The following is a 129,978-nucleotide window of genomic DNA, read 5'->3' on the forward strand; positions in this document are numbered from 1 at the left end:
AGAAGACAGACTAAAACGCAGTATTAACAGCATTATGTGAAATCACTAAGGGTGCAAAGCACCGGGCAAGCTTCCAGTGAGCATCCATTTCAGTGCAGACCATAAGACCACAGAAGAAGAACATAAACAGCCCCAACACAATGTGACCATTGTTAGGCTTATATCTAGCACCCAAATAACTACAGAGATAAGTTCAGACAGAGTTTAACACAAAATGACCCTGAGACTAGCAGAAGTCTGTAGAATATGAGGAATCAAGAGAACCTAAAAAATCGTTAAGAAGCCTTAAAATAAGAGAACTTTGATCAGATGGTAATATTTCAGAGCCCTGAGAGCTATAGAACTGGTAAATATGGATAAGACAAAATGTAAAGTATTAAAAACAGAGACAATCAAGGAAAACAAGAAGTTGTTTAAAAATAGATTTCAATTAAACAACCACATGTTAATGGCGTTGTGACTACAAGTTGGAAATCATTACTGTATAGACAGTAGAACTTATAGCACAGACCTGCATACTGGTTACACTTGCTGACGATCAGTTAGTGAGGTTCTATTTACAGTGGGGCAAAAAAGTATTTAGTCAGCCACCGATTGTGCAAGTTCCCCCACTTAAAATGATGACAGAGGTCAGTAATTTGCACCAGAGGTACACTTCAACTGTGAGAGACAGAATGTGAAAAAAAAATCCATGAATCCACATGGTAGGATTTGTAAAGAATTTATTCGTAAATCAGGGTGGAAAATAAGTATTTGGTCAATAACAAAAATACAACTCAATACTTTGTAACATAACCTTTGTTGGCAATAACAGAGGTCAAACGTTTACTATAGGTCTTTACCAGGGGCCTGTTCTTCGTACGTCGCTTACTACATCCAAGATCAAATGACACATCCAAGACCAAACCATCGCGCTAACCGTGAGCTCGCTAATCCGGTTCCCCGAACACACCTGCTGTTGACGATTAGTACAGCTGGACGCAGGAATGTGACATCACTGGGTGTCGTAAAAGGGGCTACGCATCGATAGTAGAAACATTGATCGGCAACCCGCTGATTGGTCGGCGAAAATGTCGAAGGGGCGTGCTCGGTATTTTCCGGCAGCAGAGCAAGAACTCATGAGTGAGGGATTTCAGGAGTTTCAGAGTTTAATTAAAACGCAAGAGAACACTGCAAAGGCTGCAAAAGCAAGGAGAGAGGGCTGGCAGAAAGTTGCTGACAAATCAAACTCGTAGGTAATTTAATAATAATAATAATAATAATGGATTGGATTTATATAGCGCTTTCCAAGGCACCCAAAGCGCTTTACGATACCACTATTCATTCACTCCCACATTCACACACTGGTGGAGGCAGCTACGGTTGTAGCCAGGCTGCCATATCGCGCCATCGGCCCCTCTGGCCAACACCAGTAGGCGGTAGGGTAGATCTATCATATGACACTATATTGTCCAATATCATATGGCATTATATTATATTATAATATGTTATATTATATCCCCTTTCACATTAGAGCCACAACAGGACCCACAAGAACATGGGAACAAGTAAAAGTGGAATACAGGAGTATTCTACAGAATGGTAATATTTATCTCTTAGATTGCTTTGCGTCTCTTGGCAAGGTAATACTGGCCTGTAATACTCTGTTAGTTTGTTCATGACAGCAACCAAGAAAAGGGCAGAGGAAAAAAAGACAGGTGGTGGTCCTGCACCCCCTCGTCAACAAGTTGGTTAAGTAAATAATACCCTCACGGGAATATCGATATCTCTCAATGAGCACACTGTCGCGCTGAGCTAAAGGATCCTGTCTATCCCGCAATATACGCTGAATTCTGAGGACTCTCCTTATCAATCTTGCACCTTCCGCAATGGGTTGGTCGCGTATACGGACAGGACATGGCTGCGACAGGCTTCCCAAATCCACCTTCGCTTTTATAGCCGTGGTCTCTCATCTTGATTACACGAAGTAATTTACAATTACTACTCTGAAATATGAATTACATCTGTAATAATCACATACATGTAATAGAATGTTAATAGTTCATTTCCCTTTTTTAGGAAATGACCTGTATGTATCTGTGTGACATCAATAAAAGGATCAAGTGCTGCATTATCTTTAGTTACATTGATGTTATTTATTTATGGTGAAACAGTGGTAAAATATCGCTGTTGCTTTCGTATAAATGAAGCGGACATACCTGCGTGGCCGCGATCTAATCCTGTTTACATAAAGTAAACCTGCTCCCGAGCAGGTTTACGCTTACGGCTCTGTTGCTATGACAGCAAGTCCCGGATGAGCTTCGGGGAACCGAACGATCCAGGATCACGCGAAATCGTCAACAATCTAATCCAGCTAACTTACTTAGCGAGGTACGAAGAACAGGCCCCAGGTTTGCACACACAGTAGCTGGTATTTTGGCCCATTCCTCCATGCAGATCTTCTCGAGAGCAGTGATGTTTTGGGGCTGTCGCCGAGCAACACGGACTTTCAACTCCCGCCACAGATTTTCTATGGGGTTGAGGTCTGGAGACTGGCTAGGCCACTCCAGGACTTTCAAATGCTTCTTACGGAGCCACTCCTTTGTTGCCCGGGCGGTGTGTTTTGGATCATTGTCATGTTGGAAGACCCAGCCTCGTTTCATCTTCAAAGTTCTCACTGATGGAAGGAGGTTTTGGCTCAAAATCTCACGATACACGGCCCCATTCATTCTGTCCTTAACACGGATCAGTCGTCCTGTCCCCTTGGCAGAAAAACAGCCCCATAGCATGATGTTTCCACCCCCATGCTTCACAGTAGGTATGGTGTTCTTGGGATGCAACTCAGTATTCTTCTTCCTCCAAACACAACGAGTTGAGTTTATACCAAAAAGTTCTACTTTGGTTTCATCTGACCATATGACATTCTCCCAATCCTCTGCTGTATCATCCATGTGCTCTCTGGCAAACTTCAGACGGGCCTGGACATGCACTGGCTTCAGCAGCGGAACACGTCTGGCACTGCGGGATTTGATTCCCTGCCGTTGTAGTGTGTTACTGATGGTGACCTTTGTTACTGTGGTCCCAGCTCTCTGCAGGTCATTCACCAGGTCCCCCCGTGTGGTTCTGGGATCTTTGCTCACCGTTCTCATGATCATTTTGACCCCACGGGATGAGATCTTGCGTGGAGCCCCAGATCGAGGGAGATTATCAGTGGTCTTGTATGTCTTCCATTTTCTGATGATTGCTCCCACAGTTGATTTTTTCACACCAAGCTGCTTGCCTATTGTAGATTCACTCTTCCCAGTCTGGTGCAGGTCTACAATACTTTTCCTGGTGTCCTTCGAAAGCTCTTTGGTCTTGGCCATGGCGGAGTTTGGAGTCTGACTGTTTGAGGCTGTGGACTGGTGTCTTTTATACAGATGATGAGTTCAAACAGGTGCCATTCATACAGGTAACGAGTGGGGGACAGAAAAGCTTCTTACAGAAGACGTTACAGGTCTGTGAGAGCCAGAGATTTTCCTTGTTTGAGGTGACCAAATACTTATTTTCCACCCTGATTTACGAATAAATTCTTTACAAATCCTACCATGTGAATTCATGGATTTTTTTTTCACATTCTGTCTCTCACAGTTGAAGTGTACCTCTGGTGCAAATTACTGACCTCTGTCATCATTTTAAGTGGGGGAACTTGCACAATCGGTGGCTGACTAAATACTCTTTTGCCCCACTGTAGCTAATTTGATGACTTAGCAAGGGCTAGATGTTTTAATTATGTCCTTTTATGTAAAACGTTAGAACTGACGGAGGCCAATTAGAATCAAAAAGGATAATACGTTTTAAAGCAGTCCTTTGAAACCATCATCTATGGTAACCATGTAAGTAGTCAGGCATAAGACCTTAGGGAATCATCTAAACAAGAATTTAGTGACCAGTATTGAGATCCAGTGTATCTTTGTATTGATTGTAGAACATTAAAGTAAGACAGATATCATTGCAAGGCTTTATGGTGACGGGACCAGACGGAAACCATTTGTCTCCAATGCTGATACTTAAGGTAAATGAACAGGTACTCATTTAGCACTTTTCTACTCTACCTGAGCAATCAAATTTATTAAGTTATTCATTCAAAAAATCATACTTAATATCACACTATTCAAATATTTCATTAGGCCCAATCTTTATGGCTCTCTCCTTTCAATGGCAGCAGTGCCTTAGGCAGTGAGACTTTTATATCAGCTGATGCCAAATAGCTCATGGTGATTTGTTAACACACCAACAGTGTTGGTTCTAACAAATGGAAAAGCTTAACAATTTGTACCACTCAGGAAAAAGTGAGCTACTGGTAGTGTTGATTAATTTTCAGAATCAAATGTTCCTTTTGAATAAAATATTAATTTGTCTTAACAAAATTAAAATATTCATTGACAGGCATATTTTTCACTAATGGATAATTAGTGAAAAATGCAACTCTGGTTGCAAAAGTACTATTATTGTTTAGAAGTCTATGAGAAAATAAGCCAATGACTCCCTTGGCTTATTGATCTCCTTTATGGTAGAACCAGTCTGTAAAGCCTGTAGGTGCACCCTACAATAATACCTGTAAAGCCCAGTGTCAGAAAGGGCCTGTAGAACCTGTTAAATGTGACGTTTTCAGACTTTTCTCATAAAATTGTTATAGTTTTGAGTAAGTAGAATCTGCTAAGTTTAATATCTACATCTAATAAAATCAAGCAGAACCTGTAAAACTTGAATTAAAAAATCTTTTGTAACGTGTGGAACCTGTATAACCAGCAAGATATTATTTGGAGCCTGTACGACCTGTACTTGTACTATAGACCACACAGAACCACAAGTTCTACAGAGCCTGTCTAACTGACTCATACTAAAAACTAAAAGCCTGGATATTTTTTCCCCCTTTGTTTAATTTATAAAGTCAATATAGTACAGTTACTTGAACATGTAACAACCGTGAGCCCCTGAAAAACAATTTGCAGTACTGTGATGGACTGAGCAGCGAAGGAAACTTAGGCACAGGTTAAAGTCCAAAAAAATGATTTTTATTTAATCCAAAAACATAATTGGTTAAATCATGCAAAAAGAATCAAAATCTTGGGTCCATAAAAGAGGTTAAAATAACAGAACTCAAAGTTAACAAACCATACTGATAACTCAAACAAACTGACCTCACTTAACGAGACAAAGGGGAAACTTAAATAGTGGCTGATCAGCCCACAAAAACACAGAGGGGTAAAACACACAAAACCTAACTGGAACTAACATAATGAACTCCAATTCCCCCCCATGGCCCCGAGTTATGGAATGAGCTAATTTGCAGTCTTCCATCAAAGCCCGCTCCACCCCTTTTCCACCTCTTGGGTCCTCAATCAAGGGACTGGAGCAGCTGCAACTACGGTAACTCAGAAAACAAAGATTAAATCATACATAACAGTGTAAACTAAAATGTGCGCACTTCTTATAGAATGCACTGTTATGTGGACATGTGAATTAATTCTAAACCAAAACCAGTTATTTGTTGTCCTGTAAATTAAGTCCTATTTAAAGACAAATGTGAATGCAATATATAAGCCTCTACACTAACATGGTGGATATTACCACTGTGTGGCTGTACATGCAGCCATCACAAGTACCTTTTATCTGTGCTTATTCTGAATCCTCTTCTTCAGTCTTCATCTTAGCAAAAGTTTTTTCGTGTCTTTCTTCCACAGGCTCTGGACATGAAGTTTTGGCATAACAGGGTGCAGCAAGAAGGTTCATCCTCTCTGTTGACCAGCAGCAGGAAAAGTTATAAACAAACCTCTGAAAATCTGCTGGAGCCAGTGAGCTCAGCCGACTTGATCCACAATTGGAAATCAAAATGATTGTTTTCTATTTTATTCGATTCAGCTGTTTATCTCCAACAACCATTCACCTTGTATACACACTACAGACAGGTGTAAATGTTCTATGACAGGATTTTTGGACTTTTTCGAGCAAAAACTTGAGTTTTGTTCAACTTTGTGTAGACTCATCTCGGCATTCGTCGAATCATTTTTGCCTTTTTTACCTCTACTCTGTTCTTTGGTCGATTCCTGCTGTACTGGACAACCTCAGACACTCTACTGGTTTATAACAGAGCTATTTGGACATGGAACTGAGAGACAAAACTTACCTGGGACAAAATGTCTTCTTCAGTGTTTGGGGACTTTTTTTGGACAAAGGGCCAAGGTTTGACCTTCTATTTGAAGACGCAGGGGGAAACAAAATGGACTAAACCTCTGAGTGGATGCTGAATGTGTTTTATGTGACATCATACATAATAATTACTTATAATTAAAGTAATAATATTCCATATATTTATATTGTTAAAGCTGCAGCCCAGTGTGCAATATGTAAATACAGAAAAAGGATTAAAGATAATCATTTGATATATATCCATGCTCGTGTGAGATTTCATTTTTGCTTCATTTTTTGTTTTTGAATCTGTAAAGTCCATCTTTTTATTCTTAGGGGGGGGAAAGCTGAATGAAGAGTTTCATAAAATGCTGGTAGCTTATATTAAATATAAAATAAAAATAATGCAATTAAAAAAAAAAAAATTCACCTATAGACCCGACGGCCATGAATACTATTACACTACCATTAAATTAAGTTTGGTTAGTGTCCAGTATTTTGTGAGGGTGACTTAGTTGACACACCCCTTAAACTCCCTCGATCCTGTACAGCAGCAATGGAGTGGTAGGTCATGAAATTAGTTCTCATTTTTAAAAAAGGGGAACTAGAGAGTTGGAGCATGTGTGTCAATTATTGGAGTATCACCCTGCTCAGCTTCCCCAGGAAAGTTTATTTCATGTTGTTGGGGAAAGATGAATTCTTGAACTTTGTGTTCAGGCGGTACAATGTGGAATCCATCCTGGCCATGGGACAGTGGACCAGATGTTTTTTTTTTTTTTTTTTAGAAACTTTATTGTCATTGTCATGAGAACAACGAAATTAAGAATGGTCCCCGATCATTGCATCATCCCTAGCAATATCAAAATATAAATAAAACAATAAAATTCAATAAATAAAATAGATAGAATACTTAAAATACTAATAAGATATAACAGTAAAACATTCACATACATTCCCACACACATGCTTCAGACCGTGCATAGATTAACACAAGAGTGGCGTGATGGACATTTTTTTGTAGTATTCAGATGTGTTATTGCAGTTGGATAACAGCTGTGTTTGAGTCTATTAGTCCTTGCTCTGATTGCCCTGTACCGTCTGCCTGAGGGCAACAGTTCGAACAGGGAGTGGCCAGGATGTGAGGTGTCTTTTATGATGTTTTGGGCCTTTTTAAAACAGTGGGCGTTGTGTAGAACTTCCAGTGTGGGGAGAGGGCAGCCAGTGATCTTTTGGGCGGTGTTAATGATCCCTTGGAGTGCTTTCCTCTGAGCCCCTGTGCAGCTAGTGTACCAGATGCATATGCAGTAAGTTAGAACACTCTCAATGGTGGCTCTGTAGAAGGACACCAGCAGTCTCTGTGTGATGTTATTCCTCCTGAGAATTCTCAGGAAGTACAGTCTCTGTTGGGCCTTTTTCAGCAGCTCGGAGGTGTTCACACTCCAGGAAAGGTTCTCCTCTATATTGACTCCCAGGAAGCGGAAGCTTGCCACCCTTTCTACACAGTCCCCATTTATGAATAGTGGTTGGATCTCTGCCTTTTTCCTTCTGAAGTCTATTATGAGTTCTTTGGTTTTTGAAGTGTTGAGGAGGAGGTTATTGGCCTTACACCATGACGTCAGCTGCTCCACCTCGTCTCTGTACGTAGATTCGTCTCCCTTGGAAATGAGCCCCACCACTGTGGTGTCATCTGCAAATTTCACAAAGATGTTGCTGTGGTGGCGAGGAGTGCAGTCGTGTGTGTAGAGAGAGTAGAGCAGTGGACTGAGCACACAGCCCTGGGGTGAGCCAGTGCTGAGACTCAGGGCTGAGGATGTGTTCAGCCATGCACAACATCTGGAGGGATCATGGGAATTTGACCATACAATCTGCATGAACTTATGGCATTGGAGAAGGCTTACAATTGGTTTGCAAGGGGACACCTATAGGGTGTACTGCAGGAGTGTGGGTCTTGCGTCCATTGTCAATATACAGGGTGGTCCATTTATATGGATACACCGTAATAAAATGGGACTGGTTGGTGATATTAAAGTCCTGTTTGTGGCACATTTGTATATGTGAGGGGGCAAACTCCTCAAGATGGGGGGTGACCATGGTGGCCATTTAGAAGTCGGCCATCTTGGATACAACTTTTGTTTTTTCAATAGGAAGAGGGCCATGTGACACATCAAACTTATTGGTAATGTCACAAGAAAAACAATGGTGTGCTTGGTTTCAACGTAACTTTATTCTTTCATGAGTTATTTACAAGTTTCTCTTTGTTCACAGCCATTGACATGTCGAAGAGGTTAACACATGAGGAGCAGATCGAAATTGTGTTTATATCTAGTGAACGCAGTAACTGAGTCATTGCAGCAGATTTCAATGCAAGACACCCTACGAGACCACCCATCTCCCATGCTACAGTTAGCAAACTGCTTGCTAAGTTTCGTGAAACTGGTTCAGTGTTGGATTTGTGTTACGACCCGGCTCAAAAGCCGCAACATAAAAAAAGGAGACGAATACCAGAGTGTAGGTGAAACGAGGTTTTACCTTAAAATGGACTATCAGGTTGGCTAAAATGGCTAGTGCCACCAAGGCAAAGACTAGTGAGCTCCCTGGGAAGCTTGCCTCAGGTATGCTTTTATCCACACCTGACTAGGTGTGGCCAATTAGCACCAACTGAAGACATTGAGATGATTAGGGGCTGCAGAGGGACGTAACACCTCCTCCCTCAAAGGGTTCCTTTAGGACCCTTAAATTTATTAAAAGCCCCTCTGAAGCCTTCAATTTGCCAAAATGTGGACGCAAGAAAACTGTCACTAATGAAGAAACATCAGTGGCTGTCCTAGCTTCATTCAGCAAGAGCCCACAGCGTAGCACTTGGCGCATGTCACTGGAGAGTGGCATTAGTCGAACATCGCTTCGGCTGATATTTGCTACTCACAAATGGCACCCTTACAAACTCCAGCATCTCAACGAGGATAACCCAGGCCGGCACACAGAATTTGCAGAATGGGCAAAACAAAAATTGGAACAGGACCCTCAGTTCACGCAGAAGATTTTGTTCAGCGATGAGGCAAACTTTTATGTTTAACAAACAAACAAAACCACTGCTATTGGTGATAGGTTTGTAGCATAAACCTATTCGCTGGAACGTTCAAGACAATTTACTACACAGCAAAAGCAAGACACAAGTAGGCAAAGTTCTTTGTGTTACTCATGCATGAGGGAGGCCTGCCTGGAGCCAAGTGTCGTTCCACCCACTTGACTCTCAGCCAGGTTCCCCATAGCACTCCTTTTATTGTGGTTACATGAATGTGTATAGGTTCATTAACATATGACGTTTCATATAGGTATACATGTGGACAAAGAATACCTTGTCTGTGTGTGTCGTGTAAGTATGTGTGTGTTTGTGTGTGTGTGTGTGTGTGTGTGGGGGGGGGGGGGGGGGGGGGGGGGGGTCAAGATGTGACCCCGTGAAGACTCCCCAAAGCTGGTGCCAGGAGTCTAGCGGTCCATCTAAACAAAAGGCTCTTGTACTTAACCAGATACAGAGTAGGTGTCCTTCTATACCATAAATCAGAAAGAGCAGATATAACCTCTCTCATGACCTTAAGTTGCGTGTGCATGCCAAAGTGCTCTGGGAGGCACACAGAGTCTCCACAGACTACTAAGGATCAAACCTCTACCAACATGACATTGATTATAAAACTCTAAGCGTATATGAGTAGATATTTCTAAGCATAAATGACAATCAACAATACAAATCTAACAATTGGTCTGACACTAACCCACCTTGGATGGATCCCTCCAAGACTGTTGGAACAACAAAAGTGATGGTTTGGTGTGGTATATGGGTACAACGATAGTGGGTCCATTCTTCATCAGTGGTAACCTCAAGGCCACTGGATATTTGAAATTGCTACATAATGATGTTTTTCCCTCTTTATGCACTGAAGCTGGCAAGTTCCCTGAGTTTTTCCAGCAAGCTGGTGCACCACCACATTATGGGTGCCAGGTCCGAGCATTCCTAGATGAACAGTTTCCTGGAAAGTGGATTGGTCATCGTGGGCCAGTTGAATGGCCCCCAAGGTCTCCCGATCTCACCCCCTTAGACTTTTATCTTTGGGGTCATCTGAAGGCAATTGTCTATGGTGTGAAGATACGAGATGTGCAGCACCTGAAACTACGGATACTGGATGCCTGTGCTGGCATTTCTCCTGCGGTGTTGCTATCAGTGTGTGAAGAGTGAGAGAAGAGGGTTGCATTGACAATCCAACACAATGGGCAGCACATTGAACCCAATTTATAAGTGGTCAGAAACTTGTAAATAACTTATGAAAGAATAAAGTTACATTGAAACCAAGCACACCATTGTTCTTTTTGTGACATTCCCAATAAATTTGATGTGTCACATGGCCCTCTTCCTATTGAAAAAACAAAAGTTGTATCCAAGATGGCCGACTTCTAAATGGCCACCATGGTCACCACCCATCTTGAGGAGTTTGCCCCCCACATATACTAATGTGCCACAAACAGGACTTTAATATCACCAACCATTCCCATGTTATTACGGTGTATCCATATAAATGGACCACCCTGTATAACCAAAGAGAGAGCTGTTTCCACATCCTTCACACAAAGTCAAGCATGTTTTCAGTGGATGCTGGACTCCTCCATGCTTGTCGCTCATCTCCTGTTTGTGATTTAAATAAGGAGAGGTCAGTGTTAGAACAGAAAAGCAGCCTAACATCCAAGAAAAGCAGGCAGATGAGTGATTACAGATCTTTATTGAAATTATGCATAAGCTTCATATTCATGGACAGGATTTGATAGCATAGCTGACATATGGAGAGAATCCATTTTGGAAACCTCAGGATAGCATCCCTGCTTCTTACAGATCATGTGATTCTATTGGTTTTTAATCAGAGCAAGACCTCCAGCATGCACTGGAGCCCTTTGCCTAGTACCAGCTCTGATCAGAGTCAGCATCTCCAAGTCTGAGACTATGGGAGTTCTGGAAAATGGTGGAATGCTTCCTCGGGTTGGAGGAGAGGGCTCCCCCAAGCGAGGGAGTTCCTCACAAGGGAGTTCGAGTATGTTTGGTTCTTATTCACATATGGTAGAAAGATTGAGTATGTGATGGATTGGAGTATTGGTGTGGCTTCAGCAGCAATACAGTGGTGAAGAGAGATTCTTCAATTTACCAGTTCACCTTTATTCCAGCCTGAACTTATGGTTGTGAGATCTGGATATGTCCAAAATGCAAGCAATCAAGATCATGAGTGTTTAGATCATTGCAGAATGGTGTTTGGTGTAGTCTCACTGAATAAGCAAGACCTTCCCTAAAAAAACACATAGCTTGGATTTAAGGATGGGACTGGACAAGAATTTAGCAATTGGGATTCCATTATTGATACCACTTATCAGTTCATCTCGATTCTCTTATTAGGGGTTCTATTGCAGTGTCTTTAAGAGTCACCACCATCGCTAACCAGCACATAAAAGAAATCACATTCATACAAATTAATTCAATGCTGTGTGGTCAACTGTTTATAATGTATTACAAAATTAGACTTTTCTTAAAAGTAAAGCAGTATGTTACTTAATTATTCCCAAAGAGAAAGTAATTCTTTGCACTACTCGTAACATTACTTCAGTGTTTCTCTTTAAAATTACCTGAAATGTCTTTGTCTCATAATTGCCAATAAACCATATAAATCTGCAGACTATTTTCTTATACACCAACACAAAGCGACTGCTGTTTGAACGGTCATGTCGCATTAAATCCGTCTTTTACATCACTAACACAAGACAGACGCCAATTATCAGTGCCAGAGACGCGCCCGAGAAGACATAGTGAACGCTTCCTGGCCATCCAGCGTAGATGTCAGTGAAACTGTTGGGAAGACAACGTTGGAGATTTTATACTGTATAATCTGCAGATTCTGACAGAAATCTGCAACTATCCTTTGAAGCACCGCTCCTCTCTAAAACAGCAATAAGGATAATTATTAGGTTATATACATTATTATGTAAATAACAAAATAACTTAAAGCAAAAAATTGGGAAACGTAAAGTCCGAAGTCTTTATATTAAGGGCCATCAGTCAAACAATATTGTTTGCTCTGGGTCTAAACAGAGTGCGTTGTGTGTGACGTCTTCTTTTGCGTATGTGGGCCGCTTTGAGGGTTCACACTAGAGCGCGTTTGCTGTCGCATTTTATTTGTAGCGTGAACAAGCAGACAAAAAAATCGTATTTGATCAAAAAATCGGAATTGAGCATTAAGACCTGCAGTGTGAACGTAGCCTTAGTGTTAGCATGCTGTCTGTGCAGATGCTTGATACAAAGTTGTAGCATCACAATGCAGATGTTTCTGTCTTGGATGCAGTATACACTTTACTATCACACTTTTATCCTTTTATAGAATAAAAATAAAGGTATTGTCCATATCCACCCTGCAGACTGTGCAAATATTTTCCTCCTCCAGCGCACAGACTAAAATCAGCTGATTGTAGAGCAACTGCAAATAGAACTGATAAGTGGGAATGATAGGCAAGCAGGCTAACAATTCTAAGGAACTGAACTACTGGGAACTTGTTTCTTGTAGAGAACTGGTTCCAATCCCTACTTGGTTGGCAGCATGTTTTGCCCCTAAACCCATAACTGTGGTTCACCATTAATACAGGGGGTGCAGAATTATTAGGCAAGTTGTATTTTTGAGGAATAATTTTATTATTGAACAACAACCATGTTCTCAGTGAACCCAAAAAACTCATTAATATCAAAGCTGAATGTTTTTGGAAGTAGTTTTTAGTTTGTTTTTAGTTTTAGCTATTTTAGGGGGATATCTGTGTGTGCAGGTGACTATTACTGTGCATAATTATTAGGCAACTTAACAAAAAACCAATATATTCCCATTTCAATTATTTATTTTTACCAGTGAAACCAATATAACATCTCCACATTCACAAATATACATTTCTGACATTCAAAAACAAAACAAAAACAAATCAGCGACCAATATAGCCACCTTTCTTTGCAAGGACACTCAAAAGCCTGCCATCCATGGATTCTGTCAGTGTTTTGATCTGTTCACCATCAAGTTTGCGTGCAGCAGCAACCACAGCCTCCCAGACACTGTTCAGAGAGGTGTACTGTTTTCCCTCCTTGTAAATCTCACATTTGATGATGGACCACAGGTTCTCAATGGGGTTCAGATCAGGTGAACAAGGTGGCCATGTCATTAGTTTTTCTTCTTTTATACCCTTTCTTGCCAGCCACGCTGTGGAGTACTTGGACGCGTGTGATGGAGCATTGTCCTGCATGAAAATCATGTTTTTCTTGAAGGATGCAGACTTTTTCCTGTACCACTGCTTGAAGGTGTCTTCCAGAAACTGGCAGTAGGACTGGGAGTTGAGCTTGACTCCATCCGCAACCCGAAAAGGCCCCACAAGCTCATCTTTGATGATACCAGCCCAAACCAGTACTCCACCTCCACCTTGCTGGCGTCTGAGTCGGACTGGAGCTCTCTGCCCTTTACCAATCCAGCCACGGGCCCATCCATCTGGCCCATCAAGACTCACTCTCATTTCATCAGTCCATAAAACCTTAGAAAAACCAGTCTTGAGATATTTCTTGGCCCAGTCTTGACGTTTCAGCTTGTGTGTCTTGTTCAGTGGTGGTCGTCTTTCAGCCTTTCTTACCTTGGCCATGTCTCTGAGTATTGCACACCTTGTGCTTTTGGGCACACGCTTCTTGTGACCCTGTTGACTATTTTGAATGAAACGCTTGATTGTTCGATGATCACGCTTCAGAAGCTTTGCAATTTTGAGACTGCTGCATCCCTCTGCAAGATATCTCACTATTTTTGACTTTTCTGAGCCTGTCAAGTCCTTCTTTTGACCCATTTTGCCAAAGGAAAGGACGTTGCCTAATAATTATGCACACCTGATATAGGGTGTTGATGTCATTAGACCACACCCCTTCTCATTACAGAGATGCACATCACCTAATATGCTTAATTGGTAGTAGGCTTTCGAGCCTATACAGCTTGGAGTAAGACAACATGCATGAAGAGGATGATGTGGACAAAATACTCATTTGCCTAATAATTCTGCACTCCCTGTAGTACTTTTACAATATTCAAGTTACCAGTGCTATGTATACTAATACCCTATACCACCACCAATGCTGGGTTTAAACAGTGTGTTAACCAGAAACTAGATAACTAGATTCTTTAGCCCAGAAGACCAACCAAACATTCAACATATTGCTTTTGTATTATTTTCAATTAAAATGGGCTTTTAATGATTTGCACAGTATTCTGACGTGCTTGTGCTGGACTGCGCACTGAAGAAGCATCATTTCTTTGCAGGGTTTCATCAAAATGACATCAAAGGAATTCCTTTTGGTAGTGCTCTGAAATTAATGAGTGCTCTGATGGGAGAGGCATGTTGAGTGACACATTATATTAATATGTAATTATATTTGGAGCTGAGGATATTTTTGTCATCTTACTCTTCCTATGATTGTAGACAACAGTACTCCTTTTAGTTTTGTTGTTGTTTTGTGGGTGCTTGTGTGGAAATTGCAAGTGGTTCATTGGTTTTTGTTAATCAACCCTGTAAAGCCTTAGGGCAAGCTGAGTTTAGTATTTTGTTAGCCAAGACTCAACTAAGTGTATTTCTTTCTATCCTTTTTCAAGATTGGTCTCTAGAAGGTACAAACAACAAATGTAAACAACATATAGTAAGTACCGAGTCAAGTGTATAACAGCAGTTCTTTAGAAGTTACCGTCCCAGTCACAAAGCCATTGTACCTATGAAGGTACAATAAGTTTTATCATTATTTGTTCATTATATATCAGTTTGTGGTTACTTACTGCAACTCTATTTAAATTTGAAAGTAATTTTTATCATTCGTTATCATTTTTTAATCTCTTTGAGGGTGTTTTATAGCCAGTGGCTTTAAGGATCCTTTGTCCTGTCGTCTTGTTCAGTAGATCAGAGGTAAATCATGCTCTTGGTGAGCTTGGATGTGAATGTGTGACTTGCCATTGGAGGAGTCGTTTGTCTCTGACAGGGTGAACAACATAGCAGAACTGTTGACTTTGGCTGCTGCACGGTTTCATGTTTGAAGGGAATATTTCCTCTCTTGTCTCTGAGCCAATATGACTAATGTCTCTGACCTTTTCACACAACACGCACACGTCTTTATTTTCAACTTTAGTGCCAACAAACCACTCATAAACACGTGCGTGACTGAACTTTTGAATAACCATAGAATATTTAAAAACTGTTAAAACTTCAGGTATTTGAATCTTTTGTTTATCCTGTTCAAAAAAGAAAAAAACTCACACAAACCTGTCTGCAGCTGCAGGAATTTCTCCTGACTGTTCAATAACGCACAGCTGGAGTAATAATAGAAATGGCGCAAGTCCTTTAACAGGGTAATGATCTGTCTGTCTGCCTGTTTGCTTTTAGCTTGATGTTCCCAAAATATTACTTCAAGAAATTTTATAATAATTAGGCAAACTGTCAAATGTGTGTGTGTGTGGTTGTAGTTCGACCAGCTCTACTGCAGTTTTGGCAACCATTTCCATTATCTTGTTCTGAGCTTGAACTGAGCTGTTTTTCCATTTGCTTTGCTTAACTGAGGCTTGTACGAAGGTCAACAATCAAATCTGTTACATACCAAGACTTCAGAGACCATATGGACTTCTGTTTCCAAGCTGACTCTGTTTCAATTTGTTTGCATGTGAGTTTTGATCAAATAAACAGTTACTAAGCTTGTGACAGTTATGTTTTTAATGACTGTAAATACAATGCAAATGTTATTTAGTGAGAAATACTTCACTGATATGTCTGCTTATTAAATCTGATATTATTAACCATTTCTGGGCCCAAATTCAACTTTATTTCCTAAAACCAAAAAAGCACTAAGATAATACTAAGAAAAAAACCTCTCCAAATTCTTTCAGTGAACACGTGCGTTTAAAGTCAAGCATCTGTAAATAAGAGATTTTGCAGGGGTTAGACAAATTGGAAGTTGAGGCTCCCAAATGGGTAGAAACTACTTGCTAACTAGGTTAGCTTTATGGGTCACAGAAGCATGGTTGTATTTCAAAACCCAAGTCATCTAGTGAAACCCAGGAGTCGTTGGAAGCAAAACCTCAAGAATTATTTAACCCTTTAAAGCCGGTCAGAGCAGCACGCTCCGTTTTGCGTAAATATTTTTAAATCCCTGTAGAACCGGAACCGCGTAAGCTAGCGCAATAATTTCTTTTGCATATGAAACCGGAGGAGTTGTACTTACATTTTATGCCATCAGCTTGTCCTAGGTCACGGTTTCCTTCCACATATAATTTTGCAAAAACTGTATAAAAAGTGCTTGCAGGAACAAAAACATAATATTCCAGAAACACGCTTTGCCGATCCGATCAGCTGTTCATAACACTTCCTACATTGAAACAGACATCAGCACGATCGCATGTCCACCATTACCTGCCCGAAACCGGAAGTGACGTCATTTTCGCGGAAAATGTAGTTTTTTACTTGTAGGCCTTAAAAGTGTATACTGGTGTTTTTATAAGTCATGTTTGACTTTATGCTTTCCTGAATAGTTTCTGGGATGCTTAGAACTCGAATTGCACTGCTGGAAATAGTTTATTTTGATGCACATGCTGTTTTCTTTGCAAATTTGCATCATAGGGTTGTTTTTCGTTTTTCCTGCAGTATATAAAAATTGATGTATCTCAAAAATAAAACTATAAAGACACTCAAAATAAATTTCCTGTTGTAAACTATTTTTTGCAACTTTTTTGTATTTAAAGTTTTGAGGGATAAACCTCTTAAATTTGTCCAAGTAGAAATATATGTAAAAAAAAAAACAAAAAAAACAAAAAAAAGATTTTTTGTAGTTTATTGCACTTTTTTGCAATTTATGTAGTTACTATGGACTTAATGTATACATAAAATATGGGCTATAACAGTTGTATTGATGTATAGCAACTTGAAATACTCCCAAAAATGGCTCTAGAGCATGTAAAAATATAAAGCTCTGGCGGCCTTGGTTCTATGGTAGGTCTTAAAGGGTTAAAGAGTAGTTGTAAAATAGCTAACTGACCGTCTGCAGAGAAGTATTTCATTTGCAGAATTTCAGTCAGGTTTCAGAACTCATCATAGAACAGAGCATTAGTGAAAGTTAAAAATGATTAGAGTATGCCATAGAAATTAAAAGCTTTGCCCTGTAATGGTTTGATTCATATACTGTATACCTAAGAAACTCCAGTTTCTTCATGTAAATGGAGATTCCTCTTCACATACAACGTTTATTTATGGAGTTCTACAGGGTTCTGTCCTAGGACCAATTTTGCATTATATTATACATCATGGCTACTCAACTAAAAATTTAGTTGGACCAGATTTTCAAACCGAGGAATTTATCTGGGCCAGATCATGATCAATTTCAAACTCACACAACTGTATTGAAAAACAAGTATTTTTTTTATTCTTTTTCCCCCTGTAAATCTGGTGACCTCTCACAAATGCACATCAAAAGGTCCATTTAAAAAAAGGGAGCTATAACCAAACCTTTTTTTTGTTTTTGCACATTTCAAATAATAACAAAAAACATTTTGATAATTCCCTTTCAAATTAAAATAAATATTTTGCTGGCCACTCACTTTTTCTGCCATGGATGGAGTATACAAGTATACAGACACACTTCATTTCCAGACCATTTCCTCAAAAAAGCTGAAATCTTCTAAAACATTATTTCGCCAGCTGTGTGTCCCCCTAACGGTAATAAGCCGAGCAATTTGCCATCCAAAAAACGGACATATATGCACAAATGTGCATTATCAGTTCTGTCTGTGAACCCATCTTCTGCTATAGACATTACATAAGTTTTCTTCAGATCATCTAACAGCATTTCAAACTCGTCTAAAGCCAGAACTTCAACTCTACGAATATTTGAAACTGTCTGACAGGGGTACGTTATTAATAGCAGATGTCACTCTTACTTAAATTTTTTCGTCACTTATCACTGCATCCACCATGACCAGCATGCAGTATTTCACTGTTTCACAATCTGTGTGTGAAATGCACTACACACAGGGACACACACGCACAGGTCTTTGTCTCGGACCTTCCTCCCAGCTTTCTTTAATCAGGTTGAGCACCCCACGCGGCTTCCTGCCGAACAGCAGTTCAAAGGGAGAAAATCCCGTGGAGGCCTGGGGCACCTCCCGCACTGCAAATAACAGAGGGTCTAGCTAGCGATCCCAATTGCGTTCATCTTCTGTAATGAACTTACGAATCATGGACTTTAAAGAATTATTCAGCCGCTCCACCAGCCCATCCGTCTGAGGGTGGTAGACGCTGGTCCGAATAGATTTAATGCCCAGTAATTCGTACAGTTCCCGCAGTGTGCGACACATGAACGACGTGCCCTGGTCAGTCAGTATCTCTTTCGGGATTCCGACTCAGGAGATGACCTGAAACAGTGCCTGCGCCACACTCTTTGCAGAGATGTTGCGCAGCGGGACTGCTTCTGGGTCCCGCGTTGCATAATCCACCAGGACTAATACAAAGCGGTAGCCGCGTGCACTCCGATGAAACGGCCCGATGAGGTCCATACCAATGCGCTCAAACGGGACCTCTCTGAGTGGGAGCGGGCGCAAAGGCGCTTTTGATATGGCCGGCTGATTAACAAGTTGGCAGTCCGGGCAGGACGCGCACCAGCGGCGCACATCCGCTCGGATGCCCAGCCAATAAAATCGGGCCGTTATTCGCTCCAGAGTTTTTTCGTATCCCAGACACTACACGCTACTAACGGTCGTGATTGCATCCCCGCATACTGCCCTAACAGGTGATGAAACCCCTGCCAATTCGTGCCCAGAATTAGGGGATGCGACAGGCGCGGGCTAACCGCAGCCGTTACTCTATGCGTTTTGCCCTTATACTTTAATAACAGCGGCACTATGGGATACCTGTGAACATCACCATGAACACACTTCACCTCCACCCATTCTGCCTCCAGCAATGCCCCGGGGCGAACCAAGCTTTGGTGCACGAGGGTCTGCGTACAGCCCGTGTCCACCAAAGCATGGCGTATACCCCCTCGAGTCCTTACCGGAATGCTGTACGTCCCTCCTGGACCGGGAGAGGGTGCTGGGGCACCGGCGACGCAGAACACCTGCCCCACTTCCATCAGAGGACAGTCTCTCCTCAGGTGTCCCGGTTGCCTGCACTTCCAGCACTCCTGCCCCGGCGTCTGTGCTGCTCTCCGTGGCTCAGGGGCGGCACCACTCATTTCTGATCCCTGGGAAGGCACAAACGAAGCAAACGGATTAGTGGGGCTCAGCGCCGGCGCCCGCTCTGCCTGCCCTGGCGCAGGTACCCGGCGCCTCGGTGCCGGCACTGGGGCTTGTTTGCTCGGTCTCTGGCCGCCGTCCCCGGGCTCCCCGCTCTAGCGGCAAGGTGGTCCTCCGCCAACGTTACCGCGACCTCCAGACTCGCGGGAAGGTGGCACCGGACTCATCTCGCCGTCTCCGCAGGCAACCCTTCCACGAACTGCTCCAGCACCACCTTGTCCACCAGCAGCTTCTCTCCCTCTGATGATCCCGGCTGCAGCCACCGCACCGCTGCGTCGTGCAGCTTCCAGGCCCAAGCAAACGGCTGATCCTCCGTGGCCAGCCTCAGGGGTGAGTCCCATCCTGTCCACCACCGCCCGGCTCACGTCCTGGAAGCTGCCCCTCGAGGTCGGCGGCAGACTCAGGGCCGCCGTCTGAGCCTCCCCCGACAGCAGAGGAAGCAAACGCGGAGTCCACTCCACCTGCGGCCACTGGCAGGCCTCCGCCGTGGCACGAAAAGTCTCCATGAAAACCTGGGGGTCGTCCCCGTCACCCATCCGGGGCATCGCCACCGACAGCGGGGGGGGGGGGGCTTCGGCAGAGCAGCGGCCCCAACCAGCCGCTACAGAACCTGGGTCTGCCGGTCCGCCTGCTCCTGCAGCTTAGCCAGGTGAGCTCGCTGGGCCGCTGCCTGGTCTTGGCTCATCTTCGCCACCTCCGCCAGCATCTGCGCCAGGAACTGCAAAGGCTGGGCGGGCGGCGCAGCCTGTGGGTCAGACATCCCCACGCCCTGGGTTTGGGCATCACTGGTGTGAAATGCACTACACACAGGGACACACACGCACAGGTCTTTGTCTCCAGATGCCACATTTATTTATAGTGTCCTGTGTTATGACCGGCCACAGTCTAACAGCTGTCGGTCTCAGCTGATCTCCCGCTCCTCTCCCGTCTCACTATACGTCTCACTATAAAAGGGAAGGAAACCATCATCAGTCCAAAACGCCATCAGCTGTTCTCACCTGCGTCTCCAGCACCGCCCCGTTGAGCTCACCGCACCACTCCTCCCCTGCAGCCGCGCCCGGGACCACACCTCCGCCACACTGTGAAAGGCCTTTTCTTCTTCGCCAAGATCCAGCAAACAAGAAAGGAAGCTGCAGCTCTCTCTTGGGCTGTTCAGGACCCTCATCATGGTAGTACAACTCCGGTTGTGAGATTACTAAACTCGCAATTAAACTGTACTTTTGCAGCCCTCTCCTGAGATTTCTCTGGAAAGTTTGAGCAGGAAGTCTGGTGTTTGTCATTGTGGTGCCTTCATAAGTACCGCAACACACTCACTGCAAATTAAACACATAGGTTTGGCATTTGGATTTGGCGGAAAAAAGTATTTGTCAGTACAGGCAGGGTTAAACCGACGGTTTTTATTATCAATTTTACGCTTTTGGACTGAGAAAGACATGCTGTTGTCGCATCATACATTACGAAGATAGTGTAACGCAGTGGTTCCCCAACTTTTTTTGCTAGGCTCCCCTTTGTTTTACAAGAAAAATGTGTTTGTGCACACATCCTCCAACCACACACACCCATATTTTGCTCCATTGCGGTTTATTTCACACCTCAAACATTTAGTAAACAATTAAGCAAATACAAGTAAACTGCAATAAATTACAGGTAGTAATAAAATACACTACTAACTCTTTTACGCTACGTCCACACCTACACGGGTTTTTGAAAACGCAGCTGTTTCTATGCATTTGGGCCTTTCACGTAAACGGCATTTCAAATCACCGAAAACAGAGATTTTTTTTAAAACCCATTTTTTGCGTTTACGTGTGGACGAGGAATACAGAGTTTGTCACGCAACGTCAAAGGTATGTGCCTTTTTTGACGTCACGCTGTGCGCCACGTTATTGTTTACTGTTAATCTTACCATCTGCAGGTTTTACACGCTTACATACAGACACGCAGTTACTGTCCCTCCATTTAGAACGGCAGAGGCGTCACGGTGTGTAGTTGTTTTTTTCCTGTGTAATAATATTCAACATTGCTATCAATACATTTTTCAAAAAATGCCTCTCTGTGCAAAATGGGTTCAAGAACATAAACAACTGTGGGATACTGTTTGTCCGGGATTTGAACCCAGGGAACAAATTGTGGCAGGATCAGCCTGATGTTATTTGTATCCCACTGTAACTTTACTGTATAAAGAGCTAACATCTCCAAAATGTCAGGAGGAGTTAGTCAATACAAGAAGTGTTTGTGAACTAAAAATCAAGAATGTGGGATACTGTTTGTCCGTGATTTGGAGAGCCCAACGCGTGCTCCCCACGAAGGAAAAACAAATTCTGCAGGGAAGACCTACCTGGCACTTGTGCAGGTGAAACCAAATGGAAGATATGTTTCACCATATTTTCTAGTCTTTGGCTTGGAATGAAGTTGGTTTGGAAACATATTCAGCGATGCTTCATCTCCTGCTTTGAGTTTGTGTGGGCGCCCTGTGCTAGCAGTGTCCAAGCGTTTTGGTTTTTTTCCCCCCTTTTCATACCGTGCCCCCCCTGCAATGGCTCGGCGGGCCCCAAACTTTGGGAAGGTCTGGTGTAACGTGAGGGTTCACTAGATGGTTTGGAATCTCTCTGAATGATTAGGAACAGCAAGATGGAGATGGATAACGTTTTTTAGCAGCCTCCTTACTCTTATACTCAGCTCAGTGCAGGGAAAACAACTAGGTAGATATAACACATACATATTACTGCTTTGAACATGCATGTGTAAACATTCAAATGTGTAAACATGTAAATATCAAAACACGTAACCACCAAATAGCTACATAACTAGATCTATAACCCTTGTAAACACCTCTTTGTATATCAAATTAGATTTAAATTTACTTCTACACTTTACAATAGTTTAATATGTTTACATCACGGTGCATTGTGGGTTAAATATTGCTAGGCTACTAGGAGTGTTGCATTCACAGTCTACACTACGCTGTAGGAATTTTGAATTAAAAAAAAAATTAATCAATTACTTTTTTGCGTTTTCTCTGTGTTTCTGCCAGGACCACAGGCAGGGCCACTCGCAGTTGCTTCTGGGCTGCATGTGGCCCGCGGGCCGCCATTTGAATAGGCTTATTATACATGGTTCCCTTAGGCAGTGTCAAGCAAAGGCATGCAGATGATACCTCAATTTATCAGTCAATGAAGCCTTACTAGACACATCAATTACTTGAGGACTGTCCTAAAGACATAAAGACCTGGATGACCTCTAATTTCCTTCTTCTAAATTCAAATAAAACTGAAGTTATTTTATTCAGCCCTAAAAATCTTAGAAACATGGCTTCAAACCAGATACTTCTTCTAGATAGCATTACCTTTGACTCCAGCAACGCTGTGAGGAATCTTCAAGTCAATTTTGACCAGGATATGTCTTTCAATGTGGATATTAAAAAACTATGTGGGACTGCTTTCTTGCATTAGCACAATATCTGAAAAATTAGAAACATCCTATCAAGACATGGAATGTGAAGGTTATCTACCAAAATAGGTATTTTGTTTCAGTTTTTACTTTTTAATAAACAAGAAACTACTTTGGGTTTAAATTTTAAACCTTTTTACAATGTTTAGCCTCTTTTATAAAACCTGTCTGGCACAATGCCTTAAAGCCAAACTTTTCCAATGTGTAATGAATTTCTTCTCATGTTGAAAATAGCCACCATTATTCAGTGAAACCCAAATCAACATATTTAATTATCTTGTTTTGCCAGACCAACGAGTCAAAAAAATCCCCGTAAATCCCCTATTTAGCGTCAAAGAAAACAGGGTGATATTAACTGTTTAGAAGCTTGTTCTTCTAAAAAAAAAAAAAAAAACTTAAATGATGAAACAGAAAAGCGTAAAAAGTTGATTAACTGTTTGGTTTAGCTCCAAGGTACTTGTGAAATTTTGGAGAGAGAATATGAAATTAAAAAGACATTAAAGCACGTGGTCATTATTATTCATTAATATTTGATGTGAACATTTTTTGTTTACAGGTTTTTTGTTTATACCCCAGGAGCTATGTTGTCATGGGCTCTTTCCTCTGGTAGAGTCTCACAAGGCGAAAAACATTAACATCAAAGTTTAAAGGATCCCTCTCTGAAATGCTGCGTTTTTGCATTGGCAAGGTTTATGTTTCCCAAAAATCCCAGGAACTGTGTTGTCGTGGGCTTTTTCCTCTTGTAGGGTGTCGCAAGGCAAATTGGTCTTGGGTGAGGGGCCAGACAAACAGCAATGAAGATAAGCCCAAGGATAAGTGCCTGGGCCAGGGGTGCTACTCACTTCAACTGAGGATATATTTGGGCTGTGGAAGGAATTCTTTGGGGACCTCCTCAATGACATGGCTTCCATAAATGAAGCAGAGTCTGGGGATGAGGAAGATGACTTGCCTATCACTAGGAGTGACATCATTAAGGCAGATAGTCACCCACAGTTCCGGTTAGTCAGATGTTGCAGCTCTGTTTTGATTAATATTCCTTTGCAACATCGTGAGGAAGTTTAAGGCAGCACCAACACAAAGATTAGTCTTGGCAGATTTGAATGGTGATTCCTGTTTTGAAGAAGGAGAGCTGGATGGTGAGCTGTAGTTACAGAGGGATTACTCCTTCCTAGGAATCACTCCTCAGCCTCCCTAGGAAGGTCTATTCCAAGGTTTGAGAGTGGAGAATCTGTCCATTAGTCAAACCTTGGATTCAGGAAGAACAATCTGATTTTTTTTTTTTTTTTTTTTTTTTTTTTTGTCCTTTCACAGATCTTTGGACCAACTCTTTATCCTCTTGAGGATATTTGAGTTTGTCCAACCATGGCTTTTGTGGACTTGGAGAGGGCTGCTTTGTTGCTCTGAGTTTGAGTAAACTCTCTTCATTTCTCTCTTTGATACTTTTTACCAGCTCCCATCTGTTCAGATGGAGGCAGCTGATCTGCGGATGACTGTGTCTCTGTGTTGCAGAGTTCACAAGAGGTTTGGGAAGAAAACTGGTTTGCTTTCACATGATATCAGCATAATAAATTCTGACTTGCCACAGTCCACATGATTGCACACAGGCCTCTCCTTGCACCAAATTGCCATCCAGTGGATTTCCTATTTATATTATGTCATCGATCTTACACTTGTCCCAGTTGTCTATTTTTGACTGAAGGTTGACTGTAGATGAAATTTGAAAGAACAAATAATGTAAAAGGATTTTATTAGATTTGTTGCTGGAAGAGTTGGAAAGTTAGTTAACAATCTTCTAAACCAGCAATAGAAAACTTCATCATGAGTTAAAGACTGAAATATCCAGACAAAATATGAAATATGAGTTTTAAAATAAATCGGCCGGGTTGGATGCTCCAACCCAGTATCACAGTAAAAAGTGTAATAGACATGTTGGTCCACCGTGTCCACTTTGTGTTTTGCCTCTCCAAAAAGCGAAATGGACATGCATGCAGAAATTGCTTTACTGCATGGAGAAATTGTCTTACCAGCAGGAGGAGATAATATATTTAAAGCAGTGAGCAAAAATATTCCAGGGTCCTTAATCGTGTGTACATTTCACATTTTGAAGAGGCAAAGCATGGAATGGACACAGTGGACCAGTGTGTTTATTACACGCTTTGTCATGCTTTGTTTATATTTAACCAACACAATGATCCAAATCATCCATGCAGCAAAGAAATTTAACTCTCTAATAGAAAACTCGTAAAGCCCAGGCCTGAACTGAACACAGCAACACTGGTGAGATTTAAACAACAATCAAGTTCCGAGAAGATGGGGAATCTTGAAGGATCAGTCTCAAGAATACCTGAGGCAGTTCCTGTCAAAAAAAAAAGATTTCTAAAGTTTTAATTGAGAAGTTTATGTTTCATTTAAATTTCAGTATTTTACTGTTATTACATGCACAGAACGTACCAAAGCCTGTTTCTATTTTTACAATGTGTGTGGATCAGTGAAGAAATTGTATAATTTAACTTTTAAAGATTAATCTAACCTGTAAAAAACTGAAAAAACTCCATTGTATGTGGTGAAAATCTAAACAGCACTTTAAAAACGTATTAGAATAAACAGTTAAACATAAAATGGTTGCTGTTTTGGGGTAGTTATTTGAAATAGTTGTAAAAACAACAGAGGCTATACAGCAGGAGCGGTGAAATGAGGTGACTAACAACTGAAGCAGGTAATGACTAATCTGTGATGGATTACTCCTTAACGTCTGCCAGAACTGCACTGCTACTGTCTGCATCCCAACACACAAACACGCACACACACACTCACATACTTTAAATAAACACATTCTTGTAGTTGTTGCGTTTGTAGACTTGAGTGTGCGCACACACACACACACTGTGCATCTTACATTCCTGGGAGGGGATGTTTGACTGACAGCCCGGGGGCGTGGTCAGCATGACTAGGTAACATTGTGGTTTCTGTGCGTGTGAGGAAGGTTCGTTAACAGTCTGTCACTAATTGTCACAGATGTAAAAGCAGTTGTGTCCTGATTTGCCCACTGAGGGTGTTTTTGGGTGAAATGTTCAACACATTTCTGTCTATTTCTAGAACTTAAGATGGATTTTAGAAGCTTAGAAAATTGAATCGACTTCCGCATAGACTATGTTAAATCTAGAAGAGATGGTATGAAACTGTAGTACTTGTGAGAGGACTTGGTAAGGACAAGACAAATGTCAAGGCTTAATACAAGATTCCTATTAGGGGAGTGCAGAACTGGGAGGATGACCATTAATGGACAATAGGACTTAGAAGGGACTAGAAGACTAGAGGATTTGGCAACTTAGAGGATATCTGTGGAAACTGAGGACTCTGAAGTTTATGCATTACGTTGGACTAGAGAAAAACAACTTTAAAGTAAATTCAACCTTTTATGGGGAGAAGAGGCCTGAAAGGAACATCTGAAGAACTCAAAGACTAGAAGATGACTTGAAAAGGCTAAAAGACCCAGGGAAGAACTCAAAAATTCATCTGTGACTTTAGAGGTGTAAAATGGTATGGTAAATGGCCTGCATTTGTATAGCGCTTTTCTAGTCCATAGGACCCCAAAGCGCTTTACACTACATTCAGTCATCCACCCATTCACACACACATTCACACACTGGCGATAGCAAGCTACATTGTAGCCACAGCTGCCCTGGGGCGCACTGACAGAGGCGAGGCTGCCGGACACAGGCGCCACCGGGCCCTCTGACCACCACCAGTGTACTCATAGTAAATTAACAAGATTAAGATGACTGGAATGGAGATATAAAAAAGGCATTACGTTACTTGGGTATTGGAGTGCTTGGAAACTGGAAATGACACAAAGGGTAAAAGACAACTTTGAAAGAGACTTTTGGGGGGACTAATAGAAAAGAGGCTGAATAGAGAACAAACAACTGAAAGAGTGGGAAAATGGTCCAGAACTAGCAATCACTGAGAACTGGGAAACTTGGAGAAGGCTTTATTGACTTTTAAGACCACTAAGGATTAAAGACTCATTTTACCATAGGATAACATCAGATAGATTCAAGAACTTACAAGGATTTTGGATTCCTTGAATTGAAGGCCTGGGAGAATGATTTGTGGATGATTTGGAAAGAGATCTGAACCTGGAGGTTGGGGGTGAGGGTGATCTGCAGATGTCTAAGAGAACTTAAAGACTGAATTATGTGGACGTGAAGAGTAACTGAAAGTCTTAAAGAAGACAGATCATGACTGCAGGACTTGAAAAATGATTTTTGAGGATTTTGAGGAGGCCTGTAGAGGATTGGAGGAGTGGGAGCCCTGAATTGTCTTGTAGAGACTGGGTGGCCTCACGCATACACACTGAGTGGAAACACATTAGGAAGACAAATGGCTGCAGTCAGACAGATGTTTATCCAGCAGGCTATTTAAAGAGAAGTGATTGTGGAAAAAGATAAAGATGGTGGGATGAGAGGAAATGAGAGATCAAGGCTGAGAAAAAGGAAAACATGGATAAGGAAGGGCATTAATGATTTGTTTCGCTATTTAAATCTTTTTATGCATTTCATTGATCATTCTGTTTAATTTTATGGGGCAGTACAGTGGCCCAGTGCTTGTCACTGTTGTTTCACATCAAGAACGTCCTCCATCCAAATCTAATGTCCAGGTACTCCGGCTTCTGTCCACAGTCCAAGTGTAGTTAGTGGGTTAGGTTAATTTGGTCGTGGCCCATAGGTGTGAATGGTTGTCTTTCCATTCACACTCACAGACTGGCATCCTGTCCAGGGTATACTCTGTCTCCTGCCTGTGGTAGCTGGGATAGGATCCAGTCTCTTTGCAACACTTAATTGGATAAAGAGAGGAAGATTGATGAATGTTTAATTTACATTTTTTTAAGTAAAATGCTAGATTAAAGCAAACTTTAGAATATATGATTTTGTTCATGTTTACATTTATTTGAAAGGGACAATGTTCATTAATTAATGTAAACATGCCAGTTTTACAGGTCAGCCTGATTGGAAATTATTGATAAAAGTTAATGAATATTTAATTTAGTGAATTATTGGTAACATTTTCAATCATCAAGCATCTTAAACCATCATAAAATTATGCACAAATGAAAAAAAACCCCTCATTAATACTTTATCAAAACCTGTTTTGAGTTTGTTCACAAATACCAGAAAATATTAGCAAAATATTAGTGTCCAAAACTGATATTACATTTTTTTAAACTAAAATGTCAGAATTAAACATCAGCAAATGTAAAATAAAAATAAATATAAAAAAATAAAAAGAAGAAGAAGAAATATATTAATGGAATCATTGCAACATATCAAATGTCAGAATAAAGTATTAGGAAATACTAAAAAAACAAAATGCAAATATTACAATAAAATAGTTTAAAAAGTCTAAATGATTCCTACAAAATATGCATTAAAATGTATGAAAATACAGGTATGGTAAGGTATACAGGTAAATACAGGTAAATAAGGTATGAAACTGTCCAAAAACAAGTTTTTGGTAAACTGGGTGGTTCAAGATCAGCTATGTCTAAATTCAATAAGCTCCCTTCTCTAAATATTTACGCGCTGCATTTTCTCAGCAGTAGATGGAGTCGTGAACTTACAGGTTACACAACATTACTACTACTGAGTGATATAACTGTGTGATTTGTTATATCAGCCACAGCGATGCTGGCAGCTAACATTAAGTCCAGCTAAAGATGCCAGAAAAGCATATTTATCTCCAGTCAGGAAGTCACTGCCTCTGGAAACCTTTATCTTGTTTTCTACATTTGTAGAATTTAAACTTTTCCCATTCAAATGTCATTATTTAAAAATTTAAAAAACATAATAATATAATTTAAAAATTCAGCTAAGTGTAAAAATGCCTTAAGAGTCAGAAGCAAATCATCCACTATAATCAGTTTGAGACTACAAGTAGTATCAGTGGTGGATATTATTCAATTCAGTTCAATTCAGTTTTATTTATATAGTGCCAAATCACAACAGCAGTCACCTCAAGGCGACTACTTGGCAAAAGTCTTGAGCCACTGCTTCTTTCTTTATCTTTTGCTTCCAATGAACCAGGCACTCTTATAGTTTTTCAAAGTGATCTTCAGCAGTCGTTCTCCACACTTTCTGAAGATCTTTTAAAATATTTCTTTGGACATTGGCAGATTTTCCACTTGTTTTCAGTCCAGTCCTTGTACCTGACCACTTTCAGAGGAATATTTGTTTCTGTGTGTTTGTTTGTTTGTTTGTTTGTTTGTTTGTTTGTTTGTTGAACCAGTTAACAGTGACCAACAAGACATTCAGGCAAAACAGGCACAACTAAAGATATCAACCAGTGTTGATTTACAGATGCCTAAAGACGCCTACAATTTTAAATATATCTTTAGGCACTTTGTTACTGCAGATTACCACAAACGCACATAATTTCTTCAATTAAAAAAAACAGCAATGATAACACAGCTTAACAGACATAATTTTGTGTTTTTCCACAAAAAACTCTTAGCCAGAAACATGCCATATCATCCACCCATCAGCAAGGAAACACCGGCCACAATTCCACGTGAGAGTGAGAGAGAAAGAAAGAGAGAAACTACAGAAAGAAAAGGCAAAGAGGCGAGGCATGCATGACTACTTCCATGTATGTTTGAACACGTTTAAGTAGCCGCTCCATAGTGTAGTGGTTTACACATTTGCCTAACAAGCAAAAAAATACACAAATTCCTTTGGGGTTGTGTGAGGTAGAGCATTTCCTGTAAACATTCCACAAAAAAGCATGTGGAGCTATCTGCTGTGAGCTCTTGTGAATATGATTAATAGAGTGGCTAAAAATGGCATTATTTTTTTCCTGCACATGTCTCAATAAAACCCTGCACCTATTTTCCATTTTGCTAACAAAATACAAAAAATTCTTCATTCAGTATATATGAATATCTGATATTTTAATAATTCTATTTATAATTTTTCTGTTTTATATTGGTCTAATAGTAGCTCTGTTATTGTTGTCGAGATAGTTTACTTACTAAATAGTAAATACTTTTTTTTATTTAAATACTTTTAAAAAAAGTTTTAAAATCTAAATTGTCCATAGGTGTGAATGCGGGAGTGAATGTGAGTGTGAATGGTTGTCTGTCCCTGTGTGTTAGCCCTGCGACAGACTGGCGACCTGCCCAGGGCGTACCCTGCCTCTCGCCCTATGACAGCTGGGATAGGCTCCAGAGGATAAGCGGAAGCGAATGGATGGATGGATGCTTTATATATCAATGGACACTTTTATTACATTTTTATTGTTTATTATTGATAAAAATAACATATTTTTTAATATCTTCAGTATATTTATATATATAGACTTTTTTTTAGATATTGTAATAATATATACAATCAATCAATTCAATGTGCAACTACCAGAGGTAAAACTCATTATCTGGATGCAGTATTTTTACTGTCAGATATCAATATACCTGAGAAACAAAAAACATCTGAGTACCAAATTAAAAGCCTCCACATTAACCGCGCACCTGAGAGTCTGAAATCAGGGGAAAAGCCGCCCGGTCGAGCTACCTTGCAGACACGCGAGAGCGCGCCTAGTTGATAGAGAGCACCAGCCTTCACACAGCAAACCGACACAGTTCCAACTGCCCTCACCTAACCACGTGCCTCCGCTTAGAGCTTCTCCTTTACGTAGTTTTTGCGCGCGCAGTTTCCGGCTGTGAGAAGCGTCAGGTGAAGCGGAAGTGAAGTGAAGAGGCTTGTACTGCTTACCTGTCGTCAGTCAAACTGACAGAGAAGAAACAAGGGAAAAAAAGTAAGTTAAAGATAAAAAAGTAATTTAAGTACACAAGGAGTTGTTTTATGTGTGTGCCTGCTGTTTCCGGTCTGTTCTACCTGTCTGCTCTACCTGGACACCTACAGGGTTAGGTTTAGTAAAAGAAGACCAGTTTTACCAGGAAACGTTCTTACAGTTTAATGTTTACTCCCTTATAAACGGCAGTTTTATTTTTTCTGGCTCCCAAACTGAAGAGTAGGACCCCCCAGAGGGTCACGGGCAGAGGGATATGTGGGTTAGGGGAATAAATATTTGTTTATTAAAATATGTGTACACACAAAAAAAATACTTTACAAGACATCTGACAGTTTGTTCGGGTTTTTGTTTTTTTAAAGATATTTTTCCATATATATATATATATATATATATATATATAATTAAACTTACATGCTGCCTATTTTGGCCTTGGCCATAGGGTTAGATTGGGTTGGGTAGGGTTGCTCATGTTGTGGAGAATCTGTGACATCTAATTAGTGTTAATGGGCTATCGTTAGCTGTTAATCAGCTGTGAGTGACTGCTTCTCTGTGCTGCTGGGTTTATGTTACGTCTGAAATTAATAAGATTAATTATACTAGTTTATTGCCATTGGACCTAGTCATATGTGACCAGAATCTTATGAAAAATAATCAGCACTTCGTTGTGGAGGTAACAGAAGCAAGAAATCTGTGCTAATTTCTAGCAAAAGCTCCTCATTTACATCTAAAACCTCTTTAAAGACAACCCAGCTCCTAAATAACTAAAACCTAAAGGACTTCTGCCAAAAATCTGACTGTTCTTATTAATGACTAACTAACCAAGACAAGTTAATCCTGTCTGATGACTATAGCATGGATCAAAACCATAAACCACTAGAAACTACTAAGAGGAACTCCATCATCAAGAACAGCCAGAGAACTGACCAAACCAAGAAACATTCCCAGCTTGACCATCATAACTGTGTTTTACTATCCTACATCAAACCATCGTGTTCACATTAAGCTATTTACCTTGTTGTTGTGAGCAGTTGTGATGTCATGCTCCTTGTATACCTACGCCCACTTGTGGTAACTGTAGCCTCTCTCATTGTATTAATCAAGCTAATCCACATACCTATCTCACTAGATAGGTTTGTGGATAAATGTTGCAATGACCATTATAAATAACACCAAAACTAAACTTAATTACAAAGCTGTTGTTTTGCTATTTTTTTTTTGTCAAGTATATCAAAAGTAATGCAGAACCTATTAAAATATGATAAATTTATATATAACACGATCTAGTTCATGACACACATGGTGGAATTTAAGCTTCCTGTAAGCCATATACTAATCCAAGGTCTCAGAATTTTATGTTGGACTTCAGCTACATTTTCAAAATGCCATATTCCTGAGGTCATAGTAATAAATATTTTGATTAAAAATTTGAATGACATAGGTTAAATAGTTCTCTAGATATAGCTATTTAAAAAATAGCTCAATTGAAAGGCTTGAAAAGACTTGAAATTACCCCTTCAACGTTTTTATGAGCAAATCACAGGGAAATCACAGATCATCAGTTGACATGCAGTGACTTTGGAACCCTCCCTAGTGACCTATTTAGACATCTCTTTAACAAACTGTACCATCTTAAAGTCCAAAGGAACATTGTTGCAGGCATAAGGAACACCCATAGCCAACCAAAAAAACAATTAAAATCCTGTATAACCGCTCCAAAGATGAGTCAAACTTCTATGTAGATGATCACAGTCTAATTACCAGAACTTCTGACCAACAACTAGAACATAAAGGAATGTTTCAACCTCCTTAGACACTAATTAAACTTGCATGATTGACTAGAATTGTCTAAAAAGAGCAATAGAACTTCCATACACAGGTAGATTCTGTCTGAAAGATGGCTATAACTAACACCACCTCAGTGCTAGCCCTGTGGAGTCTAACTGAAGCCACTGGATTCACGTTCAGAATGGAGGATTGGGCGGTTTCTCGGAGTCAGTGTTTTCTCCATCAGTGCTGCAGGCTGTGATGGAGTCTAGGCGATGCTGCAGGAGCACTTGGCCATGTTGGCGTGTTGTTGGTCAGCGGCACGTTTGGATGTGCTGTTCAGGCTGTGTCATGTGTCAGGAATTTGCTGCTGCAGCAGGAGTGCATTTTAGCATGTCGGCAGACTGGTCACAGCTCTCTGACTCTCACTGCAGAGATTTCCTGGAAAGTCTTATGACATGTGACCTGAAGAAGAGTCATCTAATCTTAAAAATCAAATACAGAGAAAATGGGAAGAAAATTAATCTCTTACTGTTTTCAAAAGCAGAAATACAAATTCATTTTCTGGTATTAACTTTTAAAAATATATTTTTTAAATGTGAACACTGAGCTGCTGTTTTCAAATAAGAGTTCAAAGAATCCCCATGACTTGGTAGAGAATAAAACACGATCATAATGATATATGTGTGTGAATGATTCATTTAATTCTTTCTGGAAAAGAATGAAAAGGTCCTGCACCTGCAGACTTATGTGTCATATGTGTTATCATCTACAGGTTTAGACATCCATCAATTAATATTATGATAAATCATTAGAGGTGTGTGTGTGTGTGTGTGTGTGTGTGTGTGTTATACTATATATGAGAAAGATTCTATTTTCAGATATTTTGTTATATTTATTTTCTCTGAGATAATTAAAACATTTTTGACTTTTTATTAATGTATTTAATATTTTAATTATATTTTATTTCATACTTAATATATTTTAGACTTTAATGTTTTAAGAGTAATAAGTTTTAAGACTTGTTTTAAATCTCTTTAAATACTAGAAAAAATTATTAATATTGTTTTTATTTAAATCTCTTTATATTTCAGATATGTTCTCTTTTTTTTTGTCTGTGAACAAATTTAGTAGTTTAAAATTTATATATTTAAATAATAGACTTAATTTTGATATTGTGAAAATCACATTTTATAAATGTTACACACAAATGTAAAAATTAGAGGGTTTAACTACACAAATATTTATGTTCTAAAAAATTTGTTTGTATTGGCAAAAGTTTCTAAAAAACAAAATTTGCTTTTACCACTGCAGTTACAGAAGTTTTGTCTGTTTTCTATTTTAAGGTAAATAAATCCAAATATAGAAAGTAGGGGCAAAAAAATATTCAGTGCATTAATTGGGTAGTCCTCCTTAATGGAAATTTATTTGGATATGCACATAAGTGTTGCTGACATTACACTAATGGATTAGTTATTGGCCAGGAAGCTGCGTAAAAAGGGAATTCCTTTTATGTCACAGAAAAGCTCATATCTGTCCTTATTTCTTCTTGTTCTGGACTGAATGTTCCTCTTCAGCTCGTTTCAGCCGTGAGCAAAATGATTGTTTTTTTTTTTTCTAATAAGTAAACATGTCCCTTAAAATAACGTGCCAGTTATCAGCATAAATGAGCTTTTGAGCCTCACAGTGAAAGCGTAATGGGAAGTTTGTTTGCTGCAGATGGAGATAAGATAAGATCAATTAAAGTGAACAGTGAGCTCATTGATGAATGTTACTCTTCGGTTTGTTGCCAGGATGATAACTTTTCAAGCTGTTGAGGAAGGTAGGGTGGAAGGGGGCAGCTTTGAATGAGCTGCTGATGCCTTTAATGAGCCATGTAATTTGGGTGTTTGCAGTGAGTAACCCAATCCCATCCAACCTGAAGTCTGAGGCCAAGAAAGCTGCCAAGATCCTGAGAGACTTCACCGAGATCTCCAGCAGAAATGGGCCAGACAAACTCATCCCCGGTAACAACCTGTCATATTGTCAGCTTTATATACTGAGGGCTAGTCCAGTGCTCTTTAAATACTTGGGTTTTCTAATATATTTTAAAATGTGAAGTATTTTACTGTAGTGTAGCTAAAAGTGTGTACTCTACCATATTTTTGTTGTAGCTCACGTAATAGCTAAGGCTGAGGGTCTGGCCATCATCTCTGTCATCAAGGCAGGCTTCATGATCACAGCCAGAGGAGGCAGCGGAGTAGTAATCGCCAGGCTTCCTGACAAACGTAAGATCACCACTCCTTCCATGCTCTGTAAAGGTTTGGAATTTTGCACAGGCAACTGTCGGTGTGTTTCAAAGAATATAAACTTTAATTAAGAAGGCTGCTCAGGTAAGTCACCAGATGCCAAAATATGTGGAGACTTATGTTGTCTTTCTTTTTTTCATCTGTCAGATAGAACAAAGCCGTGCTCGATCAAGCCACAATTGTTTTGCTCCTTCCAACCAGCACTTCAGCCTCATTGACAAATAAAATGATTCACTCACAAGCATCAAACTCCAGTCCTGAGAAATTAAGCTATTCCAGAAAAAAAAATTAAATGCGATTGAGGCATCAGCAGTACTAGCATGGTGTTCCGCAAAGCACGATTCTGAGTCCTCTATTGTTTGTTTTTACTTGTGGATATAACAGTTTGTTTTTCTACACAAAATAAATATGGTTTTGCAAGCTTGTATTTGTCTGAAGGATATAAGCACCAAAAGTCTGGAGAAATTGAAGACATTTTACAACAGAATTTAACATTTTTACAGCTTGCTTCAAAAAGTAGATTTGGTTTTTATAGCTAATTCTCCCCTTTATACAATTTTAGTGCTGTGAATTATAAAATCACCAGTTTAAATTGTATAAAGGCTTAAAGTTCACATTTTATGCCATTATGTTCTTTGAAAGATTGATAGTGGCACAGTGGCTGTAGCTACTAGCTGTCTGCTAGGCTTCATGTTAGCTAATTGGAGTCCAATTAAACCCTGGTCTATGTTTGTACTGTTGGCACCTTTTGGGGGCATTTCGAATCCAAATATCTGAGGAAAATTACTTGCTGTGCAGTACTACGAGGACAGTCCAAGAACTCTGTGCTAAAACTGTAGTGGAATTCTTGGAATTTATATGCTCTTATCTCTTAGCATGTGTCTGTGTGATGTAACAGTTGTACAAAGCAACTGAACTTCAAAAAAAAAAAGATTGTAATCAATTGTAGATGGCATTTTGACAGTAGTATACTTTTATTACCCTTCCAAGTAAAGTCTTTGTATGTTTGTAGAAACATGTTGCTTCTGGAATTTATCTGCATGATTGATCTGAGTGACTGAATTATTATTCCTCTGTTATTTGATTGTCACAAAGTATAAGATGAGTACACATTTTTTTTTTATGTGTTCTAGAAAGTCTGTACTCTTTATTAGTAAGGTAAAGAGAGTTCAACAGCAGAGGTGTCATGTTGGAGGAGGAAATAATAGCTGTTTTTTAATCATGGATTTAGCCGCAGTCTACGAAGCAATTCTTGTGATTTGCTGCTGTTTGCCTGTTGTCCTGTTTTTTCTTCTTATTTGGTTCAGTTTTTGCTGTTTTTGATCTTCCTGAGTCTCTCAATAATCCTTTTGTTGTTTTGTTTTGTCTTGTGACATTTTGGGCTCCTGCGGTTAAAAACCAGGCCTCCCTGCAGTGTTGGGAGTGTGCTGTAGTCATCTGACACATCAAGCGTTTGATGTCAGTGAACTGGTCCGGCGGTGGCGGATGTTTGAGTTTGCCGTGGTGCCAGAACCCACCGAGGGTCACACGGGCCTTACTGAGTGGTGCCACCACCCCTGCTCTTCTTCTTCAGGCTCTTTTGTTGGTTTTCTGGATTTTCACATTAAAGGAGCAGTTCACCACATCTGAAAACACTGGCACCAGCAGTGTGAATAATCCATCCTGGCTTCAGCCATAAATATTATCCATGCTTGAGCTTTATTCTGTGTGTTTTTGTGTCTGCAGGCTGGTCAGCACCTTCAGCTATTGGCATCGCTGGTCTGGGTGGAGGCTTCGAAATCGGGGTGGAGGTATAATCCCAAATCTTATAATTTTATTTATTTGATTTCTGATTTGCGTTCCAAGACGAAACATTTGTATTTGTGTTGAATTTAGGGGTTCACAATAATTGCCATAAATGTATCAATAGTGTTTTTAAAGGTTGTGAATGCAGCGGTTTGCATCACTGAGATGTCAATTTGTCCTTTAATGCACCACATCCCTTTTTGGAAAGCAGAAGTAAAAGCTAATTTTCTGGTCCCCCCTCAGGTGTCAGACTTGGTGATCATCCTGAATTACCGGAGGGCCGTCGAAGCCTTCACAAAGGGTGGGAACTTGACGCTTGGCGGGAACGCCACTGTCGCCGTGGGACCTGTTGGAAGGTGAGTCTACTCCCCACCTCTCCTAACACAATCTGTCTGTCTGTCTTTTAATTGCCTTGAATGCTTTCTGTTTATGTAAATTACAGCTTAGGTTTGATTGTCCTATTCTGCTTAGAGATTTATGAGACATTTAATGACAGTTTGTGTTTTGAGGCCTGAAGCAGATAGCCAAACTGTCTGAGGTGGGGGAAAAAAATCACCCGTGATTTACTTGAGAGGCCAATTAAGATGTTGAGGTTAATTTTAGAATAAGGTGGTTTCAGGGTGGGTTAACCGGTTTTGGTGCTCATGTATTGGCAGGTGTTTGTGGGCGTGGCGAGTTACATGTCAGTCGGTTCATTCTCAATAAATGTTACAGACAGACAACAAATGGTAGCCAGAGCTGAATTAGTTTGAAGAAGATGGTCAGTTGTTACAGTTAGTTTATGTGTGAGTGTATATGGTACTATGAAATTAGTCACATACACAGTGATTGAATAACCCGCAACCAGCTATAGTTTTACAGACACAGCAGGAAATAAACCTAAAGAAGACTGCAGGTCATATATATATAAAAATTCATTCCCCTATACTATGCTGGGGTTTTGTAGCCAGAAGTGGCCATCTTTGGATGAGAGATTGAAAAGCTAAGGTATCAACTAGCGCCAGCTAACTGTACTAGCAAGCTACATTACAGAGGTACAAACTGCTAAATAGTCATAACAGCCAATAAAAAGCTATAGCTTCACTCACAAAAGCTGGAACACAGATTTATTGGTCATTGAAGCAAGTTTTGCAGTTTTTTTTTATTTTGCTATTTGATTGTGTTTTTTGTTTTTTTGTTTTTTTTTTGGGGGGGGGTAGTTATGAACCAGCTTGCAGCTTGGTTTGTTTGGTTTTTGTTTTTATTTATTTCTTGTTTGTTTTTGTTTTTTTTTCATCCAGTAAAACAAATCTGTGCTTGGAAAAACATTTATTTATTTATTTTTGTGCAGAAAAAATGTTTTTAAAATTAAAAAGAGCATAGGACCCAGGATCATGTTCTGTGAAACATATCACTAGTGCTAATTAACCGGTCATTAGGTGTTAATGTTTTCAAATTCTGAAATTTTACTTGACCATTTAAACTTCACCTTTGCCAGTTTGATCAATAGAATAAATTCTGCTTGTTAGGAACGTGGAGGCTGATGTGGCTCTGCGGAGTACTGCAGCTGTGTACACCTACTGCAGGTCCAGAGGTTTGTTTGCAGGTATTTCTCTGGAGGGATCCTGCCTCATTGAACGCAAAGAAACCAACCGCAAGTATGGGGGAAAAAACACGAATCAATCTGCTGCATGTCAGAAGTTTAACTAGTTCTCTCTTTTCCAAACAAGTGCTTGTCTTTAATCCAGTAGTGTTGTTGCAGATTCTACTCCCAAGACATCCGCGCATCTGCCATTTTGAATGGTGATGTGGAACCGCCGTCAGAGTGCTATGACCTCTACCACATCCTAGATGTCTACACTGAGGCCTACACCACCGACTGGACAAGCAAGAACTTGCAAACTAGGGTACGCAAACCAAAAGCTTAACTCAAAAAGGAAAGGCAGCTATGTGTGAAGTGAGGATGGTTTCAAATGATGCCCTAAATAGTTTCCAGTGTGCTCACTAAAGGGTAGGTGAGTGCAGGCAGCTCAGTTCAGCACACAGATTTTTCTAATACAAAGCCATGCTGTTGGAATAGAGGCAGTATGCAGTTTAGCATCCATCTAAAATACCCTGACAATTACTGTGCTTTATTTTTTACATAGTGGTTCAATAGTGTAGTGGTTTATGCATTTGCCTAACAAACAAACAATGGAGACACAAATTAAGTGTAGCTCAGTGACTGTTATACTGAATGTCATGTGATTTTTTTTTTTTTTTTTTTTTAAATTTATTTATTTTTTGCCTTTATCTAATATGCAGTACATAAAGTGTACATTTGTGTTTGTCTCCAGTCATCCGTTCGCCCAGCCAGACCACCAGCTCCGATCCAGTCAAAGCCACCAAGCTACTCCGAGGTGTCAGCAGCCAGTGCCGGTAAAGCTCAGAAATACAACTGTTCAGGTGCTATTAATTTATGGACGAAATTGTCTGTAATGGGGTGTGTGTCTGTGTGTTTTTGCATCTATGTGTCTGAGTACAGGAGCTGGAGTAAGGACTAAAAACACTCTCTACCCAAGTGTCTCTGTCTATAAATCTGAAACCTCAAGTGAGTTTTACATTAACTTTCATTATTTACTCCTTACCAGCTATTCTTTTTTTTTTTTTTTTTTTTTTTCTTTCATTGTCATTTTGTGAGGACCGCTGTGACTCCTTGAGCTCACTTTCAAACTCAGAGGCCTCTGACTTGGTTTTGTTGCCCATGTTAGTAACTGGTTTTGGGTCTGGAGAATTCAAATCAACCAATTAGTACAAACATATTTTTCTTTTCTTTGGGTTTTTGCTTGCATCTTATTATAGTCAGAATTTGTCATTTTTCTTTTTCTTTTTTTTAATCCTTTTTGTTGTCATTTTGTTTTAAACCATTTTGCGTCCCATTTCAGGCAGATTTCCATGCCTTTTGTGGCCGTATTGTGTTTCTGTGGTCAGTTTGTGTCCCTTCATAATTGTTTAGCACGGCATTGTGGTTGTAATGGACGGCTTAACAACATCCTGGGGTTTTTTTGCTCGAGAAATGGTTAAACTGATGCAAAACAAAAAGAACAAAAGTTGTTCGTGCTCATTTTGTATCCCTTTTCTTTCAGTTTGTCAACTCTCCATGTGGTTGTTTAGCATCGTTTTCAGTCATTTTGTCTCCCATTTGTATTTACCTTGTTTTGTATCTTCATGTGGTCACATGGCACACCGTGTATTCAAGTCTGTTATTAACCCACGACCTTGATGCAGCCAGTACCAAAACCCATTAATAATCCTAGTGTTTTGTGTATGTACGTATGTGCGTGTGCATACTTCGGCGACACACACCTGTTCAAACAGGTACGTTGCGGGGACCTGACCCCTTTGTGTTGATAAAAGAGTCCTCCAAGGTAAATGATTAATTTTATGGTGAAGACGTGGTTTAAGGTCAGTGAGTCTTCAGCAAATTAATGTAAGTCAGTATGATTGCTTGTGCAGTGACATTAATATATTGTTATCAACTTTGGGGCTGCAGCTCTCTCTAGTGTTCACAGCACATATCTGCAACTTAAACTGCAGCGCTATTTATTTTAAATAAGCTCTTTATTTAAACACTAATGAATAAATTTTAATGGAGGAAGATGGAAAAAGAGCATTAGTCTTTCATATTTCTTGTTTGAGAACTTATTTTTATTAATGTTTTCACAGCTGTAGATTAATTTTCTCCAGATTCATTAGCTGTGACTCAAATTGATGTTTTGTTTCTCTTTCAGGTAAGTTTGCCTCCAGAAACTCTCAGATGAACGGTATGAATATTTGACACATCTCACACAAAAAATTAGTCTAGTTAACAAGAAAGTTGAGGTGCTGTGCAAAATTTAAATAAAAGTCAAATGAAATGATCTGCAAATTTCATAAACCCATATTTTATTCACAATAAAGCATAAAAAACACATCAAATGTTTAAACTGAAAAAAAAAAAACATAAGCACATTTTATATTTGATGGCAGCACCTCTTCATTTAACAGTAGTCCATAAAACTAGGAATTGTGGCAATGTATTGCCTGGTAGAAGATTCTAGCTGCTCAGTAGTGCTGAGTCTTTTTTTCCCCCAAGGTTTAGCATTGTCTAGATAAAATGTGTAAAAATATATGTTGCTTTAAAACTTTTAGATACCTTCAGCACTGATGGTGCCTTTCCACATGTGCAAGTTGCCGGTTCCAAAGGCACTCATGTACCCCCATACCTCTTGGACTAAATAGTGATAAGGAGCCTGTTTATCAAAGTTCTCTTAAGTTCCCAGGTTGTAGTGCCCATATACTAGAATTTCAAGAATTTCAAATTTGGATTCGTCTGACCACAAAACAGTTTTCTACTCTGCCTCGATCCCCTTTAATTTAACTTTGGTCTAGACAAGACATGGATTATGTTCAGATTTGTGGATGGCACAGTGAGTGTTCCTTAGTCCTTGCAGTGATTTCCATGACAGCACTGCCACCTGAGGGCCTGAAGATCATAGGCATCCAATATTGATTTTCAGCCTTGTCCCTTAATTTTTTCCCAGATTCTCTTAAGCTTTTGATGTTTTTATGTAATTTAGAGAATGAGATTTTCTCATGATCTAATTAGATGAAAAATGTGCCTCCAGCTGTTTTTTTTTTTTTTTTTAGTAACCCTTACTATTTCTTTCGTAACTAATTCAAAAGTAGCTTTTTTTCATGAAATAGTAAAATGTCTCAGTTTCAACATCTGTTTTCTATGTGTTATTGTAAATAAATATTAATATTCTGAATTGTACAACATAAATATATCAGACCTATGTTAAACAGTGAATTTGCAGTAAATTAAATCTGCTTTTGTCAAATGTTTGTTTTGTTTCTGTTTTACTTTCTTTGTTTTTGTTAATTGTAGATTGGGGATCATCAGAGGGTGGAGCCACTGGGCTGATGGTTGTCACAGCGACACATCCCTTTGCAGGGGAGCAGCCAGGTGACCTCAGCTTTGTTCCAGGCGACCGTATCACTGTCATCACGAAGACAGACTCACAGTATGATTGGTGGGAGGGGCAACTGGAAGATGGTCGGGTTGGGATCTTTCCTGCAAACTTTGTTACATATTGATACTACTCTCTGGGTGTCTGACAGAAAAACATCTGAAAGAACCAATATTGGGTAAAATGAGTTTGGAACGTGGTTGTTCTGTTAGGCGTAAACACTCCACTGCATGAATATACTTGTAAATGAATTAATAATCCTTCGGTTTTTCACATAGTAAATGTAATATTGGAAATTTTGAAACATTTGTCAGACAAAATACATTTTGACATATTTCACAAAAATATTTTAACTGGCATTTTTAACCATTTCAAATGTTTCACATTTAATATTGAAGTACCACTGTTTGGTTGTTTCTTGGTACATATTTGAATCACAAAAAGACAACCACTTGGATTAAATGAAATCAACTATTCCATTATTATTGTGATTATTAGTTTCATCATCATAATTATTATTATTTACATTTAGTTTGAAATTGATTGGGAACTTTAGGCTGGTTGCCTAAAGGCTGGCTGCCAACAGAAGCATTTGTTTGTTTGTTTGTTTTTCTTTTAGTTTAGTTTAGTTTCTTTTATAGTTTAAAGTCTTGATATTTTAAGATCAGTGGCACCACCAAAACTGCTGTAAAGTCTAAAAATTGAACAAAAAGTTGAAATTTAACTGTCAGCTGCTGTGATCAGGGAACTTTAAGGGGCTGTAAATTTCAACACCAACTGTTAGGCACTTTCTTTAGCTCTTTAAGTCAATGTGTTACAATTATCGTGGAGATGGTTATACTGACTTTGCTGCACGCTTGTTCTTTTTTTTTTCTGCATGTAAATATGGTTATGCATGATGTTGTAATAATGTTAAATGGAGCGGGTTACAAGGTGGATGAAGGAATTTTTAAGGAGTTTAATATATGCATATCAGTTTAAATATTTTGTTTTTCTTCACTTTGCACTTTTTTAAAATGACATTTAAAGTATGAGTTTAGGGATCTGCTAATGTTTTAATCTTAACAATGTCTTCAGATTAATAATTGTGGTGTGGGTGGGTATTCTTTTTGGGGGGGGGGGGCTTTTTCATAGCTGCAGTACAATGTACTGTTTGGATCCTATGCAAATGTTAATAAACCTTATGTGCTCTAAAATATGCGCTTGTTTTTATGCAGAGAGAACAACAGAAATTTTTTTTAAAAAGCTAACTGGGCTGACATTTGAATATTTCCTGCTTAATCTCACAGAAAAACATTACATTACTGAAATCCCTCACATCATCACAAATAGTCACATTTATTTAAAGTCATTGTCAATGACATCAAAGTAAAAACAATATTTATTTTTTTTATCACAAACTTGTTTACAGTAATACAATAATTTTTACTATTATGATTTTGTTACTGTGTATAATAATACATAGTGTCATAGTGTCTGCTCCTGTTATGGTCAATTATATTATATTTGCACAAATTTATTTAAAAAAAACACATTTAAAGATTAACACCCACAACAAAGGCACAATACTGTAACATACCTGCAGTTGTTAAAAACATTTAATTACATCTGAAATCAACATTTTTGTTGTTTTTGTCTGTTTTTAGTTTTAAATCTAAGAGAAACTGATACTAGAGATGATGAAGATACTCTAAACCTACTTGTTACCCTTGTGGCTCCTTTAACATGAAACAGCTTTTTTATTTTTTATTTTAAACTTTATTGGCAGCTTCACATTTCAGCTGTTTATTGTTTCCACTTCATAACACCCTGCTTCTGTCTCTCTTTGTTTCTTTGAGAAAACTCCAAGCAAACCAAAATGTGTTCCTCCAAAGCATGTGACATTCACATGTCTGGGACAGGACCAACAAATGAAACATGGGAAAATAGTGGCATCTCCTGGAATAGTGGATAACATAGAGAATATACTTGTAACAACAACTAGTTACTACAGTTTGTGTACTCAGCACATCTATGGTACTCAATGGCCCAATGGGATGCAGCAGAATCCATTAGTGGAAGCTCAAACCTGCATTTGTACACTTGGTAGTGTGGAACTAAGTATTGTCTTTTTGTGTATACAAGCATATATTTGTGGTCTTTGGCCATAAATATATTGTAAGTATCAAACTCAAAATCAGACAACATGTAAAACTGGGATAGTGGCAAAAAAAAAGACTGGAAACGCTACATAAAGCTAACAAAAAGAGAACAAGGAAACCACTAAATATGACCATTTTTCAAATATGTCCTTTTTTCCCCTTAATTGAGTACAAAAACAGGATAAGAATGAAATAAAGAGATGGATGAGTTTTTCTGGATGTTGTCATTTACAGTTTGTAACATTGTTAAAAGAGTCAGAGAAATCCCTGTAAAAACCAAATCTAAACAATTCTCATTAAATAGAGATTATGATTATGCACAGCACTGGCTCAAGCATACTTATTTCAAAACTCTAACTTAAAATGTCTTTTTACACTCATAAAACAATGAATGAACCCAAAACTGCTGATTAACAAACATAAAAGGAAATCAGCATTTGGTTCAATTTATTTTCACAATAATAAAAACGCAAAGTGGTAACAAATAGGAAAAAAAAACAGCATAAGAATAAAACACACTGCCTTTCAAGTCTTGGAAATCCTCCAACATCCTCTAAGAGGGAATAATTTCAACCTGCCGGCTGGTGTTTTCAAGGTATGAAGTTTCTCTAACATGAACTCATGTTTGTTTTTGGTCTAATTAATATCAAAGCAGTAACTGAAAGCTGCCGGCTGCATTCATATCAGCAGTGCTGAAATTGTGCTGTCTTTCTCCACAGGGAACGTTTCCACTTTGCTGGTTTGGCTGCTCACCAGTGTCCTGAAAAATCACACAGCAGGAGATGCTGTGAACGAGCCAGGCAACTCACATGTGATGTCATATATTTTATTTCTTTATATTTCTTTGTATTTTACAAATGTAGCTGTTTTTCTGAAAAACAAATGTACATCTCTGGGTTTTACAGCCATTATTACTGGTTTTTGTAAACTACTTAAAAAAATAAGAACGTTAAAGAAAGTTATTGCCACCAAAACGACCAAAACTCACTCTGTCCTCCAGAGCGCATCCATGGCAGGTTGGTGGGGCTGTAGCTGCCTGTTGCAGTCCGCCACAGAGTCAGGAAGTGGGACACCACTGGTTTCCGGCAGCAGCAGGCACAGTCCACAGCATATGATTGGTCCACTGCTGTAGATAACCATAGCAGCCAAGGAGATTGCTCCGTCAGGGTTTGCGGGGACGAGGGTGTTGACCAGGCAACCGAGCCGGAAAGACAGGTTGACCAGTGATAAACAGCGTTGCCTGGATTTAAAAACAAAAAAATATATACTCTTATTGAACAATGGCTAGAGAAGATTTCTGCTATGCTGTTTAATTGCCCCGACATCTCAACATCTAATCTCAGATGAAAAGTAGCTCAAAAACCAATAGGACCAATTAAATTTGCAAGACTTCAATATCAGCTAGAAGATCATACATAAACAAATCGCTCAACTAAGTATTGGAAGTAAGAAGCAGATGGTGTGGAAATATATGCTTAATGAGAGTAAACCAACCTTACAACTTTTGCTTTCAAGTTAAATCATACCTCTATAGGCTAACTAATGTGTACAACTGGACGGGGTTTATGGTGCCCTTGGTTCACCATGCAACAAAAGAGAAGTTTCATACAGAAGATACATGTTGTTAAACTGATGTTTCGTTTCCAGAAACTGCTCGTCTATGTACGTGAAAAAGATGATGGGTAGATTTCAGTTCACAACTATTTAGTAACCAAATTGCCAAAAAACAGAAAACTATAATCTGACTGATATTTTCGCTTTGGTAAGGACAACATCTGCCGTGGCTCATAACACAAACACTTTGTAACAGCAGAACCGGTTACCATCCTTGATCCATCCTTGGTCCAGGGGTCCAGTCCAGAGACTGCTTAGCTTAAGTGAAGTTTAGCAGACAGCTAGCAGTTACAGCTGTCTGTGTCTTTACCTACTTGTCAGTCAAAGAGGCCACGCCCCTATTTTTAAAAAACAGCAAATTTTTAATACAAGCGTTATAAGACATGTACCTCCACCCCCATAAGGCTGTTAGAAAGAGGTAAATTAAACAGGTTATAAACATGTTTATTTTGCAGTAAATCTGGACATTTTAAGTTTGAAGCCAGGCTCAAGTGAACATTAGAGGAATGTCTGCTTGTGGAAAACCTGCATTAAAGAGTGTTGTGTTGTTTTCTACCTGACCACAGTGGGGAACAGTTCAATGCTGTACAGAGTGGAGATAAAGATGGCAGCCAGGACGCAGAGTTTCCCCAACAGAGCCAGACTCATAACCAGCATCGGCGTACCTGCATCAGAGTACCAGTCTCAGAGATGGTGGTCAGATTTGATTGGAGGCTGCAAACTGCATATAGAATGATTCCACCTACTCCCACTAATGTTATGTTTTTTCTACCAATATTAAATACCAGTATTTTCTCCCACTAAAAATATTGATTAAATAGATTAAATAAATCGACTGCCTGGGACAAAGAGCAACTGTCATCAAGAGCTTTTAACACAGTCTCCTATTGTGGCGTTCAAGAATAGAATCCTAAGAACAGATGCTTTTCTAATGTTTTTATTTAATGTTGTGTTCATTTTAGTTTAATTTAATTTAATATTTAATGTCTCTTAAAAGTGATTATGAACTAACCTAAAATACTGAAAATGCGGAGGACTCACCATTGTACCTGGACAGGAGTAACGACACGAAGCAGGCAGCTCCACTGAGGAACAGAGCGAGCATGCTCATTGGCCGGCGTCCCAGACGAACCAATGGGACAAGCAAGCAGGGAGCTTCTGATAGCCCGGAAAAGAACTGGGCGGAGTAAACGCCAACACCGAATGAGCCGATGTTCAAACAAATTCCATAGTATGTCAAAGCTGATGCCGCACTGGAGGATGACAGGACATTTATTTATGTATTTATTCATTTATTTTATTATGTTTTTAATTTACCAATATTTTGTTTTGTGAATTTTAATTTTTGCATTTTTATTATTATTTATTTTCCTTTTATTTTATTTTCCTTTATTTTGTTTGATGGATTTGCATTTATTTTATTTATTTCACCTTATTTATTTATTTTATTGTATTTATTTTACCAGTATTTTGTTTTGTGAATTTTCTTCTTTTTTTATTTCACTTTCAACTTATTAATTAATTAATTAATTAATTTATTTATTTATCTATCAAGGTTTCCTCTGGACTTGTAAGTGAACACTTTAAACAATGATGAATTTTAAAACAAAACTGTGACAACGTTTCTGATTAAGGTTTGTTTGACATAAACCTGTAAAAGTTTAACTCAGCATATTGAAGGGGTTTTTTTGTTGCTCAAACTTAACCACAGTTTGGTTGTACTGCACACAGAGTATTACACTTCCTTCATTTTGTTTCACAGTTTTCCGTATAAATAGAAATTAGTAAATACAAATTTACCCTCAGCAGCCTTTTATCCATCAAACACTCACTCAAGTGTAGGACTTTTAATGATATCAGCTTAAGGTTCCTGTGTGCCTGGTGTTATAACTCACACAAACCAAAGCTCCCTGATGACGAAATGCTGTTACTTCACACCGGTTGTTTATGTATTATATAACCCTGTTACCTTTGGCCACAAACAAGAGGAGGCTCAGACTTATTGAGAACAGTCTATTCTCGTTCCTTAAACTCCCTTATTCCAGTTTTACAAATTATTCTGCATGCAATACTAAAAGATTCATCTATCTATCTATCTATCTATCCATCCATCCATCCATCCATCCATCCATCCATCCATCCATCCATCCATCCATCCATCCATCCATCCATCCACACACATACATATATATACAGTGGAACCCCGACTTACGAAATTAATTCGTTTCTTTTGTAAGTCAAAATTTTCGTAAGTCGAAGCACCTTTTTCCTTCGCCTTTTGAGTGAGGCGATGCTGGCTGAAGACAAAGTTCTTGGTGGAGGCTGAAGAAAGCATACGTTTGCATGCACACATACGTACGTGTACATGTAAATAACGGTGTGGAATTTAATTCTAAACACTAAAAACTAAAACTTACATTTACGTTAATTAATGTACGTACAGTATGTACACTGTGCAATGATATTTTTTTTAACATTTTTTTAAACTCACTCATATTTATGCCTCATGCCGGCCCCATTATGAATGAACAAAATGCTAATTGCAAACAAAAAGCACACGAAATAGCGCACTGCAACAACAATACGTCTTTCACGTGGAACAGCGAAACACATTTCGCAAATGGATTTCGTTACACGGGCATTTTGTCGTACCACGTTAATTGGTTAATTGCCTTCTATTATACAACTATATTACAAATAGTTAATAATTTTATCTCATATATTTAATATGAGATATAATTATCCAAATATTGTGACTTTAAATCTAATAATTTGATGTGAAAATATTCATATGTTTATTTATCTTTGTTATAAAGGGCTGTGTCCCATATGGAGCGTGTGCAGTAGGTACCTCACACAGCTCATGACAAACAATCGCATCAGGACAGTTGGGTGCTTCAAGTGGATTATGTCACTGGAGGCATGATCTCCAGTCACAGGGTCTTCTCTCTGAGCTTCGGTGGCTTTCTGCAAGTCTGACCAGGCGGAGTCCAACAGCTGCACACAAACACAGCTGGATTATTTTATATATGTTTATTCATATACACACATATATATTAGGGGTGCAACGATATTCGTATCGATATTGAACCGTTCGATACAGTGCTTTCGGTTCGGTACGCATATGTATCGAACAATACAACATTTGTAATTTATTTTATCAATTTTCCTTCTGACGATGCTGTCTGTGTTGAGCGCTCAGTGAATCTGTGTTCGACTACTCCGCCTAGGCTGCACTGTCCAGCGCAGATCCACTGAGCGCTCAACACAGACAGCATAGTCAGAAGGAAGAGCGCAGGGCAAGCTAGCGAGACAGAAGTTAAGCTCTCCTTTTAACATGGACCTCCCCCACTCTCATTCAGATCTGGCGTTTGGAATTATTTTGGTTTTCATGTGACGTATGACCCTGAAGGTAAGCGAGTCATGGACTAAAGTAAAACAGTATGTTGGATGTGCCATGCAATGCTCAATTACATTGGTGTGAACTAGTATGTTAGCGCAGTTAGCTCGTTAACGTGTTGGCCGTCTAGCCCCATGCACGGGGCGATCGGCGGTAGCTCGTTAACGGAGATTTGCCGTGTTGTGGCGTTAAGGTCATTTCAACGAGATTAACCTGAAAGCACTAGTGGGAACACAACGAATATGACTGCACATTTACGCCGACATCATCCTAGTGCAAAGACAAGTGGAAGCAGACAAAAAAAAGCAAGCATGCTACTAACTTTAGCCGAGTCATTTAGACAGCTGTTAGCACATGATTCTCCTTATGCTGCTGAGAATATAGCCCAGAAGAAGCGGATAGTATAGCTTTTATTTTGGAAAGAGCCATTTCTCTGTAATAAACTCTCTTTTCCAAAGATGAGTGATTCCTCAATCAGATACAGGGCTTGCAATATCGCTAGCCCGACGTCCCGGAGCTAGCGATTTTTTTCAGACGGGCTACCAAAATTCTATCTCTTCCCTGCCCGTCGGGCTATTGTAGGAAAAATATATGTCAATGCTTTTGCATTCTTTCAGAAATGTAGCTGGGTAATTATGTCATTGGCATCGGTGAGCCACTGTCAATATGTGACATATTGAAGTCGCGTTTGAATTTGCGCTTGTTTTTTTGCTTTCACTTTGCAATCGTGCGAACTGTGTATAGAGAGCGACAGCACTGATCTGTGAGTGATGATAATTTGTGCACCAATTCCTCTGACATCGTCTTATTAATCGTTAGCTTACTATGGAAACATGACAAGTGAAATCTCCCGCAGCAAGCTTAAACATGTGAGAGGTTGATCGCGCAGAGAATCGCTGAGCTTATGTGAGTGCGTGTGTAAAAGCATTTCAGTTCTGCTGAGCCAAATAAGACAGGTCAGGGTGAAGAAGTGACAGCCAAAGAAAAGCTTACCACAAAACGGAGAAGTTATGACAAATCAGACTATAAGGCAAAAAGAAAGTGCAGCTTTATGGTTTCATGGACAAAATAATTTCTGTGGCTGCAATATGACGAGCTAAATAACCAGGGCTGCACATAAGTGGTCCGCAGGTGTGCATTCGCTGTCAAAATAAAAAACATGCACAAGGGTTAGGGTTAAATTTAAAAACTGTACTTTTGAGTTAAAATATATATTTATAATTTTAATAAATGACAAATTAAAAATGCTTGAACATTTTTTTGTATCGAAAAAATATCGAACCGTGACACCAAAGTATCGAACCGAACCGAACCGTGAATTTTGTGTATCGTTGCACCCCTAATATATATATATATCCCACCTGATCCAGACTGAACCAGCTGTAAATTTTTGAATTTTAAGTTACTGTACAAAAATCACTGATTCGGTGGCTATCAGCTTGGAAGCACTTACAAATGATCCAGCTGTTGATTCAAAACTGTTTGTTTGTTTTTTGACCTAATGTTTGAAAGAAAAAACTCCCATGAGAACAATCGATTTGTTAGTCTGTGTTTCTGATGCCAACACATTCAAAAATGCTGATACAGGGAATGTTTTTCACCACACTGAATCCCCTGTTATGTAATAGCTGTGCCGAAAAGCAGCTGCAATTTTTTCCCCCCTGCATGAGTTTGGAGCCTGTTGTTTTTTGTAGTTTTCAGTAGAAAAATTCTTCAAATGTTTTCAGGGTTCAGCTAGTTTAACATCTGGACTCTTCGCTGCTGGAGTACGAGTACGATGTGGTTTTGTCTTCCTGAAGAAAGCAAGGCCTTTGCTCAAATAGGCATGTCTGAATGACAGCATGTTCAGGCTGTCATTCAGACAGCTGTCATGTGATACTAACACCCCCACCCACCCACTCACTCCCCTATCATCAGTGATTTAAACTGTGTGCTGATAATAAGCAGTATGGTCCCAGAAGACCATAATTTCCAAAGAGAATCTCAGATTCTGGTCAGACCAGAGGGTGGTTGTCAGGTCAGCCTCAATCCATCAAACAATGGTTTTAAGCAGTGTTCCTGCACATTAGTGCTACAAGACGTCATAGACACCAAAGCTCTACAGCCTTTTTACAGACCACAGATGACAGAATTCATAAACAGTGGTCGACCCCTCTCCAGTTTACCTCTGATAGAGTTAGTTTCCTTGAGATGTTCTTTTAAGAGCATCGTAAAGAGTGACGGCAGAAGTTTTAATGCACCTTTCTCATTACATAACCTTTCCATCTATTGTTGACCATTTTCCAACTTATTTTAGAAGACCATCTGTTTCTTTATATCTTGCAGTTAAACATTATCAAACTAACACAAAGAGGAGCTGGGTTATAATAAGGAATAATCCTACTTGTTAACACAAGACATTTATGATTTGAAATGAGGCAAATGTTTGTTTACCAGGTCCAAGCGCTGGTTATCTGCAGGGCTGTTGCTCCGGTAACGGTCCAGGATATCTGTCCTCTTCTTTAACAACAGCCATCGGGGAGACTCTGGGATTGAACTTGAAGGAGAAAAACTGTTATTGCTTCCTTTATTAACGGTCTAAATGAGGCTACCACAGGTGAACAGGTGTGTTGGCCTACAGGTAGAGTGGCAGACAAATGATCTGAGGCAGAGCCAGTGACAGGTGCAGACGTGTCCAGGTAGGGTTGAGCCAGGCCAAAGGAGCTCCACCCATTGTCCCCAGGCTGAAGCAGAATGGCAGGAAAGCCGGCGGCCACAGCCGAGAATCAGGGGGAGTCCACTCCACTGCTGCAACGCAAACAGTTTAAAACAGTCTACAATTTAAATTCTGCAGGTTTCAGTGCTATCTTCAATGTGAACTTGCTCTCCAAAGCTTCTAAGATTTATTAGAGTAGCTTTACCTGATTTATTATTTAAAAACTACCCTTCTTTATGTTATACTGAACCTTGCTGAAGCCCAACTGTTTTAGCTCCAGTCCCTAAATGCCCACTTCCTTCTGATTGGCCAACTTAAATATACATACATTTATCTCATAATTTAAAACTCATCTTTAGCACACAGCACTGTCAGATAACATGCATAAGGAAAAAGATAATAAATCTATAATAAAAAGTCTCCATAGAGTCATCTTTAAACATAATGACTTACCTTAGTTAGCTAAGGTAATTAGAGTTAGATAAAATTAACTGATAATAATAATAAACAATGAATAATAAACCAAATCTCTGTCTGTGTGTATTTGTTTCTTTGACCCACAACACCACTTACAAAATGTGATCATTTCAAAAAGAAAAGGTGTTAAAGGTACCCCTCCAAAAGTTGATTCTGTTCATCTGGACGTAGCATTTTGTGGGAGAAACGTTTCGTCACTCATCCAAGTGACTTCTTCAGTCTCAGCTGACTGCAGGTTTCCCCAAACTTATAAACAGTACATTTGCATAATGACTGAAACCAGCCCACTGAAGGAACAATGGGCTGGGAGGTCAGAACTGACAATAAATGCTGAAGCAATGGATAGAAATATAATACAATAAATACAATAAATATTGAATTAGCTAAATTATAAGACCCTGAGTCTTCCTACACTTTGGGTCCATGACTTACTATGTAAAGGCTAGCTGCTAAATTAAATCAAAGCTGAAGGAATAGACTGCTTCCTCCAGTCTGCACATAACACTGTAGGGGTCAAAGGTTAGGAAGCTGCTGGAAGCAATCCTGCTTCATTAGGCCTCAACCTGGTCAAGATGGCTTTATCTGGAACACGTGCTTTTTATCAGCCTTATGTAAGTATGTCCCACCACGGTCCAATTAAAGTCACCATCCAGCCAGTGACCCAAAGCCCACTGAGGGCTGTCTGATAACGAACCACCTTCCAGCTCGCACAAAACACTGCAGGCTCCCCAACATACTTTGTGAGACACTTCTAAAAACATTTTGAAGTTGGATACTCATACATTTAACTGACTTTCTTTAATTAACTTATTAATGGTCAGAAAATGTCCAATGAAGACCACAGCTCAATATAACGGGATGAAAGTAGATCTGTGATACGACATTTTAATCATGCTTTTAGGTTTCTTGTGTTACCTAAACTGAAGGCGCAGATGTTGATGCAGCAGCAGCAGATTCCAGTCAGGCAGCGAAGAATAAGGAAGAGGAGTGGTTGAGGAAAGACAGCAGGAACGAGGCCACACACGGCGTGCACGCACATGGAAATCAGCAGTACTGGACGCTTTCCGTACCTGCACAGAAACCATCAGCGAGATTTTTCTTGTTTGAAGATGAGTGATGACTAATGTTTGTTTTAACTTAAACTTGACATATACACTACAAGTCAAAAGTTTGGACACACCTTCTAATTTTTTATGTTTTTTCTTTATTTTCATGACTATTTACATTGTAGATTCTCACTGAAGGCGTCAAACTATGAATAAACACGTATGGAATTATGTAGTGAACAAAGACGTGTGAAATAACTCAAAACATGTTTTATAGTTTAGATTCTTCAAAATAGCCAACCTTTGCTTTGATTACCGCTTTGCACACTCTTGGCATTCTCTTGATGAACTTCATGAGTTAGTCACCTGAAATGGTTTTCCAACAGTCTTGAAGGAGTTCCCAGAGATGCTGAGCATTTGTTGGCCCTTTTGCCTTCATTCTGCGGTCCACCTCATCCCATACCATCTCTATTGGGTTTAGATCAAGTGACTGTGGAGGCCATGCCAACTGGTGTAGCACTCCATCACTCTCTTCTTGGTCAAATAGCCCTTACACAGGTGCTGTTAACTTGTGATTTCTGAGGCTGGTGACTTGGATGAATTTAACCTCAGCAGCTTTCTTGGGGCGGTCCTCATGTAAGCCAGTTTCATTGTAGCGCTTGATGGCTTTTGCAAAGCACATTTAAAGTTTTAGCAAATTTTTGGACCCACTGACCTTTAGTAAGTGATGATAGACTGTTGTTTCGCTTTACTTAGCTGATTGGTTCTTACCATAATATGAATGCTAACAGTTGTCAAATTAGGCTGCCAGTTGTGTACCAACCTGACTTCTACACAACACTGATGGTACCAACCTCATTAAGAAGGCAATAAATTCCACAAATGAACCCTGACAAGGCACACCTGTGAAGTGTGACTACATCATGAAGCTTATTGACAGAAAGCCAAGGGTTTGCAGCGCTGTCAATAAAGCAAAGGGTAGCTACTTTGAGGAATCTAAAATATAAGGTCCAAACTTTTGACCAGTAGTGTATTACAGACTGTCAAGTGTTGTGTTGTACCGGTCAGATATGGCTCCTCCAAACAGAGATCCCAGCAGCAGACCAGTCATGAAGAGCATCTGACCATAAGACAACCAGTCTGTCCAACCACACACTGACTGACACACACACACACACACACACACACACACACACACACACACACACACACACACACACACACACAGGCAAATATAGATGTTCAAGTCCAGAATACACTCAGAGAACCAAAATATAAGATGCAATGAAACAAGTTTCACAAAGATTAACTTTTCTGTTTACAATGAGAGACATGACGTGTATGTGTAGCTGTGGGGGTTTATTAACTTGGCCATAATCAGTTTGGATGTGTTTGGATGTGTTTTACTAGTTGAATAAGAACTGAATCAAAAATCCTTTTATCCTGTTGAGACTTTTCAAAATAAACTGAATCACGTGGAAGATGCAGAATATTTACTGATGAAAAGCAAAAAAGAGCCGTCAGGTGCTAAAAAATAAACCTTAGACTCAAACGTTAGAACAGGCTTTTCCCCGCAGCACGCTGTGTAATAATACTCACAAAGAAAACGGCAGCCGTTAAAACTTATGTCTAAAATGTATAGTTTCATGCATCGGTTAAAACACTGGACTCTAGGTACACGACGCCCAGCTGGAAACACTTCACGCAAGTCGAGCTGCCCGAGATTCACAGAATTTACTGAGAATGTTAAATTTTTGTGATTTATATCGTTATCAGGACGATAAATGCCTTATCAGGATATGAGATTTTGGTCATATCGCACAGCCCTATTCAGCCGGGTTAGTAATCCGTGGTATGTTGGTCTGCTTTGGATTTCCGAGTGGGAAATGCAAGTTAAAGGGGCATTTCATAAAAAAAATTCCAATTGCAAACTCAGAATTTGTGACTTCTAACATATTCAGGAATGCACCTACATGCTGTACATTCCAAGATCTTCCTCTTCACCTAGAAAACTGCAGTGTTTTTCAGACCATTCTCTGTAAAGCCTAGAAATGGTTGAGGGGGAAAATCCCAGAAGAGCACAACACAACAACCACATTCAAATTCACTTAAATCACCCTTTCTTTTCGATTGTGATGCATAGTTTGGTGCTGGCCCAGCAAGTTGTCTGGACCATGTCTACATGCGTAAATGCATTGAGTTGCTGCCACTGGTTGATCAGAAATTTGCTTTAATAAGCAGTTGAACAGGTGCATTTGGAAGACGGAACTAGCAAATTTTTGATTCTGTGCTTGAAAAATACTGAAACCTTTCTTGGATTTCCTAGATAGAGGTCCAGACATGACTACAAATGTCTATAACGAGTTAAAAAGATTACAACACGTGCTTATGCTAAGCATGGCTAAATTCAGTTACGATTAATGACAGACGATTTACAGAAAATTAGCTTTTTTTACTTTACCCTCAGAAATGGTTCATTAACAGCTTCAAGTTGATCATTAACACCATGTTAATCTCTAGAGTTGCTGTTATGTAATGCAGATTACTGTCCAGTTAGCATGTTGGCTGAGACTTTAAACCGATCATTTAATGTTGAAACAATGTTTGGTGAAAGAGGCCCCAAGCTGGCCTTTCAGTGGTGTCAAAAACTGAAAGTTATATAACTAGAAAATCTAAAGTTTATTAATTGCACGTTTTTCATTTCATTACAGTTCATTTCTAATGTGTCTGAAACTATATTTAGGCCTACACTTTAAACCATGAGATAACTATAACAGTAAAGGGAATAAGAAACACGCACTTAAAAATATCCCCAGGTGTTGCACCATCACAGTATTCATGACTGTGTTACAACTTCAGACCTCTCAATGAAAATAATCTTCACTCACGTCTCGGATCCCGCTCTCTGTCCTCCAATCGGCGTCGTCCTTTAAAACCTTGCTGAGCGCTGATTGGTTTTCCTCCTTGTTCGGTGCCAACTTTTCAAGCCACGAAGCAAACGTGCCAGTATCATTGCCATGGCGACATGTCTCAGCGACCACAGCGGTGGTGAAAATGTCCAGAAAAAAGAGGAAAGCCGTGAAGAAGAAGATTAGAGCGAGGCGCCAGTAGACGGAGAGCTGCAGCGGGGACATGAGCGGGCCTGTCTGGTCTCCCACAAGCTGATTCATCCTGACCTTTACCATGCTGGAAACTTCAAAACTCACAACTTTGAACTCTTCAGGAGCTCCACATGTTGTTCCAGCAGACCTCTGAGCAGCGCGTGCCGGTCAGGTCTGAACAGCTGCTGCTGTCACAAGAAAGTGGTTGACCTGTCAAGCAGGAGGCGGCTTATATTCAGGGCCAACTTTATTACGCCTTCTTTTCTCCATAAGGCCCGACAGCGGGGACTATTTTCAGTACAGCGGTACAGCGACACCCGGAGGTCATGTGCGGTCCGGCACCAGGACCACCTGTACTGGAAAAGAGAAGGTACAGCCAGAGGCAATGAAAGAAAATAAATTAAGCTCTGCAGACAGTGGAGAAAATTACTGAAGAAGGAAATGAGGGGTTTTGTAAAAGTAAAGGAGGATATGGATGCTGGAGAAAAAAAGAACCAAGACAAGGGGTGATGTTTAAATAGAAAAAAGGATGATGAAAGATGGAGTTTAAATAAAAAGGGAAAGATGATGTAACACTTACTGTGGAGCATAAGACTGCTCCGTTCCAGTTTTAGTATTAACTCTTCAGTTAATGTCCGACACCCTGAGAGTCCACAGGTGAGGCATGTTGGATAGGCATCATAGATGTCATACCAGGCTGCTGATAGTTAATATTATCAGTATTTGACTAGCTGACCACAGGTCAAATGCAGCTTGCCAGCAATGGTGTTTAAGCATCTAGAGGCCCATTTAAAGAGCTAATGTGGCATCCTACACCCGAAACATGGCTGAGAAAATCTAATCGATATCAGCTCATGTTTTGAGAGGGATGCAGTTACCTAAAATAGCCTTTTACAACTCTAGTGCCTAAAAGCACCAAAGTTTAATTATACAAGCTTTAAGGGGTGTCCATGTAGAAACACGCAAGCAGCAATGCGTGGGGGGGAAAAATACATTTTTTCGTTTTTACTCTGTCATATATGATGATGTGAAAGCTCTACTCTCTTTTGTGTAGCTGCTGTAGAAGCTTTTTTATTCCCTGCATCGTCCACAGCTATGGAAAAGCGTGTGCTACACCTCCTGCGTTGTATTACAGATAACTTATCAACAAATACGCCCACTTAAAAACAAATGTCCTCACACTTTTGTCATATTTACATTTATTTTTCAATAAGCACTTGTGAAATGCACAAAAAGTACCTGACCTTTGATTATGTAAACAAACATCATGAAAGACAAATTAGTTAGTTTTTTTTTTTGTTCATTCTGATTATTTTAACAGCATTTACTAACTCTCCTAACCTTGATAAAAACATAAAAGAGCAGAAAGGAGAGGAGTGTGTCAGCGTCCTGTTAGAGCATCTTTACTTCATCCAAATATGGTTGGTTGACTGGAAGAATATATCCGTTTAGTGCTCCAGAACCTCGAAAATTTATCTCTGTCAATGAGTTTCTAAAGTGCAGTTGTGGAGAAGCACCACAAGGTGGAGCTTCCTTTGTTATCGTTGAGATTTGTACACAGACATTGCTAGTTGTTTGGTTGCCAGTGGTTACCAAAGCCCACACGGAACAGAAAGCTTCTTAACACTGTAAATAAACCCAAAGTGTTCTGAAGGGTCTGCTTGAGGTGAATTTTGAAACATGAAAGACTATTGTTTAATTTAACACAACAGCAGGGTTCGATTCAAATTTGAAAACTAAGGCCATAAATGTGACAGGTATCAATGGTTTTCATAAATCGAGTAAATATACAGTTTATATCTCAGAAATAGAATAAAAACAAAACAGGCACAACAGAGGTGATGAATTCAAAGTCAGCTTGAACACAAGGAATAAAGGGCTACACTCCTGGTCCCTCCGAGTCCCATCATGTCTTGCTGCCACTGGCTTGGTGAACATTTGTTACCACGGTGGCCACAGCTGAGAGAGGTGTGGAGTACACGGACGCCATGCTCTGTAGACCAGTTACCAGGCAGCGCCAGCTGAAGCGTAGTGCTTTCCCCACATTCTGCAACAGACCAGAGAAGAAGAACATTAGTGCTTTAATTTTGTTTTTTCTGTACCCACCACGGGTATTAAGGTCAATTACAACTAGATTAAAAACTATCTTGTAATATACAGGAACTGTCTCTAGCATTGGTCTTTGTCAGCTTGGGCAGTTTTTTTTTTTTTTTTTTTAGCCACAGCTTGCCGTTGTTGAAGTTGTATAATGAGTAATACTAGTTTATGGTCATTTCCTGTTTTGTTGTACTCGTTATGCTAATGCAGATGCATATTGTTCATCAGCAAACATGTGCAAAGACCACTATGAGGGTAAAAGTTGCACCTTTTTTTTTTTTAAATGTGTTGCCTACTGAAGCAAAATTAGTAGTGCTGAACCAAATATGTAAACAAAGCAGCTATTTATTTCATATTTACCCAGCACAACAAAGGCTCATTTGTTGTGTTGGGTAAATACTAAAGGCGGTGGCTTTGTGACCTGTAGATTAGAATAGAGTTTATATATTTGGAATATGGATTTTACTGCAGGACTGACCAGCTACATGATGACATAACAGAAGTAGTGGCTGGAAATGTTTAGAAGGAGAGAAAGATACTGAGCGAGACAATTTGATGCAACATGTCGTTACATTTCAAGGAGGTGGATACCAGGTTAAGTTGCAAGGTTTATAGATTTAAGACAGGGGCAAAAATCCCCTTTATCTCTGCTATTGATAGAGAAGAACAGAACAGGCAAAAAAGGTTAGCGTCTGGTGAGAAAGGACAATGAACAAATGGGGTTAAGAAAGGGAAGGGTGTGGAGCATAAGAACAGAAAGCTACTCTGTTCCAGTTTTAGTATCAACTCTTCAGTTATTACCAAACAACCTCAGCTCCGTAAACCATCATCATACTGAGTTGTTGTCTATTATTGTTTGACTGACAAACCACAGACCTACAGATTTATAAAAGAAGAACTTCATTTCAGCTGATGAGATATTTTCAAGTTATTTCTCTGCTTAACACTGGTAGTTCTCTTCTCATAGATGTCCATTACTTTATATTACAATGAAAAATTTGTCCCTAGTTTGTGAAAATGTTAAGGTTCAGAGGGTAAAACATTTTCCACAATATTTGAGATATATACATTTATAAATTTATCGAAATTGAAATTTTGTGGTTTTGCTGGGACGTCAACTTTCTGCTTTACTGTCTGCAAAATATAACAAACTTTCAGTTCAGTTCAATTCAATTTTATTCACATAGCGCCAAATCACAACCATTCTTGCCTGAAGGCACTTCATATTGTAAGGTAAACCCTAAAATAATACAGAGAAAAGCCCAACAATCAGATGACCCCCTATGAGCAAGCATGTGGCAACAGTGGGAAGGAAAAACTTTTTAATAGTAAGAAGCTTTAATTACACTGCTCATTGCAGCTTAACTAAGGGCTCACCTGACACAGCCCTAACTATATGCTTTAGCAAAAAGTAACGTTTTAATCTAAATTATAAAAGTAGAGATAGTGTTTGTCTCCCAAATCCAAACTTAAAGATGGTTCCACAGAAGAGGGGCCGGAAAGCTGAAGGCTCTACTTTTAAATGCTCTACAAAGAACAATAAGCCTGCAGTCTGAGAGCAAAGTGCTCTATTTTGGTGATACCACGCTATGAGGTCATTAAGAGAAGATGGTGATTATTGAAGACCTTGTATGTGAGGAGCAGGATCTTGAACAGTAGTCTCAGTGCAGCATTTTGGATCTGTTGATAACTTCTCTGAGGTTTTGGGACATCCTGATAATAACGAATTACAGCTGTCTAGCCGAGAAGTAATAAATGCTTGAACTAGTTCTTTTATCACCAGGAGGCAACGTTTAACTTGTGAGATGTTTCCAGACATTAACAGTAACATTCTTTAATATTGGTGAAAAATGTCTTTTTAGCCTTACTCAAAGCCAGTGTAAAACACAGATAACCTCTGAGTTTGGTAATAAAGCGGAAGTGCCCTAAACCTGCATTCTGCATGGTAGCCACTAGGGGGTAACCACTGTAGTTGCAAAAAGATATAGAATAGAATGCCTTTATTGTCACTCTACAGATGTACAATGAGATACAGAGCATCTCCTACACAGTGCAAACATGTGGGAGAATAAAGGTGGTGAGATGCACAGTTTCTGCAGCTCTATATACATATGAACAGAATTTAGAAAAGAAAAAACATAAATAAAATGTATAAATATACAAATCTGGGAAAACAAAATAAAAAAGATAAATAAGTAAACAAATAGTGTTGTGTATTTACAGTGTAGGTTATTGCGTGTAAAATTAAGTATTGCACAGTGGTTATGGTAGTTGTGTAGTCTGTTTATAGAGGGAAGTCCTTGGGATGGGGGTGGTACTGTGTTGTCAGTGCGTGTGGGAGTTCAGGGTGATTATGGCTTTTGGGAAGAAACTATTTTTGAGTCTGTCTTTGAGTCTTTTGGTCCTTAAGAAATTCATATGCCCCTCGGCTCTGACCTCTATATCGTAAACACTTTCCTGCTGAGATAATGAACTAGGTCAATCCTTTCAGGTCCTATTTTGTCAATTTTGGTCATTCTAAGAATTTGAAAGGAGGATTTACCAGGATATGCTCACTGACTGTAATGTCATGAGTACAAAGTGGTAATAATGAAAGTACAGCCTGGCCCAACTTCAACTTCTTTAGATGGTTTTAGTAAATTTTGGAGAGTTTTAGACTCTTTTTAAATAAATAAAGAGGATGTGAAAATAATGAATCTAATGACTGCTTGTGGTCCTCTGCTTCAGTGTGGACTCAATAGTGTTATTTATCATTTCAACTCTTCATTCTGAGGCTGAATGAAGGTGTTTGTGATAGTAAAAGTTCTGTTTTACGACTTCCATGTTTGTCTGTTCTCAGAGGGATACAATCATCACAGCACATTATTTTGGGGGCCAAAGGCCAGAACTGTGTAGTGACGCTGAAAAGTCAATAATTAACTGCAGAGAGCTGAGACTAAACACCTTTGCACTGCAGACAAACAACTCCATGTGTGGTTACTGCCTAAGCTACTTTGTATGATGTCATGTTTTATATAAACTCTTATATATCTTATAAATCTTAAATGTTAATCTTTAATTTTCTTTATTTTTATTTGTACCAGGCTTACTTTAATTCATTTATTCATTTTAAATTCAATTTATTTTGCGTATTCTTATGTACTTTATTTATATTGTACACAGTAGTGAGTAAATGTTTTGAGCCACCCTTCATTTTTTTTATATTTTACTAGGAAAATTGAAAATAGGTGCAGTAATTCATTGAAACATGTAAGTGCTCATGGAAACAGTATAAGAAGCAGAAATGGAGTTTGTACAATTCTAATGAGCTTCAAAGTCAATACTGGGGAGGCCAAACACTGTTAGTGTGTTTATCTCGGTCTCGGTCGTTGTGTCCTTGGGCAAGACACTTCACCCACCGCCTACTGGTGTTGGCCAGAAGGGCCGATGGCACAATATGGCAGCCTCGCTTCTGTCAGTCTGCCCCAGGGCAGCTGTGGCTACAACTGTAGCTTGCCTCCACCAGTGTGTGAATGTGTGTGTGTGAATGGGTGGATGACTGGGTGTGTAAAGCGCTTTGGGATCCCTAGGCAGGACTAGTAAAAGCGCTATACAAATACAGGCCATTTACCATTTACCATTTATCTATCCAGGTATGCTGTTACTGCATTGCCAGTGTGTTTGGGATCATGGTCATGTTGAAAAAAAAAGCTATTGCCAATCACATGCTTTCCAGATGGTACTGCATGGTGGATCAAAGTCTGATACTAATACTAGCTCAAGAGTTCATAATTCCATCAATTTCGACAAAACCACTCTGCCACCACTGTCTGAAATTCATTCCCATGACAGCATGATATAGCAGTCATTTTTAAACTTGGCATTTAATATAATACAATTTTAATTCTCTTTTAATCTGGTATTGAATAATATTTTTGTTCATTTCCTTATTTATATATTTATTTAAAGATACATATTTGTTTTTTTTCCTTTTCTTTTTTGTTTTGTTTGATAGAAGTGATTTAATGAAATTTCAATTACAGTAATACATGTTTTTAATTTTAAATATAGGTTACAAAACTGGTAAAGGTTTCATATAACTCATTTAACTACCTATATCTGGTGAGCTGTTTTTTAGTTCTGTATTTTATTAAGTTAGATCGTTTATTTACATCATAATGCATCATGTTTTTATTTCTATGTAAACTATATGAACTATATGTATTTTCTGAATGTAATTGAACTTGATTGTACTTATTAGTCTTTAACAGTCTGTTCTAAGCCATGATTTCATCAACATGCCACTGCTGTGTAGAGGGATCTTTCATACACAGGTCAAAGGTCATGACTTCTTACCTTTCTGTACTTCTTGCATGTATTTTTCCTTTTCTTTTTCCTCGCCTCTTTCTTCCTCTTCTTCTCCTCTGCAGTCTCCTCTCTCTCTTCATCATCCTCAATCAGAGGTTCATATTTATCTGGCAGGACACTGAAATAAACCTCCTTGCTGGTTTTCTGCAACTTTCTCCCCACTGAAGAAGCGTCTTCCTCCTCCCTCTCCTGTGCTCCCATCCCTTCCTCTCTGTCGTCTGACTTTCTTCTCCTGCTTTCGGGCAGGGAGACCTTTGGAGCAAGGAGGAGTCAAACTTTATTAGTGGCCCCAAGCTCAGCGCAGACAGGAAACTCTGAGCTTTGACATAAAATCAGGATTAGAAGAAGAATGTGGAGGTTCCTCAGTTTTGAGGCTGAAGTTATCTGAAGTTTTGTGCACAGCAGCGGTTCCTCCCTGTTTGCTTATCTGCTGTTTGTTTTAGGTCAACAAAAAAAAAAAACAGAACAAGAAAAACAGATGAAAGTGTAACATGGCTGAGAGGCAGATTTCTAAATGGGAAAATACTGGAAACACTCCTCTCCTTTGACTACGATGACCTGGATGACTGAGAACCTTCACAGACACACTGGAAACACTGACTTTTGTGAGTTTTATTTTAAGCAATTAAGTAAATAAATAAGAGGAAGGAAAAGGAAGAAAGCTCAAACAGCTGAGCGGACTTCAGTCGTTAGTTTGAAAAACACAAAACATTTCCACTTTATCTCAAAAGGAGATAAACTAAGTGCTCAAATTGAGTAGAAGAAAGTGCTTTATAGTAATCTCAGACAAAACAACTTTTATGGAATTGAAGTCTTAAAGGGAAAAAAAGGCAGATGTACTCAAACATTCATGAAGAACAAGCCCTCCTAGATACATGGACATCACTGTGCACTCTGAAAACCTTTAGCTTGGATCTAAAGAGCTTGGAAAGGAAAGCGTCTGGACTTCTTTACGTTTCTTGAAGACGTTTCACCTCTCATCCAAGAAGCTTCTTCAGTTCTAAGTGCAATTGGTGGAGAGTCCCAGATTTTAAGCCCTATGGGAGTGTCCACAAGAGGGTCATGGACCCCCTATAGATCCTCTACCTAAACACATGAGCCAAGGTGTGAAAGCAGGTTCTGGTCACAATCAGCCAAGGTTTCAGGTGAACCCATAGTGAAACCTAGTCCAACACTATCATTTATGTATTGAGATCTGGGACTCTCCACCGGTTGAGCTTAGAACTGAAGAAGCTTCTCGGATGAGAGGTGAAACATCTTCAAGAAAACTTAAAGAAGTCCAGACGCTTTTCTTTCCAAGCGCCTTAGACTACGATGACTGAGTCCCTATACAAACTTTAGCTTGGATATTTCCTGCTTTAGTCTCGATGATAGACTGACCTGATGGCATATAACATGATGTATATTGTCAAATATCGCAGCCATCGCACAATGTCAGTAACATTGTGCGATGGCTGCACAACTGCACAACTGAAATACTCGGGTAATATTCATGTTAACTTTTACTGTCTTAATTTTACTTCGGGCTGTAAAGCTTCAGTTATTATAAGTTAACCAATTCAAAATTTTGAGTTAGTTTCTAATCCATGCCAGCAATAAGCTATAGTCCAAATGATGGCACAGAATTTGTTTTGTATTGTTTGTTATGGTACCATTGGTACACGCTATATGGATTCTTTTCTGTTCTTTTTGAGTTACCTGGCTGCCGCTCCAGTCCTTCCTTTTTTTGAGTAAAAGAGGAGGCTGAGGGTGGAGCTAGTTTAAATGCAGAGGCCAATTGAATGGACTTAACCATCTGTTGTGACCACGCAGGGGGGGAATAGGGTCATTCTTGTATTATGGTTAGCTATTATCTCTGTAGTTTTCACCTTTGGTGTATACAATAGTTCATTCAATTGCTATATAACTGGAGCTGTCTCTCAGTTAGGCAGGTCAGTTTGCAGAGTTATGGTTTGTAAAGTGGTTTTTAAGTAGAAGTTCTTAAGTTGTCCTCTTCTATGGGTCCACTTGGTTCCTAAAATAGCTCATTTTTGTCATTCTGAATTTTTGTAATGATTTTGTCCTTTCTGCAGAATAATAAAATCCTTTTTTTTATGATTACACCTGTATATTCTTTTCTGCTTGGTCTGCTTACACTGTATGTTGTGTTTCATGACTGACCTATTTCTTGCATAGTGTATACTGAATGTGACATATTGTGGTTAATTAGGTGAGTAAGTCTGATAAAGGTGAGAACGTGAGTGTGAATGGTTCTTTCTCTCTCTCTCTCTGTTAGCCCTGCATCAGCGACCTGTCCAGGCCTCTTGCTCTGTGGTAGCTAGACTTAGGTCCTCAGTGACCCTGATAAGGATAAGCGGAAGAGAATGAATGAATGGAAGTTTGATATTTTTCTAATCAACTGCATATAATTATTGTTTGTTACATCTTGGATTAAACATCATGCATATCTTTCCTTCTATATGTTTCCAGGTTTGTAGAGATATCATCCTTTATTTACTTGTTCTTGTAAGTTTTCTTTTTGTCTTTCTAGGCACTAATTTTCACATTTATGACAACACAGTGTGTATTACTCAGATTTATTGACCTGTGTAAGACATGGTTCTGATTGGATATTACTGTCACTGGTTGTTGTCATGTGACCTGTCACACAATGCTTTGGCATGACATGCCATTTCACACAACTTTGTGGTAACAGCTTGTAAATATTTTGGTCTTATATATTATTATATATTAAACCTGCTACATAAAGAATGGGTTGTCCCACTATGGTGTGGAAGACCAGTCTACATGGAATTTATTGCTGGTCACAGGTCAAGTACGATTTTTTGGTTTTATTCTTTTGACCTGACTTGTTGCTCTTGACATGTCTTGATTTATATCTTCACCTGGGACTTGTAGGTTTCAACAAGGAACTTTTTAGCCTTGACTCAGTATTTGATTTTGGGCTGACTTGCATATAACTCTGACTAACCCTAACCTAACCTAACTGTTGGTTTTGATGCTACGTTTGCATTCATACATGCACCTTTGTCTAGTCTTGTGTAGAAAAATCTCAGGTCTGCAGTGAATGTGTGAAAACAGCTTTTGGGATAACCTCTGACACAATAGTGAGGGTAAAACCTCACCAATGTGTCTGACACCTTGTTACTCAGGCTTATTATCATCCACTTATTTTTAGCATGTTCCTCTGATGTTGAAAAAGAGGACATTGATGTGAAGAGCTGTACTCACACAGAAAGCCTGCGGCCCCATGTGTTTACTTTTCTGCTTTGTCTCTTTGTTGTTCCCTGGTGTGGTAATAAGTGGAGCTCTACTGAGCATCAGAGGCCCAGAGGCAGAAGACTGACAGGATTAAGGAAGAAAAACAATATCCCAACATGCCTGAGCTTAAGTCTGGAGGTGCTCTCAAGTAAGACTCTTGGCTTTTCTTAGTTTGTGGGTTTATTAACTGACAGTAATTTAAAACACACACACAAACACATTTACATTTAAAATACCATATTGTACAGTCAAAGGACATAACAGAAAAAAGAAAAGCTACAGTTTGCAGAACGGATTGTAAAGCTTTCAATTCAATTCAATTTAATTTATACACCTCAAGGCGACTGTTGTTGTGTCCACCAGAACACCCAAGGTGAAAGGTTGTCCTGGTGGAGTTTTCCTTTTCAGCTCATTTAGTGATTTAGAGATGGTTTTTATCAAATTAGGAGCATGCCTTGTTTTGTGAACAAGTAAGCCAGACACAGTTTAGCTGTTTTGGTTCAAGCCTTGTGTTGGTAAGTAGTGTGTAGCTCCAGAGGGCGATGGTCCAACAGTTCATGAAGCAGCCTGAGATCTTGACGACCTTTGACCCTGCATAAATAAAAAGAGGAAGTTAGAAAAGAAGGTGATACTTGTTATCACCAAAATGAGTGTGTTAACACAATGCAACAGTCTTCCAAGGAGTTGATGTCCCAGCAAATTCACTGCAAGGTGAGACCATGTAATGCTCAGACAAAGTGCAAAACACCCAAGAGCTACATTTCAGATTCTACAGGCCTCGGTTAGCATGTTAAATGTTTAAGTTCATGATAGTTTAATTAGAAAAAGGCTGAACAAGTTTGGCTTGTTTGGAAGGGTTGCCAGGAGAAGGTGTCTTTTCTCTAAAAAGAACATGGTAGCAGAGCTTAGGTTATCAAAGTTGCAACTAAATAAACCACAAGACTCCTGGAGAAATGTCTTTTGGACATGCAAGAGCAAAGTGGAGACATTTGACAATGGTGATTTGACATGATGAACTGGACTTGTTTTGCATCCACAGAACCAGGTCATTCACAGCTGATGCTTGGCTGAAATTGGGTCATGCAGCAGGGCAGTGATCCCAAGCACAGCTTCAAATCTACAACAGAATGGCTGAAAAAGAAAAGATTCAAGATGTCGCAATGGTCTGAGTCGAAGTCTAGATCTGAATCTGATTTAAATGTTGTGGTGGGACCTTAAGAGAGCCGTGCGTAAACAAATGCCCACAAGCTTCGATAACTGCATGAAGCACCATTGTAAAAAGCTGCAGTCATGATTGTGTTTCATGATGTAAGAAATTGTTAAAGTTATACAGAAAATGATTACTGCGAATTGCTGCAGCTAAAGATGGCTCTTAGAGGTACTGAATCTTCAGGTGTAGATAGTTTTTCATAGGACTGCATAGATTCCACTAGAGCACTCATTAGATTGGCATTATGATAAGAAAAAGACCCCCAGTCAGATCGTAACTCCATATCACATGACCAATTGCCCCACGCCAGTCTCACCACTTTTTAAATTAGAATTATATTTGTAGTTGTAGGAAATCCCCTTTACAAACATATATTTTTATATTCAATAACCAGCTGATATTTATAAATCATCATGGTAAATAATCAAGCTACAATGAGGCAGACCTAGTAGAAGGCTGTATGGGGCATATTAATTATCTATCATGACTCTGACTAGTGGCCTGCCAACTTCAAATATCTGTAGCTGTAAAGTGTGCAGTCTTTCATCTCCAAAAACATCCTGTAGAAACTTCACACAGCTCAGGTGCTGCCTGTAGACTTGGATTCTGAACAAGATGTCACTGTGTGTGTTCAAAAGATCAGCCTCCTGAGTAACATGGAACAAAGTAAAGACACATTTACAGATTCATGAAACAGACTAAAACCACAGTGTACCTACAGGAAGCTGAAATGAATCAAACTGATGGAAATCTAAAACACGAAGCCGATGATAAAACTCTAAATGACACCAATGGAAACTTGCTGAGCTCTGACCACACTCACACGGTGGCTATTTGAAATGTCATGTCACAGTGTGTTCACAAACGTGACGGCTCTTGACAGGAAGTGGCTGTCCGGTGTGTGTTTTTGTGTGTGTTTTGTGCTGCAGTGTGTGTGTGGAGTGATAACAGGAATTTGGTTTCTGTGGTTTTTATTCGCACAGCCTTTAGTTTCATATCTGTTCACTGACCTGAAACTCTGAGGCGACTGACTCTACAGGAACTGCACCTGACATTTTACTGACTGATCACTAAGATTACAGAAAGGGCCTGGTTAAAGATTTAAGTAAACTTTGAAAGCCCAAATCTTTACAAAAGGACTCTTTTCCATACTTGATTATAAAAAACCCCCACACACAAACAGAGAGAACTTTAGAGCAATTAAAAGACAGCATAGCTAACTCCAATAAAGTCCAGCTTAAAAGTCTAAATTAGTCCTAATTCTAGTCCCATGAAAACATCACAAATCCCTAATCAGGCTAAATACCAGTAAGTCCTGAGTCAATTCCCAAAGACACAAAAGATAAATTGGTATAAAATAAGTACTTGAATGAGGGTAGACGTCCTGCTACATTACTGTTTGATTTAGAGAAGTAAGGTTTAAAAGCTGAATTGTTAATTCTGAAAAACGGGTCAAACAAACTGCAGTCATCAATGTTAAAGCCCAATGTTTTAATCAACCCATTCATCCACCCTCATATCTTATTATGCCAACAACTGAACTGGTTCTTCTGTTTGAACTGATTTGTGTAATTCTGGAATATAAAGAATCACATTATCAGCATATAGCAATAGCTTAAGATGATCAGACTTGTTAATGTACTTATCTAACCAATAATATGTCTTGCTTTGCAGTTTATTTTACTAAGAGACCATCCAGAAGTGTCCCAGTTGTGATGAGTAAAGTAACATTCAAATAGATTTTAACACTTAGCGGATATCTGCGTATGTGTCTTGCTAGCATAAGCTAATAACGTATGACTTCACTTTCCTTAATGGGATCAAAGGGTTCACAATATGTTAAAGTTGGAATTTAAAAATTGGACTTTACAAACCAGTGGCAGACAGTCATTGGTTTGTCCATAAAGTTTAGGGGAATGAAAAGACTTCTGGGTCACAGCAGTCCATTTCAGTAACTCAGATATACTAAAAGGGCCACTACAGCTATGATAACCCTTCTGATTTAAATCATTAAAAAAAAAAAAGACTTTTTGTTCCTTACATTTGTGTTGGGCAAAGAGACTGTCAGGCTAGTTGATGTCTTGGTGCTCAGACTCAGCTTCTTCTTCCAGAGATAATAAAACTCAACACACTCAGAGAGGGACTTTGTTTGAACCTGAGGATACAAACATCATGGAGATACATCATTACTTGTTACAGACAAACAGCAATTGTAATTTACAAAATTTGTCACTTTTGGTTTACCCACTGGTGGCACTGCAGAAAGACATTAACACTAGTTAGCAGGAACTCACAGTTTTCTGGATGCTACTGAAGTCTTTCTGATGGAGCTGCAGAGATTTCACCAGTGACCTTTTCTCTGCTGCACTCCAGCTCACACCTACAGTATAAATAGGGATATTAATTAAAATGTGCTGTGTTTTTTATATCTGTGAATTTCTGAGTCTGTGGTTAGATGGAACAACAGCTGACCTGTGTGGTGACGGTGGTTGTTGGGTTCAGGAGTCGATAGCAGCTTCTCTACCGTCAGCTGAAAGACATAATAAAGTGATGTCATTTTAGTCATGCCTGACATGGTAAGATTAAGTAGATTTTTATAGTCCCATTAATATTTTTGCTTTTTCAGATATACTTTTTTTAAATAGTTTTTGGTTTGTGGATTTTGTCTTTTTGGTGTTATTTGAGTCTATTTGGGTCTTTTTTTGTGTGTTTGTTTTGTTTTGTTTTGTTTTACAGTAGCTGTTTGTGTCTTTAAGGTTGTTTTTGCCTCTTTTTGGTGTCCTTGTGGTGGATTTTGTCTGTTTTTTTGTCTCTTGTTTCTTGCCTCTTTGCAGTTGGATTATATGTCTTTGTTGTCACTTTTTTGTCTTAGTAACTGCTTTTTGTGGCTCTCTGATGTTTTTGTCTCTTTGTGGGGATTTTTTTTTGTCATTTTGTAGGAGCTTTATGTATCTTGTGGTTGTTTTCTGTCTCGTGGTGTGGTTTTAATTATGTATATGCGATCATGTTTGTGTCTTTGTGGTAGAATCTAGACTCTGGTGTCTTGTTGTATTTTGTGATTATTTCTATGACTTTGTTGACATTTTTGTGTATTTTTTGTTTCTTTGTGGTCTTCTTGTTTCTTTGCAGGGTTTCCAATTACGTTGTTTCTTGTTCTTCCTGAGCATGTTTTATTTTCACCTTCATTGTGATGTTTTTTGAAGCTTTTAGGCTTTTGTTGTGTATCTGAGCATTTTGGTTCACCTGGTGCTGTAGAAAAAAAGGCCCATTCTGTAATCTATTCAGAATGTTGTATTTTTCATGTTAATATTCTAAACAATAATAACACATTTTTATGTAGCCCACACTGAAGAACCAAATAGTCAAAGAGATTTTACCAGAAAGTCTCCTTTGCACTCTGATAAGACTTGGAGAGTGTACTCTGCGCTGGCTCCACCCCCTGGGACCACGCTGGATCGAGCCATCATAAGCAGAGTTTCCACTGTTTGAAAAGTGGTTCCATTTCTAAGATTAGTTCCAAGATCATCTAAAAACAACAGCAAGATTTCTGTGCATTCTATGTGTTTGTGTACCTCTGTGCTGATTGACGGGACGCTCTAGATCATCCCATGGAGTCCACTGTAGCAGTGCATTGTGGGAGTCAGAGTGGGCATATTTTTGGTCTTGAAGCGGTGGGATCTCAGCTTGGAAGCCCCGCCCTAAATTGATCTGCCTGTGATAGACAGTACCAGGTTACCAGACAATCAGTAGATAGAACAATAACAAAGATCTTTTGGTAAGAAGCAAACATTACGTACGGCTTAACGATTCCTGATGTTAGTGTTCCAGGAGGAAGAAAGGCAGTCTCTTTGGCACCAAGGTCCCTGGCTCCATCTGCCAGTCAGATGCTAACTTTAGCATTGTGTCATGACAATCATCCAATCATACTGCTCATTGTTTGTTTTTTCATCGACTCAGGATGAGTGCGATGCTTTTGTTTTTATCGTAACTGTTGAGTGTTTGGAGGCTGAAATGGGCTAAAATTAGATGGTTATAGATTTCAGGTGCTCGTCAATGCGATTTTATGACTTACTGTGGAGCTGAACAGTCTGCACTCTCTGCTGCCTCCTGGTGGTAAGGGAGCAGTACAACCCTGGCCCCGCCCTCTGAGGACACAGCATGGGTGGAGGGGTGTAGTGACGGGTGCCTTTGTTAGGTGCAGAAGCAACTCTTTTTTCACCATCTTTAATGCCTTTGGCAGCATCTTCCTCATCTTGCGGGCGCATCAGGCTGCGGAAGAGTGCAGTGCTTCCAGTAGCTGGAGGGAGGCGGCTGCTTCTTGTCTGACCACCCCTACTTGCCTTTGACACACTTCGTGATTTCACTGGGACAGATACAGGCAGCACCATGGTGAATGGGCGCTGAACCGATGGGGCAGAGTCCTAAACAAATGTAACAAAGAAATTAATAAATAATCCATCCATAAATATTAAAGACTTACTTTGTATTGTTTTGCATGAAGAGCCCACTAGGGGCAGCCTAGATGACAATGTATAGATGGCAGTGTGGGGACCTGACTCTCTTGTCCCGATAAAATAAATAATTAGATTTCAGAATTATGACTTGGTTAACTTGTTGGTATCTTTTCTATATATGATTTATAGATTTGATTTGTTTCATTTATTTTTTTAGATGTTACTGAGGACCTTTTTCAAGCATGTAGATGATCTGAATCCACTGTGTGAACGCATGTGACCATTTAATGCTGGCAGGCTCCTGAAGTCACGCTTACACACCATACACAGCAGCCTGTGACACACATATTGGAATCATTGACATTAAAATGTATAAATAAAGATTTAAAACTATAAACATGCTTATTATTGATAGGGATTGGGGTTACCTGGTGTCAAGACTCTCAGCGGTATGCTCTTTTTGCATCTAAAAATTAACAGAAGAAAAATAAAACAACAGAATAAAGGTATGGTGACATTATTATTTATTTCTTGATTGTTTCTACTTTTAAACACCTACTTTTTTAAAATTAACTTTATATTTTTTTATATAGTTGGTGTCTGTTACTTGACTGTTTTACCCATATTAGTTACAGAGATTTATTTACCTACTGTCTTCAGCAAATTGATATTTACTGTACATACTTCCATATTTACTATAATCTTTAATATAAATTAAATTAGCATAACAACATACCCAGTTCCAGTCTGCATGACTATCATCTCCTCCTTTCCCTCCTTTCCCTCCTCCACACTCCTCTGTCCAGTTCAGCCCAGTAGAGAGGCTCATAGACTGGGCAGCATTCCTGACATGCTGGCCCCGTCTTGGTGTGGACAAGCTGGTCTCAGACGTGCCAGCAGTGTGAAGTAGGCCTGTCAGGTTCTGCATCTGCTCTGTTTGGCTTGAGAGGAGGCGCTGGTGGTACTGACTTGGATCAGAGGTCTGATCACTGTTTATCTGGGTGTGAAAACCTGTTCTCTCCGTCCTGGGGTGCATTTGAGGACTGGGGCTGGAGACTGCTGGGGTTTGGGGGTAATGAGGACTTGGACCAGGAGTTGTGGGGCTACAGAAAGGCTGCGGAGCATTCAGGTAGCCATCCTGGAAAAACTGGGTGCTGGAGAAGTCTTCAGCCGGGTTGAGCTCTGTGGCACTCCACCCTCCCACAGAGAGCCTGTGGGGAGATGGATCAGCTTGATGGGCTCCTGCAGATATGGAGTCCAATGCAGCACACTGAAGTTGGGAAACGGTTGGCTCCAGGTGCCTCCAGCTGTCCTCACCTGGATTAGACGTGTCACTATGTGTGCACACACCACTGAAAAGAAGCGTTTGAGCATCGTAAGATCTATGTGTGTTCTCCAAGGAATCTTCATGTTGAGGTAAACCAGAACTGAACTGGTTCTGGTTCTGAAAATCCAGATGAGCTGAGGTTTGGTTCTGTTTTAGATCAGAAATAGAGAGAGGTTATTGATCAATCTGTGTTCAGGATGAGAGAAAATAGTTCCGTTTTTGTTTTCTTACCTGGTAGGAGAAACTGTTGCCATTAAGAAGGCAGGAAAGTTCAGAGTTGGATTCGCATTTGGCCCAGTTTGAATGATCCAAGTCTGGATCGGGATTCTGGCAGAAGAAGTTGTGCTGAGATGAGGAGAAGAGGTGAGGGGAGGATATCTGTGGCTGCAGTTCAGGATAAAGGGCGTGCTGAGTTGGGGAGAGGAGGTGAGGGGAGGTTATCAGTGGCTGTTGTTCAGGATGAGGGGATGTCACCTGAGCATGGGGTATAAGGTGGGGAGAGGTGACAGGAGGATAAGCAAACTGAGGGGAGGTCAGCTGGGGAGGAGGGAGGTGAGGGGATGGAGTCTGAGGGGAGTTTATCTGAGGCTGATGGAAGAAAGGGGAAGAGGATCCCTGCTGCTGGGGGAAGAGGTGAGGGGACGTAACCTGAAGATGAGGAAATCAATAAATGAGTAAATTGATGAGTAGAAGTTAGTAAGATGATTTTTTTAACAGTAATAATTATTATCTAAATAAAGAAAGAAAAAATAAAAATGATGACCTTGGCGTGTGGAGGATTTCCATGGTTCCTGAATGAGTGGGGGGAGGAGAGGGAAGGTGGGGTCTGGGAGGGGTGGTAGGTGATAGGAGGGGTAGATGATGAAGAATATGTCCAACAGTCAGACATGATGTCATGCGCATGCACACTTGTTTGACCTGAATGTGTGTGTGTTTCTGTGCATGATTGTGGTCAGTAGATGGTGCTTTATCTGGATGGCATCTTCATGAGAATCTGCAGTGATGCAATTGAAGCCTGGTTAGTGACACTCTGGGTTCTGTGCAGAGAATGAATGCAGATGTGTTCTTAGAAAAGATAAGGAAGAGGAAAATTTGCTTACTGTTTTGTGGAAAATCTCAAAAAACTCTATTAGCAAACTCTTTTGATGTCTATTTTTCTGTGAGTGTGTGTGGTCTTATTTTGAGAATATATAATAGAGGTTAAAAAAAAAGATTTAATTCATTTCTTTTGCTTTTTTTACATCTAGATTGTTGTTTATTAGTCACAATATCAATTGAAAACCTTTACTGTTACAGTAGATCTGAATCTGTCTTGATAGGGGTTGTCTGCTGAGTTTGAAATGCAGCTATACTAATGTTCAAAAGTTTTTGGTCAGAATGAAATGTTTCTGTCATTGAAATAAATTTTGAAGTCAAATAACATTAAGTTGAAGTGATAATGAATGATTAATGAGAGTTTGTGTAGGCACACAGACATACTAAAAACCAGATGTGGGGCAACATCTGGTTAGCCTTTATTTAACTGTAAAACAGTCACTGAAAACTGGGCAGTGTTTAGTTTAGTTCAAATTTAGACAAAGATTGATGTGTTTTTGGAGCCCTAATATAGCCTTGAATGTATGATTCCATCCCACAAAGCAAAAACATCAGGAGCAACAACTCAACAACTTTTAAACGTGAGAAGGCATTTCCTCTTTACACTAAAAAGATATCAAGAAAAGAGAAAGGTCTGCCCTTCCATCCATCTTCTTCTTAGTAATAAAGCCTTTCCACACAGTCCAATGCAGTCCTACTGTATTGCAGGTGGTCCTGGCTTACAGTTCCTGATAACTGGCTGACATGGAAGGAAGGAAGTTTATTTCTGATAAATTCTATTTTAAGTAAAGCACTCTTTGCCATATACCTAGAGCCAGTTTCTGGTATATGGGGTCTCATCCGGGATATTCAAACCAGTTGGTAAGGTTAGAGCTTTTGAACTTGCCAGTGGTCAACTTAGCTTGCATTTGCTGAAGCCTAAACTCATTTTAATTGTTTTTCTTGAGCGCCAAGATTGTGAGGAGTTTCACACAAGATGTTGTTGTCTTTGGATGATGACTTAAACTTGTTTTGTACCTTTGATGTTAGAACACAACATTAGTTCTCTATTTGTTTGTTTGTTTGTTTCTCTATTAGTTTGGATAAGCAATGCTAAGACCTTGCAAGATTAAAGTGGTTGAACTCTATAGGACCCATCAGGATAGTTTTTTACTTTAGCAGAGCAGAAAACATGGCTAGTTGAATCATTGGCTAAGTGCCCACCACAAGTATCCATGTAGGGGTTGAGATTTGTTGTGCCTTCACCTTTGCAACTTGTAGACTGTGGCTTATTTGTGTTACTTTACACCACTAACCCACGCAAGCAGACAAATCTTTTAACATTGCAACACCTCCACAAATTCCAACAAGAAAGTCCCCAGTTCATCAACAGATTCAAAGCCCTTGTAGCTGCAAGACATCATTTTCTAAGAGTCTTTACAACAACCTGAAAATGCCCACATAATATGACCACCTTGAGTGAAATTTGGTTCAAATCAGATGTACTAAACACAGCCCAATTTCCAATTACTTTTGGGCTGCACAAATGCTACCTAAATATGGCCCTGAAAACATCATCAGTAGAGGTCCAGTGCTTGGTGGGTATGTACACCCATTTAGATACTCCATGAACTCATTCATCTCTCCCAGACTGGATCTAATAATTTTTTCTGGGTGATATTCTGAGGACCTCAGAAAAAAATGTGACAACTTTGTTTTCCAGCACAAGCCTGATTTTATAGACGTGTATGAAAAATTAGTCTACAGCTCACTTGGTCTCTGAGCTTAGTGAACACTTTTCCAATGAGTTTATATGTCAGTCTTACTTTCAAGTCCACTCCATCAAGTCTTCTTTTCAGTATAATCAAACTTTAAGCTTACTTTGGAAATTATGGTCCAATTAGAATTGCATGTTTCAAGTGAAAATCCTTATTTCTAACTTCTTTGTTGTTATGGTATAGGGCACGTGTTGAGCATTTTAGCTGTTGCCGTCATCAGGTCACACTATAGCTTCCTAATTTTAACAAATATAGCTCTTGTTAAGAAATGCTGCCTCTTCAATGGCTGAAACCCTGTACGAAAAGAAAGTTAGCAGTCAGAAATAACTGTGTTTAAGCACTGTTAGTGTGCGTAGAAAGGCTCTGCTGACCTATACTGTGCAATGGAAGATTCAACTAAACTCAAAGTAGACCTGTCATTACTAAGTAGACCACACGGTGCCTATATGACTAAGTGTGAATGTGTGATAACACTTCTAAGAATTCACACCCAGAGATGATTAAAATTCATCCTTTCTTAAAGTGACACCTCCAAGTTTTACATGAAGGTCAACACCAACATTGTATTTCATTCTTTTTCTTCTGTTTTCACATCTGGATTTTAGTTTTTTTTTTAATGTTTTTTTTTTTCAGAAAAGATAATGAAGCCTTTTAAAACATGTACATTTTTATATAGAGACAGAGAGTTTCCACCTTAACTGTAAACCTATGCATCATTTAGAGCGAAAACGTCTATGCTGAAAAGGTTAATGTGACAGATGCACAACAGTAAATATTACAAACGAACAAACGGAAAGTAAAAATCAAGAAGAATGACAGCAAACATTTTGTTTGAAATGCAAAAATGAGCGCTCACCTGAAACATCATCCACTCAGACTGACTGACTCTGACCGTGTGTGTGTGTATGTGTGTGTCAGGATGTGGTCACACTCTCTTCCTCTCTTTGGTCGAGTCTTCATACTCTGCGCTTCTTCCTCATGATTACGAGTTTAGAGGCCCGAGGAGACCAACGCGTTCAAAGAAGGAAATGTAAGACACAAAAACTATCAAATGAGAATCTTAAAGAGCGCAAAATATGTGAATAAATGAAGATTTTTCAATCTTAATGCTGACTGAATCAATGTGGTTAACAACTTTATTCTATTACAACAAAGTGGGTAAAATAATTTTATAATCTCAGCAGATGTTGCTGCAGATGTTCGAAACACTTTGTTTTTTGGCGGCTTTGTTGACCATGTTGGTGCTTCCTGAAACGTCTGAGTCCAGATTAAAGAAAGACAGTAAAACTGCACAGATTATTCTAATCTGAAGTTTACTTTGAGAATAATCAAGCACTCAGAACATTTATATTTATATTTTTGCATATGCAATTTTTGTTAATAATGGCATTTAAAAAAATATATATACACGTATATATAGTTCTGTGTTATAAAACAAGACCTCAGTTGTCTGTATTCTACTATCTACGTCTGTGTTAATTAGAGTTAAAGCACATAAAGTACATTTTAATTCGGGAAAATGAAGATAATAAATAAACAGAATACTAAACTTTCGGTGGAACTGTTGTCAGCTATGTTGCAGTGCAGCACGGCCGCTTTCTCAGTGAAGGACTGAGTTCAAGTCAAGTCTCAGGAAAGGCGGAAATACATAAATCTGAACGCTTTGTATTTCCAAAATAAAAGCAGTTATTCAGCTTCTTTCTGTCAGCAATTTTTAAGTGATAGAACATCACGTATAAACACATTTATAAAAGGTTTTTTTTTTAAAGAAATTAGATTTAGATTTCGTAACTATATTAGTTTCCTTGCTACCCTTTTGACAGTTTGTGGCAAGGCTTTTTTTTTTTCGCAGTAGGATGCGAAGTCCTTTGTCTTAGTTTTTTGTTACGTGATAAAAGTCAGTCAGATCAAAACTTTCATTTCATAAATGCATTAGTTACATTCAAGTTAGTATTTTCTCTTAATAAAATGTTAAACAGACATAAGTGGAATTTGTGTTCAATTCATGTCTAAACCTGTTAGACCTAATTTTGCTTAATATCTGAGTGTTCCTTAGTTTTACTCTGCGTTTTGTTCTCATTTAGTCGACTAAGAAATTAGTTGCCAGGAACTTCCCTAATATTAAATTATGGAGGACATGCAAATTCATAACCAGTTAAATGAATTATTTTGTGATTGTGTTTTTTTCCTTGTTGTCACAGATATTTAAATTTGTAATTATTGTTTTAAGTTATATATTTATTTATTCAGTTATTTATTTACTATTATTATATATCAATTATGTATTTTTAATTAGTTTTTGTTATGATTATTCATATTGTTTGTTGTTTATTTCGTTGTTCTTGTTGTTTAAGGATAAAACCAAATATATACTGTGACAATAAAATAAGGTGTATAAAAATCTGTGTAAGGCTTTGCGTAGTTTTACTTTGAAAGTTCGAAGCGGAAGTTGGTTGCAGTTCGTGTCCGTACCAGGAGCTCATCTCCGGTCCGGGTCTGCGGAGACCAGCATCCGCTTTCAATCCCGGTAAGCACGGTCTGTGAGTGGCTGTTTGTGCACGTGAAATGACTTACAGCTGCAGCTCGCGTTTTAAAAACAGCGCGAGGAGTTAGTGGTAAGCTAACAGCTACAGGACGTTCGGAGAAGCAGGGGTCTGTGTCGTCAGACGTTACGTTGTACGTCGTGAACGTGGTGCAGTTTAAAAAACAATGATACAAAGTGTCTGTTTATGTTGCTGCTTCTGGTCCTTTATGGTTTTTGTCATTAAAATAACTTTGTTTCCAAATTTAAAAGGAAATGTCTCAAAGTTATTAAAGAAAAAGGTTTAAGAGCTCCATTTCTGCCAAATGACAAGGTTCAAACAGTTAATCAATTACCAGAAATATATTTCATATTCCTTTTCTGAGTAAAATATAAAAAATATTGAGATATTAGTGAAATGTTACAGATGATAGCTATTTTAAGCTAAGTGAGTTTTCCATCAGTTTTTTTATTTTTTGTCCTTCCACCTGAAACGTTGACAATAATATCTATGATGGAAAAAGTGCACACACAAAAAGACAAAAATTCATTTCCTGTTGCTTTTATTTTGACATTTTAGATGTTCCTGACCTCCTGACATGAAGTGATGTCAGAAAGCACAATGATGTCACAGATCAAAAGGACGTTTTCTCTTTTAAACCAGCGAGCCTGCTCCAGATCCAGCTCCAGCTTCTTCACAGACTCTGACAGTGCAGGATTGGTCCTCCAGTCTCACTCCACCGATGTGTACCAGAATCTGGCTCTGGAGGACTGGATTGACGCCAACGTAGAACTGCAGGGGCGTGGCATCTTTCTGCTATGGAGGAATCGGCCCGCCGTTGTCATCGGGCGCCACCAGAACCCTTGGACCGAGTGCAACCTGCCGGTCATGAGGAGAGCGGGCATCCCTCTGGCTCGCAGGCGGAGCGGCGGTGGGACGGTCTTCCATGACCTGGGCAACCTCAACCTGACCTTTTTCACTTCCAAGAAGGCGTACGATCGGCAGAGGAACCTGAAGGTGGTCACAGACACACTGAGGCGCCTCCGGCCCGGACTGGACGTCCAGGCCACCGACAGGTTTGACATCTTACTAAACGGACGATACAAGATCTCAGGTACGAGGCTAGAGGGAGTGAATCAAAGCACAAGAAAGCAAAAAGGGGAAGAAGATTAATTAATTACAGTAGAAATAAAAGACATACAGACTAATTAATGATAAATGATTTTGAAACCCCTGGTCTACTGTAATCAACACTTCATTGGCAGCACCCAATGGTGGTGGTTATTACAGTGTAGAGAGCTGGAGGGTCTAAAGTCTTCATGTTTGCCTGATGAGCAATAAATAAAGATTATTGACGCAACTGTATTCCTTCATATTTTTTTATATCTGTTTTTAAATGTTGTTTTAATATATTTTTCTTTATCTGCTCTCAGACTATTAAACACACCGACTCTGCAGCTGGATTAATAAAAACTAAAAGTAGATGTTTCCATGTTTCTGATTGGTCACATGCTGCTAGCTCTTCCTCTTTCATAGCAAATTCAGAATCCAGAATTGTTACTGTGTTTGTTACTGTTCATGTTTGTTGCCTATTCTCTGTTTATTTTTGTGTAGCTTTGATGTTTACATTCATGTTTCTGATTTTTTTTTTTTTTTTATTTGTTATTTTGTTTACTTTCAGGCACCGCATCCAGACTGAGCAGGAAGTCGTCGTACCATCACTGCACACTGCTTCACTCTGCCGATCGCTCCGCCCTCTCCTCTGTGCTCCGCCCTTCCTGCCCCGGCATCCAAAGCAATGCCACTCCCAGCGTCCCCTCGCCTGTTGCCAACCTCCTAGACCATGCCCCCTCCCTGCAATGGGAGGAGCTCCTGGGTGCTCTGGTGCAGCAGTATAACACAGGTACGGTCTTCCTGCACCCCAAAGGATACGCTCTGTCTGTATTCAAACGTTTCTGCTTTATTTATTTTTGTCTTGTTTCAGAGTTTGGCCTGCACTCTGCGTTGACCGTCATAGACCCAACTAACGAGTCCATGTTTCCTGGTGTCGGTGAGATGGAGATGGAGCTGCGGAGCTGGGACTGGACATTTGGGAAGACGCCTAAGTTCACCATGGAGACGCAGCTGGAGCTGACGAATGAGCAGCCGCCCGCTCGCTGCTCTGCTCGCTTGCAAATGGAGGTGAAGAACGGGCAAATCGAGAGCTGCCACTTGGACGTCCCTGTGGAGTGGGTCCCCGTGCGGCTAAGCAGCGAGCTAAGCAGTGTGCTGATTGGAGAGAGGTTCTGTCCACATCGAGCCGCCGCTGCCTTCAGCGCACTGCTACGCTCAGAGAGCGGGGCAACGCACACACGACTGCACCGCCTGTGTGATGCCATGCTCACTGTGATGGGCTGAGACGAGGCAAATATGAAACACAAGTGAGAGGCTGCAGGCCACATTACAGCCGGTTAAAACCTTAGAAATGGAGGAGATGTCTGTATGTCTGATGGGCAGATCATCTGAGCCAAAAAACTAATCAATTAATAAAGGAAATGATCGTCACAGCTGAGAGGTTTTCCTGGAACAGACATTTACGGACATCTGAGTTTTCATTTTTTACCCTCTTGAGTGAACAGAGCTGCTTTTTCACTTCATTTGAAATGCTTGAAAGGAGCTGCTGTAATTTAGTCACAGCTGTGAAAACTGTTCATGAAAATTCACACAGGTTATTATTTTCTATATTTTATTTGGTAAAATACAAAAACAACTACAACAAAAATACAAAAACTCATATGTTATTATCGCCTTCATTTTTCTCATCAGCTAATGCTTTTTTCTTTATAAATGCATAAAACTACATTTGAAAAGGTTTTCATACAGCAAAACAAGATCTAAAAGAGGCCTAAACATTTAACTTTAACATAACTTTAGTATTTAACATCTAAATATTTAGACGAAAACACAATTGTTTTAGGAAATTCACAAAAACAATAAATCAAACAGTTTTTAAGCACACAAATCAAAACATACAGGTAAAAATGAATTTACTGTAACCTTCTCCGTTAACTTTAATTATTTTATTATTATTATTTTATTAAGCATGTACTGTAAAATAACACCTAACTCTCCCGATAAATGTGCCAGCACTGTTATCGTATATATTCATTTTCTTAAATAAATATTTAAATGCAAGTTGATGTGTATACTGTCGGGTAAAAATCAGCCTAAAACACCATATCATTACATGTATTTGAACCAATATCAATTCAAGCACAAAAATATGATCAGACTTTCAAAATAAATGTCTGTGGGACAAAGTTAATAATGATGAAAAGCATGTGGCTGAAGGAAACGAATGCATCATCAATAATACAGTTTTATTGTAAGTCGTCAGACCGAAGGCGTACAACGCATGCGCAAAAGTACCGATTCAGCCACGCGTGCTGACCAATCACTGGAGGGGAATATAACAGGAGGTGTCACTCTGACAATTTCTCCGTGAACAGACGGTCACGTGATATCATTATTTAGGAGAGAAGCAGGTATTAAATAAAATAATAAGATAAGCAATAGAAACTGATAATAGCGTAATTAAATCTTTGTTGTATGGAGAGGAATGGCATTTATACATCACTTTTATTCGCCACTTTAAGTATTTAGACGTTTTGACATTTTCCAACTTTGATAGTAAAAGTTAATTAAATCATCAACTGTGGAAAATAAACCCAAACTCTTGTGGAAATGTGTCACTAGGGTGACCATATTTTGATTTCCAAAAAAGAGGACACTTGGCCCAGACATGGAGAACTTACTGTTTGCTTAAAGAAAACTTTAACATATTTAAACGATGCCTTCTCTGTGCGGTTAATAAAAGGTGAAATAAAAAATGTCATATAAGCTTTTACAAGTCAACAAGTGCAAAAAGAGGACGGTTGGTCACCCTAGGATGTATGGCATTAGAGGTGGAGGAGCGGAGTGGCCCCTCCTCGCGGACAATAGGAGATCTTTGCCCGCTGTGAGTCGTCGTGTGCGTCGGCCAACACAGAGCAAAGTAAGCGGAGACCTGAAGCTTCAAGATGGGGAAGAAACAGAAGAAATCCGGAGAGGACAGGTAGGGAGCGCACCGGCTACCGATAAACATCACTGGTCCGCACTGACACCGAGCCCCATCGGGGCTCTCCCGGCCCGTGAACACCCCCAGACTGGCCCGTTTTCCCGCTGCTTACACTGTTAGCTTAATGGCTAGCCATGCTAGCGGATGCTAACCACGAGTCTGTGAGGGAGTGAGGCAGCGAAGCTTTAAACAGCCTGAATGTGGCTTAAGGAGAATTACAGAACAGCAGGCGGGCTGACACGGGCGAATCCGGGTTACCCTAGGCCTGGGTGGGCCTCCCGCCGCCAGCTGCGGGGCTCACGGGAGCCACATGTGTCCGCGTTAGCCGCCTCAGAGCCGGCTGCTCTAAGAGGCGGCCTGCAGTTGCTGTAACGGAGACACATCACCTGTGAGCAAAGACCTGCTCGATGACGCAAGCCTGGCTGAATCACCTGAGCCGCTGCGGTCACGGCTATCCCCAGGTACAGCACAGATGTGCTGCTGTTGCTCCTTTATTGACGAGTAAACTCTAAAACGTGATTATAGTAAATATAAACAGAGCAGGCAGGTACAGACACGCCACAGTCTGGGAGCGATCACCTGCTTGTGAAAGGAAAGTTTGATCGGGTTTTGGTACGCTGATGAACCCGATCACCTAATCTTTCATTTATAATCAATACTAATAATGCACTAATAATAGTCGAGAGGCTTCAAACTAGTTTTAACCCTCCATGGACACCGTTGCACGAGAAACGCTCTGATCAGATTAAACGGCTCAGGGAGGGAAACTCACACTAATTAGCTGAAATAAACATTTAACTCAAATATAGATATAACGGGAGTGATGATGCAAACACTGACGTCACAGATGGAGCATGAAACTCCTGCCAGATGTTGGGTTTTAATATTATTGTTTTCTGTGTTAAAGCGTATTGAGGTAGTAATGCCGCTTCTAGCAAAAACTTATATTAAATTCATTTGTAGTTTCTTGTCTGCTGATTTTTACTGTCTGTCTGTGTTTTTGAACTTCTCCTTACACCTTTGCAGGTTTTATGTTTGTTTGTTTCGTTTTATTTGTTTGTGTTTCGTCTTTGTTTATGACTCTTTACTCGCTATTTGTGCACGTTACCATTATTTTTTTATACTTCATTTTTTCTAGTTTTTCCTTAAAGTTTCTCGTCATAACTTTTTCTATTTTTCTTCATTCTTGAGGAGGTTTTTTTTTTCTTTATTTTAAACTTTGCATTTAACGTTTGGTTCCTTTGTAATTTTTGTTTTACCTTTTTGTGCATCTGTGCATCTTTTTCTGCACACTTTGTCTCTTTATGAACTCTCTTCTAAGGTTTTCCCTCACAACATATTAACAGTCTGTGTGCAGCTTTTTGAGGCCTACTCAGTAATCCAAATGTGCCTCCAGCTCACTTTGTAGATGAATTTAAACTTTGAAAGTTTGATCTAAAATGCCAGAAAATCTCAGATGTAATTGATAAATCAGCGGTTTGCTGTTGCCATACTTCATCTTCAGTTTCACAGAGCAGATTAGATGTCTTCCTTTGTGAGTCTGAAGCCAGATGATATTTGATCTACAGTGACTTGAGGGAACGCAATCCGTGGTTACAGCACTGCTGTCGCTCTGTGCTCGCTGTGCCTCAGAGGGCTGATGGGAAATGAAAGGAAATGAGGAGTCAGCAGCTCTTCACATTCACATTCTTCTGACACAAAGAGAAACACAGTCTAACTCGGTCTCCTCTCGCAGCCCGTGTTCTCAGTGTCTGACCAGGTTTTAGTCGGGTGTCACTCTCGTGCTCTGACCGTTTTTCAAATCTGTGCTCAGTGCCAAAGATGACATCGACGCTCTGGCGGCGGAGATCGAAGGAGCCGGAGCTTCCAAAGAGCCAAAGGGAAAGAAGAAGAAGAAAGCAGGGAAGAAAGATGACTTTGAGTGAGACATTCTTCCTGATCGTTTTTATTTTAATCAAGCTTACTGCTTTGAAATTTCCTAAAACAGTTCTTTCCTCCTCTTCCAGTGAGGATGACATCATGAAGGAGCTCGAGGAGTTATCGCTCGAGAGCACAGGAGGAAAGGGGAAGGTAAACGCATCCGAGGGGCACTTCAGCTAAAAAATGCTTTTTCAGTCAGAGAGATTGAAGATTTGTTCTGATACAAAGAATCTCTCTCTGTGCAGAAAACAGACATCACAGAAGAAGTAGAGAGTTTCGAGCCCCCTAAACCGGAGAAGAAGAAGACCAGAAAAGGAAAGAAGGGCGGAGCCAGCCCCGAGGATGAGGAGGGTGATGATGCTGAAGGTCATGTTGATGGAGAAAGGAATGGAGAACAAAAGGAGAAGAAGAAGGTGAAATAATGAACATAAACGTCATATCATAGAAATAAGAGCACAGACTCTTTAGAAAGTGTCTAAATTTCTATTCTTTGCTCCTCCAGGCCCCACCTCCTACTCCTGCTTCAGAATCTGACGATGACAGCAGCTCACAGTCTCGCCTGAAGACCAAAGGAGGAAAGAAAGGAGGCAAAAAACCTTCAGTGTCCGACGAGGAGGAGGACCAGGACAAAGATATGAGGAAAGGAGAAGAAGGAGGCAGCGTTGGAAAGGATGACTCCGAAGACGATGAGGAGTTCACCTCCAGGAGAGACAAGAAGAAGAAGAAAGGGAAGCCTTTGAAGGCCGAGAGCGAAGACGAGGAGGAGCAGCAGGAGGACGATGGCACCTTCAAAATCAAGACGGCTGCACAGAAGAAAGCAGAGAAGAAGGAGAGGGAGAGGAAAAAGAAAGAGGAGGAGAGGATGAAGCAGAAGAAGCAGAAGGAGAAGGAGGGCAGCGTGGAGCCAAAGAAAGAGCCAGAGAAGAAGACTGAGTCCGCGCCTCCACAAAATGCGCCTCCTGCAGCAGTGTTGGAAGAACAGGAAGGGGCAGAGCCAGCAGCAGAGGGTAAGTTATTATCAGGAAAAACAAGAAATCGTGTGATGCCATTCAGTGTGACGGGTTTCTTCTCCTTCTGCAGAGGAGCCGGAGGGCGACAAAAAGAAGAAAGACAAGAAGAAGAAGAAAGGAGAGAAAGACAAGGATGAAGACAAGAAGAAGAAGGGACCTAGCAAGGCCACAGTGAAGGCCATGCAGGAGGCCCTGGCCAAGATGAAGGAGGTGGGGCATTGTGGGAGACGTAGTCATGGAGATCATGATGGGATGGGTGCTTGATATCTGAAAATGATTAAACTGTTTTTGCAGGAGGAGGAGCGAGCCAAGAAAGAGGAGGAGGAGCGGCAGAGGAGGCTGGAGGAGCTGGAGAAGGAGAGGCAGGAAAAGGTAAAACACAAAGCTCCACCACCTCCTTCTTGTTCTTCTTCACTTTTGTCTTTCCTGTCGTCTCATCGCGAATCGCTGTGGCATCGGTTTTGCTGCCCTTGTAGGAGCGCCTGGAGCAGGAGCGCAAGGAGAAGAAGAAGCAGAAGGAGAAGGAGAGGAAGGAGCGCCTGAAGAAGGAGGGGAAGCTGCTGACGAAGGCCCAGAAGGAAGCTCGAGCTCGTGCTGAGGCCACGCTCATGTTGCTGCAGGCTCAGGGTGGGTGCTATGAGCAGGACAGACTGGGAGGGGCGCTAAGGAGGGTTACAGAAGTATAATGCAGTCATTCCAGTACAGTCAGCTCTGTACAGCTAATATGATTCTGTGTGTGCAGGTGTTGATGTGCCATCCAGAGACAAAGAGGTGCAAAAGAAGAAACCTGTTTATGGAGACAAGAGGAGGAAGAAGCCCGCCACCCAGACTCCTGAAGGTACAGCGCTGCTGCTCGCACCAGCCGAGAGACGCTACAGTCCTCCTGCTGGTCATATAATAAAAATAATTTTGTCATTCCCCTTCCCAGAAACATCAGAAGTGACCTCGCCGACTTCAGAGACTCCAGAGCCAGTTGCAATGGAAACAGAGGCTGAGGCACCGCCTGCAGAACCAGGTAAGAGCTGCAGGTGTGAAGTGGAGGTATCAGGGTGGTGTTTTATTGCGCTGAACAGAAGTTAACTTGTTTCTGTTCTGTCTCTGTGTTTAGAGGTGAAGCCAGAAGCTGCTGTGGATAACTGGGAGGCCATTGCCAGTGACGAGGAGAAAGGTGAGAGCCTTGGTCACCTGAAATGATTAGATTCTTTCCTCTGTTTTCACATCTAATAAAGAAGGGGAGAAAAACACTGCAGGGAAAAAAAGACAGTTTCACCTCCAGTCAGAGGGTCGGTGGTTCGATTCCCAGCCTTTTGAGTTAAAATGTCCGTGGCAGGATATACTGAAGTCCAAAAAGCAGCTGTAGCATGTGTGACTGTTGGCTTTGAGGGAACTAAATTCTTTATATGTTGCTTTTATTTCATGAATAAAAAGAAAGGAAAATGGGGCTCAGCAGGACACGACGAGAAGCAGGTACTGAAACTGTGCTGTGCAGGCAAATGCTTGTTTTAGTACCCGAAAGGCATGGCTTAGATTTGTGCTTGTTTTAGTACCAACTAGGCATGTCACATATGTGTTTCTTAAACATCAAAGTAGGTCTAAGCTTGGTGTGTGTTAGGTGTGCCCTTTTGGTATCACAAAGCATGTGCAAGCTGTTTTATAGTATGGGTTAGGCATGTGTGATGTTTTTCAGTAGCAAAAATGGTCGTACTAAAACAGGCTCTTTTGGTAGAGACTTAGTATCCCCCCTTTTTGTGTGTGTGTGTGTGTGTTGTTTTTTTGGGGTTTTTTGGAAAGGCTAGACTAATTGTGTGTTTTTTCCTACTTATGGCTAGACTAAGCCTGAGGTGTTTTGGTATTGAATAGACTTGGAGAGAATCGTGTATACTTTTATCAGCACTTACTGATTGAGGTGTTTCTGTTTGGTACTGACCAGACTTAGACAAGTTCTTTCTGCTCATTACCAACTAACCGAGGCAAGTACTGTTGTTTGGTACTGATTAAACTAAGGATGTACTTTCATTGGCACAGACTAGCCTTCTTTATTTTTTTGTTTGTTTTTAGGTACTGACTAGACTGAGAGTTCTTTTATTTTTATGCACTAGGCTTTTTGGACTTAAGACTTTCAATATTAAAAACACACACTGGGGCAAAAAAGTATTTAGTCAGCCACCGATTGTGCAAGTTCCCCCACTTAAAATGATGACAGAGGTCAGTAATTTGCACCAGAGGTACACTTCAACTGTGAGAGACAGAATGTGAAAAAAAAAATCCATGAATCCACATGGTAGGATTTGTAAAGAATTTATTTGTAAATTAGGGTGGAAAATAAGTATTTGGTCACCTCAAACAAGGAAAATCTCTGGCTCTCACAGACCTGTAACGTCTTCTGTAAGAAGCTTTTCTGTCCCCCACTCGTTACCTGTATGGATGGCGCCTGTTTGAACTCATCATCTGTATAAAAGACAGCTGTCCACAGCCTCAAACAGTCAGACTCCAAACTCCGCCATGGCCAAGACCAAAGAGCTTTCGAAGGACACCAGGAAAAGTATTGTAGACCTGCACCAGACTGGGAAGAGTGAATCTACAATAGGCAAGCAGCTTGGTGTGAAAAAATCAACTGTGGGAGCAATCATCAGAAAATGGAAGACATACAAGACCACTGATAATCTCCCTCGATCTGGGGCTCCACGCAAGATCTCATCCCGTGGGGTCAAAATGATCATGAGAACGGTGAGCAAAGATCCCAGAACCACACAGGGGGACCTGGTGAATGACCTGCAGAGAGCTGGGACCACAGTAACAAAGGTCACCATCAGTAACACACTACAACGGCAGGGAATCAAATCCCGCAGTGCCAGACGTGTTCCGCTGCTGAAGCCAGTGCATGTCCAGGCCCGTCTGAAGTTTGCCAGAGAGCACATGGATGATACAGCAGAGGATTGGGAGAATGTCATGTGGTCAGATGAAACCAAAGTAGAACTTTTTGGTATAAACTCAACTCGTCGTGTTTGGAGGAAGAAGAATACTGAGTTGCATCCCAAGAACACCATACCTACTGTGAAGCATGGGGGTGGAAACATCATGCTATGGGGCTGTTTTTCTGCCAACGGGACAGGACGACTGATCCGTGTTAAGGACAGAATGAATGGGGCCATGTATCGTGAGATTTTGAGCCAAAACCTCCTTCCATCAGTGAGAACTTTGAAGATGAAACGAGGCTGGGTCTTCCAACATGACAATGATCCAAAACACACCGCCCGGGCAACAAAGGAGTGGCTCCGTAAGAAGCATTTGAAAGTCCTGGAGTGGCCTAGCCAGTCTCCAGACCCCAACCCCATAGAAAATCTGTGGCGGGAGTTGAAAGTCCGTGTTGCTCGGCGACAGCCCCAAAACATCACTGCTCTCGAGAAGATCTGCATGGAGGAATGGGCCAAAATACCAGCTACTGTGTGTGCAAACCTGGTAAAGACCTATAGTAAACGTTTGACCTCTGTTATTGCCAACAAAGGTTATGTTACAAAGTATTGAGTTGTATTTTTGTTACTGACCAAATACTTATTTTCCACCCTGATTTACGAATAAATTCTTTACAAATCCTACCATGTGGATTCATGGATTTTTTTTTTTCACATTCTGTCTCTCACAGTTGAAGTGTACCTCTGGTGCAAATTACTGACCTCTGTCATCATTTTAGGTGGGGGAACTTGCACAATCGGTGGCTGACTAAATACTTTTTTGCCCCACTGTATGGGCAAGGCCTGTGTTGTTGTTTTTTTTGGGGGGGGGGGGCATTTGCTGGCATTGACTAGTCACGTGATGGTAGAGCTCGGTCTGTTTCACTATGACAACATTCATTTTAGACAAACATGTTAAATTTAAGACAAAACCGAACTGAAGCATTAAATGTTATAGCAGTAGAATTAAAACTTCCATCTGTCACCTTTCAGAGCTGAAAAAAGTCCACATTGAGGTGAAGGAGGACATTGCTGCTCCTCAGCCTGCTGCTAGTGAGGATGAAGAGGAGGAGGAAGAAGAGGATGAGGATGATGATGACGAGGAGGAAGATGAAGACGATGAGGACAGTGAGGAAGAAGCTGAAGTGGAGAAGCCAACGGTCGCAAGCCAGGGTAAGAGGAGGGCGCCGAGCGAGGATGAAAGCAGCGAGAGCGAGGACGATGATGGCAGGACGAAAGAGGAGCGACTGTACGACCGCGCCAAGAGGAGGATAGAGGTGAGAGACACTGCAAAATCAGGGGGAGTGACAGGATCTCTCTCTATACCCATCTCTGACTGACAGGTTCTGTTTGTCTCCTTAGAAACGCCGAGCGGAGAACATGAAGAACATCGACTTGGAAACGCTGAGGGCACCAGTGGTGTGTGTGCTCGGACACGTCGACACCGGCAAGACCAAGATCCTGGACAAGGTGACGTTTACTCTCTGCTTACAGAATTTTTACCAACTGTTACTGACGTTACAACGTTTACTTATTGTTGTTTGTTTTGTTGTTTGCGTGCAGCTCCGACACACCCACGTTCAGGATGGCGAGGCCGGAGGAATCACTCAGCAGATCGGCGCCACAAACGTCCCGAAGGAGACCATCGAGGAGCAGACAAAGATGGCTAAAAACGTATGCCATCTCACTCTGAACGATGAATAAACTGTGTTTATGGTTACTGTGTATTAACCCCTGTGATGTTTGTGCAGTTCAACAAAGAAAGCATCAAAATCCCTGGCATGCTGATCATCGACACACCTGGACACGAGTCCTTTAGGTAACGCCCGTCTCTCCTGACTTGCCTGTCTCACTCACCTGATTCTGTCTGTCACTAACTGACCTCTCTCTCTGCAGTAACCTGAGGAACAGAGGCAGTTCACTGTGCGACATCGCCATCCTGGTGGTGGACATCATGCACGGCTTGGAGCCTCAGACGCTGGAGTCCATCAACCTGCTGAAGGAGAAGAAGTGCCCCTTCATCGTTGCCCTCAACAAGGTCTGCCAGCTCCTCGACATCAGCCTCACCTTTTTCTTCTTCTCTTGCAAATTTTCTGAGATTGATTTTTTAAATTTTTTTTTTATTGCCGTTACCAGATCGACCGCCTCTACGACTGGAAGAAGAGTCCAGAAACCGATGTCGTGGCTACACTAAAGAAGCAGAAGAAGAACACAAAAGACGAGTTTGACGAAAGAGCCAAGGCCATCATTGTGGAGTTCGCACAACAGGTGTTGAGCATTACATCATCATTTATCAGCCAATCACAGCACAACAATGAGAAATACTTATTCATTATGGTCATTGTGCCATTTACTTCCATTCAATTTCAGATGATAACAGTCCAATAGCAAGTTTTTCTAATGTTTCATTAAAGAGCGTGAGTTAGACAAGAAAATACATAATGTACTTAGTATCTATTTTGTATTTATGTATATACTGTATGTAATATATACTCACTACTTAGAATATTATCCTACTTATAATTAAATATAATCAAAATGTTATTCAAATGGGTAAAACAAAAGATTTTTACTGTTTTTATTCAACAAAATAAGCTTCTCAGCAAGTTTTATTATATTATAAAGTCTCCCTAAAAAGTTCAGAAGCTGCATTATATAGTAATCTTTTTCACAGTCTGAAATAACATTTTGTAGTTTAGAGCATCCAGCATTGAGGCTTGAGGAACACCAAAGACGACATCAAGCTCAGTTTCCCTGAACTTTGTTTTCTGTGTGCTGTTTGTCCTCAGGGTCTTAACGCCGCCTTGTTTTATGAGAATAAGGACCCCCGTACATTTGTATCGTTGGTTCCTACGTCAGCCCACAGTGGTGATGGTATGGGGAACCTCATCGCCCTATTGGTCGAGCTCACCCAAACAATGTTGGCCCGGCGGTTAGCGCACTGTGACGAGCTGCGAGCTCAGGTCATGGAGGTGAGTTCAATTTTATCTGTTGTCTCTACTTTTTCCATTCCTCCACCGTCCAGACACTAACTTCATGTGATCTTTGTGTGTTTAGGTAAAAGCGCTGCCCGGTATGGGAACAACGATAGATGTCATCCTGATTAACGGTCGTCTGCGGGAAGGAGAGACCATCATCGTACCAGGGGTGGAAGGGCCCATCGTCACGCAGATCAGGGGGTTGTTGCTGCCACCTCCACTGAAGGAACTCCGAGTGAAGGTAAACATGTCTAAAATTTTGTTAGAGCAGCTTTTAAACATGTATCTGGCTCAGATGTAGCGGGAAGATTTTTTACTATAATGGCTTTGAGTTAAATTACTCATGGTGTTTAAAGCAGTCAGTTCAACAAAAAGAGCTGCTTGTATCTGTTTCATGCAGCTTCCCTCACGTGTATATGAGGGAGGTGACTGTAGTTAATTATTTAGCAGATAACGATTTGTGTGACACTTTCCCAGACAAAGCGCTTTATATTAAAAGCATTAAAAAAGGAATTTAAGTAACACAGTCAACGTTTAAAAAATAAATAAATAAATAAAAACTGGGGGAAAATGTCGGCTTTAGAAAAGATGTGTGGTTCGACTGGGTCATTTTTATGAAGGGCCTGCTTTGTCCTTATTTGATTTATTCCTCAGATTTAGGACTTTTTATTTTTATTTCTTTGTTTTCATTGACCAGTACAAACCATGAATAGGATGTGGATTCCTTTGATATATGATGATGGGGCTCCCCCTGCTGGCACATTATACATTTGTTTCTCCGCATTTGTTCAGTCTTTGTGTGATTATTTTTCATATTTGATATAAAACTAAACGCACAAAAAATTGTTTGGCGTTCGTAAAAGATTTTTCTTTAAAACTAAAAACAAAAACTTAACGCTGATTTAAAAACGTTATCCTGTACAGACTAATCCTAAATAAAATTGCCCACAATAATAGTTGTTATATTTTCCTCTAAATCTAAAAGATTGAGGAATGAGAAGACTTTGCTTTGAATTTTCTAAAATGATGCTTTTAAAGTGAGTTATATGGTGAGTTTTACTAATGGGGTCACATTAACTCATGCAAAATGCACACTTTTGTTAAGAAATGGTTTTTAATGACTGCATACACACACGTCATATGTCAGATTAGGTCACACAGTCTTTGCCTTTACTGCAGAAGACCAACTATACACACTGTTGTTGTTTTTCCAAGTGCATCAAATCCCTCTCATTGAAGGCTTGTTCATCTAAGTCAGCCTGCGGCCTTTTCCTGTCAGAAATAAGACTGTGCTGTAAATTTCCAGCAGAGCTTTGTTTATTCTCTCACATTGAGAGTTTTAATCACTTTTAATTATTTATTTAAACAAAAAATGAAAGAGAAGAAAGAAAAACAAGAGCGGCCGAAGCTCGAGGATTTCATTATGGAGCTCTAACTTCTTGTACATATGCATTGTTTTTCAGCATAAACATGTGTTTTTGACATTTGTCTTAAAAAAAAAAAAAAAGACAAGTCAAGTATGTTCTGCAATCCAAAAAACCATCCTGGTTTTAATTGTTTTTACACTTCATTGTTCTTATTAATGTTTTTAAGCACTCAGGTTTACCAAACTCAGCATGAGGGACTATGTGTGAAGAAACAAGATCAAGCTTTAGTGGTGGTGAATGATGGAGAAGTGCACTTTATCATTAGACATTAATTCACTTCTACTCATAGGCTACGTCCACACCAGCCCGGATAGATTTGAAAACGGCGTTTTTATCTGAAAAAGCGTTTTCAGTTGTTTTCACAGAGTTGTGCGTCCACATTGAAACGCCCGAACACGCTTACGTTCCTGTACTGCGCATGCGTGAAGCGCAAGAAGATTCGACCTGCCTCATTTCTGTCTGCCGTTTCTTTACTTTCCGGTTCTTTGAAACGTTGCAGCAGAATGTTGAGTTTTTTAAATGGACTAACAATGAGGTGGAGTTGTTGCTGCGAGTAACACAAAAGTACAAAGTTGCAAAAGCGAGTGAGAGTTAAAGAATTTGAAGAAAAGCCATCTGGAGCATGTACAGACTGATATTAATCTTTAATAGGGCTGTCAAGATTCAGAGCAAACAAAACAACTGCTGTATAATGCCCTCCGCTATCTTAGCGTAATTGGTCACATGACTAAAATGTGTCATCATTTTCGAAAAGGCTCCGGGTTCGCTGTCCACACTGCGACGCCAAAACGGCGTTTTCAAATGTTCCGCTTTGGAGAGCATTTTCAAAATATTTGAAAACGCCGTGTGGACGGGAGGACAAAACTGAGAAGAAAAGATGCATTTTCATGGCCATAGTCTCTGCTTTTTGGACTTCATAAATGTGGTTGACGTGTTGATTGGTTGTCGTGTGCAGAACCAGTACGAGAAGCACAAGGAAGTGTCGACGGCTCAGGGAGTGAAGATTCTGGGGAAAGACTTGGAGAAGACGTTGGCCGGGCTCCCCCTGCTGGTGGCTCACAAGGATGACGAGATCCCCGTCCTAAGGGTAACAGTGCTTTTCCCTTTAGTCCAAGTTAAACTCCAAGACTAGGACTGAACTGGTCCTGTAAGACTCCCGGTTTGCTTACACGTGCTGGTTTTCAGGATGAACTGGTGCGAGAGCTTAAGCAGACTCTGAGCTCCATCAAACTGGAGGAGAAAGGTGTTTACGTCCAGGCATCGACGCTGGGATCGCTGGAGGCTCTGCTCGAGTTCTTGCGGACATCCAAAGTCCCTGTAAGTACCTGACAGTACAGCTGAGAGCTCTTATTTTGAAAATCTACAGGAAGTAGAAACTAACAGTCCTTGACCTTTGAACTCTGTGTGTGTGTCCCTGCAGTACGCTGGCATTAACATTGGCCCAGTTCATAAGAAGGATGTGATGAAGGCGTCAACCATGTTGGAGCACGACCCGCAGTACGTCACAGTATAAACACACACTCAGCCAAAATGAACACAAGTTAGTTAGTGCAGAAACACTGTAGAATCTGCACCCACAAATATCTGGCTAATTTTAATTTAAAAATATTTGGGACAACTATTAAAATATTTTATGATCCAAAAAAAAAAAAATCTGAATACATTTCACAGACGTCCTTGTATCTCTGTTGAAATTAGTACTGGTGGAGCACTGGTGTAGAACCTGTAGATGTGACAGAGTTTTGGGGGGTTGGTGTTGGCAGGTACGCTGTGATCCTGGCCTTCGATGTGAAGGTGGAGCGGGAGAGTCAGGAGATGGCTGACAGTCTGGGAGTTCGCATCTTCTCTGCTGAAATCATCTACCACCTATTTGATGCTTTCACCAAGTACAGAGAAGACTACAAGAAGGCCAAACAGGACGAGTTTAGGTAAGAAAAGCTCACGTTTGTGTTAATTGTTCAGATTTCTTTGGGTGTTTTTGACTTTTTATTGACTGGAATAACAAGCAACATACTATAACATAGTGAAAAACTCTAATTAAATAGTTGATGGAGTCCAAAAGGCTTTTATTTGTCCATTGCAGCTAATAAGCCTTTTTTGTATATATGCAAATATATGATGGTGTCCTTTCACAGAATAACTTCTGTTTAACTAACCCTGTGTTTTGTTATGTGTTTTTAATGATCTATAATACATTTGTAGATGATTCTATTTGTTATTATTGGTTGTAAAAGTCAGTTTATATGCAGATGATGCTCTTGATTTATTTTCACATTCTTCCAGCGTGCCGCTGAAAATGGAGCAGATCAGTGTGATAATTAGGCTTCAGTAACAATGTGACTGTGATCGATTAATTTAACTTATGGGTTGTTCGAAGGTTAATGTGTTTTTTATCTGTGTCATCAGGCATGTTGCCGTGTTCCCAGTGAAGCTGCGAGTTCTTCCTCAGTTCATCTTTAACTCCCGAGATCCCATCGTGATGGGGGTCACAGTGGAGGCTGGAGTCCTGAAACAGGGAACGCCCCTCTGCGTCCCCAGCAAAGCGGTAAGACCCGCTTACAGTCTCTGTGGATGTTTGTGTGAATTATAAAATGAACTGTAAACTAACCCTTTGTGTTCACATGTCAGTTTGTGGACATCGGTGTGGTCACCAGCATCGAGATAAATCACAAGCCCGTTGACAGTGCGAAGAAGGGCCAGGAGATCTGCATCAAGATTGAGCCAATCCCAGGAGAGTCGCCAAAGATGTACGGGCGCCATTTTGAAGCCACAGACATCATCGTCAGCAAGGTGAGGACACGCCCTTAAAGGAGGAACAGAAGAACGTTAGACGAGAGGCTTCATAAAAATCACAATTACCGTGAACACTGCTGTTCACTCCGCCGCTAAAAGGTCGATTTCAGTCAGTGTCCAGGTAGCAGTGTTAGGAAGAGGAGACAGAAAAGCAAGGAAGAAATAACGAGCCTAAATAGAGGCTAAATAAGGGGAAAGAAGGAGAGGAAGGGTAAGAATATCTTCGTGTCTTTCGAGTTAGTCAGGCCAAGAATTTCATGTAGTCTTTCTGTTTTCTGTACAACAAAAGCAGAGACGTCCAGACAGTGAAATAAAACCTGGTGCTGTTTTTCAACTGTGTTTAAACTAGTTTTACGTTGTGTTCACTTTAATTTCTGTTTGGTTTTACTGTCAAAAAATGGTTGTAGCAGCAGGCAAACTTAAATGTGGGCTCAGAGCTTTTAGAGCAAAGAATGAAAGGCTGTTTCTGGTTATTTTAACAACCTCTTTGTTTTTGTTTCAGATCACACGGGCGTCCATCGACGCTCTGAAGAACTGGTTCAGAGACGAGATGCAGAAATCTGATTGGCAGTTGATCATGGAGCTGAAGAAGACCTTTGAGATCATCTGAGGGACCTGAACTACAAAGACACACACTCGCTCTTCCTCCATTAGACGACAAGGCAGCGGCAGCGACCAACGGAGGAACAAAGAGAAAAAATTGAAAAGAGAAAAAAAAGCAGATAAAAGACGTGACAGTGTTTTTCTGTGAGAAACGAACAGTTTTTTCCACTGTTGTAAACAGTGATAGTTTAGACATAATACACACACACGCACACACACACACAGTATTCCAACGTGCCTGTTCTTCAGCATCAACGTTTTTGGTTTTTTTTCCTTCTTGTTGTCTGCTCTGATATGTGGCTGCTGCTTCGTATCCCAGGCTCCGCCCCTTCTTACCCAGACTGAGGCTCACGAGCTTAATGAGGCTGATGTGCCACCTGAACAGGTGCATTGTGGGATTGTGCTGTGCAGCGCCAGGCCTCAAAAGGGAAACAGTTTTTCTGTTTCTTCTTTCAGCATCAGTGAGGACGGCGCCGACTTTACAGACATTGAAGAGTTGACTTTCTCTTTGCTGTCCTGCTCGGCGGCCATGTTGGGAGGCCAGGGTGGCGTGGGATGATGGGGTGAATGACAGATTTTAAACTGTTTTTGCTGCAACTGCTGATGTAATAAATTCCCATGATTCTGACGAAACATGCAGAGTTTTCGGTTCATGTGTGCCACAAACACTAAAGATACAAATCTGTCTATATGGAAGTCTGCTGATGCCAAAATAAAGTAATTAAAAATAATTATTAGAATTAAAAATACTGTTGTTTTCCTTTCAAAATGATGCTGTATTGTTTGCAGAACATTCTTAATATAAGTGTACAAGTTTGATACGTGGGACTTTTCTGATCGTATATTCTAACTAATGGTTAAAAAGTTGCATGAAGGCTGGTGTACATCCTACTTCAGTGGTCTTTATCTTGGAGTGGACGCTTAATTAGTACCAGTGGTGTCGGAACTAACTCAGTGCTAGCTAACTAAAAGCAGCTGATCTTTATCAGGTATTGAAATTATTGTTGCACTGTTTTGTGTTTTATGTGTGATTGTTTTCACTGTAGATGGTGACTTATTAGCCTCACAAGTGGTCAGAGGATTGAATGGTTGAAAACATTTACAATCTTGTGCTGCTAGCCAAGCAGTCACATTTCCAGTGAGTTACTGAGGGTTTATGCTTCAGCAGGAAATGTACATTGTAGCGATGTCATAACTGGGAACCCCTCTGAAACCTCATGGTATAACCTGATGTGCACCTTCCTGAAAATGTAACTATACACCTGTTCAGTGCCGTCTGTCTTCTTTGCATTTCCTTTTTTTTTTTTTTTTTACTGCAGTTTTTGAATTGATCAGTGAGAGGATCAATCATTCTCCAGCATATAGAGTAACAATTATAGCATCAAAATAAGGATTCAAAACTGTCAAATTCCTGGAGAGCAATTGCTGAAACTTGAAATGAAGGTGAGGGAATGAAAATAAAAATATCTACCTCTGAAGGAAAAACTGACCATAACAAAGACAAAGCACCCAGGAGGGGAAAATCCCTGCATTTTATTTGTTTCAGCTGCCACCGCATATAAAACACCCAGAGATGACCAAAAGAATTAACACATAATGAACCAATGGAAGCATGAATGCTTGTAACAGGGCAGGCCACCATGTCTAAATCAGGGCTCGTCCTGTTCAATTAAAACACTTCTAATGTTGTACTCTTAAACAAGTAAGTGTGCTAATGAAAGAATCAAAATTAATGTTTACAATCTATTTATAATAGGCACACACAGACACAAACATCCATTCCCACCCTCATGCTCCGCAGCAGCAGGGAGGCCCCACACTCCAGACCGCAGTCGGACGGCCAACTCCTCCTCCTAGCCCCCCCGCTCCAGCAGGTCGCAGAGAATGGGGGTGAGAGAAGACTCCAAACCTCCCTCCACCCGCTCATTGTAATGTTGATGCATGTGTGTTCTAAGGTGCATTTAAAACCCAGGAGGGCTTGGAGCTACCTGCCAGAGAGCAGCAGGTAAGCGCATGGTCCCTCCTGCTAGCCCTCAATGTCTACGTGTATTTAAAATTGAGAGGTGGGCAACGACGCCAGGGGTGAGGTGTACAACCTGATGGTAATTTGGACTCCGTGTATCGTGCCCACCCCCAAGATCCTATATGTATGTGTAATGAGAGTGTGAGTAATGTGAATGTCTAAGTTGTGGGATAAAATTGAGGCAGAGGCAGCCAGAAGGGGACAGAGGGGGGGGGGGGGGTAGCCTCCTCTGCACCCTGGTGACATACCCCTACTCCAAGGTCCTGCATGTGTGGGTGGTTGTGGTGGAGCGGGAAGAGGGAGGCAGCTGGAGATGGGGAGGGAAGGAAGGGAGGGGCAAGTGACCCCTCCCTGGGGCCAGCTCCCCTCCCTTCCTTCCCTGACCCCAGTAGGCACCCCCATACTCCGCGACCCGCCAGGGAAAGGGGGCCCAGGCCCATCCAGACCGGGAAAACTGGAAAAACTGTTGCCTGCTCTGATGAGACACGCTGCTGTGAGATTCAGATGGCAGGGTTAGAATTTGAGCAATATGGAAGCATGGATCCGTCCTTCCTTATATCAAAGGTTCAGACTGGTGGTGGTATAATGGCATGGGGTTATTTCCTTGGCACTTTTTCTAAACACCACAGCCTACGTGAATATTTTTTGCTGACCATCCCTGTATGGCTTCTTCCAGCATGATAGCACAAAGCTCAAATCATCTCAAACTGGTTTCTTGAACACGACAAGGACTTCATTCTACTTAAATGGCCTCTACAACCATCAGAGCATCTTTGGGATGTGTTGGAACGGGAGATTTGCATCATGGATGAACAGCTGAAAAAAATCTGCAGCAACTGCAGTACACCAAGTAGGGGAGAGCGGGGTAAGTTGTCACACTTTTCACACTGACTAACTCTTACTGAGCACCATACATCACAACGTAATAAATGTTTCACCAAATGAAAGAAGGAAGTCTCGGGCACATATGATGTATTCATTACATTTTCATATCTTATCTCATTACGGAGTTGTAGACTGTTGAATGGAGAATGTGTACTTGTGACAATTTGCCCCATCGGCAGGTAAGTTGTCACACTAGATTATCTTAAAATAAGAACACAAATACTTAATTGTGATTATTGATTTTAATTGTTAAATTCAAACCAAAACTGGAAATTTGAACAATTATGCCAAGAGAATTTGGAAAAAAAACAATTATTTCAATCCAATACACATTTTAATCAAAACATTAAGTAGAAAGAAAACTTTAGTTTGAACTTTAAACTCAAATGTTCTCTGGCTTGCACATAAATCCATCATAAATGAATGGAATGCTGCAAATAACTTGCTTTACTTAACATGTTTATCCTCTGAACAAAACAGATGCCCTATTTCTGATTAATCAGACTCAACTTCAGAGTCACAATTCTGGCACACATAAATTGCCTGGCCTGAGGTGCAAGCATCATGGGCCCATTAGTTGCATTTTACGCATTTTACCCAGGTCTCTTTTGGACAACTGTTTGAAAATGGCTCCACACAGACAAGGCAGAAGCACTCTTCATCATCTGATGATGACTCTTGAATTATTTTTCTTCTTTTAGCTGCGTTGTTCTTCATAGGTCCAGATGTTTCCCCCCCTCGCGTCCCTCTCTTTTGAAACAGCTTTTTGCTAGATTCAGCCTTATTCTTTTCTTTTTCTAGTTGCTGCTTCACTGGCGTGTCGGTTAGAATTGCTGATTTGCGTTGTTTTCTTCCTTTGCTGGATGGTTTTCGGCGGCCAGCTTTTGGATATGGCCGGATGTCCTCTGGAGTTGGTAGTCCGCTGTCAGTAATTGCAGTGCTGGGTAAGGGTGAGCTCGTGATAGAGATGGTGCTGGAGCTTGGCAGTTCAGAGTTGGTGCTGGGGCCTAGCAGTGCAGAGTTGGTGCTGGGGCCTGGCAGTGCAGAGGTAGTGCTGGGGCCTGGCAGTGCAGAGGTAGTGCTGGGGCCTGGCAGGTCAGAGTTGGTGCTGGGGCCTGGCAGTGCAGAGTTGGTGCTGGAGCCTGGCAGGGCAGGGTCCGGAATAGGGCGATCTGTGACGTAGGATGGTGCAAACTCGGCTTCCAGAAATACATTTCTGTTGTAAGGTTGAATCCCAGCCACCCTAAAACCAGCCTGAATGTTCAATGGGGTTGCAGCCAGAGGATATGCAATTGCCACAATCCCAGGAATGTCATAAATAGACATTGTCTTCCCAGGGTTGTTCCTCATCCAGGCATCACACGTGCTGTTGATGTGCCTCTTTAGTGGCCCGTAGACAGACCTGTCTAATGGTTGGAGCCGATGTGAGCAGTGCGGTGGGAATGACAGCATGATTATGCCATTTTCTTTGGCATAATTGAGTCCATCAATGGACAGATGAGACTCGTGGTTGTCCAAAAGGAGTAAACAGGGCTTCTCCTTTGAACACTTTGTATGTTCATTGAAATGTTGCAGGAAGTCAACAAAGTGTGTGTCTTTCATCCATCCATAGGAATTTGCCCCTCCTTTGCTGCCGGGTGGCCCGTTGATCAGGAAATGGTCATGGAAGTGGACACGTGGGAAAATAAAGTATGGAGGTAAACTATTCCCTATGGCTGAGACAGCACAGGCCAGTGTGACAAGGGTTCCCCTTTCAGCAGAGGTCAATGACCCTACTTGTTTGAATCCACGTCTGGCCAACACTTTGTCTGGTTTATGTACAGTGGTGACCCCAGTTTCATCAACATTCCAAATGTCTCCTGGTCCAAACTCATATTTGCATAACACTTTCTCTAAGTTGTCAAAGAAAGCATTGACATTCTCTCTGTTGAAGCTACTTGCCCTGGCAAGGCTAGTTGCTTCTGGCTTTCTCAGTGACAATGTTGTATGCTGCTTTAAAAAGCCTGTAAACCACTCTTTGCTGGCCTTTTCTTTTTCTGCCCACAAAGGCACAAACTTCAGTTCGTGTGCCACAGCAAACTGGTAGGCAAGCTTTCTGACCTCACTTGGTGACAGACCAAAATAAATGTCAGCTGACCTAGTAATATATTCAACAAGCTGCTTTTCCAAATCAGGGGAAAAAATCTTCCTTGGCGTTGTATAACCAACCATTGTTGTTGGCATGGCTGTCTGACTTTCAATTTCTTCTCTGGTAATCTTTTGACAATACCGAGTTAGAGTGCGGTAATTTATGTCAAAATCCTTTGCTGTACTTCTGATTGATTTGTTCTGCATCTTTACCTGCCTGACTGCCTTTAACATAATGTCAGGTGGTGTTCTGCCACGCTCTGTCTTTCGTTGATAATTTCGAACCATCTTACTTTCTTCCTTCCTTCCTTAATTCCTGCCTCTCCTTCCTTTCTTCAAAAACCTTATTACAAATACAAATGAATTACAATATCAATTTTTTGGAGCATTTATTTGTACTGGGGCAAGTTGTCACATGTGACGACTTGCCCCAAAGTTAATGAGACAACTTGCCCCAAACTGACATTTATGCTAATTTTGGCTAAATGTCAGGGTTAGCTCAACATAGCACATCAGCTGAAGTATCAAAAGACACGTTAATGTCTCCTCTATTTTGTGTAAAATAATAATTTGTAACATCTATACCTAACAAAGTTGTACTGACGAAAATTTAAAGTGATTTATTTTTCCTTTTAGGTCAAAAAAATAAAAAAGATGTGCTCACCTCAGATTAGAGCAGTCTTGACTACATGTGAACAGGAGGTTGACTATAGAAGAAGAAGTCACACAAAGTGGCTATTTCATTTTTGAGATAGAGCCTCTAGTGTTGGAGTTATGAACAGTGTGACAACTTACCCGTGTGACAACTTACCCCGCTCTCCCCTAAAGTGATCGTTGGATATAAACTATAGTAAAACTCTCTTTATATTCAGGCAGTACCACAAAATGTCAAAGTCACTAAATAGTCCATTATATAGTGAATAGTGAGTAATTTAGTTCTTATGTCAAACTCAAGGATGAATCCGTTCTACCATCCTTGATATCAATCTGCACCATAACTCAGGAGCTGATTTCTCTACCAGTTTGAAATTGTGCCGAGCTCCTGACTGGAATTTTGTTTGAAGCATCTCTATTGTACAGTTCACCACATTATCAATAAATGAAGCATCAGGTGCTGTTGTGACTATAATATCAAAATATGGTCATGCATAAATAATATGGAAACACAGCAGAAGGAAAAAAAGACAAAATAACTTACATTTAAGTCAGATTAGTTTATTTATATAGCTCTGTATCACAAAATACAAATCTGTACAGCCAACAAAAGCCTCCATCCTTAGACTCTTGATTTCGACGAAGAATAGGAAATAACACCTCAAAAGGAAACATGGAGGAAAACTTGACTGATTGGTGGGGGCACCCAACCACAGGGCAATATTTGGGGTCTGACGAGTATCTCGTGTTGGTTCATTTGGGACATCATAACAACATAACACACAGTAGCCATTTTCTCTTGAGACCCCTCGGGTCATTAGGTTTTAAATTAGGGCAGCAAACAGTAAGTTTGTTGTTTGCATGAGAAGACATATCTCAGTCTAAAAGTTGAGTAGTTAGAGCTTTTATGTATTAAAGTAATTGTGTTTTATGCTTAATTTCTCAACATTTTTATGTTACAAAATAAAATCTCTGGAAATAAAAAAAAAAGTTAACTTACCATAAAAGTTTCTACACGTGACTGAGGTGGAAACTTTGTGCAGCTATAATGAGATTTTCAAACATTGCTGATCTCACTTCATTTGCATTTTTAATGCTATACATTCCCCTAAACCTGTCTTTTAAAGTGCTTTAAGATTAGCAAAGGTAAAGCGAGTAACAGTAGATTTTTTGTGTCCACTGTTAACACTGGACATTGCTTAAAAGGTTTTTTAAAAATAAGTTTGACTTCATTGTCTACTTTACTTAAAAGATTCAATTCTATGATGAATCAGCAGCGGGAATGAAAAGTCCGTGGAGGTCCATGTGGACAGTGGTGGGGATGGAGGCTCGGGCGATCTCCTTAAACGTTTTGGCATCGAGCACGAGCATGAACGGAGAAATGCTGGGATCCGCAGAAACAATGGATGACAGGATGACTCCTGGATAAGGAAAAGATACAATGGAAATACACATTTTGCTCTATGCACATCAACCATTATTGTGGTTTCTAAATATATAAGTTTGTGTGCTTGACAGCGTAGCTCTCACCATCATCTTCCTCCACAGCTCCGGGAGATGCGACGAACACTGGCTCTGAAGGATAGCAGTCTTTCTGCACCCATTCAACGTGTTTCCTTTCAACAATGTCAAACTTGGCGATCTGTTGGGTCATAGTGTTAAAGTAGCAGACCTCAACAACCTTAGAATAGATCATCCTAATTTTGGTTCAGGCATTCACTGTCCTCACAGATTTGAGTATTCAGCACCATACTAGGCCAACAGTAACTGACGTTTTCACTTTATTTGTTTGAAAATGCTGACTGAATGATTTAGTTTGATTAGTCTAAGATTAAGATTAAGATTGTTCATCCTCATATGTGCATCTGTGGAAGTTATAGTGCATAAAATACAGCCAGCGTCGTAGTTGTTTCTAGCACTTGAAGATACCTATTGTCGTTTTCATGTAAAGAAACAGAATTTGTGTTACTGACTGATATTCAATTCAATTTTCCTACAAAACTTACAAAACTTTACCCAAAGCTGCCCCCACCCCCATCCCCCTGTTTCCGATGTTGAAATGGAGGCCTGGACCATAATTAATCCATGAAATTGGGTACATTTAAATTGGAGGGACCTTGCTTTAATTCATTTGAATGCTTATTAAAATGTTTTGCTTGTCTTGTCCTGCTTGCATATAGGTCATTTAAGGCTGGAAGAAGGAGCTGGTTAATGCTTTGTCTCTGGCTTTGCATTTTACGCAAGTTGATCTTAAGGGAATCCTACTTAAAAACAAAATCCAGACCATTATTTTTTCAGGCGTAAAACTGGTCAAACTCAGGACTTTGGGGTTCATGTCTTAGACTAGCTGCTTCATTATTACCATGAAATTTCATTTTCAGATGCTTTATGGATGCATTTTGACAATTTAAAAGCTTGATTATTTGAAATGAGCTTCCTCCAAGTGACAACTGAGCTCACCTCCAGAAAGAGTGGGGAGCTTGGATGCCCACATTAAAAGGAACTAATTGAGGTGGTTTAGTCATGCATCCTGGGCAAAAAAGCTTCTAGGTGCATGCCCAACTTGGAATAGACCAGCAGGCAGAACCAGGTCGTGCTGGAGAGAATATTTCTCTCAGCTGGTGTGGAAAAAGCTTGATATTCCCCCTAGGAAGGATGAAGGTAGTGGCCAGTAGAGCGAGAGCTCAACTGCTTAGACTCCTACCCTTATGACCCAGGCCCCAATAAGAAGCAGAAGATAGAAGGATAAATGTTTAGGAAAAAAATCACATTTGGTGTCCAATGTTAACTACATGGAAATGTGGTTCATGTATGTATAATTGTTCACCCCAAAAGCAATCAAAAGCGATTTAATAAATCGATAATCAATAATGTTGCTTCACCTTGTTGGGATGAGGAGACCACTCTAGCCTGGACCCATAGAAATATCTGTACTTTTTAGCGTTGAATTTGTAGTTGATCCCAGGCAGCTCCAAACCTTCAAGAGGAATCAGACTCGTTAGGTGGATCAGACAGCGTTTAATGACAGTCAATTTGTGGATGACTAACCTATAAAAAGGGTGTCTGGCTGACAATAGATTGATCCGTCCTCCTGCAAAATTGCCTGAGCCGTTGTGTCAGTCAGAGTCACCAGATTAGATCCCCTGGGAGACTCCTGAAGAACAGGTACATTGTTATTTATTGATGAAATAGAATGTAAGTGTGAGTGAATCTTCACTAAATACTAACTATACCTTGTTGATGTTGAGCGGAATAACAAATCTTTGGCAGGATGGTGGGGAGAAGCTCTTATGGCTCTGGATGAAGTTGCTAGTCTCTTTTTTGATGTTCTCCAGGTAGAACATGTTGTACAGGTTGCTGTCCTTGTAGCTGATCAGGTCAAACACCACATGGCCGTCATCCTCATAGGCGTTGATGTGGTGAAAAACCACCAGGGCATCGGCATGAAAACATGTGGAGATTTCCTTTCCTGTTTTTCTATTGATGATATGAAAAAAAGTCTGGAAAAGAAAACAGGTAACAGTATTACGGAAAACCTCAAATACCTGTTATAACCAGAAATGTACTAATCCATTGTTTTTTGGTTTCTTGGGAGACTTCAAATCAGCAATGAGCAATTTCTTGTTGTGGAAAATTTAAATCAGAGTCTAGTTTTACATAATAAGTAAATCCAGCAAAATAGAAAATGACAAACTCGGTATTTGCAGTATCGCTTCTATTCTGTGTTATTTCATATCTTAAGATGATTTAAATTTGTATAAATAATTTTATACTATGTTAGTGGTGCTTTTGTGCAGCGTACTTTTGTAGTACACTGTTGCCTGTTCTATTTTTGATGGCAGTGCATGCAATTATTTGGTTGGTTTCCTGGCATTTGTTCAGGCTAGAATAGATCTGCAAAAAGAAGATCTGCAATTTTTGGTACTTCACCACTGGCTTCATTTTTCAGCCCAGACGTTTCTGCTTGGTTTTAAGGAGGCAGCATGCTTTAACAGAGTGATGGTATGTAACATTTCATGTTTTTCAATTTGTTCTGGTGCCCACAGTGGCACAGAGAACCAACATTGCACCTTAAACTACAAATGTGAAGGGCCAAGGAGAGAGCCAGGTGGAATCCCACAAATAATCAGTATATACTGTCGGTGTAGTTTTTCTCCAATGTTCCTCTAAGCTGCGCGCATTCGCAATTGCGCACTGCTGACACGGTCTCTGCGCACAGAAAATCTGCATTGCGCACCAAAAAAAAAATATCTACCTGAATTGAAATTAAAATTAAGACTTTAACAATTCTGTTTTGCAGTGTTAGTCAGTGAGTGACTGGCTGCTCCCGTATGGGATTACAACAATGCCACCTTATCCCATAGTCCAGCCAATAATGCGATTTACATTCATATGCAGCTAATCAACGTTGTTGACAGGCTATGACAGCGTCCTTATGTGCGACACCGGTGTTTTAGCGAGCAAAGCGGCGTGACTGATGTGGAGTGAAGCCACGTTAATGACAACATGTACAACAATTGGAGATGTGAGCAGGACAGACGGAACAATTGACGGAGAAAGTGTGGACTTTACACCAGTTTTTAAATCGTGTTGATAGGCCACGTAAAATCAGAGTTATGATAAAAGTATATGCAATGTTTGGTTTTCTTCCTGAATACTGTCGTTGTTTATATTTACTGTGGGAAGAAACAGTAAAAACAGCGTTTTATAAGTAAAACGCTCGAAAGCACTCTCCGCCTGTGAGCAAAAACAAAACCAAAAAAACCCACCCTTTCCTGTTGGTGGAAAAATGTACCATGTCACCAATCAAAAAAATAATATGGCAACATGGCATTTATTGTTTAGGAAGGGGGAAGTTTTAGGAGTGACGGCGGTGTTTTGATATGTGAGATATTTGTGACGTTTAGCGCAAATCTTGTGTAGTTAGTGTGTAGTGTAGTTTTTGTTGTGTGTGTCAGAACAATGAGGCGACTGCTGAATGTTACAGGTGATACAGGAGTGATACATCTCCTGTTGTCAGGCCTGCAGGTATCAGGCTGTTTTTCTCCTTTAGCTCATAGTGGACAGAAATTATTTTTGGAGTGGCACAAATAATTTGTGTGGCATCAAATTTGATGCAGAACAGCTGATTGTTCTGTAAATAGTTTGAAATGTTTATTTAAAAAACCGCCTTGGCTGCTTTTTTAGGTAAACAGCTGCAAAAACCTTTGTTGTTTGCAAAACTCAGTTACTTTTTTGAAAACAACTATATAATTAATTGCCCAACATTGGTCATTATACACTGTATTTTGCAGACAGAGTTACAGGACTCTCTCCCAGACCACAGACTCATACTTATAATACACAAGTCAGAGCTTTATAAAGAAAAGAAAGTTGTATTTTCAAAATTGGAGTTCAAGTTATTTTTAACTAGTGGTGTAACGGATCACGGTTGATCCATAATCCGAACCGATCCCACTCCACGGTTCGACACGCACGTGATATGAAGATTCGAAAAAGAAGGAAAAAAAGTATGTGTATGGTGTGGGTGGTCAGTCTGTCAAGCCATAGTTATGATCAGTGCTAGCGGTCCAGGTGGAGGAGCAGAGGAGTTTGCGGCATTTAAGCAGCCCTTTGCTGCCCAATCCGACCAGGCTAAAGCTATTACAAAAGCTACTGGGGTGTTTAGCTGCAGACGGGAGGTCATATTCCCTTGTGCAAAACAAGGGGTTTAAACTATGATGAACATGCTTGAGCCACGCTATGATGTCCCGTTGCGCGTCCACTTCAGTGACAAGATCGTACCGTAATTATTTTAATAAACCATGTGTGACCACAGTGCACACGTCTGCTGTTGCTCACAGTGGTCCAAGGGACCGCTCAGGGAGTTAGTGTGTTCGTTTAGACACATGAAAAATTAGAGGGAACATTGTTTTTCTCTGAGTAGATTTTTTCTTAATAGCTTAAATGACAACTTATATATAATTTCACTATTAGGAGTTGATAAAAATGTGGAAGACTTACCATATCATCTTGATCAAATTTGAGGCAGCCTCCCCAGTTGACCCCCCTGAAGTAGGCAGTGGCAAGTTTGACAATATCCAGTTTGAAAGGTTGCTCCACAAACACAATGTAGTTCTCAGTCATGCCAAAGCTGTGGAAGTAGCTTGGAAAAAGTGAGGAGCGAAAAGGGACTGAACAGATCTGCTGCACTTTCCTCAGCGCTGACTTTTTGTGATTTTTATCTGAAACAGTCAACACAGTGTTGTAAGCTTCACTTTAATTGCTTGTTACTCTGTTCACTTGTCTTCATTTCTTGATTTTAAAAAGGGAGAACCAATAATTTAAAAATCATTAATGAAGTAAATGAAAGTAAATGAAGCAAATGAAAATAAAGTGAGCTACTGTGACACACACTTTGTAAATGATAGTGTAACAGTTCATATCAACTGTCTTCTTTGAGAGGTCTGATTGTGGTGTCATAAATCAATTAAACCTAAGTTGTAATCAAATGAATACGTGGCTCATGGAGCACACAATGGCAAATAAGTAACTTTACTGCTGTGCGTAGGTTTACTATATTCTCAGAATGATATCTAATTACTGCTAAATAATTTATCTTGAGGATTTAAAGTTTAGGAACAGAAATAAACAGGACAGAATGAATTACTGCAGACACCTGAGGCATCAGCTGGGACTTTGAAGATCATATATTTTGGCTGGCCAAAACCAATAATAGCAGTCCCCATATTGTACGTATTGCCCTCCTCATCGTAGTGTGGATGAGCCGTTGCTAGGTTCAAGGCAATGTGGTTCCTGTAGTTTTTCTGAAATTAATACAGGGCAGTACATTTGAGGAAGGACAAATCTTTCACAGAGATGCTTGTTGCCATTATATCCAACTGTGGTGCTAAACGAAACTCATATAGTTACTCTTTACCTTTGGGTATTCAACAGTGGACCATTTAACGAAAACCTGAACCTTTTTAAAATGTTCCCAGGCAGAATGTGCAGACTAACTTACCCTGCCGATAGTTTCCAGGGTGTTAGGGTCAATCTGATTTATGTAGTTGACCTCGGAGGAAGCGTAGTAGTCCTGACCATAACGAATTATGTTGATCAAGTTGTTGTCAGTAAAGTCAGAAATGACATTCTGGAGGTGTGTGAATGCCCTGGTGAGAGAGTGTGGAAGGGTTTTTTGGGGCACACAGCTGAAATAATTCAGTATTGGTATACATTCCTAAAAAAACAAATATCCAATCAACCAAACGTCTTTAGGTAATGGTTATGCAAGTAAACCTCTTACTAACCCAGAGAATTGCATTTTGCACTTTCATGAACTGATGAATTGAAGCAGATATTCTGATTAAAAAAAATAAACATCAGAAAAACCTCAAGTGTCTTGGTTAGTCTGTCCCAGTTTACTTAAAGTGGTCTGTACATATCTGAAATCATCAAACCCCAAATGGACCAATAACACAAGACTTGTAAGGTTTGATTCAGATTTCTATTTTCATCCATCCGTCCATCAGTCCATCCATCCATTTAGCTCTTGTTGTATGCTAGGTAAACTAACACAGAACTGTGATATCCATCCATGATAAATTGAAGCAGAGACTTTAGATGTACTACACTATTCGGTTCCAGATTTAAAATCTCTTATGTCTACTAAACATAGAAAGCTAGAGTGGACAAAAGCTGAATGGGCTGAACTTGAGCTTTTTAAGTCTGTTCTGGACTGAAACTAGAAAGATCTGAAATCTGAGTATTATATATTCTGTAAGATCATGATCTGGATGGGCTTTACCTGGAGAAGATGTTTTTGCAAGGATCAGGGTAGATCATGGTGCCAAACTCAGAGACAACAATCTTGTTTGCCTTGATGTTCCTCTTATAGGTGTCGCTCTTCAGAAACTTACTTCTGTAAGTCACCTCACCTGAAATAGCAATATCAGAACATTGAACATATTCAGCAGTTACATGGACAACTGACAGTCAACAGTTAAATGATGCTGAAGGTTTATCAAAGTCTGACCATTGCTGAAGGTGAAGCTGTGGATGAGCGACAAGCCGTCAAACCAGTGGTTGTACTCAGAGTTACCTACAGAGAAAAGCCCAGGCCCGTTCCTCAGCAGGGTGCCCTGCAGCCAGGAAGGGACAGATCCTGCAGGTCAAAGGTTACAAACACCACTGTTAATGGGCTTTAAATCCATTCTTAACACAGAAGCTTTGTGACAGCAATCTAACCAAAAGGTCCATTGTGGAGTTGTGGAACTTTTTTATCTTACTACACATTTGGGGTTTGGATTACTGTGAAGTGATCAAAAGGTTGTAAACTCCTAACTTGAAATTTTAATGGACGTTAGGCTAAGAAAGAACTGTTAACCTGAAGAGCTCAGTAAAAATAAGTGATAGAGGGCCACAATCCTAATTTCAGTGATAACTGAAGCAAAGTCAGATCCACCAGAAATTAATTTATGCAAAATTAAAGCCCCATGTGTCCTTTAAATATCTCCATAAATCCATGTTTTAAAGATACCACAGTCATGATTCTTATATATAAAATGGGAAAATGGTTCTGGTTAAGGTATTGATATAAAGGAACATTTGTATTGAAGAATTTTCACTGTGAGGTAATTTTGGAGGATAATGAAATGTAACTACTAATAAACTACTCCATGATTATAATCATTAAATGGTCAGCAACTCCAGTGCCACACAACAGGTAAATAATAATAATAATAATAATAATAATAATAATAAATACAGAGCTTATGACTTGAGTCATCCATTCAGTCTGACACATGCAAAGCACATACAACAAACATCTACTCAGGATTTCCTCTATATGACCAATAAAAGCTGCAAAGTTTCTAATTTAACATAAACAAAACATAACAACAAATGAACATTATAACTCTGGAGGCAGATGCTAGAAAATACTTTATTCTACAGAGACTTAAACCTACACTTGCAACAAGTGGAGGTTCAAGTCTTCAGAGTTTGGCACTGCTCCCTGTTTGCTATGCATTTATCGGTGTCACATTCTACTTGCTGCAATAGAATATGTTGGTAATGTCAGCAGACAGTCTATTTAAGCCTATTCTAACCTTTTGAGCTGTGTGTTTTCTTTTTGTTTGTTCAGGTGGAAACCTTCCAAAAGAGCAAGCTGAATTTATTAATGACTCTTTAAACCAACAGACTCAACATTTTACAAACTCTTTAATGGTTCAAACTCACCTTTCACTTCGGTTTTCACTGGCTCTGGAGTTTCACATCCATTTCTTGAAATAATTGACTGCATGCTTTTCTTCCTGAGCTACAAGCCTCCCAGAGTGCACTGCTCCGATTGAGTCCCACCTCTGATTGAAAACACAGACAGCAGCTGACTACGTGATACTTGCAGGCTTCAGGAAACATAAGTGCAGCTGATTATGTAAGTAAGCTGGAATGGACTTTACTCGGCTTTTCATAATAAAAGTCTGCCTGTTGGCTTACTTCAAGCACCATTTAGATGTTAATAACTGGGCTTATGTTGTCCACAGCTACATTACATTCATCAAATCAGACAAATCAAAAGAACTAAAACATAATTTTTAACTATATTTTACATTTTTATTTAATTTGATCTATAGGCTCTGTCACTTTTTTGTTTTTACACAAAATTCAATTGAAACAACATATTTTTTTAAATTTAAAAATCCAAACTTATTTGAATGTTTTATACTATCACTGCATCTCTAAACTGTCTTATTGCCAATTTTTCTTTTGCATTGTAGCTGGATGAATCTTTAAGCTCAGGTCTGATTGATAATCTGTAAGCCAGTGATAAGAATTCTCATTATCTAAATATGAACTGTAAATTGCTGTGTTGTTCAATAGTTATGTCTAGCTTTATAGCTAGAAATATATATTTCACTTTTACAGTTTACTAAGAGGCATGACTTTGACTAACAGCAAACATTTGGATCTTTTTGGTTTAGAAACAATAATTGTTTACAGTTGATTACAGCATTGGGTGCTAATTAAATCATTGCAGCACTAATCATCATAATCCAGCTGAAACACATTTTGACTTTGTACACTATAAAAAGTCCAACACATCCTGTTTATCACCTCCACCTGCGTGTAATGTAAAGTAACAGATGTAATTTAAATCAGTTTACAACTTTACAAATGCTCTTATCGGGATATTTCTCCAGGTCAGAGTGTGTCCTGGCACTGTGTCCTAGAAATTACTCAACCTAGAATAATACATCATAGTCTAACACCTATTAGAAGCTTTGACTCAGCATTTGATTGTTATATAATGAATGACACGATTTAATCCAATCTACTTAGATTCTTTATTTACCTTTTTTTTCTCCTTTACATCTGTTAAATAGCTACTTTGCAGATTAAAATATTCATTCAAAATCAGAACCTCATCTTTTGGTATATAAACATCATTACAGTGATGTAATGTAGAAATGTTTTGCATATAGACCCTACTTTCACAGATGCATCAGCTGTGGACCAATACCTAGATTTGAATAAACAATTTGGCTGAAATTGATGGCAAGTCATCGGTTAGTTGAACCTCAGATTCAGGGGTTCCTGCAGGACCATTGGGTATCTGGCTTGCTGTTGTAAGCTTTGGTCTCTGTACAACTGCAATGAAAGCTTCATCTCCATCGCTTGCTATAAGGCCTATTTGTTCCTGGTAGACAGTGAACAGTCAAGGTATGGAGGGTGTCACATTTTCAGATTCTTATCTTTGCGTTTTGTGGAGGATGTAGGTCTGCTGTCTTCAACAAACAACGACTTCCACTGGGTCGATGTACTGGGATGGTAGCAGCTGACTGTAAAGTTGTTGAGTTACGAATCAGCACCTCCAACTCTGAATTCATTGTTTTCAACTGGAAAAGAGTGCAGTGTCTCTTCAAGTTGTGAGTGAGAAGTATCTCAGGTCTGTTCATGAGTGAGAGGAGAGCGCAGTGAGATATTGACAGACTGGTTACTGTACCAGTCTGTTGTGGTAAAGAGACCAAGATACCTCTTATGTGATTTTTATTTTAGCATGTCCAACTGGGAGTAGACCACAGGTAAGACCAAAGACATACTGTAGAGATTACATCTCTCAGAGGGTGGCTGGAGAAAGTCTGAGATAGGCCACCATCCATTTTCTGCCAAAGCAGATGCTGATACTTTGGTCCTGCTTTTTTAATTTATTATTTGTTGTTAGTTATTCAGCCTTTGCATCAGAACAAGAAATTAAAAATAATATTTATAATTACTTACAATGTAAATAGAGAGTAACTTCTCACTCACACACCAATGTCTGACTTTCTTATGGCTACATCAGGGGTGTCCAAACTTTTTTTCACTGAGGGCCACATACATAAAAATATAGGAGGGGCTGGGCCACTTAATAGAAATTAGGTATATAACCTTAACTTTAGTGTTAGAAAGTTAGAATAATCACTTAAAAGTGGTCAAATGTTATATTGTTGAATATAATTAAAGACAAAACTGCCTTCACCACAGCTTTCCATAAATGGATCTTTATTGATTTATTCATAAAAAGCTTTGGTAGCTCATTCTCAGAACAGCAGCCTCAGATTTCTTCTTAGACAGAAGATTTACAGAACAGAGAAAAAACAAGGGGAAAATTGTCACAGATTTGCAAACCCCAAAAAACGTTGAAGCTGTTTGCGGTTTGGGGGTGTGGGCCACTCCAAAACCGCTTTGACCTTTCCAGGATCCGGTCTCAAGTTCCCCTGCTCAATTATGAATCCAAGGAAAGAAACAGTGGTTACATGAAGCTCACACTTCTCTGCTTTGACAAAAAGGCGGTTTTGCAACAATCTTTGTAACACCAGTTTGACATGTCTTTCGTGCTCTGACACTGACCTGGAGAAGATGAATAGAATAGAATAGAATAGAATAGAATAGCCTTTATTGTCATTGTACAGAGTACAACTAAATTGGAGTGCCACTCCCTTGGTGCAAGTTTCAATAATAAATATAAATGTAAAATATACAAAGTACAAAAAAAAACAATCGTAAGTACTCAAACAATAGTATGTACAATATATACAGGATAGCAGCATAATATAATGACAGTGACGGTATGGAATAGGTTCAATTGTTTTTGTGCTTATTTACTACGGTGATAGCTCTGGGAAAGAAGCTATCCCTGAATCTGTTTGTCCTGGTTTTATGTGACCTGTACCGTCGGCCTGATGGTAATAGTTCAAACAGTTGGTTGCTGGGGTGAGAGTGGTCCTTGATGATATTGCCAGCTCTGCTGAGGTACCGAGAGTTTGCAGTGACCTCCAGGCTGGGCAGAGAGCAGCCAGTGATCTTCTGGGCTGTGTTGATGACCCTCTGCAGTACTTTCCTGTCCGCAGCTGAGCACCCTGCATACCATGTTGTTATGCCGTACGTTAGGATGCTCTCTATGGTGGCTCTGTAAAATGTCACCAGCAGCCTCTCCTCCAGGTTGTTCCTCCTGAGCACTCTCAGAAAGTGGAGACGCTGCTGGGCCTTTTTAACCACCGCTGTAGTATTTGCAGTCCAGGAGAGGTCATCAGATATCTGCACGCCCAGAAACCTCATGGAGTGTACCCTCTCCACACAGCTCCCGTGAATGTAAAGTGGGGCCGGGTCTGCTCTGCCCTTCCTGAAGTCCAAGATAAGTTCTTTAGTTTTTGTGGTGTTCAGTTGGAGGTTGTTAACTGAACACCACTCAGTCAGTCTGTTGACCTCATCTCTGTAGTCCGACTCATCCCCCCTTGAGATGAGTCCAACCACAGTGGTGTCATCCGCGAACTTTATGATGGTGTTTGAGAGATGGGTAGGGGAGCAGTCGGATGTGTAGAGCGTAAACAGGAGGGGACTCAAAACACATCCTTGTGGAGACCCAGTGCTGAGTGTGATGGTGCTGGACAGGTGGGGGCCGAGTCTGACAGACTGTGGTCTATTTGTCAGGAAGACCTTGATCCAGAGGCAGATGGGGGTGGAGAGTCCCAGGTGAGACAGTTTCTGGACCAGGATCTCCGGGATGATATGATTGAATGCTGAGCTGAAGTCCAGAAAGAGCATTCTCACATAGCTTCCTCGGTGCTCCAGGTGACTCAGCGCAGTGTGGAGCGCTATGGTGATAGCGTCCTCGGTGGATCGATTTGTCCTGTAGGCAAATTGGTGGGGGTCCAGCGTGGGAGGCAGACCGGCCCTGATGTGCTGACAGACCAGTCTCTCAAAGCACTTCATCACTACAGGCGTAAGTGCAACAGGCCTGTAGTCATTTGGGCTGACCACAGCTGTCTTCTTGGCGATGGGGATGATGGTGGAGGTTTTGAGGCAGGGCAGGACGGTGTTTGATGACAAGGTTGAAGATTTTAGGTTGTGTCTATCAAAGCCTTGAGTGAGTGAGTAGTGGTGTGAGCAGTGAGCTTAGCTGGTAACAAAAGATGAGGGGAATGAGAGATGTTTATTTCGCCCACCAGTAACCCCGTTTCTACTGGCGGGCACGCCCTTTTGCTCGTGCGGGGCAAACGGCGATGAAATGTCCGTGACGGCCGCAGTATAAACACTCACCAGCCATGAAACGGCGCTGCGTTTCCGTTGGTGTAAGCCGGGCACGTCCAATGTGCATCGGCTCCGCCTCGCCGGGGCTCACATCCATCGAGGCCGGCTGTTGTGGTGAAACAGCACTACCGGCAAAAATCCCAACACTGGGAGCACTCTGGGAAACTGAGTGTCACGTCCCACGGCGCATTCGCAGGCGCTCGTCAACATGAATGCACAGGGACATTAATGAGCTGAGAGATGATGGTAATTCCCTCGTCATGAGCTCATCCTTCAAATCCTCCGCAATATTGTTGAGCAGAACCTCCTTTACTGCCTCTTCTCTCCACCCGGTTTCTACAGCGAGAATGCGGAAGTCAACTGAGAAGTCAGCCATAGTGCGTTTACCTTGTTTCAGATTTAGTAGACGCTGTGCAGCAGCAGAGGGCCCGCCATCCCTTTCAAACACGCTTTTGAATTCAGTCAGGAAGTCGAGGTAGGAGATATTCGGCAGGGTTTTCAATAGTGCCTGAGCCCACTGGAGCGCGCGGTCTCGTAACAGCTGAACAAAGAAAGCAATCCAGGCACCGTCGCTGGCATACGTCCTGTTCTGCTGGCGGAAAAACAGGGAGACTTGGGCAAGAAAACCCGAACATTTCTCCAGCTCACCTGTAAACGGCTCGGGGCTTGGCATCGTCCTCCCCGGGGCCTCTAGCCAGGCAGCGGGAGGGTCGGGGGGTGCAGCAGCGGCCTGGGGACTCGGAGATGGAGAGGGACTTACACGCGGAGATGGGTTTACGCTCGGAGAGGGCGAGCTTACCAGGGGTGTGCGCTGGGCGAGAGCCTGTGTAAGGGCGGAGAGCTCTTTATTGATATGGTGGAGCATCTTCTCGTGCCGCTTCCTGAGTGAGGAGAGCCCGTTGAACAGGGTCAGAATCCGCTGAGTCCATAGTGGCTGGATCGTTCTGTCACAGATTAGTAGGCAGAGGACTCACTCGCAGGACTCTGAAGTGTAGAGAGAAGGTGAGGGTTTATTTGCAATGTGACACCAAGTGAGAATATATACATATATTCAGTGGAACAGATAACACGGGGCTCCAGGGAGTAGGGCGGGGTCCGAAGGGAAGGTCCAAGACGGGGGTACACACACGCTCTTCTTCCACTTGATCCGTAACTCACTCAAAATGTCCACACCAAAAAGCTCACTCACACACATCCACAGAAATCCAGACGGCAGGGAAGACGGGCAGGGAGTCTAGAAGGCCTGTACACAGAGAAGAAAAAAAAAAACAATGTCAGGCGGAAACTCTAGGAGATCAGAGGAACACTTTCATAGGCTAAGCTACACTGACGCTTGGTAGCGTGACGATCCAGCGAGGAAGCAGCCTCTCTTGCCATCTTAAGTAGTCTGCCAGGATCAGTGTGAATGAGCCACAGGTGTGTGTTCAGGGTGGGTTCAGAGGCGGGGAATCAAGGTCCAGTTCCGCCCTGGTGGGAGAGGTTAAGATAAAAAATACACACACACCACGACCTCTCCAGATCTTGAGAACCATGACAAAAATGGGACGGGTACATTTCAAGCTTGTTATTTTAGTTATTAGACTTAGCAACACACCTATTAACGTTCGTTTGAAACGATTATCAACATTAACAGACTGAATTGGACCTAATAACAGGAGTCCATATAATTTTAGTAAATTATTCTGGTGAGTATCAGCTGTGCTGGGTATGTAAATCAGGCCATCCAGCTGCGGTGCTGATCGTACGCCACTTGTGCCAAAAATCCGGACAAATGTCACTTGATCAAGGAGCAGATCTGCATCAGATGAGATCAGCTGACTCTGCGTGTGCGTGCGCTGTGCACAGCGGTGTGTTAACAAGAAAAACGCATATAAGAAAGTGGTGTGCATTATTGATATTTGAAGCATGTGTACCTGCACGTGCATGCTTATTAACACATGGGTACTGTTGAATATATTTTTTTACTCACCTAAAGCGCTCGTGCTCTCGTCCACTCCCTGCAAAAAAAGTTAGCAGCTGTGCGGTGTCTGTGGCATTGGTGCTCTCATTGCATGCGATGGAGTAAAAATCAAAAGCACAGCTTTATCAGACAGTTGCAGTTTAATGTTGGCTGACGAGTCTTCGATGCGTCGCACAACTGGATTTCTGGACACGCTGACGTTGTTCAAGTCCTGCACTTTTTCCGCGCACATTATTTCGGTGACTTTAACGAGGCCGTGTTTTATGAGGTCTCCATCTGAAAAAGGCTTGCCATGTCTTGCCATGAGTTGGGCGACCTCATAGCTGGCTATTGTAGCCTTTTCCTGGACAATTTGAGCACGAAAAAGATACTGTTGCTGACCCTGCAGGAGAGATACCCTTTGCTTTAATTTCTGCTCTCTCCAGTGTCGGATGCATAGGCCTGATGTTTGGTTTCATAATGAGCTCGTACATTATACTCTTTCATAACTGCCACAGTTTCAGATCAAACAGACACACGTCCCCTTGAATTCTTTGAAGAAATATTCACTCTCCCACCGTGTCTGAAATTTTCTGCATTCACTTTCTACCTTTCGCTTCTTTGGTTCTGCTATGTTTAGTAACTTGGGGGTAAATTTCTTCTGTGATTGTCCTTTTTGGTGGAGCACCTGCCTTGATCAACAGAAGCTCCCCCTGGTGTTAAAACTAAGAAGTGCAATACACTCAAGTGCGGCCATATTCTATTCTATTTATAAAATTACTTGCGGGCAAGGGCGTAGATTTGGTTTTGGCATTGGTGGGGACGGATGATTCAACCACCGAACCCTGCCCTGTCCCCCCCCCCCCCCCCCTTTTTTTGTCTTTGCTTCTTGATAATAAAAAAAAAGGAGAAATATACTTGCCTACATATGCTATTCTACATGCTTTTAAACCATTTAAAATTACAATTCATAGTTTTATATGTGAATTGTATAATGTTAAATTGCTTAAGTATTTTAGACTTTAGTTTACTTCAGCCATATTCCATATAAATCAGGTATCATACAAAAATAAAAATAGAGTCATGACAATAAAAGAATATGACTTAAGAAATTAACAACATTAGTTCAGTTACAGTACACCAACATCTCTTATACATTAGCACCAAGGGAACACTGAATGACCTGGTGGTTTTTGTCCATAAAACTACTCATCTAAGATTACCACAAAGTAAAAGATCTCTCAGCAAAATTATGCAACATTTTAGGCACTATTGCTCCTATCAACTCAGTGAGCTGGGATTTTTTATTCTAAACATGAACTACTGTTACAGCAACAGACACAGACTATTGGTGTCAACTCAATGTCCGCTATGTGAAGGAGCCAAACACATGCCTGCTCCTCTCACTAACTGAGATAAACTGCTGGCATATTGGTTTTACATCTATACTGTCCAGTGTCTCCTGGTGGACATACAGCAGCATTGTTTAGTCTCATTTGAGTCACTGTTGACCTTACCCATGTTTTTAGTCTTCTGAGAGCACTGAAGCTTCTTCCAGCATCAGTACATGCGTTTTATCCTCAGATTAAAATTATTACTATGTGCTTGATGTGCCTCACCTTTGGCCCTGGCTCTTCCCCTCTGACTGCACTAGGACATATTGCCACATGATAAAATAACACATTGATTCGTGCCATATAAAAAGTGAGACGTGTCAATTCAGATTCTTTGTCAAACAAACACTAATGAATCAATTTACACCAGCAGCCTAACAATTGTTAATAATTATTTAGTTGTTGTAGAGACCCACCCTTTGGCACATCCCAGCACACCCACTCACTTCACCAGATGCACCTTGTTTAGTTCTCTCACCTTTGATTGGGTGTGGTGCTTGTCCTCGATTGCACTCACCTGTCACACATTATATGTCACACATTATATAAGGACTGCATTCACTTTTGGCTCACTCTTTCTTCACTTCCACACGGGGCGGCAGCTGAGCTGTGGCAGTCCATGTGTGTCTTTGTTTCCTTCCTTCTTTGCCTTATTTATTTGAGAATAAAAGGAGAACCCTGAGAATAATTCTGAATTAGATGGCTGCTTATTCTTATTCTAACCGGATGAGCCCATGATGCTGATTGCTTAAGACCTGAATCTTCCTTCCTTCAAAACATGGTCCTCCGAGCTGGAGCAGTGTTAGCGTCATGGATTCAAAGCAGCCATTGACTGAAGGTTTGAGAAGATCCAGTCGTGATAGTCGACCTCCTGCCTACCTGCAGCAGTATGACGTTCAGTATCCTGGAGATAGAAGAGCTACATGTGAGACAGAGAGCCAAACCGAATGCCAGCATAGTGACAAAGACACACATGGGCCGCAGGATCCTGTCGGAGAGTCAGAAAGACAACCAGAGACATCCCCTGTTCCTTTACCCACCAACCAAGATGAGGTCATGAAGGAACTCCTGACGACAATGAGGGAGATTAGGCAATTTATGGTTCAATCATCTCCTTCCCATTCTCGTAGCTCCAGATCTTCAGTTCGCACAGTCTCATCTGATGGAATCAAATCTTCTGTATGCAGTTTACGAGCCAGTCCTCAAACACATCAACAACATGAGCAGCTCCCAGTGATTGATACAGCAACCTGTCAATCACCCTTCCAGCCCCCGCAGATTAGCCGTCAGTCTGGCATAGTTACAGCTGCCAGCCCTCCTTTACCTAATTCAACAATACTAGATGCTGCTATCCCTTCAACTGGTTTGCCTAGACCAGTCCTTGCTACAGAAGATGAGACTCCCTTTGATTTCCTGGCCTTATCACGGCAGGATCCCCACCAGATCTCATGTGTTCAACCTGCTGTTCCTTTAGCTGAAGACCCTGTTCAACCTCTCATCCGCATATCTGACCACAAGCATTGCCCTCCTCTAGAGCAGCAACCAGCTACATCCAATGCCTCATATGAACAGAAACCTTTGATACCCGGTACTGCTAGCTCGGGTCACTCCTCTAGCACAAGAACACATGTATATAAGCTTGAAGGTCCTTCGTTTCCAGACCTTAGTAGAGAAGACGAAATGCAATACAGGATGTTACGGATGGCCCTTACAAACCTTCTTGATCCTCATGAGACAGAGCACTTCAAATATCATGTCCTTCTTGATCACCTCAAAGTAGACCAAGCTAAACGATTAGCTCTTGCCTTTTCCTACACTCCTGACCCATACACTCAAGCCATCAAAGCCCTTGATGAGCGTTATGGGCAACCAAGACAGCTGGCATTGAAAAAGCTAAAGAATATACTGGAACTGCCTCCTATCAGAGCAGGTGATGGTCAGAGTCTTGATAATTTTGCTCTTCGTGTACAGGCTTTAGTTGGGTTGCTTAGCACTATGGGAGAACAAGGACATGCAGAACTAGATTGTGGCTCCCATGTCGATCGCTTGTTAGCGAAGTTGTCTGCAGAGCATTTCAGTCGCTTCAAACGGCATGTTTACAGGGAACAGGGAGAAATGACGTATACCTTACCTTTGTTCTCATCCTGGTTGCAAATGGAATCCAAGTGTCAACCAAGGAAGGCCAGTCCTGTTTCATCCTTCAACCAGCCACGACCTGCCCGTAAGTACACCTCTCCACTTACAACAATATTACATGGGGCAAATACATCTGATGATCCTGTGCAGGCAGCACAACCGATCATAACTAAGGCAACATGTGCATATTGCCGCTCACCTGAACACCACATTAGTAAGTGTCCCGAGTTCATTCAGAAGACAAAGGATGAGAAAATAAACTGGATAAAAGCAAACAAACGGTGTTGACCAAGATACAGCCAGAGGTTGGCCATAAGATAGACTTCTCCTCTTCAGCTGCCCAAAAAAAGGCTCTCAATCAAAACACAAACAGACCATCTGTAGTGACAGGGAAAAGGAGCCGTCCTCAAAACAGAAAACTCCCACCTGCTACTGTGGAGGAGTTGTCACTGCTATTGGATACTTTGCTGGAACACAGTAAAGCTGTGGGTCGTGGGAATGACCCATAATGTTTTATCTAGGGGTCTAGATTTATGCCTGTAGTGCACTGCTGTGTAAATAATTTGCATTTACTGAATATATACTGACTGAGTCCCACTGTTCAAAAGTTGAATAAAGAAACAAACTAATTTTTGCCTCTTTTTTTTAATTTATTTTTTATTAAAACCACCTTATAGAACATCACATCAGTTACAGTGTAGAATCCATATCATTTATAGTTTACAAATGACAAAATGTTTACATAAAATCATGACAGTGTTTACATGATATCACCCACTACTAACATTACTTTATTTACTGTATCTTTTGAAAAAATACAGCAATTTTAACAGCACAAGACTTAAGAATATTTAACAGGAGCAGGTTTCATTTTTCCCTGGTTTTATTATCACACTGTTCACCAAACGCAGCAAACCTTCACCATCTTATCCAGGAGGGTCACCTCTTCACCCTCACATGGAAGAAGTAATCTGATTGGCGTGGTGGTATGTTTGAAGCAGGTCCCTTGTGTAGCGCTGGAACCCAGTCACGATGTTTCATCCATTTCATAGGCTGGTTTACTGCAATAATGCCAAATAATTAGCAACTCTATAAATAGAAGGTAGTTCTGCAAAATTACTCAGTAGGATGTTTGTTCTAATTTGCTATGACCTCAGAGCGCATAGAAAATAAAACTAATAGGCTATAAAGAGTGATATGAACATATTTAGAACTTACCGGAATGAAAATGTCTGGAGCACCAACAGATATCTGGAGATGGAAGAGAACTGGATATCAGCTCGTCTCACAGCTGCTATCCAGACTCAATGCTGGGCTCAGATCTACCCCCCGGCCCAATCCCTTTTTGTCCCCCATAAACCCCCCACCAGAGCGGCCAAAGGTTCGCCATCGAGCCCTGTGGTGATGTGTGGGTGTTCATGTGCTAATGGGGTTTTGCCAGTAGGGGGCGCTGTATTTGAGAGGGCTCATGAATGCCTCTATAAAAGAAGACTGATTTGTGAATGAGATAATAAAAATGTTTGGAGCAGACGCTCGCAAAACACAAGTGGATACTGTGTAATTATTCAAAGCTATACGAAGACAACACATGGTACCAGGAGTAAAAGTGGGAGAGCGGAAGCGATAGTAGCTCAAAGTTCTGTTTGAGATGGAAAGTTTGAAGCCTCCGGAAGGACTGAAACTGGTGGGGAATGTGGACAGCAACTGGCGGTGTTTTAAGCAGCAGTTTGAGCTGTACATGGCTGCCATGGGACTGGACTCTAACCCGATGCCAGGAAAATTGCATTGCTGCTCACGGTAGCTGGTCCTCAAGCCATTGAAGTCTTCAACACGTTTGAGTTTGAGGAAGTTGGTGACAGGAATAAGTATGACAGAGTGATTGAAAAGTTTGATGCACACTGTTCACCACAGAAGAACACAGTATATGAAAGGTATGTTTTCCGATCTCGGATGCAGCAACCAGAAGAGACTTTTGATTGCTTTGTGACTGATTTGAAGCTGAAGGCACAGTCATGTGATTTTGGAGAGCTGAAAGATTCTATGGTTCGTGATCAAATTGTGTATGGGATCCATGATAAACGGACTAGAGAACGGCTGCTCAGAGATTCCAAGTTAACTCTGGATGAAGCAGAAAGACTGTGTCATGCAAGTGAGTTAGCCCTGCAGCATGCAAAGACATTTAATGAGACGAGCGTCGCTGCAGTACATGATAGTGCAAGAATAGCTGTGGTTAAGAAGAAAATGAGGACGAATATGTCACAGAAGCCCAGCAAAGAGGATACAGTGTACTCCTGTAAGCGATGTGGTAGCAGACATGAACCTAGACAGTGTCCAGCTTATGGCAAAAGATGTTTGAAATGCGATGGAAAAAATCATTTTGCCAAACATTGTCTGTCGAAAGCCAAACCCAAATCAGTGCATGTAGTTGAAGAGACTGACTTAAGCGAGACTTTCTTTGTGGGCATAGTGTCACTTGAGGATGTAAAAAGTGAGCATAACGAAGCAGAGGACAGTGAGCGATGCTCAGATTATGAAGACACATGGATTGTTTCACTCCCAATACAAGGAGCTTTGGTGGCACTAAGGATTGATACAGGTGCGCAGGCGAACCTAATCAGCATGACAGAGATCCATGCCATGAAACCAAAGCCCAAAATAATAAAGAAAAGAGTACCTCTAAAAGACTACAATGGAAAGTATATTGAGAGCAGTGGTCAATGCAGGCTTAAAGTGACAATAAAACATAAAGATTATGATGTATTGTTTAATGTTGTTCCAGAAGGTCGTGAATCACTGCTGGGTGGCGTGACATCCAAAAGATTGAACCTAGTAGAAAGAGTGTATCACATCAGCTGTCCAGAAACAGAAAGTGGACAGCGAGGAGCAGTTGACTCCATTGTACAGCATTATGAGGATATCTTCAAAGGTTTGGGATGTCTACCATGCAATTACAGTATCCAGCTGAAAGAGGATGCAAAGCCAGTGATCCATGCACCACGTAGAGTCCCAGCTCCACTGAAGGACCGTTTAAAGAAAGAACTTAACAGGATGTTACAGTTGCAGGTCATTACAAAAGTGGAAGAACCGACTGCGTGGGTAAACTCAATGGTGTGTGTGGATAAAAGGAATAAAAACAATGATTTGAGAATATGCATGGACCCTGGCGATTTAAATCAAGCCATAAAACGTGAGCACTACCAGATACCAAAGCGTGAAGAGGTTGCAAGTGAAATGGCAGGCGCCAAATACTTTTCAAAGCTAGATGCAGCACAGGGTTTTTGGCAAATAAAGCTGGATGAGAAAAGTTCAAAATACTGTACTTTCAATACACCTTTTGGCAGGTATAGATTCCTCAGAATGCCATTTGACATAATCTCAGCATCTGAGATTTTTCATCGTGCCATGGACAACATGTTAGAGGGTTTACAAGGTGTTCGCTGTTATGTTGATGATGTGGTTATATGGGGCTCCACCCTACAGGAACATAATGAAAGACTGATGAAGGTGCTGCAGCGGATGAGGGAGAATGGATTAAAGTTAAATCGTGACAAGTGTCATTTTGGTGTGAAGGAAATAACATTTCTGGGAGACAAATTCTCTGCTGGAGGTATTGAGCCAGATGAAAGAAAAGTGAAAGCCATCGCAACAATGCCACGCCCGACAGATAAGAGAGGTGTGCTCAGAGTGATGGGAATGATAAACTTTGTAGGAAAATTCATACCTAACTTGTCAGTGAGAACATCAGCACTAAGGGAGTTACTTCGTGATTCCATAGAATTTAAATGGTCAGCGAGGCATGAACAAGAATGGAATGATTTAAAAACCACACTGACAACGCGCCCAGTGCTTGCATATTATGATCCAACTAAGAGTCTGAAAATCTCAACAGATGCCTCAAAGGATGGGCTTGGAGCTGTTTTACTTCAAGCTGAAGAGGGGAGTTGGAAACCAGTTGCTTATGCTTCTAGATCCATGACTAAGTCTGAAACCAGATATGCTCAGATTGAGAAAGAATGTCTCGGACTGGCATATGGACTTGATATTTTTCACTGTTATGTTTATGGTCTTCCTACCTTTACAGTTGAGACAGATCATCGTCCTTTGGTGTCAATCATTAAGAAACATCTGAACGAGATGTCGCCGAGGATTCAACGTCTCATGATGAAACTGCAAAGGTACAGCTTTGACTTGATATACACACCAGGAAAGCATTTAGCTTTAGCGGATGCACTGTCGCGAGCATCAGAGGTGTGTCACGCAAGCTCCACTGAGAAAGAAGTAGACGATCATGTTAATATGATAGTGGAGTCTCTGCCAGTGTCTGACGCAAAGATAAAACAAATATGCGAGGAGACAGCTGCAGACAGGGAGCTGCAAACGGTGATGGAAAATATCCAAGGAGACTGGCCCAAAGGGTCTTGTTCAAAGTATTATCATGTTAGATCGGAGCTCAATGTGGTAGATGGACTGCTGTTGAGAGGCAATAGGATTGTGATACCACATAGTCTGAGACAGCTGATACTTCAAAGAATACATGAGGGACATCTGGGAATAGAAAAGTGTAAAAGGAGAGCTAGAGACACTGTGTACTGGCCTGGCATTAATAAAGACATTGAGACCATGGTCGGAAAGTGTGAAACATGTAACAAGTTTCAGAGCGGACAGGCAAGAGAACCCATGATGATTCCTGAACTTCCTACAGCGCCTTGGAGGAAAGTCGGAACAGATTTATTTCATTTTAATGGGAAAGACTATCTGTTGGTGATAGATTATTACTCTAACTTTCCTGAGATTGCTCTGCTTACAAGTACAACTGCTAATAATGTGATCACACATGTGAAGTCTATCTTTTCCAGGCACGGAATACCTGAAACTGTCATTAGTGACAATGGTCCTTGCTATAATTGCAAAGAATGGCAGAATTTCGCAAGCGAATACGGCTTTAAACATGTCACATCAAGTCCTCAACATCCACAGGCAAATGGCAAGGCTGAAAAAGGAGTGCATATCATCAAGCAGCTTCTGAAGAAGGCTACAGACAGTCGATCAGATCCTTATTTAGCTATGCTGAGCTACAGGACTGCTCCTCTTGACTGTGGTTTATCCCCTGCAGAATTGCTGATGAATCGTAAGCTACACACAACTTTGCCCTGCTATGCAGAAAGCAAGCAGAGTGAAGAAATTATAAAAAAGCAGGAGCATCTGAAATGGAAGCAAAAACTGCAATATGACAAGGGAACAAGAGCACTTGGATTGCTTGCAAAGGATGATGTAGTGAGAATCCAAGATCAGAATGCATGGAGCAGGAAAGCCATTGTTCTTCAGGAAGCAGGTCCGAGATCATATGACGTAAGAACTGAAGAAGGTCATGTGTTCAGAAGGAACCGTCGTAACTTGCTGAAGACTAAAGAGACATTTCAGGAGGAACAATATGGTGAGGAAGATGAAAATGTTGATGTGTCACATGCAGAGATAGTGTCTGGTTTAAAACCACTGGATGGACATGAGCATGTGGAGAAAAGTGCAGTTGTTTCAGAACCTGTATTGAGGAGGTCAGAGCGTAAGGTCAAAAGACCAGTTAGGCTTAATCTGTAAAGCTATGACTGGATTTGTTTTTATCTTATATTCTGATGGTGTTGAAAAAAAAATATATTGATGTAAAACAATTATGTGTATATGTTGATTCGTGGGACCTATGTTGTCAGAGAAAAGGGGATGTGGTGATGTGTGGGTGTTCATGTGCTAATGGGGTTTTGCCAGTAGGGGGCGCTGTATTTGAGAGGGCTCATGAATGCCTCTATAAAAGAAGACTGATTTGTGAATGAGATAATAAAAATGTTTGGAGCAGACGCTCGCAAAACACAAGTGGATACTGTGTAATTATTCAAAGCTATACGAAGACAACACAAGCCCCACCCTCAACAGAGCAATCGAAGTCACATTGCTCAGCCTCGCCCCCCTTAGTTCCTCCTTACCACCTTCATGCTCTGTCTCTGAAGTCTGATGTGTGATGTGTGGAGGGTCCGGGCTGCGAGGATTATGGCAGTGGTGACTTTTCCCAGGAGAAGCTGGGACCCTGTTTACTAGAAGGTTTTAAAATTTCTGTACTTTTAGGTGACAGGAGACATGTGGCCTGGTCAAAACACAGAGAGCTGCACTCTAAAAGATCTTTAAATATAGTAAACATACCTTGTGTGCCACAGACTGCTCCCAAACACGAGGGGACAAGTAATGCCTCTAAAACACTTAAGTTGGCTTTATTAAACGTTAGATCTTTAGCTGGGAAAACATTTTTAATTAATGATTTAATCACTGAGCACAGCCTTGATTTTATGTTTTTAACTGAAACTTGGTTGGACCAAAATAACAGTGGAGCTGTTCTCATCGAGACGACCCCTCCTAACTACAGTTTTATCAGTGAGGCCAGGGTGAGCAGGAGAGGAGGAGGGGTTGCTGTCCTATTTAATGAATCATTTCAATGTAAGCAGCTATCCCCTGGAAGTTTTCAGTCTTTTGAATATGTGGCTTTACAGCTGAAGGCCCCATCCAAAGTTGTTTCTTAATGTTTACAGGCCTCCCAAATACTGCACAGACTTTTTTAATGACCTCAGTGAACTGCTGTCTGTGATCTGTGTTGATTTCGACTGTGTAATTATTGTTGGGGATTTTAACATCCATGTGGACAACCCTCAGGACAAAGGGACTAAAGACCTGAGTAACACTCTGGGCAACTTTGGGCTGACTCAGCATGTAACAGAGGCCACACATAATAGAGGACACACTCTTGACCTACTGATCTCCAAGAGCCTGAGCATTTCAAACCTTACTGTGTCTGATGTGGGCCTGTCTGATCATTACTGTGTTTTCTTTGAAAGTAAAATCTCAGCCCACACAAATATATCAACAGCAGTGATCACAAAACGGTGTATAACTGAAGACAGTAGTGAGATCTTTAACCAGGTCTTCCCATTAACACCTGACCTGTCCAGAGGTTCAGTCAATGAGCTCGTCAATAGTTTCAATTTAAAAATGTTAAATGTAATGGATACAATTGCTCCCATTAAGGTGAAGGTTATCTCTGGAAGGAAAAAGTCTCCATGGAGAAACTCCACACTAGTTTAAAATGAAAAAAGAGAGTGTAGGAAAGCTGAGCGCAGATGGAGAAAAACAAACCTCCAGGTTCACTATGACATCTATAAAGAGAAACTTCACAATTATAATTTACAACTGAGGAGTGCAAGGAGGTCCTACTTCTCTGACATCATCACTAAAAACAGCCATAATACTCGGGTCTTATTTTCTACAGTTGACAGGCTAACAAACCCTCCTGTGCCAGTGCCAGCTGAACTTCATTCAACCATGGCCTGCAATGACTTTGCCAAATTCTTCACAGAAAAAATCCAAAAGATTAGACAAGCAATTGGTACATCAACAGCAGATCCAGGATATGTACTGTGTCCACCGAAAAACAGTTTAAACACCATAAAACAGTTTCACCCTATTAACAGCAAAGACCTGGATGACATCTTAGGTCAACTGAACTCCTGCTGTTTAGATGTCCTGCCAACAAGTTTTTTCAAAAAGGTCTCAAAGACTTTGGAGTCAGACCTGTTACAGATCGTCAACTTTTCTTTAATGTCAAGTGTGTTTCCAGAATCACTAAAAACTGCTGTAATAAAACCTATACTGAACAAGGACAATCTTGACAAGACACAAATGAACAACTACAGGCCGATCTCAAATCTCCCATTTTTAAGTAAGATCATTGAAAAAGCAGTTTCTCAACAGCTCAATTACTTCTTAAAACAGAATAACTGCTATGATGCCTTCCAGTCAGGTTGTAGACAGAACCACAGCACTGAAACTGCTCTGACCAAAGTGTTCAATGACATATGTCTGAATACAGACAGTGGAAAAATGTCAGTCTTAGTTTTACTGGATCTCAGTGCAGCATTTGATACAGTTGACCACAACATATTACTCAAACGACTGGAGAACTGGGCAGGTCTTTCAGGAACTGTACTAAACTGGTTCAAAACATACGTAGAAAACAGGAAATACTTTGTATCAATAGGTAACTTCACATCCGAGCAGACTAGTATCACATGTGGAGTTCCCCAAGGTTCCATCTTGGGACCCCCTCTGTTTAACATCTACATGCTCCCACTGGCACAGATTATAAAGAACAACAAAATAAACTATCATAGCTATGCAGATGACACACAAATATATATCACAATGTCACCAGGAGACCAAGGCCCTGTACAGGCTCTTGGTAAATGCATTGAGGAAATCAATGACTGGTTGTGCCACAATTTTCTCCAGCTAAACAAAAACAAAACTGAGGTAATAGTCTTTGGCGCCAAAGAAAAACGATTACAGGTCACCAGAGAACTTCAATCTATACATCTAAAAACCACAAACCAGGCGAGAAATTTGGGTGTACTGATGGATGCAGACCTAAACTTAGAAAAACACATTAAGACAATAACAAAATCAGCTTACTATCACCTCAAAAATATTTCGAGGATAAAAGATCTGATGTCTCAACAGGACCTGGAAAAACTAGTCCATGCATTCATCTTTAGTAGGCTTGATTACTGTAACAGCATCTTTACAGGTCTACCTAAAAAAAAAATCAGTCAGACAACTACAGCTCATTCAGAACTCTGCTGCTCGAGTCCTCACTAAGATCAAAAAAGTGGACCACATCAGTCCAGCTCTGAGGTCTTTACACTGGCTGCCTGTCCGTCAGAGGATAGACTTTAAAGTTCTGATGCTGGTCTATAAAGCTCTGAATGGTTTAGGACCAAAATACATCAGTGACCTCCTGACCCAGTATGAACCTTCCAGATCCCTCAGGTCATCTGGATCCGGTCTTTTATCAGTTCCCAGAGTCAGAACCAGACACGGAGAAGCTGCATTCAGCTTTTATGCTCCTTATATCTGGAACAAACTCCCAGAAAGCCTCAGATCAGCTGAAACACTCAGTTTATTTAAATCCAGGTTGAAGACTCACCTGTTCTCAGCTGCATTTGAATAAAGCACCAAATCCACACTTTAAGCTTAAATTTCAAAACTTACATTTAACTACTGATTTTATCTACTGTTCTGATTTTATCTGTTTTGATTTTTTTTTTTTTTTTACATACTGTTATGTTTGTTTGTTTGCTTGTTTGTTATTTAGTTAGTTTGTTTGTTTGCTTGTTTTAATCAATTTTAAATCATGCTTTTTATTTGTTTTTGTTTCCAATGTCTCTGTAAACCACTTTGAACCACCTTGTTGTTGAATTGTGCTATACAAATAAACTTGCCTTGCCTTGCCTAGACGCCTTTGTTTGGTAACATCGATACACGAGCTGCTCATGTTGCTTCC

At 40.5% G+C, this 129,978-nt stretch overlaps 7 protein-coding genes across 12 annotated transcripts; 3 read left to right on the top strand and 4 right to left on the bottom strand.

Moving 5' to 3' along the window:
• The first annotated feature begins 34,322 nt into the window (after positions 1-34,322).
• sh3yl1 (SH3 and SYLF domain containing 1) lies at positions 34,323-41,765 on the top strand. Its single transcript, XM_085348635.1, has 11 exons — positions 34,323-34,350; positions 34,424-34,534; positions 34,682-34,795; positions 36,542-36,606; positions 36,845-36,957; positions 38,110-38,238; positions 38,343-38,487; positions 38,917-38,998; positions 39,105-39,170; positions 40,351-40,383; positions 41,490-41,765. Exons 1-11 carry the CDS (start codon positions 34,323-34,325, stop codon positions 41,696-41,698), a joined length of 1,095 nt encoding a protein of 364 aa, XP_085204761.1. The 3' UTR covers positions 41,699-41,765.
• A 1,286-nt stretch (positions 41,766-43,051) lies between these two features.
• LOC146607968 (solute carrier family 22 member 6) lies at positions 43,052-56,241 on the bottom strand. Its single transcript, XM_085348507.1, has 10 exons — positions 55,833-56,241; positions 54,006-54,103; positions 52,814-52,968; positions 51,345-51,513; positions 51,160-51,262; positions 48,178-48,323; positions 46,368-46,579; positions 45,883-45,991; positions 44,701-44,952; positions 43,052-44,472 (listed from the first exon to the last, which is right to left on the bottom strand). The coding sequence occupies exons 1-10, from the start codon at positions 56,127-56,129 to the stop codon at positions 44,391-44,393; spliced, it is 1,623 nt and encodes a 540-aa protein (XP_085204633.1). The 5' UTR covers positions 56,130-56,241; the 3' UTR covers positions 43,052-44,390.
• On the top strand, positions 55,947-80,859 carry lipt1 (lipoyltransferase 1). 5 transcript variants are annotated; one of them, XM_085348517.1, is made up of 5 exons: positions 55,947-56,415; positions 65,793-65,898; positions 78,695-79,229; positions 79,797-80,018; positions 80,100-80,859. In XM_085348517.1, the coding sequence occupies exons 3-5, from the start codon at positions 78,722-78,724 to the stop codon at positions 80,510-80,512; spliced, it is 1,143 nt and encodes a 380-aa protein (XP_085204643.1). In that variant the 5' UTR covers positions 55,947-56,415; positions 65,793-65,898; positions 78,695-78,721; the 3' UTR covers positions 80,513-80,859. The 5 variants fall into 5 exon arrangements, with proteins under 5 accessions (XP_085204643.1, XP_085204644.1, XP_085204642.1 ...); XM_085348518.1 differs by lacking the exon at positions 65,793-65,898; XM_085348516.1 differs by lacking the exons at positions 55,947-56,415; positions 65,793-65,898 and adding an exon at positions 78,058-78,120.
• LOC146607970 (required for drug-induced death protein 1) lies at positions 57,265-62,863 on the bottom strand. Its single transcript, XM_085348526.1, has 2 exons — positions 62,478-62,863; positions 57,265-58,092 (listed from the first exon to the last, which is right to left on the bottom strand). The coding sequence occupies exons 1-2, from the start codon at positions 62,688-62,690 to the stop codon at positions 57,952-57,954; spliced, it is 354 nt and encodes a 117-aa protein (XP_085204652.1). The 5' UTR covers positions 62,691-62,863; the 3' UTR covers positions 57,265-57,951.
• On the bottom strand, positions 66,306-73,630 carry LOC146607971 (uncharacterized). 2 transcript variants are annotated; one of them, XM_085348498.1, is made up of 13 exons: positions 73,505-73,630; positions 72,973-73,389; positions 72,151-72,888; positions 71,843-71,868; positions 71,646-71,748; positions 71,033-71,381; positions 70,758-70,833; positions 70,533-70,672; positions 70,338-70,441; positions 69,433-69,490; positions 69,255-69,340; positions 69,002-69,115; positions 66,306-66,341 (listed from the first exon to the last, which is right to left on the bottom strand). In XM_085348498.1, exons 1-13 carry the CDS (start codon positions 73,628-73,630, stop codon positions 66,306-66,308), a joined length of 2,373 nt encoding a protein of 790 aa, XP_085204624.1. The 2 variants fall into 2 exon arrangements, with proteins under 2 accessions (XP_085204624.1, XP_085204622.1); XM_085348496.1 differs by having other exon boundaries at positions 71,843-71,880.
• Positions 80,860-82,136: 1,277 nt separating the features above from the next.
• On the top strand, positions 82,137-96,597 carry eif5b (eukaryotic translation initiation factor 5B). Its single transcript, XM_085348530.1, has 27 exons — positions 82,137-82,208; positions 84,025-84,132; positions 84,218-84,281; positions 84,377-84,544; positions 84,634-85,138; positions 85,212-85,351; positions 85,436-85,513; positions 85,618-85,768; positions 85,884-85,979; positions 86,070-86,156; positions 86,250-86,309; positions 86,570-86,608; positions 89,086-89,369; positions 89,455-89,562; positions 89,656-89,766; positions 89,844-89,911; positions 89,989-90,130; positions 90,229-90,360; positions 90,882-91,064; positions 91,150-91,311; positions 93,453-93,584; positions 93,683-93,814; positions 93,918-93,994; positions 94,261-94,425; positions 94,904-95,042; positions 95,126-95,287; positions 95,793-96,597. Exons 1-27 carry the CDS (start codon positions 82,174-82,176, stop codon positions 95,898-95,900), a joined length of 3,636 nt encoding a protein of 1,211 aa, XP_085204656.1. The 5' UTR covers positions 82,137-82,173; the 3' UTR covers positions 95,901-96,597.
• Positions 96,598-102,138: 5,541 nt separating this feature from the next.
• On the bottom strand, positions 102,139-110,932 carry bco1l (beta-carotene oxygenase 1, like). The gene is made up of 11 exons (XM_085348508.1): positions 110,802-110,932; positions 109,597-109,725; positions 109,369-109,498; positions 108,586-108,733; positions 108,241-108,388; positions 107,586-107,806; positions 104,816-105,082; positions 104,631-104,736; positions 104,465-104,559; positions 103,113-103,224; positions 102,139-103,003 (listed from the first exon to the last, which is right to left on the bottom strand). Exons 1-11 carry the CDS (start codon positions 110,863-110,865, stop codon positions 102,843-102,845), a joined length of 1,581 nt encoding a protein of 526 aa, XP_085204634.1. The 5' UTR covers positions 110,866-110,932; the 3' UTR covers positions 102,139-102,842.
• Between the last annotated feature and the right edge of the window lie 19,046 nt (positions 110,933-129,978).

Source organism: Diplotaxodon limnothrissa, linkage group LG23, assembly GCF_057381915.1.
Source record: "Diplotaxodon limnothrissa isolate DT_005_m linkage group LG23, D_limnothrissa_male_GT1.1, whole genome shotgun sequence".
In the NCBI taxonomy this organism is placed as follows: domain Eukaryota; kingdom Metazoa; phylum Chordata; class Actinopteri; order Cichliformes; family Cichlidae; genus Diplotaxodon; species Diplotaxodon limnothrissa.

What these genes read in the sequence shown, in the direction of transcription:
- sh3yl1 (XM_085348635.1), top strand. Translation starts at nt 34,323, where the DNA reads ATGATAACTTTTCAAGCTGTTGAGGAAG. An exon ending in TTTTCAAGCTGTTGAGGAAG is followed by an intron (nt 34,351 to 34,423) that starts GTAGGGTGGAAG and finishes GGGTGTTTGCAG; the next exon opens with TGAGTAACCCAATCCCATCC. An exon ending in GCAAGAACTTGCAAACTAGG is followed by an intron (nt 38,488 to 38,916) that starts GTACGCAAACCA and finishes GTTTGTCTCCAG; the next exon opens with TCATCCGTTCGCCCAGCCAG.
- LOC146607968 (XM_085348507.1), bottom strand. Translation starts at nt 56,129, where the DNA reads ATGGTAAAGGTCAGGATGAATCAGCTTGTGGGAGACCAGACAGGCCCG. An exon ending in CTGTTCCCCACTGTGGTCAG is followed by an intron (nt 44,953 to 45,882) that starts GTAGAAAACAAC and finishes TTTTAAATCCAG; the next exon opens with GCAACGCTGTTTATCACTGG. An exon ending in GATGCGCTCTGGAGGACAGA is followed by an intron (nt 44,473 to 44,700) that starts GTGAGTTTTGGT and finishes GTGATTTTTCAG; the next exon opens with GACACTGGTGAGCAGCCAAA.
- LOC146607970 (XM_085348526.1), bottom strand. Translation starts at nt 62,690, where the DNA reads ATGGGAGCACAGGAGAGGGAGGAGGAAGACGCTTCTTCAGTGGGGAGA. An exon ending in CATGCAAGAAGTACAGAAAG is followed by an intron (nt 58,093 to 62,477) that starts GTAAGAAGTCAT and finishes GGTCTGTTGCAG; the next exon opens with AATGTGGGGAAAGCACTACG.
- LOC146607971 (XM_085348496.1), bottom strand. Translation starts at nt 73,630, where the DNA reads ATGTCTGACTGTTGGACATATTCTTCATCATCTACCCCTCCTATCACC. An exon ending in GCAACAGTTTCTCCTACCAG is followed by an intron (nt 72,889 to 72,972) that starts GTAAGAAAACAA and finishes GATCTAAAACAG; the next exon opens with AACCAAACCTCAGCTCATCT. An exon ending in TCCCGTCAATCAGCACAGAG is followed by an intron (nt 70,442 to 70,532) that starts GTACACAAACAC and finishes CTTTTCAAACAG; the next exon opens with TGGAAACTCTGCTTATGATG.
- lipt1 (XM_085348517.1), top strand. Translation starts at nt 78,722, where the DNA reads ATGTCAGAAAGCACAATGATGTCACAGATCAAAAGGACGTTTTCTCTT. An exon ending in CGGACGATACAAGATCTCAG is followed by an intron (nt 79,230 to 79,796) that starts GTACGAGGCTAG and finishes GTTTACTTTCAG; the next exon opens with GCACCGCATCCAGACTGAGC. An exon ending in GGTGCAGCAGTATAACACAG is followed by an intron (nt 80,019 to 80,099) that starts GTACGGTCTTCC and finishes GTCTTGTTTCAG; the next exon opens with AGTTTGGCCTGCACTCTGCG.
- eif5b (XM_085348530.1), top strand. Translation starts at nt 82,174, where the DNA reads ATGGGGAAGAAACAGAAGAAATCCGGAGAGGACAG. An exon ending in GCACAGGAGGAAAGGGGAAG is followed by an intron (nt 84,282 to 84,376) that starts GTAAACGCATCC and finishes CTCTCTGTGCAG; the next exon opens with AAAACAGACATCACAGAAGA. An exon ending in GCCAAACAGGACGAGTTTAG is followed by an intron (nt 94,426 to 94,903) that starts GTAAGAAAAGCT and finishes CTGTGTCATCAG; the next exon opens with GCATGTTGCCGTGTTCCCAG.
- bco1l (XM_085348508.1), bottom strand. Translation starts at nt 110,865, where the DNA reads ATGCAGTCAATTATTTCAAGAAATGGATGTGAAACTCCAGAGCCAGTG. An exon ending in AGTGAAAACCGAAGTGAAAG is followed by an intron (nt 109,726 to 110,801) that starts GTGAGTTTGAAC and finishes TTTGACCTGCAG; the next exon opens with GATCTGTCCCTTCCTGGCTG. An exon ending in GCCAGACACCCTTTTTATAG is followed by an intron (nt 104,560 to 104,630) that starts GTTAGTCATCCA and finishes TTCCTCTTGAAG; the next exon opens with GTTTGGAGCTGCCTGGGATC.